The sequence below is a fragment of the Balaenoptera physalus genome (genome assembly GCF_965194825.1).
Source record: "Balaenoptera physalus genome assembly, chromosome: 6".
Classification (NCBI taxonomy): Eukaryota; Metazoa; Chordata; class Mammalia; order Artiodactyla; family Balaenopteridae; genus Balaenoptera; species Balaenoptera physalus.
The window spans coordinates 78,931,519-79,059,668 of record NC_138885.1 but is presented as its reverse complement, the minus strand read 5'-3'; the positions used below and the strand labels follow the sequence as shown (position 1 = coordinate 79,059,668).

At 37.0% G+C, this 128,150-nt stretch overlaps 1 protein-coding gene, 1 long non-coding RNA gene and 1 pseudogene across 4 annotated transcripts; 1 reads left to right on the top strand and 2 right to left on the bottom strand.

Annotated features, from left to right (window-relative positions):
- Window positions 1-8,809: 8,809 nt before the first annotated feature.
- On the bottom strand, window positions 8,810-98,208 carry ITGAV (integrin subunit alpha V). Of its 2 annotated transcripts, none has more exons than XM_082466676.1 (30): window positions 97,783-98,208; window positions 87,500-87,630; window positions 63,980-64,071; window positions 61,397-61,511; window positions 56,147-56,208; window positions 54,106-54,151; window positions 51,431-51,556; window positions 50,516-50,560; window positions 49,708-49,751; window positions 49,564-49,620; window positions 46,933-46,985; window positions 46,327-46,529; window positions 41,567-41,758; window positions 39,110-39,155; window positions 37,636-37,743; window positions 35,113-35,171; window positions 33,414-33,568; window positions 30,367-30,504; window positions 25,955-26,022; window positions 25,197-25,344; window positions 24,577-24,669; window positions 22,346-22,425; window positions 21,888-21,968; window positions 21,274-21,379; window positions 20,487-20,645; window positions 19,096-19,209; window positions 13,853-13,966; window positions 13,644-13,751; window positions 12,897-13,019; window positions 8,810-12,641 (listed from the first exon to the last, which is right to left on the bottom strand). In XM_082466676.1, exons 1-30 carry the CDS (start codon window positions 97,965-97,967, stop codon window positions 12,546-12,548), a joined length of 3,147 nt encoding a protein of 1,048 aa, XP_082322802.1. In that variant the 5' UTR covers window positions 97,968-98,208; the 3' UTR covers window positions 8,810-12,545. The 2 variants fall into 2 exon arrangements, with proteins under 2 accessions (XP_082322802.1, XP_082322803.1); XM_082466677.1 differs by having other exon boundaries at window positions 87,500-87,627.
- Window positions 98,209-112,097: 13,889 nt separating this feature from the next.
- Window positions 112,098-114,453, bottom strand: LOC309663231. The gene is made up of 3 exons (XR_014265161.1): window positions 114,388-114,453; window positions 114,243-114,276; window positions 112,098-113,223 (listed from the first exon to the last, which is right to left on the bottom strand). It is a non-coding gene; the product is annotated as an uncharacterized lncRNA (long non-coding RNA).
- A 9,370-nt stretch (window positions 114,454-123,823) lies between these two features.
- Window positions 123,824-124,189, top strand: LOC309662236 (large ribosomal subunit protein eL31 pseudogene; annotated as a pseudogene). The gene has a single exon. The product of its transcript is annotated as a large ribosomal subunit protein eL31 pseudogene (transcript).
- Window positions 124,190-128,150: the final 3,961 nt, after the last annotated feature.

The following is a 128,150-nucleotide window of genomic DNA, read 5'->3' as shown; positions in this document are numbered from 1 at the left end:
CAACAAAGACCCAACGCAGCCAAAAATAAATAAAATTTAAAAAAAAAAAATAACGGCAAACACTTCTATAGTACTTACTGTGTCCAGGCACTGTTCAAGCACTTTATATACATTAACTCCTGTAATAACCTTGGATGCTATATAAGGAAACTGAAATTTACATTGCAAGTGATTATGAAATAGTGAAAGAAATTAATCAGGGAAGGGACTTGCTACCAGTCTGCGTTTTCAAAGGATCACTTTGCTATCAGTATGGAAGAGGAAGAGGGATAGATTGGCGGAGAGGAGGCCAGTTTAGTGGTGTTTGCAAAAGCCAGTGAGGAGATACCAAAGGCTTGTGAGACCAGAAAGGAGAAGAAAGGAGTGGGAGATTCAGTAGGTAGGGCTAGAATCAGCAAAACTGGTTGATTGTTTGGGTGAGGAAGAGAGAAGGAGAAAGATGGGTATGTCTAGTATGACACTCAAATTGCCAGATTGAGATCTTGGGTGGCTGCTTATGACATTGTCAAGATTAGCTGGTACTACTGACTACAGAATAGGTGATAAGCCATGGCTTGTTCAGTTGTAGTCTCTTTGTATTTGGAATGTCTGTGGGACATCTCATAATATAATGTAAATGTGATCCGTGACGTCACATCCTTTACCATCATAGTTGATTCAGATGATTTGGCTGATTGGACAGTCCCTTTCCACAATCACCACTCTTTTGTGTGTTCGTCCCAATGTTTCCAACATGCTGGAAAAGAACAAATTTCTCACTAGTGGAAAGTTATTCTTTGGTCAAGGATATGAAACTAGTGCCTATATAACCATAACTAATAATAATAATAGGCATTTTACATACATTATCTCGTATCCTCAAAGCAGTCCTACAAATTAGCTCTCATTATTCTGTTTAGCAAATGGAAACACTGAAGATCAGAGAGGCAACTGTCTTGCCCAAGGCTACACTAATAAGAAGTGACTTTACCTTTCAGCGCTGTTTGAAACTTTCGCCATGAGCTTGCGTTGTTTTTTAGTGATTTTTAGATGGAAATAAACTACATAATGTGGGCTACATAATTTTTTGAAGAGAGATGCCAAAGTGAGGTCCCTCACACTAAACACCACTATTCCATCATGGCTTTGCCTCGCCTGTGTGAGCAGGAATTATTGGGGGGAGGCTGAATGCAGAGAGTCTTCATTAGTTTCATCAAGCTGTTTTTGTTGCATTTTCCTCCAATTTACCTCTGCTCCTGGAGAGAAGAAAGGAGAAAATGGAAATGGTTCCAGAATCCTGACTGGCAGATCAGAAGGAAAGGAATGCTGCCAGGATTTCTGTCATCCTGCCTTACGGTGGCCAAGTCACCTTTAATATATTAGAAGCTGACCTTCCAGAGGCAAAGTTGCTGATTTCACAGCCCTCAGTGGAGGGTAGACGTGAAATCCTTCAATACTACAGACTGTTTAAAGAAATAAGCTTTGCTAATCAAGATGGGTTTTAGATCGTTTTTAAATGCTCCGTTACTTGTATAGTTTACGCTTAATTTCTGTGCAATATACAAAAGCCATATTATTGGATGCAATCAGGGCTAATAGTTGGTGAATCAAAAAAGTAGGTCGAGACAAAAAAAAATCAATATATTTAAAATATATTTTAGGCTGCTTATTTTATCTTAAAATAGGCAAATATATATTCATTTACCAATCTTTTGACGTAGGGCCAATAATTTTTTTTAAATCTAACCACATCCTAGGGTTTGAAGTAGTAAACCACAATTACAATGCATCCCTATTATTTGCAGTTTTCGGTTAAGTGGAAGGAGTGCTTAAAAACTCTTGACAAACAATTCGAATGCCAAATCCTTCTATTTTCAATTTTTCCCCAGTTTTACCATTTTCTCACCCACTTAGTATTAAACTTAGTTTTCATAGAAAAATATACTTCATTTAAATTTATATTTCATCCATACCTTATAACACATAGAACTGCCAAAAACAACTGTGTAAACAAACATAACTTACTTTCTGCACAGACACAGACCAACTGGTGGGGGCAAAACCAAGCAGATGTTCAGGAAAGGGTATTCTGCCAATTTCATGTACTTAACATGTCAGCCAGTGTGTTTTACAAAGGAATGGAAGATGCCGGTTGATCTAGGAAGTTATTTTCAGGTTCCTAATCCGTGATACTGTTCATGCTTAATACAATGTAATCATTAATGTTAGAATGTCTTCGCTTTTATAAATATACTGCAAGAGCCATCGGAAAGCAGATTGTAATACCATACATATATAATAATTCTTCCTTGCTTAAGATCTACTGGTACCTCCTCATTGCTCTTAGCATAACGTCCAAAATCCCCAACAGATTTACAAAGCCCTTCACAATATATCCTCTGACTATGCAGGCTCATCTTTTAATATTTCCTACATAAACACAGAGATGGGGGTTGGTGGGGGGAGGGAAGGGAAGGGAAAGGAAGGATTTCTTTTACTCCCTTGAACTAGACTTATTTAGGTTGCACATACTGATTTCCTCGTCTGGAACTCTACTCCCTCATCCCTAACTGACAGGCTCCCACAGAGCCTCAAGGTTAGCTTAGGTATTACTTCCTCTAGGGTACTTTCCCTGACACCCTTGGCTTTGATTAGGAGCCCTTGCTATGAACTTTCATGACCCTCGTATTTCCCCTTAGGACTCTGTTACTTAAAATGGATATTTTCTTGCCTGTATCCTCACCAGTGTAGGCTCCACAAGGGTCAGGGCCATCACATTCACAGCTGTATCTCCAGCTCCTGCCACAACGCCCAACAGTGGTTGTTTGATTACTTGGTTGATTAAATCAACAAATCGATTTTAAGAGGCAGAACTGTTAGTTAATGGAGAATGGCCCAGAGTCAGACGGCTCTGGTATCCACCCCTCACAGCTATGTGATTTACAGAAGATTCTCGGCCTCAGTTTTCTCAACTGTATAGTGGGAGAAATAACAGAGCCTAAAGGAGATAACAAAATAAGATAACATATAAATACTTAGAGCTTCTTGCTATAGGAACTGTTCAGTAAATGTCAGCCATTACTTCTTTTGTTAATGTTATGTAGTATTGTTCTGTTTCATTTGTATATTTTTATAATGTATATAAAATTTTATTTTATATGTAATCAATTCTTATTTTTCTTGTTATATTTTATATAGTCACTGCAAACACTCAATTAGCAAATACTGAACCATTGTTCCTAGAGGAACAGAGTTAGTTAGATTTAATAACATTAAATATATTAGATATATATTTACGTGAGGGGTAAGAACGTTTACCTTTTTGGAAATATGATTTGCAAGTTTTAGTAATTGACTGTTTCCTTAAATTATGACTCTTCCTCCAACACTGCTGCCTTCGTTTGATAGTGAGCCATTTAATTTGAGTTTGAAAACCAAAGGACTAACTGTTAAAGAGGGTTGAACAAAGTTCAAATTTGTATTTCTTTGACTAAGAATCATTTATCCAGGTAGGGTTATCCATACAGATAGGGACAGTTTGGGATTATTAACCAAAGTGGGTCATATGGTTCAAATAGTCACTAAACTCTGGGTTTAGAGGTCCTTCTCAGGTACAGGCATGTAAATCATTAAGATTCTCTGGGGTCAGCATGCATGGATTACCTGCTGTGCAATTTTTCTCCATGGCATTTCAGGTACTTTCCACCCTCACCCCCAACAAGTTTGCTCCAAATATGGTGGCTCGGTAGAAAAGAGTTCATTAGGCACTCGAGCTAGGATGGCCCAATGTGTAGTGGGACGTGATGGAGCCAGCTCAACCTAGATTAAAAGGCTCAAGCCAGAGTTTACTCCAAGACCAGATCTAGATCTTCAAAAGCTTGGATTGTTTTAGGGACAAGACTGTTGAGGGCCTGTCTATGTGCCAAGCCCTCTGACCCCACTCTTGTGTGTCTTGACCTTAACTATCTAAATTCATGAAATAGATATGAATCTTCAAAAAATAGAACCCAGGAAGCCAGGACTTTATGATTTGGGAAATTTTCAACATATCCAGGTTGCAGAAGATGCTAAAATTAAGAGATTTAGAGATTTACTTTAAAGAGAGTTTGCTCTAGAAAGAACACAGAGACTGTACAAACATTTGCTAATATCTCAGAAATTTTTTTTTGAAGAGATTAAGTGTGTGACTCATAGATTCTCCTCACACAACCCAACAGAAGCCAAAAATAGAGATGAGAGTATTTAGGAAAGCTCTGTGGAGTAGCCTCTAGTCTAATGGAGTGAAATATCCTTGACATACACAGGCGATCCGTAAGGTTCCTGTGAATTTTATATCAGCAGAAACACTGCCAGCTTGGTCTAAAGGGATAGTGTACAAAATGAAAAAGCATACTGAACCCACACAGTCTTATCAGTAGGAAGAAGATGATAACAATACTCAGCTGTAAACATTTGCTACATTTCATGGGGGAAAAACGATGACTCAGAAGGTGAAGCCATGAGCCACAGAGTTTGAGAACCACATAGTTTGAAACCACAGAAATTCATAGACTTTGAAACCAAATGTAGATTGCTCAGCTGGATTTTGGAATTGCTTGGGACCAGTGACTTCTTTTATTTTCCTTCTATTTCTTCCCTTTTTTTAACCAGAATGTCTATAATTGTTATCATATGCTTGTCTTACTGTGATATGTTGGGAGCAGAAAACTTGTTTCTTTAGTTTCACGTGTTCACATATAGAGACAAATTGTACCCCTGGATGGATCATAGCCAAGCCTTGCCCATAATTTAGATGATGAGATTTGGGACATTCGAGCTGCTGAGATTAAGAAGTCATTTTGGACTTTGAGTTGATGTTGCAGTGGTTTGACTTTGGGGGACTTTAGGAATGGGTTGAATGTATTTTGCGTGTGAGACTGATGTGAATCTTTGAGGGCCAGACCATGGACTGTGGTAGACATAATAATGCCCTCCAAAAGATGTCCATGATCTAATGCCGGATTCTGTGAATATGTTACCTATCACGGCAAAAAGACTGCAATAACTTAAAACTAATTCACTATCCAAGGCATGAGGTCACTAGCCTCACACAATGACCAAGCCTGTGTGGATCTAGGAAAGGATATGGAGTAGATAATGTTAAGAACTGGATTTGGAGAATTAGAGGTGAAAAGAGGGGACTATTTCTGTACAGTGTGTAAACCAGATTCTCAGCTCTGTCATTAAATCACTCCTATACTGCTGCTGTTTTAGGGTTCCCTTGAGAGGCTAGGGCTGTTCAGTGGGAATATGGTAAAATTAGTTTCTGTTCCGTCATCTCTAACTATTACTTGGTAATCACTGAATACCTGTGGAGTGATTGAGAAAAGAACCTTCAGGTTCAATTTTTGCTAGTAATTTAGTACCACATGATAGTGAAGTGCTTCGCTCTGGTTTAGTAGTAAAGGTTCAAGTCAGAAAGTCAAAACTAGTATTACTAAGAAGTAGGAAATTTGCTTATTCTTTAATAAACTCTTCCCTTTCATTTCTTCACTAAGGTGTACTGAAAAATTCAAAATCATTCACTTGTCTGTCAATCAGGTGGTGATATTTCTGAATTTTAAAGGGGTTTATGTCACTTATAATCCCAAAAAAGAACTTTAACTGCACTGTTGAAAGATGAGAAAATTTGTAAGTCACCAGAACTTTCTTGCTTTCTATGGTAAACTTACCATGACCCTATCCAAAATCAAGAATCACTTCTATTACTCAAGTGGAGAGCGTAATTCTCCAAATTAAATACTGCTACATTTGTACATTACTTAGTGCTTTTTCGTGAATAACTTTGTAACGAGTAATTAATATTCTGACTACAAGATTGACTAAAAAGTAATCCCTAAAGATTCCATTTCAACACTCTAATATCTGAGAAATGATGTAGAAGAACTTTGAGAATTACTTTGAAAAAAATTAGGTTTACAACATGAAGGTAAGTTACTGTGTGAAGTTCAAAATCTAAGTCCTCCTTCTATTAAAACAACACCAATTTATGTATTTGCTATGCTTCAGGAAGTGAAGCTGACAAGGAAAGTGAACCTGAATGTAAAAGGGAATCTAACTATATAATTCTCTAGGCAATTCAAGACAGTTTAGAAAATGAGTAAAAATATTCCGGTTGACACTTGAACACAGGGGTTAGGGGCTACGACCCTCTGCGAAAATCAAGTATAGTTTATAGTCAGTGCTCTGTATCTGTGGTTCCTCCATATCCAAAGTTCCACATTTGGGGATTCAACCAACCAAGGATCAGGCAGTACAACAGTATTCACTACTTTTTGTTTAATTAATTAATTAATTTATTTATTTATTTATTTTTGGCTGTGTTGGGTCTTCGTTTCTGTGAGGGCTTTCTCTAGTTGCGGCAAGCGGGGGCCACTCTTCATCGCGTTGCGCGGGCCTCTCACTATCGTGGCCTGTCTTGTTGCGGAGCACAGGCTCCAGACGCACAGGCTCAGTAGTTGTGGCTCACGGGCCTAGTTGCTCCGCGGCATGTGGGATCTTCCCAGACCAGGGTTCGAACCCGTGTCTCCTGCATTAGCAGGCAGATTCTCAACCACTGCGCCACCAGGGAAGCCCAACAGTATTTACTATTGAAACAATCCACGTATAGGTGGAACCAATGCAGTTCAAATCCTGTTGCTCGAGAGCCAACTGTAATTGGAAAAGCATTGGTGGTACATCAATTGATATTCAGACATCCCAACCTATCCCCTAGATAATAACAAATCTATTTTATAAACTGTGACTAGTAGTTCAGGCAGTGTTGCACAGCAGAATGCATAACGTACTAGGTGTTTGAATATGCAAGCTTTAGTCCCAATCCTGCCGGTAACTACTTTAGACAAGTAATGAACCCTCTGGGCATGGTTAACAATACGAAGGGAGTGAGGTAAACTCCTTCCAACGTGTGCTTTTTAGCAGTTTGACCATGACCTGCATAGATGGTGTTATCTGCAATTGTCCTGTTTAGGGTTTGTTGAACTTCCAGAATTGCAGGTTGCTCTTTTTGATGAAATTTGGAAACTTTTTGGCTTCGAATATTTTGTCTGTCCCATTTTTCTCTCTCCTAAGACTCCTTTTGCACCTAGATTTGTCCCACAGATCGAGGCTGTTTTTTTGTTTTTTGGGTTTTTTTTTGCCATCTGTGCTTCAGTTTGGATAAGTCCTATTGATCTATCTCTAAGTTCATTGATCCTTTCTTCTGTCCTACCCAATCTATTTGTAATCCCCCTCCAATGAATTTCTGACTTCAGATATATTTTTTCAGTCTAAAGATTTCCACTTGAGTCTCTTTTGTTACTTTCCAAACCTCTCTTGAAATGCCTGTCTTTTCATCCATAATTTTCATGTGTCCCTATAGACTCTTTAACATATTTATCATAGTTATTTAAAGTCATACCTGTTAAATTGTTTGTGGGTCTGTTTCTATTGACTATTTCTTCTCAAAGCCAAGCATCACATTTTCCTTTCTTCCCATTTACACACACACGACCTTATGAATGATACACTGGAGTCTTTTGGTTGTGTTATCTTCCTCTGAAAGTAACTGCCTTTATGAGCAGACAATTAAATTTCAGGTGGATCACCTTAAACTTGTGGAAGCTTGGTTTCATGCTTTGTTAGGGTGGGACACTGGCTTTACCCTTCATCCTAGGGTGAATCAATCAATCTTGGGATGTACTATTTATTCCCAAGGAATAGATCCTCTGGGGTTTCAATGGAAAGACTGGGGTGTTTCCAAGGCCCTGTCACTGGGTAAGACTTGAACTACAGTCTCTTGTTTCTCCTGCATTGGACAGTAGCTGGAATAACTGCTCAGTTCTTTCAAACTTCCATCTGCTGTTTTCCTTTTGGGCCCTCACTAGAGCAGAGTCAGGGTCAGCCAAGACTTTGAGGGAAAAATATTCCCCTTTCCCACAATGTGGCTTCTCCCTTCCCCCATCCCTCAATTTCTAGCCATGATGGCAGTCCCATCATTCTAGGAAATGAGGGGGCACTTTTCTGCTTGCATTCCATCCACACAACAGAGAGTAAACTCAGGGAAAAGTGTGGTTCCCTTCCTTGAGACTAATTCCCTCCAGTTTCTGCTGCTTTTAGTATCTGCAGTGTCTTTAAAAGTTTCTTTTTTTGCTTCCTATTCCTCATTTCATTCATTGTTATCTGATACAAGCTACTTTGCCATTATTGAAATTGGAAGTCCCTTCAAAATTTTAAATGTCTATGATTCTATGATTTGTAATTGGTGTATTTTAACATTAGTTTCCTTTTGCTCTGTTTGTGACACCTTTTTTCAAATAACTAACACTCTTAAGAATGTGGTTTTTTTAAAAAATTCATATGTTTTTTTTTTAAGCAGATATTCATTTTAAATTATTTATTTATTTATTTATTCATTTTTGGCTGTGTTGGGTCTTCGTTTCTGTGCGAGGGCTTTCTCCAGTTGCGGCAAGTGGGGCCCACTCTTCATCGCGGTGCGCGGGCCTCTCACTATCGTGGCCTGTCTTGTTGCGGAGCACAGGCTCCAGATGCGCAGGCTCAGCAGTTGTGGCTCACAGGCCCAGCTGCTCCACGGCATGTGGGATCCTCCCAGACCAGGGCTTGAACCCGCGTCCCCCGCATTGGCAGGCGGACCCCCAACCACTGTGCCACCAGGGAAGCCCCAAGAATGTGGGCTTTTAAAGAGGTGTGTCACCTCTTTGAGGTCATCCTTTTAGTGCACTACTGCTAGCTCATGTGATTAAAAAACAAAACAAAACAACATAATAGAAGGAAAATATAAAGTCCTTGCACATAAGTGGCACCATATGCTCAAGTTTATTGAACAGACACAAGTTACACACTGGAGACTAATAAGCAGAACACTGTACCAGTTTTCACTAACTCAAATCAAGTTAGTAAATGACAAATTTTAGAAGACACTCATTTTATGTCTCACCCAATGTGGGTGATCACAAGAGAGCTAAATAAAGAAAATTATTTTCTATGTTACTTAGGTAGGAAATTAATTGATATACACAGCTTCCAAGTTACTTTAAGATATTGCAAAGTGTTTCAAAACTAGCAGGGAATAGTTCATGTCCAGCCTGAAATAAAGTGTAAAATGGACCTTTTAGGGGTAAATAACTTCATTCGTATATCCATCTCAAAATCATTCCTTCCTGCTAACAAAAAATACTAATAAATCTCCATTTAGATTAGGTTTACTAAATTAATAATGACTTTGAAATATCTAGGTTTGGTTACATTGTTATATTGCACTTGAGAAGAATGACAAGAAAAATCAAAGATTCAGTACCTCTCCCAAGAAATTCATTATATATCAGAAATTACAATGAAATACAAGCATATATGCATTCTACATGTCCATAGGTTCATCGTTCAAACTAGCCTACCAACAGGTTAAAAGAAATACTCTCCAAAACACTTGAGTATTCAGTCATTTCATTCACCATTTTGGATCCTATATTCGATTTTCAAATTTTATATTTTTTTCTTATTAATCAAACTATCACATATACAAGCTATCCAAGAGCACTAACACAGTGACACTGAGATAAGCAACAGTCAAACACAAGGATTCCACGAATGACTTATTCTTTGCCAAGCTCAACACTACATTCTCTAACACAGGAACATCAATCAACTTACAATTGTTTGCCTTATAAAAAACCAGCAGATCTATTTATTATATACTATACTTTTGCCACATACATCTCTCTTAGGGTCATGATTCACTATGAAAAATCTTTCACATCCTCTTAAGGAAGCCAGTATCGTCTCTAATACTTGAATTTTCTCTTTATATAAAGTATCAGTGAGAATTGACTATGACTAAGTAGTTTCATAACAGGTAGAATTGTGGCACTAATATTTTGATTAATTGTTTTACAATTCAGTATTAAGAACTTAATCAGAATTACAATAACCACCAATTATAAGAAAAAGGTAAAGGGAAGAAAAGGAAAGCGCCTCCCTCACACAAATGGTTCTCAAAATATCAAGTCTGAAATAAATGCCTATTTAAGAAATCAACAACAGCATTAATATTTCTTACCAATATCAAATGTTTTAAATATTCTCAACCCCAACCATGTGTGTTTTCTTAAACTGAATCAGATTATAAGAATTTTACACTCAAAATGGCTTTCAATTCTCAATAAATCACAAACACAGCAGTGATTATTTTTTGACATTTTAACCAAAACATTCACATGCTACTTTAGGGTAAAAAGAAACTCACCATTTCCCAAATATTTTCCTCAAAGACTAGGTTTTTAAATTATACTCCTACCATATTTTTGTACAGATATAAATCTTCATTTTTCTTAAAGAAAATACTATTGCTTTAAACTACATTCCATAAGAGCAATTTAAAGCATCATGTTAATTTCCATGACAACACCCTTCAATCTCCTCCAGTCTAATGCTCTCCCAACTGAGCTATTTTGGCTCCTCCTTCAATCTCCGGTAAAAGATTATACCTTGAGATAAGAGGCCATAAAAGGAACAGATTGTGCAAAAGCAAATAGCAACATTTTTTTAAAAGAGTGACTTTCTATCCAACAGATATTTTCAGGAATGACTGCTATTAGGTGGGAAAACAGGTAAGGTGAACATTGTTCTAGACCAACTCAGTGACTGTCTGGTGGCAGGCCCTAGGATAAAAATATTTTTTTCTTAAAAAACTTTAAATTTATTGGTAATAAAAATACTTACTGCATATGACTAAGATCTTTTGAGCTACTAATAAAATCTATATTACAACACCTATTAATTTTGAAAATCACTAAAGCTAAATATAGGGTCTTGTCAATGTTCTAACTTGTATAACTCACCTACATATGCCTCTATTTTATGAATATATTCTAGCTTAGGCACTTGTTAGGGAGTTATAACACAAGACATGGCAAGATAAATTTCAATTATTTTTAAAACATAGAAAAATATTCAGTTATTTAAGGGACATATTTATCATTGCCTAATGAAGACAGTAGTTAAAAAGCTATCAAACTCTCAATTTCTAATGCACAACATGATGTAATTGCACAAAAATAGGTATAATTAATAGTTATCCCCAGGCCTGGAGGAACTGTGAATAATTCACATATTCCTCTAGAAGGTTCATCACCCTACGGACTTATAAAACTACAACTTGCCACCTGTGCAGCTTTTAATTAAAAATCCTAGAAAAGTAATTTATATTAATAAACCTAAGAAAGTTTAAAAAGGTTTCCAATAACTCAAATTGCTTATAAAATAACCTCTAAGAAGTCATTTTGATAGCTGGTTTCACATGTTAGACTGGTTTATAGACTGGTTTTACATGTTACACCTGGCTTCAACTGAGGTAATATCCATCTGAGCAGCACCACACTATTGCTAGAAGTAAACCAGTGAGCTACTTTAAGAATTTCAATTCCAAGCATTTCTTGCAGGGTTGGGAGGTTGAGTGCAGGTTCCTCTAAGTTATAAAGATTCCTCATTGATCTTGACACATTCTCAGTAACAGTTTTGGAAACGTAAGGAAAAATACATATATAGGAGGAAAATAAATTAATCCCAACTGAAAACTCTTGCTTTAATCTAAGAACAAACTATTAATAAGCAACTCTGTCAAAGAACTACAAACATAGTCTTTTAATTTAAATGCTTCTTTTTTTTTTTTTTTGGATTGTATTGTGTATAGCCAGACTAATGCAATGGAATAAATGTACTTTGGAAATGATTTCCAACTCCATATGGCTTCAAGCATCATGATGTTTAGCAGAAATTAAATGACTACACAAAAGAGGCATTTTTGATTATAAAACTAATTTTTAGTATAAATTGACTTAAAGGATTTGAAATAGAACTTAAACTTATACAAAATAAAATGTAATCAAATGGACTGTGGATAAAAATATAAATAAAAATTTAATAGCATGTACTCAATTTTCAGATTAAAACAAAAAACTGTACCTTTGCTATTACAGGAAAGAGTTTTGATGGGATCACGCTTTCTTCTTTTTTTAAAGTTCTACCACATAGGTAATATTAAAATCCAAGTTTATGCAGTTATAAAGTTAGCTTGAAAACTCAACTGTAGTGTAATGTGTATTAACAGTAAGTATCTCTACAAAAGATGTGGATCCTAAGGCCCAAATGTGGATTGCTTTAAAACAACAAAAACAACAACAAACAAAATCCAACATACAAAATCAGAAACAATAATTGTAGGAGGTACTATTTTAGATAAAGTGGTAACTCAGGCACTACCTGTCTTACGTACATTGAAGAAGATCTATCACTTGAAATGTTATTATTTAAATACCTAAAAATACAAGTCAGTGGATGTGTATTAAATGTATGTCTGAACTTAATTATAATGAAAAGGTTGACAAATATTGCTCTCACTTTGTGCTTAATACCAATGGGTACCATCAGCAGTACAGTCTTGGAACTTTATTCCTCATGAAGGAAATTTTAAAATCTATAATGAAGTTGGTACTTCTAATGGGACAGGATGTAGCACAACTTAAAAATCACAGTTAAGTTTCTGAGTTTCCTTCACCATTTTCATGAGGTTGAAGCTGTTCCCTTTCTTGTTCTTCTTGAGGTGGCCGGACACGTTTAAAGAAGCCCATCTGCCAGGTGAAAAAAAAAACTCACATTACTGCCACATCAATGAAGAATACTGAAAGTATTCTGAGTGACCATATTATGACCAAGAGAATTTAAATGGCACTTAGTTGAATTTTTCTTCCTTCAAATGATAAGGAGTGCTCATCATGCATCATCATTAAAGGTCCCTTTCTTCTTTCCCTCCCTTCTTTTGCTCCCTCCCTTCTCCTTTTCTTCTGCTTCCCCTCCCTCCCTCTCTTCCTAAGTCCATCACTTACCCTGTACATTACAAATACCAAAACAGCCAGTAACAACAATCCTGCGAGAACTGCTAAAATGATCACCCACACAGGTACAGGCATGGGTGCTGGCTGAATGCCCCAGGTGACATTAGTGGTAACCTGTTGGGGGAAAAAGTACTTGAGTTTTAAAAATAGTTCACTGAATCATTCAACAAATATCTGAATGTCTACTATATTTTATGTCAATGTTACATTATTTTCTTTTCTAGTACATGATAATTTATGATTACACATTTGGTATCAATAGCATACACACACACACACACACACACACACACACACACACATGAAACTCTCAACAGGTTAACCTCTGACTGACTCTGAAATGATTTTTAAATAATCCAACCCAGTTTATGATGTGTTGGTCCCATTTTAATCCTCAAATTAAAGATTTATAAAATGCCCTCACTTACTGCAGTTAATTTCCAACTTTCTAACTCTGTGGGGAGAAATTCCCCAAATTTTCCCTCATGAAATTTAGTGATGCTAAGTATCTTACAAAGGACAAGATGCTAAAGTAAAAGGTCTACCTTTAACAATTCTGGGATGGGGGGAGGAAAATAGTAATATTAAACTAGTTTATACTAGGTTATAATCCATTCAAATAACTCAAGTTACTTTAAATTATCAAAATAATTAACTGTCATTATTTAAAATAAAATTAAAATATCTATGGTATTGAACTGAGTGCATTTATTCCATTTCCCCAAATCAATGACTTACCAATGTGGAGTTGAAGATGTCCTCAATTGGAAGGTTCTTATAAGGAAACTCTATGACGTTAAATGAAGCAGACGACTTCAGAGAATATGAATGATTCTGGTTTTCCTTCTATATTGGAATAACAATAAAATGATTTTCTATATGTCAGGCCTTTTTTATTTCTTCAAAAAAATGGATAAGTTTGCTGAATGCTGCATCTGCCCACTTACATTCATAAAGGTCTCAGTCCACAGTAGAGACTTTACATACAGGATTGCACTCTTTCCTCTGTCTAGTCGCCCCACCTGGCAGACAATCTTCAAGCATTCAGCAATTCCACAACCCTGCCAAAAAACTACTTACTTAAAAGAAAAGATCATTCTATCATCTCTTCAATATATGAAAAGTAGACAATGGACTTGTTTTATGTGAAGGCTAAAGAGATGATCTAGATTCTTTTGCCTTAACAGCAGTTAACGTTTAAAATGAGTAGGCTAATAGTTGAATCTATGAATGCTTCTTGTTATGAAGGGGTTGGTTTTAATGTGATTTGTTATGGAAGGATAAGTGCTATAATATTAAAATATTTATTGTTATATCTAGAACTCAACATTCTTTAGGCAAACCCAGAGCATGGTGATTTTATTTAGTAAGACATGAAAATCAGATCACAATATGCCTGTGGAAAAGAAAAAGAAACAGAGTGAATCTTTAATAGCTATTCTACGTCAGACCTGTAGAAATCAAGTGCCATAAGTGTTTTTATCAGTAACTTGAAGGCAGACAGTCAAAAGTAATAAATATTCACCACCTTCTATGTGCTGGTCAAACTGCATTAGACATGTCATATGCATATACCTCACAACAGTGTTATCCAGTAAGTGACACCTCCAGTTGATGAATAGGAATAGAAGCAAACTCCCTTGACCTGATAAAGGGCACCTATGAAAAGCCCACAGCTAACATCATACTTACTGGTGAAAGAATGGATGCTTTTCCCCTAAGATCAAGAACTGGACAACAGTGCCCACTCATGACACTTCTATTCTACATTGTTCAGAAGGTTCTAGCCAGTGCAATTAAGCAAGAAAAAAATTAAATAAATGGTATCCAGATTGGAAAGAAAGAAGTAAAGCTATCTCTATTCAAAGATGATAGAATCTTACTTACAGAAAACTTTAAAGAATCCACAATAAAACTATTAAAGCTAATAAACAAGTACAGAAAAGGTATAGAATACAAGATCAGTATACTAATATGAATTGTTTTTCTATACACTAGCAATGAAAAATATGAAAATGAAATTTTAAAAAACAATTCTATTTTAAATAGCATTTAACAAGAATAAAATACGTAACTAAGGAAGTGCATGACTTGTCACAGAAAACTACAAAATATTTTTGAAAGAAATTAAAGAAGACCTAAATAAACAGAAGACAGCTCATGTTCAAGGACTGAAAGACTTAATATTAAGATGGCAATATTACCAAAGTGATAGACAGATCCAATAAAATTGCTATCAAAATTCCACAAAAAAAAAAATTCCAACTACCATTTTTGTAGAAATGGACAAGCTATCCTAAAATTCATATGGAATTGCCAGGAACCCCAACTAGTCAAAACAATCTTGAAAAAGATGAAAACACTGCAGGGCTCACACTCCCCAATTTCAAAATTTACTGCAGAAGGACAATGATCAAAAAAATTAGGATGCATGTATAGATCAATGGAATAGAATTGAGAGTCCAGAAATAAACCCATACATTCACAGTCAATTCATTTTCAACAAGGGAGCCAAGACCATTTAAAGGGAAGAGACAGGTCTTTCCAATAAATGATGCAGGGAGAGCTAGAAAACCACATGCAAAAGAATGAATCTGGGCCTCTACTTCACACCATATACAAAAATTAACTCTATATGGATCAGAGATATAAAAGTAAGAGCTAAAAGTATAAAACTTAGAAAACCAGGGACTTCCCTGGTGGTCCAGTAGTTAAGACTCTGTGCTCCCAACGCAGGGGGCCTGGGGTTTGATCTCTGGTCAGGGAACTAGAGCCCGCATGCCACAACTAAAGATCCTGCATGCCACAACTAAAGATCCCACATGGCACAACTAAAAGATCCTGCATGCAGCAATGAAGATCCCGCACGTGGCACACAAAGATCCCACGTGCACAACTAAGACCCGGCCTAGCCAAATAAATGAATAAATATTTAAAAAAGTAAAAATATTTTGAAAAGTAAAAAGTAAAAAAATATTTTAAAAAGTAAAAATATTTTAAAAAGTAAAAAGTAAATAAATAAATATTTTAAAAAGTAAAAATAAATATTTTAAAAAGTAAAAAAAGTAAAAAATTGTTAAAAAGTAAAAATCTCCAGGACTTTGGGTTAGGCAATGGTTTTTAAAATGACAGTAAAAATCTAAGCAACACAAGAAGAGATAGACTTGAGAAAAGAAATTTGGACTTCTTTAAATTTAAAACCTTTTTTCCATCAACAAATACTATCAAGAAAGTAAAAAAGACAACTTACAGAATGAGAGAAAATATGTGCAGTAACAGCTCTGATAAGGGTAGTATCCAGAATATATAAAGAACTCCTCATGACTCAACAACAAAAGGCAAACGACCCAATTTAAATATGGGCAAAAGGTTTGAACAGAGATTTTTCGAAAGAAGATATACAAATGAAAAGATGCTCAGCATCATTAGTCATTAGGGAAATCCAAATAAAACTACAATGAGATGCTACTTCACTCCAATGAGGATGACTACAAAAAAAAATTTTTTTTTAAAGGCAACAGCCTTTAAAAAAAAGGCTTGTGACCTGTTGGGCTTGAAGGCTTTGCAGGCTCTGGTTTTCTCTCTGAGTTAGATAGGAAGACACTGGAGTGACACGACCTGACCTACTTTTTTTTTTTTTTTTTTTTTTTTTTTTTTTTTTTTTTAACATCTTTATTGAAGTATAATTGCCTTACAATGGTGTGTTAGCTTCTGCTTTATAACAAAGTGAATCAGTTATACATATACAATATGTTCCCATTTCTCTTCCCTCTTGCATCTCCCTCCCTCCCACCCTCCCCATCCCATCCCTCTAGATGGTCACAAAGCACCGAGCTGATCTCCCTGTGCTATGCGGCTGCTTCCCACTAGTTATCTATTTTACATTTGGTAGTGTATATATGTCCATGACACTCTCTTACCCTGTCACATCTCACCCCACCCCCTCCCCATATCCTCAAGTCCATTCTCTAGTAGGTCTGTGTCTTTATTCCCGTCTTGCCACTAGGTTCTTCATGGCCTTTTTTTTTTTTTTTTCTTTTTTTTTTTTTCCCCTTAGATTCCGTATATATGTGTTAGCATACTGTATTTGTTTTTCTCTTTCTGACTTACTTCACTCTGTATGACAGACTCTAACTCCATCCACCTCATTACAAATACCTCCATTTCATTTCTTTTTATGGCTGAGTAATATTCCATTGTATATATGTGCCACATCTTCTTTATCCATTCATCTGTCGATGGACATTTAGATTGCTTCCATGTCCTGGCTATTGTAAATAGAGCTGCAATGAACATTTTGGTACATGACTCTTTTTGACCTATGGTTTTCTCAGGGTATATGCCCAGTAGTGGGATTGCTGGGTCGTATGGTAGTTCTATTTGTAGTTTTTTAAAGAACCTCCATACTGTTCTCCATAGTGGCTGTATCAATTTACATTCCCACCAACAGTGCAAGAGTGTTCCCTTTCCTCCACACCCTCTCCAGCATTTATTGTTTCTAGATTTTTTGATGATGGCCATTCTGACCGGTGTGAGATGATATCTCATTGTAGTTTTGATTTGCATTTCTCTAATGATTAATGATGTTGAGCATTCTTTCATGTGTCTGTAGGCCATCTGTATATCTTCTTTGGAGAAATGTCTATTTAGATCTTCGGCCCATTTTTGGATTGGGTTGTTCGTTTTTTTGTTATTGAGCTGCATGAGCTGCTTGTAAATCTTGGAGATTAATCCTTTGTCAGTTGCTTCATTTGCAAATATTTTCTCTGACCTACTTTTAAAAGGATCGTTATGGCTTCTATGTGGCAAATAGACTGTCGTGGTGACAGGGGCAGAAATATGGAGTCCAACTGGAGGTTTGGCAATAGTTCAAGTGAGAGAGGAAGGTGGTCTAGGTTAGGTCGTGGCAGTGGTAGAGACGGCAAGAAGGGGCCACATTCTGGCTATTTTGAAAGTAGATAATGACAGAATTTGCTGATATGTAGGATTATGAAGTTTGAGAGAAAGAGGAGAGCCAAGCACCATGCCCAAATTTGGGACAGAGAACAGAGTTGATATTTACTAAAATGTGGACCACCACAGAAAGATCAGAGTTGAGAAAACTCAAGGATATGTTCTTAGAATTAAGTTTAAGATTCCTATTAAATATTTAAGAGGAGTTCCAGTAGGTTGTTGGATAATGGAGTCTGGAGTTCAATGCAGAGGATCGGGTCGGAAATATTAATCAAAGTCATCTACATAGAAATGGTACTTACCAGCCATATGAATGATTAAGATCGTTTCATATGGCACTGTCAGATAGAACCTTCTACAATGACAGAAATCATCAATGTGGAGATACCTGCGCTTCCCGAAGTGGTAGCCACTAGCCACATGTGGCTACTGAACACTTGAAATGTGGCTGGTGTCTACAACACTGGACTGCACAGATCTAACGAATGACCATAGGCGGAGCAGACAAGAACTCTGAGATCTGAGCCCTGGAATACTCTCTAGAGCTTAAAGGTCCGGAAATGGAGATTAAGACAAAGTAGCCAGTTGTGGTAGGTGGACAACCAAGAGAGTAGTGCCCGAGAAGTGAGAGAGGAGTGTTTCACAGAGGAGGAAGTGATTAATTGTGCCAAAAAGTCACTGTGCAGTTGAACTGAATGAAAACTAAGAACCATGGAATCTGGAGATGTGAAAGTAACTGGTGATCACTAATGAACATAAACACTATACCAGGTTCTCTGTTAGTTGATGGTTTGCAGATCTGTTAAATTTTAAAAACTTAAGTGACAAACCTCTTTATAACATTATAGTCATTAGACAGGCTGACTCAATAAAAGTTGATCAGAATGCTAATTATTCTTATATTTCTGTTGAGCCCTTCTGTTTTTTTCTGCAATATTGAACATAAGCTTCAAAGATTAGGGTGAGACCGAGAAAGAGGTCAGTTAAAGGAGTGCAGTCAGAGACGTAAGTTAGAACATAAAATAGTTTTATTAGTAAGCTACAAAGACAGATCATTTGAAGAAAATGTGGCATTAATTCAATTAGGAACAAGGAAAGTAAGAGGAGTGAATGGTATAAAAATATACGGAGTTCTTTCCAGCACAGCTATTGTTCCTTTTGAAATGTTCTTTGGCATCAGTTCTATAATCACATATTTTAAAATATTTAAGGTGCTTGTTGTTGAAATGCCACTTACCAAAGTGTGCACATCTCCTTCACTGAGGGTGAGATCCCGCTTAGTGATGAGATGGTTCCGGTCACCTTGCCCACCAATTGTGTCATTCTTTTCAGTTGTTTGCGAATTTGAGATCTAGGATTACATAAATAAACTGGTGGTAAATAACAATGGAAAATATTTTGCATTGACATTTTGGCATAAACTGTTATACGTGATTGAAATATAGTGACTAAAAATTTGGTATGACAGAAAATTTACCACTTAATATATGGCTAAAACTAAGCAAAGGAAATAAAGATTAGAGTCCTTAATACGCGGGAAAAAAATTACCTCTACCTAGCCATCATTTTCTCCCCTTGCATAGCTAGAGAGGAAACTGATAAAATACTTAGAAAAAGCTTGAAATTTCACAGTGTACATCTGTGATGTATGTCTATCATGAGTATACATTTTTTGCTTTGTTTTCTTAACTTTCCTTACTCCAAACTGTGATAGCTTTTTTTTTTAATAGTTTAAAATTTATTTATTTATTTAGTTAGTTTTGGCTGTGTTGGGTCTTCATTTCTGTGCAAGGGCTTTCTCTAGTTTCGGCAAGCAGGGGCCACTCTTTATCGCGGTGCGCGGGCCTCTCACTATCGCGGCCTCTCTTGTTGCGGAGCACAGGCTCGACGCGCAGGCTCAGTAGTTGTGGCTCACGGGCCTAGTTGCCCCGCGGCATGTGGGATCTTCCCAGACCAGGGCTCGAACCCGCGTCCCCTGCATTGGCAGGCAGATTCTCAACCACTGCGCCACCAGGGAAGCCCCTGTGATAGCTTCTTATCCAAACATATGTGCTAGGATGGAGAAGACTATATCCAAATAGAATTCCATAAAATGACATTTTTCTAGGTCAAGTCAAAAGAGCCAAGAGTAAAATGTTATATCTTATCCCAAAGACAAAAATTTCAACATCCAAACACCCTTGACACATATTACATGTGGATAAACCACTCTGCGATAAAACCAAAGTCAAATTGGGTCACTTAAGAATATCTCCGGATGGGAACTCCCTGGCTGTCCAGTGGTTAGGACTCCGTGCTTTCACTGTCAAGAGCGTGGGTTCAATCCCTGGTCAGGGAACTAAGAACCCGCAAGCTGCGAGACACGGCCAAAAAAAACACAAAGAGTATCTCCGGAGGCTCACTAAACACTACATAAATAAATGGTTTACTAGGACTTCACAGAATTCATCCTTACTCATTACACAAATAAACAACTTAATTCATAGTGTACTGGTTATGAACTAAAATATTTTCGCAGGATAGATTTATTATTAAAACAATTGTTTATTTCATGCATTTCTTTTATAGATTTAGAAAGAAAAGCAATAAAATATCATCATAATAAACAGTTGCTATTAAGCACATTACCTTAATTCTCAAAGGGTTGATCTCCATATCTGAAGTGCAGTTCATTGGCCCATCAATATCATATTGAAGGATGTACAACAAAGTGTTATTGTTATATTTGTAAGGCCACTGAAGATTTAGCATTGCCTTGCTGAATGAACTCGGACCGTTATTTCTCAGCTAATGAGGAGAAGGACATGTAAATACTTTGGGCAAAAATCTATTCTATAATCCTTCCCCTACAGCAACTTTAGGAATCATTAAGCAACAGGATTTGAATAACAGCAGTGTTTCCATAGTTACTCTAATATTACAACATGATCATTATTATGCAAAAGAATCAAATTCAACATCTGCCTCTGCGTAGGGCAGTATAAGTCAGGATGAATACATAAACAAGAGGAAAACGTGAAAAAGTTACTGATAAGTGGCATAGAAAATTTTCTTCCTACAGAACCAAAATTTTATTCAGTGACGTATTCCTTTTATTCAAGTAGAACTAACTGGTTTGATTTTATTATTAAAATAATAATAAAATGTTATTTTTAAGTTAATTTTATTATTATTTTTTACTAATTGGTTTTAAACAACAATTTGTATAAACAGCTTTCTTTTACTACTGGAAGCTACCTGTCTAATAAAAATGAACTTAAGAATAGGGAAAAAATTCAAATAAATCTCTGGTACATACTTAAACTATGCAGAGTTTACATAAAAGTTAAATAGACTTGTTTTTTAAAAAGAGCCTATCTATTCCTCTCTTTGTTGGCTCTCTACCAGGTATCAGTTAAATCCAACAGCTGCAAACCTCGTAGATGTGCTGAACAACTGGCCCAACGTCTTCTTCAGTCTCAGGGTTCTCCTTGTGCTCCCAATTTGGAATCGGAAGAAAGATATGATCAGGACTTGAGACTCTAAACAATGACCAAAGAAAACCTATCATGAATATCAAAATGATATGGTCAGTTCATTTTCAAAAGTACCTAGTGTCCAAATGAATAAAATCAGAATTAAAAAAAAAAAACACCATACATTTAACAGACAAAACAAAAACAAAAACTATACTTGTATGTGTACATGCACAGATGGACATACAAACTACTCTTTATTGAATCTAATGTAACAGGTGAATTGATAACAGGTGAACTTTTACATAAAAGTTCAATAAATTTATTTTGTGCCACTTTTGCCATGTCTGGTTTATTTCCAAAGGGTTATCAAATAAATATTCGGGGCTTTGGAATACACCCAGGACCTTCTTCTTTCTACAGAAGCTACAGCTCTAGTAAAACGACACCGAAACATGGAGTGTCTACTATCCAAAAGAAGCTAGGGGCCCTAAGACTTACTTTTAAGAAGTAACTACTTTTAAAGTAGTTTAAATCATGAGAATGAGATACTCAACTGGGTAATCATACTGACCCTCTTATCTCAACAGCAGCTAAAACAGCAAGGTCAACTTTGTAAGATACAACCGGGCTTACTTTGTCAAAAAGATTGGAGCTGAAAAAGAAAAAAATATATGTAGGACTGACTTGAGCATAATCGTCATCAATAGCATACAGAGGCAAATGCAGTGAAACTAAAAGTAAACAAATTAAAAGCGGTAAAGAAATGACAAACTGCACAAATCAAAATAATTATTTTCATTAGCATTTAATTCCAAGATGATTTTTATTTAACTTTTAGTTTTGTTTTACAAACTCAAAAGCAACATAAATTATTCTTATGATGTAAATATTGATTTTAAAATGCTATAATTAAGTATTAAAATTTTAGTCTATCCTTTTCCAGAATATTTAAGTATATTGCATAACATATTTATAACAAATAATATTTCCTCCATAGGTATTATAAATGGAAAAAAGTTGTTTTCCTACCTTTGGATTTGTAAGTCAAATTTCACGGAAGTATCCATCTCTGATTGCTGGTGCACACTGAAACGAAGACCAGCTAGGAGCTGAAGGAGGAGGGAAAGATGGCAATGTTAGTTAGAACAGCGTCAAATTAGTGAAATTTCAAATCCAGCGTCCAAAGAAAAAAGAATAGGGTTTTTCTGAACTTACAATAAAACTGAAAGTACTCTAGCAAAGATAGTTAAGTCTGATCTTCTATCAAATCTCTATTATTTCAGATACTTGGGCCAATCCATAATGGAGCCTGTTTAACAATGATTAACCATAATTATATCTCCTTATAATATTAACTAATTATCTCCTTATTATATTAACTAATATTAACTTTCTGAAAAATGCAAGAGGAATTGCTTGTTGACCCAATGACGGTATAGTAGTTATGCACAATAATTTGGTGACAGGAAGCTAACACATGAACTTGTGTTAATGGAGCAGGAAGGAAGAAACAGATGGCTTACAAGAGTGAGAGAACTTGGCTAAAAAGGACAGATGTAGGGCCAGAAGCAGAATTTCTCCACGTCACCCACAACTCCATCAATAACAAACATCTTAACTTCTGCAGGAGGTAAATTGTTATTTTAAAGAAAAAACTGAGCTACAAGGTAAGGGAAAGCAGCCTTCTTGGGGGGTCACATAAATGACCTCTAAAAATGGCCCTTCTAAGGGACCTCGTCAAACTGCCTCCCACTTTACAAAGCTTGGAGCCGGCCACAAGAATCAACCTGGAATTATCTATACTGAGTGAGCAGTGAGTGAGAAAGCTAGAGAGAACGAGAATATAAGAAAATAAAAAGCATGCTCCTGCTTCCCACTAGCTATCTATTTTACATTTGGTAGTGTATATATGTCCATGACACTCTCTCAAAGCAGCCGCATAGCACAGGGAGATCAGCTCAGTGCTTTGTGACCGCCTGGGGGGGTGGGATGGGGAGGGTGGGAGGGAGGGAGATGCAGGAGGGAGGAGATATGGGAACGTGTGTATATGTGTAGCTGATTCACTTTGCTATAAAGCAGAAACTAACACACCATTGTGAAGCAATTATACTTCAATAAAGATGTTTAAAAAAAAAAAAAGCATGCTCATTTGTTAATGAAACATTGTAGTTAAAAACTGTGTTAAATACATGTGAAAAAATGCAACTCTGGGTACTTTGTTCAAGCCCTTTTCCCTAAGAGACCTTATATCTAGAAATAATAATGACTTTAATGGAAAATATATTTAAAGAAATATGAAATATTTATTTTTATTGAAATATATTTGACATATAACACTGTAAATTTAAGGTTGATTTGATACATTTATACACTGTTATATGATTGCCACTGTGGCAATAATTGCACCTCCGTCACATAACATAATTATCATTTCTTTTTTCTGGTTGGAATTATTAAGACCTAGTCTCTTGCAAGTTTGATGATTATAATACGTTACTGTTGTCTATAATCACTATGCTGCACATTAGAGCTCTAGACTTACTTGCAAGTCTGTACCCTTAAACATCTAATGGGAGAGATGTTGTTTATATGGGTAGATACGTAATATTCAGCCCCATATTATCATAGATCTTCAAATTACCAATATCTATGTGCTTATTAAATTAAATTCTATCGAAAAGGTAACATGAAATATACTGTTGATTTTTTTTTTTTTCCTTGATAATAGGAATTCTACAAGGTATATTTTTGTTTCCTTTTTAGAGGATTTGGGAAGCAACCCACTGAGCGCTTCTTCTCAAGCTCCTGGGCTCCCTTCTACACCCCCTGAAGGGGAGCCTGATCTAATCACTGTGCTCTTTGATCCTATTGGGATGACCATATAGGTTTCAAGTTAATGAGATCATTCTAACTCACTTAAGAATGACAGTCTTGGTATTTGTCAGAGTAGCTTTGAGGATGCATTAAAGTGTTAGTTTAAAATATCAAAGTTACAATCTCAGTCCTTAGTTTCAAGCATGTTCTCATCCATTTACCCAATTGAAGGTGAAGAGCAGCTTACTGAATACAGGTAATAACACAACCCATTACTTTAGTATCTTAATCAAAACTAAACTCTGATGATCACTACATTCTAAATCAAAGCCAGTTTAGATATTATTTTGAAGTGCTTATAAAAAAATGACTATGGACAAACCCACAGAAAAATATGCTATTCTCTATAAAAGAAAAATAAAATCCATTGAATTAAAATGTCTTACTTGAGTTCCAGCCTTCATTGGGTTTCCAAGGTCACATACCACCTGGCGGGTTTGGTTTTCTGTCTTAAAGGCACAGGAAAGTCTTGCTAAAGCCTTTGATAGACAAAGAAAAAGGATTGAAAGGAAAATAAATTAATGACCAAAAAAATGCAGAAGCCACAGTAAGACTTTAAAGTTCCTAGACAATATCATGCAGTTGGATGTTTAGGTTTCTTGCTTTACAAAGCAAATGCATCTATTTGAGCAATGAGGGGTACGGGGGAAACCAGAATTGTGTACAACTGCCACATATAGAGTCAAAGTGTTTCTGAATGATCCCTAGAGGACATAGATACATAACCATATTACCTCTGAAAAATTATTTGATGGCCAGGCTTAGATACTTTATCCATCTGACCCTGCTTCAGGCACTTAGCTAGCAGTTTTTTAAATGTCCTATCAATGCATTATGTAAAGTTATTAGGCTTGAAAGGAATTATGTAAGATAGGCACTCCATTGTCTAGCAATTTAGCCTTAGGTAGACTGGGTAAGCTTGTACTACACTAAATAGGGGAGCAGCTCATTAACGTTAATGAGAACTATGAGTGCATTTCGATTTTTAAAGAGGCAGCTTGCTTACTTCACTGTTGCGGACCACCCCGATGAAATCGGCCTGCGGTGGGATGGAAACGATGAGCTCAGCTTCATAGGCACCTTCCCCCTGATTCTGAGCCTTAACAATCAAGGTCAGAGGGTTGTCGTCCCCAATATAGATCTTCTTTTGATCACTACGAGTTAACACAAATCTAGACAATGAAAAAAGACTGCACGGCGAGAGCATGACTATTCAAAGCACTGACATGTTCAACAGTGTCTCGAGATTTTTTAAGACTACTCTACAGCTCAACAGAAAACTGGAAATAGCACACTGGGTGCAAATCCAATGCTTCTCCCAGTAAAAGAAAACACTGATGCCTTTAGCATATCACTATCACTCATATGTATTATGGAAGTAATTTTATATCCCTTTGTACTTATTGATCCCCTGATTTTTTTTCTAAAGGCTGAATTAATCATTTGTCATGATACTCACAATATTCGCTATAATTTATACATCGTATAAAATGGTAGTAAGTCCTTTAGTTAAGAGTATCTTTAAGAGGATATAATGTTACTTTGTGACACTACTCAATGCTGAATAGGAAGAGATCTGTTAACCTAGGTAGCTAGTGAAAACATAGCACCTATTTTTTTTAAAGCTCAATATTTATAGCTTTACTGAAAACCATGCGTTATCCTCCAACGTAACTAATTCTCATTACTATTACTTTAATAGAAAAATGTGTTCTTTCATTTAAATTTCTTATTATACAGTCTATTATTTGGAGCAAAACTTACCTATCTACAGAAACTTCCAGTTTGGGTTTACAGACATTGTCTTCACCACAGTCAAGCAGAATATGAGCCTAGAAAAAAATTTTATTTTTCTCTACATGAATAAATACCAGTACAGGTCACATATGCAGTGTATATCAATATATATGTGGATGTATATGAATATACATTTATGCACACATGTATATATTTATATATACTCTACTTGTATATATACCTGAATTCAAAAGGGATCATGGCTGCCTATTTTTAAATAGGTCAGTCTTAGCTAGTAAGAATGAAAAGGAAGAAAAAGATTCATAGGGTATAATACAATTAGTTGGAACCTTTAGTTGGAACCTTTTACAATTAGTTGGAACAATTAGATAGAACCTAGTTCTATCTCAAATTAAGCTGTTATGATTTTGGAATGAAGTACAGAAGAGAAGGTAATATTCAAGAAATGAAGGTTCTACTTTACTCAGCTGCTGCTAGCTAAGTTGTGTGATCTTGTGCAAAATAAACTCCTTTCTAGAATTTCACATTACAGACTATGCCTCTGCAGAGCATAAAAGAATAAGGAGTTGTGGGTATACAGCAGCAATTCAGACAGACAGACCAAAGGGAACAGAAACTGGACAAAAGGAGCCCAGCATTGGCATGGTCATTTGGAAGGAGATAAAGAAAAAGGAACCAAAAGTATTAGAATTAGCAGATCCAAGATAGGTACAATAAGCAAAGACCTGCACTTTCTCCCTCTAGATATGACCATAAGATGTGCCAGCTGGAACATTATAGAAAACCCAATAGCAATAGTGGGAGGAACCTGAAGAAGTTAGGCAGGATGTGAAAGAAGAAATTGATAAAAGGAAATAAAAAAAAGATGAAGCCATTCTTGGTTTGTCTATTGTTAACATCCAAAGGGCTTCAGGCCCAAAGGCAGACAAAAAGGAGAGAAAAAGATTTAAAGGGAAAAAACAGTGACAGGCTTTCTTAAAAAACAAAACAAAACAAAACAAAAACTGTATGTTTCCAAGTCACAAGGGAGGCACAGCTCCCCAGAATAGAATTGTATGGTAGAGATCTTAACTGTCAGTTTAATTGGGATGAAACCCAACAGTACCTGTGAACTAATTCAATGACCTAGATGTAAACAGTTGCTATGCACTTCAAGAAGATGGGGGGAAAAGGCCAGGACCAGTAGAAGAAATCTGAGGTGACTCCATAAGTGATACCAAATACAATCACTGCTAATTTAGTTCATGAACAAAGAACGGATATAATGATATGTGATATGGTGTGTATTAAAAGTCCCAGTTAGAATGATGAGTATCTGAAGTTTGGAATGAAAAGTATTATGAAATATTTTTTTTCAACATCTTTATTGGAGTATAATTGCTTTACAATGGTGTGTTAGTTTCTGCTGTATAACAAAGTGAATCAGCTATACATAAACATATATCCCCATATCTCCTCCCTCTGTGTCTCCCTCCCGCCCTCCCTATCCCACCCCTCTAGATGAACACAAAGCACCGAGCTTTTGTGTATATATGTCAATACAACTCTCTCACTTCCTCCCAGCTTACCCTTTATTATGAAATATTAATAAACTATGGTAAAGGGATATTTGACTAACTACCACTCTACATTGAAGAGAGAGGATTAAACTGGCATTGGTGCAGCTATAGCCTTAAAATATGCTATCAGAAAAGATAGTTTCAGAGATGGAAAAGACAAAGCAATGTCTTCCGTTCACAGAGAACTAAATCTCTACAGTTACATACTTAATATCTTGTACAGAGTAAGAACTTAATACATATTTGAATGAATAAATGGAGGGTGGGAAAAAAAAAACCCTCTTTCTGCAGGAAGCATGAAATCTCTAACTCCAAAGGATTAGGGTACAGAAAGGGAAACTCAAGAGCTGCCCTGTATGATACAGTAGCCACTAGTGAGCCACATGTGGCTTTTGAGCACTTGAAATGTATCTAACGTGACTGGGGAATTGAGTTTTATATTTCATTTAATATTAATTAATTTAAATTTAAAAACTGATACTTGATTCTGCTACTGAAAAACTTTTAGTATGTTTAGAACAACTTGGCTATGTGAATCTACTTTTTCAATTATAAATTATATGAGTTCTAAATACAGAAAAAATATTTCTGATGAAGCTTTAGCATCTGAATTGAGATGTGCTGTAAGTATATAATACACTCTGGATTTTGAAGACCATAAAAAACAGAACTTAAAAAATTTCACAGAAAATATGACTATTTGGAAATATGGTCTTAAAGAAGTAATTAAGTTAAAATGACATCATTAGGGCGGGCCCTAATCCAATATGACTGGCGCTTTATAAGGAGATCAGGACATAGACACAGAGGGGAAACATGTGAAGACACAGGGAGAAGATGACCACCTACAGGCCAATGGGAGAGGCCTCAGAGGAAACCAACCCTGCAGACACCTTCATCTCAGACTTGGAGCCTCCAGAATTGTTAGAAAATAAATTTCTATTATTTAAGCCACCCATTCTGTAGTATTTTGTTATGGCAGTCCTAGCAAACTAATACAGATATATTATTAAAATTAATGTCACCAGTTTTCTATGTTTTTTTTTAATGTTACTGACCAGTATATTTAAAATTACAAATGTGGCTAACATTATATTTCTAACAGACAGCAGTACTTCGTAGAGAGAGTACAGTAAAAAAGTTTGTAATATGACCAGTGAAATAAAGGGCCATTTTAGAGAGAAGTAAATAAGAATGATGGGATAGGTAATTAACATTGAAATGAGAGTACATAATAAAGCTAAGAATACAGAAAAAAAGATGCCTAAGAGTAGGTAATGTCGTTGCTGGAACAAATGTAGAACACAAAGGAAACAAAGATTCAAATAATGAAGAAAGTGGGGTGGGGACAGGGAAGAAAACCAAATATTACTGAAGTTATTATTCCCTCAAAGTGTTTTCAAAAGTTAACCAATTTGGGGCTTCCCCAGTGGCACAGTGGTTGAGAGTCTGCCTGCCAGTGCAGGGGACACGGGTTCGAGCCCTGGTCTGGGAAGATCCCACATGCCGCGGAGCAAATGGGCCTGTGAGCCACAATTACTGAGCCTGCGCGTCTGGAGCCTGTGCTCCGCAACAGGAGAGGCCACGATAGTGAGAGGCCCGCGCACCGCGATGAAGGGTGGCCCCCGCTTGCCACAACTAGAGAAAGCCCTCGCACAGAAACGAAGATCCAACACAGCCATAAATAAATAAATAAATAAATAAAATTAAAAAAAACAATAAAATAAAATGCGCTTTATTTAAAAAAAAAAAAAAAAAGTTAACCAATTTGATTAGCTGGCTTTAAACTGTATTGGTATTAAAGAGATTGGTGATCTCAGTAAACTAAACAAAAGTAATGTTAACACTAATAAATAGTTTCCAAAAAATTCTAAAATTATAAAGAGAAAATCACCATAACTCCTATAACAAAACACATAATGTAAAAGGACAAGTAACAATTAACTTTTCTAAAAAATGTAAAATTGAATGACAGACTCTAAGAGGCTCAGCTGTTCCTTATTAAATTATTAATCAACATAATATTGTATATCCCCTAAAAATAAAAATGGTAAAAAATATGAACACAGAACTATGTTTACAAGTTCTATATTAATGGGTAGTAGAAAGCAGCACGTATACTATTCACGTGCAAAATGAAATATAAAATAAATTGTTAAAATATAAAAATTACAAAAGACTTTAAAAAATTTTAATTTGCCTTATGCTGCTGTCATGTATAGTCTTCTCAAATTATGAAAATAAAATAGTTTATGAGATCTTAGCAAGTTAGACAAAAAAGTAACAACCTAAATTTAGGGTAAAGCATTCTATGAGAGCAGAAATATTAATCTAAAAATATGAACATGTAATAAAAGAGGAAAAAATAGGAAATACAATAACATTTGAATGTATGGGTTTTACACAGGATTTTCTAAAAATATTTTAATATAGTCTTTATAAAATTTTATGTTGCTATATTTGGTTTTATGAAAAGAATGATTTATGTACTATATATGCATATATGTGTGTACATACACTATTTTTTACAATTAAAATATAAATCAAAGGTAATATAAATAAACTTGTTTAGCAAAATATAAAATACTATGTAAGTAAATTGGCATTTTGTTGTTTTCCTTGAATTATTTTACTGTTTTATGTGTATGAAATGCGACCCTGTCTTCCTCTGCATATCTCTAAGTTCTGAGCGGCTTTAAATGTCTTTGACGTGAAAATCCAGATTCCTTCCCCTCTGACTTCTCTGACTAAAACCCAACATTATAAAAGCAATCTCTTATGCTATTTAACAATATGAACTGTAAGACTTTAAAAAAGATAAAAGTATAAAATTAATGATAAATTAATAAAGTACAGTACCTGTCGACTAATATTGGCAGGAGTGAATTGGTTAAGAATAGGCTGCAAGCCTGTCGCATCAGCAGCTGTTCTATAATCCAACCGATACTCCATAAAAATAGTAATCGGAGTGAGTTTGTCTCTAAATTCAGATTCATCCTAAAAATGGAAAAGCTTTGAATTAATGATGACATCAACCTATGACATCAAGCTATCTGGAGAAATCCATAAGTGCACAATACAAAGCCAGCTGTATTCACCCCTTGATCAAATTCTACAAAAACTCTTTGAAAAACTACACTTATATAAGAATAGAATATCCAAAAAGAAGATTATAATTATCCAGTGAGAACCCTTAATCAACTTTGTTTTATAATGTAATATTTGATTCACACAAAAATATATGAGGCATGTTAATAAAATGAGCACTCAAACACACAGCCAATGTAAGTAATAACTAGGACATAACCTATATTGCTTAAGCTACCCACATGCTCTTTTCTCTTTTCATCCCTTTGTCTTCCTTCCAGAGGTAACCATTCCCTTGCTTGCTTTCAGCAGTTTTACTCTAGTGTGTGTGTCCCTAAACAATATGTTCTTCAGATTGCTTTTCCTGTTTATTTTTAAATGAGACCATACGTATTCTTCTGTCATTTGCTCTCTGTTCAACACTTTTAAAGATTCATTCATGCTGTTGCATGTAGCGAGGTTAATTTTTACTGTTGAGTAATATTTATCATATAATAATTTATTTACAATTTATTTATCAATTCTTCTGTCAAAGGTTATTTGGACTGCTTTGGGTCTTTGGTTTGTTTTTGCTATTACCAAAAAAAAATGTTGTAATGTTGTAATGTATTGCTCTACATAGTGGCAAGGAGATTTGTCAGCTCTGTAAGATACAATATTATTTTCCAAATTCTTCATATTGGCAATTTACACTGCCACGAGCAATGTGTAAGAACTCTGATTAACTCACATCTTGACCAAGCAATAGGTACTGGCAGACTTTGAGTGTAAAATGGTATTTCTTCATAATTGTAACTTGAGGTATTTGTCTTGTTTGCTCACATCATGAATAGTTATTTAATTTAATCAAAAACCTTTCCCTACACTTAAGTAAGATGGCCATGGTTTCAGTCTATTCATGTGTAAAGTTACACTTCTATACTTTCAATGTTAACCCACCCTAGGATACATCCAAGTTGGTCTGTTTTTTAATCTTTTTTATAAACTGCTAGGATTTACTTTGTTTATATTTGGTTAGTAATTTTACATCTATGTCTTTGTATAAAACTGTCATGAATTCTCCTTGCTTATACTAGCCTCGGTCAGCCTGGGTATCAGTTACACTACCTTCACAGAATAAGCTGGAAATATATTTTATTTTTCTATTCTAAGAGTTTAACATTGGAATGTCTCATTCTTGACAGTTTGGTAGATATTGCCTATAAAATCATCTAGGTCTTGTGATTCCTTTGTGTAAAGATTATTAACTGCCAGTTCAATTTTTTTTAATGGTTTATATGGTTAAATGAATTGTTCGGGTTCTTCAAATGACAGCTGTGTTGTGTTTTTCTAAGAATGTCTTTGCTTTCTCTCAGTTTTTCTATGTCTTAGCACAAGGTTATTCATAATATTTTATTATTTTAATTCCTCCATTATCTATAGGTACATCCTTTTTCAATTCCTATTTTTGTGGAGGTTTTGGGGGGTTTGTTTTTCCTTCATTTTTTTCTCAATCTTTCATTTAAATTAAATAGCATTTAAGGCTATACATTTACCTTTACATTCTGCTTCTGGGATACCCTACACATTTTGATATGTAGTATTTTCATTATAATTCACTTCTAAGTAAATTTCTAATATGATCTCTTTTTTGATCCATAAGTTACTTAAAATCACAATTCCTAATTCCCAATTTATCTTTGTTATTGATTTCTAAAAATTGCACTGTAATCAAATAGCATATTTTCTATGATTCCAATTGTTTCAGATTTGTTCAGACTTCCTTTATATGTATATATGGGGAACTTTTATATTCTCTAATTGTTGGATGTCAAGATCTATATAGGTATATAGGTATACTAAATCGAGCTTGTTAATTATGTTGAGTCTTCTAAATCTTTACTGATGTTTTTGTCTTTTTTTTTTTTTTTTTGGCCATACCATGGGGCATGCAGGATCTTAGTTCCCCGACCAGGGATCGAACCTGCACCCCCTGCAGTGGAAGCATGAAGTGTTAGCCACTGGACCACCGGAGAAGTCCTGATGTTTTTGTCTTTTAAAAAAAATTTCATCCTTTATTTCATTAAATATTTTATACACACTTATATTTTGTAACTGATCATTCTAACATCTCAAGCTTTTGCAGGACTAAGATTTATTTGCTGTGTCTTCTAATGGCCTATTTCCTGGTGTGTTTAGTACTTTTTTTAGAAATGAATTCCTATTTGATTGAACTTAACCTATGGGACCCATACTAGATTGTTCCAGTGAGATCTTGTATTTACTCTTGCAGGAGTCAGGGCGCATCTTTGTTTTGGGAACACTTTAGCCTTGTGGAAGACTCTGCACCTAATGCAGGAGGCTCAGGTCAGACCCCTGGTTTCAGGCGAGCCTGAACCCCTGTGCTGGTGTCTGCAAATACAGCTCACCCTCCGCCCAGTCTCCATCCCTCCCTCCCTAGTCATCCTGGCTCACACACTTGCTTACAACTCACAAGTCAGGTTTAGACAATGGAGTTTTTTCATTGATTGCTTATGGCGGGGGGCAGGGGGGTGGGGTGGATTTCTTTTACTGTCTTGAGAGTCCAGCAATATTTAAGAAATATGTTTGTCATAATTTATTCAGTAGCATTGTTGTGGAAAGGCCACGTGCAATATCCAGTCTGACAAGCGTAGAAGTCCATTACTCAAGTTTGACTCTTTAAAAAGCCCAATTTCCTCAAATGCATTTTTCTGTCTTCTTTTTGATTTACTACCAAAAAAATTTACAGAAAGTGAAAATCATTTAGGTGAAAAGAAAAAATAATAAGTAGAAAGAAGAGATAATGGATAATCTCTTACCCGCAGATATGCTATTAGTTCTTCACATTGCATCTGTCCCCCCCTTGAGATGGTCATGTTCTTGGAGTGACCCGGGGACCTGTTATGGAGAAACAGTGCTCGTCGAATTGCTCCTTTTTGCTTGAGTTTATCCAAAAGAAGCTCCACCTGGAAGTCTATACAAACCAAAGGATTTATAACCAACATAATCTTTATGGACACCTATCTGTCCTAAATATCTCGAGTTTTCATTTAAACAGAGATACATATTTATCCCTTAAGAAGTAATCTGCTTCTGATTCATTAAAAATGTCTATACATTGTAGTGAGATGACAACAGATTAATTCTGAATAAATATTTAATAATTAAATAACTGATCCAACTATCCCCAAATTAATGTCATCTATTAAATGGAGACAATAGATAATGATGGTAATAAAACAACTATCAGATAGAGGGGAAATTTTTTCTTTTAATTTAAGCTGAGAGGAGGAAGTTCAGTAATAAAATATATGAATTAAGACTTTTATCACTAATGCAGGTAGCAGGACTCTTGCTGACTGTGATTAAGAAATGTTTACTAATATGCACCCACACCCCATACCATTACATTCACCATCATGACGAATGAGCAGTTTGCATCACTTGCAACTCCTACTTCTAATGAAGCTACTGTATCAAACTATCAGGTAAATATGTCCCTCAAGAAGCAAATGACCAAATATAGCTGACTGGGTCAAGAATCATCTTAAAATGAATGTGCAGCCAGTGAACAGTCTGAAGCACAGTTGCTAGATTACTGCCTTCTAACATCAGTTCTTCTTTAAATAGTTTCTTCAAAGGAGTTAAGAGTGCAGATCTTTAAAACCACAAATCTCTTCCTAAGTTTCTCTAAATGTTGAACTTCATGTCAAATTTGAGTGAAAAGCCAGGGTCATTTTGCTTCTCGTTCTGTTCCACCCACCCTTTGAGAAATAGCAAGCTCCTGCTTCTGGCCTCTTGAAATTGTCATTTCCCCTGTGCAAAATACTCCTCCAGACATCCCTTAGCTCCTTCATTTCCTTCAGGTCTTTACTGAAAAGTTACCTTCCAGAGAGACCCTTTCTTGCTACTCTATGTGAACTTTCACGCACAAACACACCCCACAACAGACTCAGTCCTCTATCCGGAGTCTTACTGTTATTCCTTAGCACATATACCGACAAATCTCCACAACAGTTACTTAACTCTCCTACCTTGCTCTCATAATCACATAAACCATTTTTTGGAATGGAAGAGTCAAGTTAGAATTTGCTGTGTGGGCTAAATTTAGTGGTCTAACTTTTTTTCCTTCTCTCTATTTCTAAACCACCTCTACTCTGGAGATTACTGCGGCTTCTCTAAGACATAAAGTATAAACTTTTCAGTAGGTCATTGACTTATAAACAATGATACTTATTTCTCCTAGAGTTCATTTGTCTCACAATGATAACTGTTTAACTTTCTAAAGGCCATATTTACCACTAATTGTTCACAATGTCAATAAATGTATTATTTCTGAATTGGCTTAAGAGTTGTCAAACAAAATTATGTTGCAATATTAGATGTCTTTAAGCATAAACATTCAAATAAAAAGCAATAACAACTACTTGAATAACTATTCAAATGTCCTAAAACATTTTTTAAGTGCTGTGTATGCAGCATCATTAAAATAATATAATTTTTCCACAGAACACTTACTAAGTTTCGTGGGAAGTGCTCCTTTGCCATCTGCCTTTAAGCAGAACCTGACATTAAAACTGTAGAAAAATAAAAAATACATACAAATCCCATAATCCAGGTTAGACATTTTTCCCATTTATATAGCATTATTTATTTATTTGTTTGTTTGTTTATTTATTTATCTTGGAATTGGAATTACAATTCGAACTTTAAAATACCATAAAGTCTTATCACAATGCCTACAATTAATTTTTTTTAAAAGACAGTAAAAGAGATTATCTATGCCTCTCTTATTCTCTTATTTATTATTTGAAAAATTCACTATAGGTGACATAATCTGATATTACCATGTAACAGTTTCCCCCTTTCCCCCCAAAATACACAAAATAGATGAAATTATAGTATATTGCTTAAAAAATTAAATATTTACCCTATGCCAGTTTAGGATACCTTATACACTCTCATTCTTCATAATAACCTATTAGATAAGCTATCATCCCTATATTACGGATTGAAAACTGAGGCTTGGATGGTATTAATTTTCCCATTTTCATGGAACACATATTGAACAGAATTTGAATACAAACTCTGGTCTGTACGATTCTAAAACTTTTGTTGTTGTTACACTTTTGTTACACTGATAATATTTATTTAGCTAGACATTTTTGTATTATCACCCAAATCTCACATTTCTTTTTCTTTTAAATCTCATATTTCTAATACTTAGTTCACATTGTGAAGCCTTATATCTTTCTTTATGTCTTAACATTATTTTTAAAACATGAAGCTATACAGAATAATCTAACTCATCCTTCAGTAATTTAGGCATGTTTCCTTTCATGGAAAGGAATGAGACCAAAAAAAGAGAAAAAGAAAAGAAAAGAATTTCCTAACCTCCTCTCAAGCTTATAGAATCTGTTGATAAATTTAAATGGGGGAAATGACAGTCCAGATTTAAAATAAATGTCTCACTTATGAAAAAGCCCCATAAAGCTCCCTTTAATTAGCAAGCTCCTCTAGAACAGTATTTTCACAATTTATTACTAGGTTATGACCTCAGTTTAATGGGTGTGTCCAGCATCTTAAAAAAATGAATATGTAAAATTGACTTAAGTATCAAGGGTAAGATTTCATGAAACTTTTGTTTTAATTACATGCATGTGTTTACTGGATTATGATGTAAAATGTATTTCATCCTACACGCCATATTCGAAAACATATTGAAAGCTACTGCTCTAGTTAGTGTATTCAAAGCCTTCACCTTTTTGCCATAATCATAAGCACATCATCAGCAATGTGCAGCAATTTCACCAGGACACAAAGGGTGAGTGAAGGGATGAAAGTCAGTAAAACTTACAAAATCTTGAAAACAACTTCACTGCCAGTCAATGAAAATGAAGACCAAATATTACTGAATTTTTAATGCAATCCAATGAAAGAAATAAAATTTTTTATTATATGCATGTTTAATATATTTTATTATAAACAAAATTTTGAAAAATGATTTTAATAACAATAATAAATAATTCAAAAACAAAATCAGAAAAAATATCTTTTCATTAGCTCTTCTGAAGGAAAATTTTCCCAGCTTCCAATCATTTTACGCTTCTTATGTAAGTTCTCTCTGATTTTTCTATGTGAGCAAGGAACATGAAGTGAACAGTGTTTCCCAAAGTGTAGTACTCATGGTGAGGTTTTGTTTTTTTTTTCCTTTGGCCATGCCATGCGGCTTTCGGGATCTTAGTTCCCCAAGCAGGGATTGAACCAGGGCCCGTGGCAGTGAAAGCACAGAGTCCTAATCACTGGACCACCAGGGAATTCCCCATGGTGAGTTTATATATAGGTCAAGACTTTTCATTATTAATTTTATGTTTATTTTGACATGTATGAGAAAGACACTGGTTTCTCTATTTTATTTTAATATGTTTTAAAGTAAATCATGAGTCAGTTTAAAGAAAAAAGCCTTAAGAAAATTATAAATACAGGTAGAATGAAAACATAGCAAAAAATCATACAACATAGAGAAAAGTAACATACAAATAATGGAAACTTAAGAAATACTGGACTAGAGAAGAATTCAGACATGAAGCTTACAAAAAATATATTTTTCTTTAGAAACTAGTTAAAGAACAAGTAGAAGACCAATACGTTAAAGCAAACTATTTTTTTCGTACAGCTAGTCACAGATATTAAATCTGAAAAAGATCATTAGTTTTTAAAAATTAAAATCAAAATGTTCACAGGCTTGTTTAGCATTAAATATGAGTTCTGAAATCTTATTGACTTTATCTTTGAATATATTCACTGAGCATGCATAATTTTTAAAAATTACTTTTTTACTAGTTTATAGCATATTTCTAGAGCCTTCTACATATCTTCTTTGGAACAATATTTCTATAATTCAATCTATGACAAGAAAATAGAGTGTACCCACAGAAACTGCTTTAGCAATATTTCAGCCTCCCCCTCCATTTTCAATTGTTTTTATAATGACTGAACCAATAATCACAATAATAACTATTACTAAACAAACAGCCTTACCAGGAAACTTTGAGATCTGTCCCAGGCAGTGGGCAGGTTTTATTGTCTTGATTTAAAATGCTAGGATACACTTCAAGGCCAGCGTTTACAGTGATAACTGGTCTGGCCCTGGTTTTAAAAAAAAGATAAGAAAAAAAAAAGTTATTTAAAATGTTAGATTGATCTAAGCATTTCAGGTTCACATTCACTGCGTATACAGTGTGATGTTCACTAAAGCAGTGTTTATAATAGCAAAAGGAATAGAAACAACCTAAACTTAGCATGACCAAATATTCCAGCTTGCCCAGGACTGTCTTGACTTTATCAGTGAAAGTCCCATGACCTGGTAAATCCCCCTCAGTTCCAGGCAAAGCAGGACCACTGGTCACAACCTATCTGAACGCAGCCCGTTAAAGCAAGATGGTTAAACAAGTTGTGGGATATCTACCTAATGCAGTACAATACAGTGGGGGAAATGAGTGCTGTAAAGCCATCTGTGCTAATATGGGATGATATTAGCCAAGACATAATGAGAGGAAAAAAACATCATGTACAAAGGACGCATACACACACACACATAATTTTTAATGCACAGAATATTTCTGATAGGATATACTAATAAACTAGTAACTGGTGTGAGAGGAAGTATATTTCTTTAATTGTATGCCCTTTTTACATTGCTTGAATTTTTACCACATGTATGTATTACTTTGTTAATAGCAATTTTAAAAACTGAAACAATAAATTAAAATACAGTTTCCAAAGTTCAGATGCACAGGTTTACACTCTGTACAAAAACACAGCAGCCTCAGGGCAGTGTATCTGTCTCAATCATGATAAATCCTGGAATCTGTACGGACACAAGCTGCCCCGAGAAGCACAATCAAGTTGACCCATCACAACCTCCACTACACAGTACCAGTGTTCGTTTTCCTGCCATGTATAAGCACAGTCCATAGAGGTGTAAACATCTTAATCTACTTGGGATGCTAGTTGATATTGTAAGGCACGAGGAATTGAAGAAATTCAGAGAAATACTGGGAATATGTATGAAGCTGGGAAATGGAGATATGTGGATTTATACATATTGCTCTAATAAAAATATTCATTTGGGGAATCATTACATACTGCCCTTGTGGTCACAGAATGCTGTGGCACAAACACCAAGTTAAGTTCTTGTCTCTTAGAGGAAAATGTAAACTCCTATAATTTTAAACTCATGTAATCTAAAACACAGGAGAACATCTGTGAACATAATTTAAAGAACAAAAAGGGAAAATTCTGAATGCTTTCCTAAATAAAAAAATCTATAGCTTTCTCTACTTTGGGATCTCCTTGTATCATTACTACTTGCCTGAAGCAAATCTTGAATAGAAAGAACAAATTTTATCATTACTTCAAGAAAATTAAACTGAAATTCAAACACTGGTACTTAACTATAAAACTTTCATATAATTCATAATATTCCTATATTACCAGATATGGAAATGCTTACCTGTATAATACAGCTCTATCTACACCAAAAGCTCCTACAATTAAGTCTTAAAAGAGAGCAGAAAAATATGTTAATAATAATTTTTTTTTAACTCACATACCTTTCCATAAAGCTCTCAATGCATATAATAAAGATACAGACATAGTCTCAAAACTATTCTTCATTAAGTGGTTGTAAGACAACATCTAAAAGGCTAAAATGTATATGAAAACTTTAAATATGCTATCATCAATGGCAAACACTCATCATAAAACTAATTTTTTCATCCATCCAGGTAGACAAGAATCTTTTTAATGGATACATAGTAAAAATCAGCAACAATAAGGAAGTGTATACCACACAAACACACACATACCCAAAGGAAAAAGCTTTATAGATGCCTGTGGATTTTACAAATTTCTCTCTTTTTTTTTGTTTACTTATTTTGTTTCGAAAACAAAACAAAACCAAAACAGCACAATACATACACAGTTGATCCTTGAACAACATAGGTCTGAACTGCGCGGGTCTAGAACTGCGCAGGTCTACTTATACATGGACTTTTTTCCCACTGAATACATACTATAGCACTACACAACCTGAGGTTGGCTGAATCCGCAGAGGTGGAACTGTGGATACAGAGGGCCGAGTGTACAGTTAGTTATATGTAGATTTTTGACTGTGCAGAAGGTTGGCACCCCTAACCCTCACGTTGTTCAAGGGTCAACTGTACTTAGAATGCTTAGAATGACAGCAGATAGCATCCAAATCAACAAGAATACAACACATTAGTTTTTATACATAGCTGGTACCACTGGTTCACAATTAGGAAAAAATGAAATCAGAACTCTCTCTCTTATACCCAAGCTAAATTTGACGAAGCCCTTTCTAAGCAGAAAGTACATGAGAAACCATAAAGACAGGTACAATGGATTACATAAAAATTAAGAATTTCTTTATGCCCCAAAAGAAAACATGACAAAACTGAGAAATATATATAAGAGTTAAGGAGTTAAAACCCTCAATATTTAAGGAACTGCCACAAGTTTAAAAAAAATGAATGAAAGAAAAGAAAAACAACATTCCAACAGAAATGGAGGAAAAAAAGATGTAGAAAGGAAATTCACAAAAGTAAATACATATATGCAAGTAAACAAAAATGCTTATTTCCCTCACTAATAATCCAAAACTGTAGATTAAAACAAAATAACATTTTCCACCTATCATATAAAGTTATTTTAAAAAGAAATAAAAGATGACAACCAGTGTGGGCACAAATGTGGGAAAATAACTCGCTACCTGCTGGTGAGTGCTTAAAAAAGTTGCAAAACTTTCTTTAGAGGGATTAGGATTGTAATTTGACAAGGTGTAACAACAGCCTTAAAAAAAAAAGTGCCTAATCTTTGACATAGCAATTCTAGAATTTTGTCCTAAGGAAATAATCAGAGGAATGCACCGGAATTATATATAAGGATACAAATGCCCCAAAATAAAGTTAAATAAGATATGATACAAACATTTGATAGAATGGAAAACATAAATTCATGCTTCAGAAGAATAATAACATGGGGAAATATCTAATACTTTAAGTGAATAAAATATGCTAATAACAGTGCATAATTCTATTTTGTTAAAAAAATTGTGTGAATGCACTGGAAAAAAGAAAGCATATTGTAAGATATGCTTTGCTATATTTTCTAAAAGTTCTATAATAAATATATTACATTTATAACAAAGAATTCTTGAAATAACACTAACATAGATAAGAATCTACTTCATGTCCTATTTCTAAAAGCATTTCAACATATTATATATTGAGCTCATTGACTGTTTCAACAGCTAAGTAATTAAATTTTCTGCATTATATTTCATTTAAAGAATATATCCATTATGATCCTAGATCCATTAAAATATTCCAAAGTATATTAAGAGCCAGAAAAAGGCCTCACTTCCTGTACCGGCACAAACCAGTGGGCAACCTTGGGCAAATTACCTTTCTCAGTCTTTTTTCTCATCCAGAAAATGACGTAATAATGAGCTGAGCTAGCTCATATTCCTCACCAGCCTTACTGGGAGAATTTACTGAGATAATATATTTCGTAAAAATCACGATGATTAGTCAAGTCCATAAAACTGCTAGACCATTAAAAGCAAAAAGAGATGGCTGACATTTGAAAACTTAGACTGAGCTATTGTTTATAGCTTCCACATTCTGACATTTCATTATAGACTTGAAGACAATGAAAGAAGAACTAAGAGTACATGCTTTACATTGGAAGCTCCCAGGAAACAGAGCTGTCTGTGCTTTGTATCCCCTCAGTGACGAGAACAGTGCCTTGAACAACGGCAGGGCCTTGAACAGTAGTTGAAATACTGAATTTAGATGATTTATAACAGAAATCAAGAGAGCAGTAACTAATACTACTTGCTATTAGGACCAAAAAATCTAAGACGCTCTTTGTATTTCTAGGAAAGCACCTGGATATCCATTCTTGTCTATATCCGTGGCTCCTTTCATTGAATAGCCAAAGCTTGGTGGCATGCTCCGAGCAGCCCACTTCCCTTCAAGGATCTGAGATGGTACCGCATTCAAGCCTGTGGGTCTTCCATTGAAAATATAAACAATTCCTTTTTTATCTTCACCCCCATATGGAGCAGCAATTGCAATATCTGAGAGGGAAAAGGAAGAGGGGAAGAGGGAGGAGAGGGAAAAGAGGGACGGGAGAAGGTGAGGAAGAAAGGAGGAAAGGAGAGTGGGAGGGAGGAGGGCAAGGATGGAAAGAAGGAAGTCTTAGTACTCATCATTATTTCCGTGGAAAAGATCTTAATATCTTTAGAACCCATGTATCATGTTTATTGACGTTCAGTAGGGTACTCTTTTTTTTTTTTTTAACCAATGCCATAAAACCTTTATTTCCACTGGGATTGCATGTGCAATTCTCTTCTCTTTCTGGGAAAGAACTTTTCCCATTCCCCACTCCAGGACACATCCTGGCCATTCTCTCCTCTCCCTTTGGCTGGGCTACCCCATGGGACCTAGGAGACTTCCTGTGGCGGGGAGTTGCGCAGGAAGCAGAGGCAGCTGTGGTCCCACGGCACCCTCATGTGGTGATGTCCAAGATGACAGCCTGCTACTCAGAGTAGGAAGCCCTCCAAGAAGGAATGAGTCCTCTGGGCAGCCAGTCTCTCTACTTCAGGCAAAGCAGCCATGCGTGGTGGCAGTAGGGTACTCTTAATTCAAAAGCAACAACCAAATTCAAGGAGATTCAAGCAGAACTGTATGGAAATGATATTAATTTGGAGTCAGATATTCCGGGTCTGACCTTGGACAAATCACTTAACCTTTCTGGACCTCAAATGCCTCATCCTTAAAATAGAGGGGAAGGGACATGTAAAAAGATTCATCTAAGGTTCATTCTAGCTCTTAAAATTCTAGTTAATTTAGTTGGGCATGGTTTTCAGGTTTTTCTGAGAAGTCAACCTGACTCAGAAAGTTGAAAGTTATGATTTCATCTCTATCTTGCTCAACTTATACTGAAATGAAATAAACAAATAAAAAGTTTGAAATGCTTTAAAAACAAAACAAAACAGTACACCAAACAGTCACTATGACCTTTCCTAACTCTAGAATATATTACAAATAATTATGTCCACTTCCCTCTATCTTTGCTGGTCCCACCCTGGACAAGCCATTCTCATTCTTTGCCTGGACCCCTAAAGCAGCCTAAGTGGCCTCCCACTTCTACTCTTGCCCCTATAATCCATTCTCTTCAAAACTGCCAAATGTTAATATCATGTTATCTTCCTTCTTAAAATCCTTATTTCCCAAAGCATTTACGTGTTACCTGGTTTGTCCATTCACTACCCCACTCCCAACCCCAATTCTACCCTCACTCACTCTTCCTAACAATCCTGGCCCTTTTCTCTGTTTCTTAAACTCAGCAAGCTAGTCCCCAGCTCTGGATTTATACTTGCTGTTCCTTCTGTCTCAACAGTTCTTGCTCCAGAGCTTTTCAAGCTTTGCTCCTTCTGTTTGTCCAAATCACAGTTCAAATGTCATCTTGTCAGAGAGGTCTTCCCTGGCCATCCCATGGAGCAATGCACTCTCCCCTCTCCATCTAGGTACTCTCTATCACGTTACCTTGCCTTTTTCTGTTTAAATCCACAGCCTTTATCACTATCTGAATTTCCCCTTTATGTGTTTACTCTGTGGCTCCTCCACAAAACATAATTTCATGACAGCAAGGATGTGTCCATCTTGCCTATGACAGCCCCTATGTACCAGCCATTCCAAACTGACTCAATTTACTTAATATACCCGAAATGTTTTCAGCCCCCTCAATGCTGCAACCCCTGAGACATCAAGGACACCTTGGTCACTCATCTTTTCTTTAAGACCATTATGCCCAAGAATATCTCAAACACTGTGACGACTACATTCTAGTGTTTACTTGTTCACATTAAACTTGCTCCTACTGATGCTAAATTCCTTAAGGTCATGGATGGGCTCTAATTTATCCTCTCATTTTTAGCACTTAAAACAGTGCTTGGCCTGCAGTAAGCGCCAACTAAGAATTTGTTATCCTTAAATAAAAAGTAGTATTTAAATTATGTAAGAGTCCTTCTTTATCTTTTTTTAAGTTTCAAAAGATAAATATAACTTCTAAATTGACATGTGCATTAAGAAAGTTTTTATTAAAATACAATTTTCCAACAGAATATGGCTCTACTCTTGAGAGATGGTTTTAAAATATTCTCCTTACCTTTTCTAAACCTTTCATTATTTTGTACATTCTAATCATCTTTTCTCTTGGCTGGCATCTGTCTAGTCTGGAGAGCCCTACTTTTTCATGTCATCAGTCTCTTCCTTTGATCATTTTAGTTTCTCTTTTCTGTGTTTTTTCCCTCTGCCTTTCTGGAGAAGTATTGACAAAAACTCCACATAATTGTGGAACATAATTTTATTGTTTTGTTTTCGGCAACCCTCTTGATGATACCTACGGTTTTTCCAGTGGGTATAAGTGGAAAGGGAGGAAAACAGCAGCAAAGACATAACAAAGAGTCAATGTCATCAGGTCTGAACAAGGAAAAGATCCAGGTTACAACTAATACTTCATTATATGTATATATAAACTATATATACATATAAACTACAAATACATATATACACATATAAACTATATAAATATAGTTACATAAATAACAGCTCAGATCATTTTCTCCTGAAGACACTGTCATTCACAATCTACTCTTTGGGACAATAAGACCCCAGGAGACACTTGGGGAGAATAAAATCATCCTCTATGGTATCTATCTCTAAACGTAAAATCTCTTTGTAAAATCGTTGTAAAACTTCGATATTTTTTAGCTGTCATTGCTTATAATTTTTGTGTTCACAGATAATACATTTTAATAGAAATAGGGAAAACAGGATGAGATGTTGTCTGGATCATGATATTAAAGAAATATTCTTTAAAGTGTGTGGAATATCCTCAAGACAAGGTGACAGCAAACACGTCCAGGCTCTACCAAAGCACCTGGAGACAGGCCCAGCTATAGCAAAGAACTCAAATGTGTTCAAGGTAGAACCTCGAATCTGGCCCTGTGTTTTCTAGGTAGTCTTTGTTATCAATAAGTAATGATTTGGTCTGTTGTATAGTATTCTTTTACAGTTCTATGTTGAACTTTATACCAGAATTCCAATTGATTCATGTTAAGTTCTCTTGGTGGTAAAAAATCTTTAAGACTATTTTACGAAGCAAAATGTCCCCTTGAGTAGTTTTTCACTAACAATGAAAACTTCTAGGGTGAGAGATGACACTTCTAGTGTGACATAAAACTACCCACAAGGGGTTGAGAATCTGCCTGCCAATGCAGGGGACACGGGTTCGAGCCCTGGTCTGGGAAGATCCCACATGCCGCGGAGCAACTAGGCCCGTGAGCCACAACTACTGAGCCTGCGCGTCTGGAGCCTGTGCTCTGCAACAAGAGAGGCCGCGATAGTGAGAGGCCCGCACACCGCGATGAAGAGTGGCCCCCGCTTGCTGCAACTAGAGAAAGCCCTCGCACAGAAACGAAGACCCAACACAGCCAAAACTAAAATAAAATAAATAAATTTATTAAAAAAAAAAAAAAAAACTACCCACAAGGCAGGAGTGGGGTCTTGAGGCCAAACAAATATTTCCCTTTTCTACTACTAATTGGGAGATTTGAGAGTCATCTGCATTTTTGAAGCTTTCATCTTAATTTATAACTTTCTTTACATTTTCAGGGGCATATCCCTATATGTTGTTGATTATACAAACAAACCAACAGTTCAATTCTTCATCTTGTGACCTCTAGAAAGGTTTTTAGCAGTATTCTTTTTTAAAAAAAAACTTGGTAATTTGTAATCTATATTTCACTCTATAGTAGAAGCCAACTTTGATTTTTAAAGATACCTACAGCTATTAATTAAATTTTTAAATGGGACTATTATAAAACACTGAGCTTATACCTTTTTAGTTGTCCCCATGAAGGGAGATATAACCTCCCTCAGAATATTCTGGACAGCCACAACAATAAAATATTAGTGGCAAATAATACCTTTGAGGGATGCATTAGGTCAGCATTGCCTTGACAATATGGCTGGGGGCATTTTTTACACTTGTATCCAAATGGACAGCAGAGGGCACTGCCGCGAAGCAGGACAGAGACACAGAAAATCACCAGCTCACACTGGGCTCCCTGGGAATGCAAGCTCCTTTCTAAAATGAACCACTTTGATAAACTGGTAGATTGGGATTGACATATACACACTACTATATATATATATAACAGATAACTAATAAGGACCTACTATATAGCACAGGGAACTCTACTCAATACTCTGTAATGACCTATATGGGAAAAGAATCTAAAAAAGAGTGCATATATGTATATGTATTCACTTTGCTGTACAGCAGAAATTAACACAACACTGTAAATCAACTATACTCCAATAAAAGTTTTTTAAAAAATTAACCACTCTGACGCTCTAATTTGAGGCTGCATGAATAATAACTCATGAGAATCAATTTTTGAAAATTTTGCTCTGATTTTTAAGGAAAACGAGCAACTTGTCATTGAACCTGGTGTGTCACTCAAATCCTTCTTTCCAGGAAGGTTTGCTCATGTGAACTTCTATGGGTGGGGTACAGGACTTTTCCAGGTGGACACAGAAAATCAGGACACACAGCTGTTATAAACTTTGACCTTACCATTGAAGCCGTCCTGGTCCAGATCTCCCAAAGGGGCTATGGCACTGCCGAACCTTGCAAAGACCTCAAACCCATTCAGTTTGGTTGTCTGGAAGTCTCCCGAAGCTCTTTGCAGAGACACTGAGACCTGCCCCACCTCCTGGAGTTTGCCATCAGAACCACGATCCATGAAGAGAGGCGCTCCAATAAATACGTCTGCGTAACTAAAAAACAAAATCTTTTTCACCAAAAGCAAGATCAAATTCCATGTGACTACTAATAATCATTTCCTTTCTTATTAAAACTCAAGTTTTCCTCTTTCTACAGCTCGTATAGCCACATTTGAAATGATCATTTCTAATTCAAACCTTCCTTCAGCTCTTTTAAGAAACTATGAGTAATTCATAAAGTTACTTTATTCCTTCATATTATAAAAGCTATTGAAAGAAATTATTAACAACATAAAGGTTTTCTAGTATTCGTGATTAAGGTTGCTTCAAATTGGTTCCTTAAATAGAAAGATTAGCAGGAAGGGGACAGAGAAACAGAAGAAAAAATGTTTAGTTTTAGTAAAGCGTTCATAAACACAGAGGAAAACTGTTTCTGGAAACATTTTTTTAAACTTACTCATCCCCATTAATGTCAGTGGCAGCGACAGAAAATCCAAAATATGCAGCCATCTGGATAATAAGATGAAAATGAAATGTTTACATTTCATCCAACTAGTTTAGACAATTAATATTTGTTGTATATTTATCAAATAGAAAGGGTTATTTTTTTCTCTGCATATAGTGCTTCAATCTAAATTTCTTCTTTTGTTTATCCTACCAAAACAATGACAATCAGTTAATGAGGCTTGTATACTTTCCTAGATTTACTGGCAAGACATAGCCCATGTATATCATTTCGGTGTCTTCAGCACATGCCATTTAAGTCCAAGTACAATCAAGCCTCCTTCCAAGGCCCCACCTACTGTCTCCCTTCCTCTCCACTTACCCAAAGCACACCAGACAAACACACTACCAGAAAGAGAGACAGTCACAAACAGACGTTTCAATTGAACCCAAGAAGTTATAAATGATGCCTATGCAGTAAAAATAATAATAATTATTAATAGGTCATAAATGGTTCTTCCTATGTGAAACCACTACAACTCTAAAGAAATTACTGTTCGGAAAGATAGTGACTGGAGGGCTTCCCTGGTGGCGCAGTGGTTGAGAATCTGCCTGCCAATGCAGGGGACACGGGTTCGAGCCCTGGTCTGGGAAGATCCCACGTGCCACAGAGCAACTGGGCCCGTGAGCCACAATAACTGAGCCTGTGCGTCTGGAGCCTGTGCTCCGCAACAAGAGAGGCCGCGAGAGTGAGAGGCCCGCACACCGCGATGAAGAGTGGCCCCCGCTTGCCACAACTAGGGAAAGCCCTCGCACAGAAACGAAGACCCAACACAGCTAAAAATAAAATAAATAAATTTATAAAAAAAAGATAGAGACTGGAATTCATTTTTGTTTCACATCTCAATCAACTATGTGCCAGTGGTTTTGCTTTTGAATTACACCCAGTACAAATGTACTTGGTTTTATCATGGGCTTGTTTTGCGGAGGGAGAAAGAATGTCCTCTCCCCACCACAGGAGACTGCTGGCCATCACAGACAGAGCAGCCTGGCTGGAAATACATGTGAAAAAGGAAAGTTCGAAAGAGACTCCGACATACAAAACAAAACTAGGACAGGTGACAGATTAAAGATGAACTAAAATGAAGGATGAGTCAACAAACCAAAAAAAGTAAAGTTAGCAAAGCTTCCAAAATTTGATTAGCTGAGCTATCAGGAGGGAATGATATGGGAGATTAATACGTTAATCTATTTTGAATTTATACAGTGTAATTGAGAAAATGAAAAGTGCAATCTGTGTTCAATCACAAGGTAATAAAGTGCATTGTATTTGGGGTACCACGATGAAGTGCTGACTGGAATTTAACAGAATACTATTCTTGGGCCTTGGTCTTTCAGGGCATCAGACCTGAAACTGTAAAGAAAGGATGGCATTTACTGAGACAAGTCTTGGCCTGGGTATTATCACTAAAATATTTTCCTTTGATTCTCACCACTACCCCATGAGCAGGTTACCAGTATCCCTATTTTTATACATGAGCCACCAGATTTACAGTGGAAAACACCTTGCCCAATGTAGTAGTGAGTAGTGAGAGCCCAGGTCTGTCCTAATGCAAAGCCCATGCTTCCCCCCACAAAAGAGCTAAGGAAGAACAGAGAAAGCATCAAGGATCAAGTACAACAAGATCCAGAGACACACGTGGGCATCTGACAGGAGAAGCTGCTTAAGGTGAAGAAGTCACAACAGCACAAAGTGACAGCCACCCCTGCCACAAGCCTAATGGCTGTCAACTGCAGGTGTCAGCCCTGACCACCACACAAACGGGAAGAGGTTACTGGGGACCTCGAGTCTAGTTTCCCATCCTATCAATCCTCTCACAAAGCCCAACAGAGTCAACTGAACAAGAAGTGGGCTTAAATCCCAGATCTGCAAACTAGGAGACGTTTTTTCTCTACCTATTGATTAATTTTTCCTTTATCATTACAGGCGTACTCAGAGATATTGCGGGTTCAGTTCCAGACCACCACAACAAATCAAATAGCCTAATAAAGTGAGTCACACAAATTTTTTGGTTTCCGATACATATAAAATTTACATTTACACTATACTATAGTCTATTAAGTGCGCAATAGCATGATACAGAATACAGTACAGGATATTACTGTAGAGAATGTCTAGTACTAATTTTTAACTGAAGAATGTTTTATTTCTTGTAGCACAAATGAAGTTTACTTGTAATATCTATAGTAAACACATCTGGGCCATGCTTTGTTTCACATCTAATAAAATTAAAAAGCATAGATCATTCTTTAAAAGAGAATTTAATGTCATCAGCAAGGAAAAAGGAATTTTTTGGTTTTGTATGTGTGCAATTTGATTCCGCATTTCCTTTAAAAAAATAAAGCAGCTATTAGGGCAATCACAAAAGTCTTTACTTAAACAAATCACTTTGGTTAAAACAAAGGAGAAATATTTAAAGCTTATTTACATCTATAATATCAAATATTAAACAGTTACTATATATTGAACATTAAACCATCAGAATATTACCAAGAAAAGTTGTAAAGACATTAGGAAGTGCTGGTGTTAAAATGTTAAGGGAGAAAAAAGAACAAAACAAAACACAACACTTTAAAAGCATACCTGTTCACCAGTAAAATTGTGTAAGGAGGACATATTTTTCCCATCATAAATATAAACCTGTGCAGGAAAAACAAAAGCATATGAAATAGAGTAAAATATAAAACAACCCAGATATTTTTAGAAAACACCTTTTAACTTTCCTACCATTCCCAAAGTCCTCGCTGCTCTTGGAACTCCTGAAACAAAGTCTGAAAAGAAAAAACTTAATTACTCATTTTTAAGGCCAGTATTGGCAACTGCAGGAATAAGTGGTTATATCAGAAAGCTTTAAGTGTTATTTCAGTAGACAATGAGTAAGAGATTTTAAAAACTTGGTACTCCATAATAAATGACCCCAGAATTTTTTAACCACAAAATCAAATCTTTATGAAACATGGAAAGATTCTTGAGAGCCTCAAATAAATACATGTGTGCCCTCGAGGTATTCACAGTCTTGTGAAAGAGAAGAGACAAGAGAAAAGGGCTTAAGAATGAAGAAAAGCTAAACATACAGTAATGAAAGATAATTCAGAGCCAAGTGAAACAGGGTAGAGGTGGCAGTGGCACAGAAATGTGACCAAAATCAGGTAGGAGTCTAGGATCCCCAGATTGAGCTCTGAAGATAACAGACAGAGAGAGGATGGGGTAATAGCCTTACTGACAGAGCTCAGAAGGTTACAAATTACGGGCCTGAAGAAAGAAGAAACTATTAAACTATGCCTCTCCAAGAGAACTGAATCTGCTGAAATCAAGAAGGAAGGAGCTGAAGAAATAACCGAAGTGCTGGGGGCTGGAAAGGAGCAGACAAGAGGTCACTGAGGCCCTCAGCCCCCTTGGCTGCTAGAGAAAGTTTACCAGAGACCAAGCTCAATTTCAAAACTCTTTAATTGCCGAAATGTTTCTATGCCACTTGTTTCAAATGCTTAGTCTAATTTTTTTAAAGAGGATTAAATATAGTTCAAGTGCGTCATACCATCTATGCCATCACCGTTGAAATCTCCGACGGCCACTGAGTAACCTAAAGGGGAACCAAAGGTAAGACACCATCAGGGCAGAACTGGTTATCTTCAGCGTACTTGCTGACTAAGCTTTCCTGGAAAATATCTTCAAGTAATTTCCTTTAATTATGTAATATTTTGTCCTCTAGGAGTAATAGATTCATATGTGTGTGATAAATGTATCTCAAAGAAAATAATGGAGTTAAATACTTAAATAGTATATCTCTGTTAGAAATATAAACCTGTTTTATCAACTTTGCAAAGGAGTCAGTTAAAAACAGGGTAAATTTGCATTCATCATAAAGAACCAACAAATAACAGGTTTTCTCAACCAGCAAAATATTAGTTCTGTCATGTATATTTGGTTTAATGAATATGAGAAAGTTAAAGAGAGAGAACAAAAGTTAATAAATCCTAAACCAAAACTGTAGTTTAACATAGTGAATAAAAGTTCAGGAGTCAGACTGCCTGGGCTGGAATCTCAGAAAAAGCAAGTTACAAGTGAGGGGCTTTAGGCAAATTATTTTGCCTCTCTGTGCCTGTTTCTTTATCTATAAAATGGGAGTAAAACAGTAGTACACTTTCATAGACCTGTTGTGAGGATTAAATGAGTTAATATAAGTAAGCACTTAGAACAATGCCCAGAATGGACCAAGCATATCTTAAAGGTTATCTATTATTATTATCATTGTGTTAATAACCATGCTCTTAAATTTCAGTTGCTGACATACAATATAACCTAAGTACTCATAACAAATACGTTCCTTATATTTTAAGAAAATCTTCATCTATTTCACATAAAAGATTTTCCTACTGAAAGCAGCATATGTAAATACAGGACAAATCCACCACAACACCAGAAAATGAATCCATATTTTGATTTTACCTACCCAAATAACTGTCATCAAAAATAGCTTGTGCGGTCCGAGTTGCTAACTGGTTATTATACTGGATGCTATAAACTTTGGGGTCATATTTAGATACAATTTCTGCTACTTGATCTGAAATGAGCTGACCTGAAATAAATATATAAAATAAATTATAATTTGAAATGTGTGGACCTGAAAAAAATATATAAAATAAATGACAAGTTTCTAATGGGAACATTATGACGCAGATGGATAGCACCTGCATGACAGAAAATAGATTAGATACGTCTTTCTAATTATTAGCCTTAATTAACTCTTCTTCATAATACTAAATCTGAAATTTATTTTTTAAGTCACAATTATTTCTATTCAAGCTAGTACTTAAAATTAGTCTCTGCTAAAAAACAAAAATTTAAAAATGCAGAATTTGTTTTAATTCACTAAAAAAAAAACAATGTTAAATAAATGGAATCATAAAATCAAGGATTGTTTCCAAACCAAATTTCAAATTAGAACTTGAAAAATCTACTGAAATAATTACTTTTACCTTCATAATAATTTGTTAAACTGATTTTTTTAACAAGTTATTTGGACACTTTTATGAAAGCAGCCTGAATGAGTGAGTTCACTTTTCTTCCCAACCTTAAGTTATTAAGTACACAAGAAATCCAGACAACTACATAAAAATCGACTGCCTCCCTGCCCCAAGAAAGGTTGTTTGATTTATCAAATGCCACCTCCATAACATATGAAAAATAATCTCATTTCTGCTATTTCAGAAAGAAAATCATAATAGCTAAAGATATTAATCTTGTTCCAATTTTTCCAGTCACATAAGCTGAGTTTGTAGGGCAGAAACACTTTCTGTCTGGGTCACTACTTTACCCTCTGTGCCTAAACAGTACCTAACACATAGGAGGGATTCATTAAATATTTCTTGAATCAAAGAACACAGGAAAATTTACCATGTCTTTGGAATAAAACACCATTATCATTTTCCCTATTCTTACAGAGACAATTCTGAGATCCATGGAAAAATTCATCCTAATATCTTACCTATTCACAGTGAAACGTGCTGATTTTAATCTTATTAAAACAAAATATTCTCCGCCCAGTCACTGAGTTTTCAGTTACATATTATATACCATTTACAATAAATCTCTAGTGAACATAATATTAATAGTATCTGTCCTAATTTATAATAAACAGGAATGCATACATTGTGCATACTCAAGGTATTAAAAGAACAAGTCATTTAAACATGTTCACAGCTGTGTCTCTTAAAAAGGCAGAGTTAACAAGGAGTCCTGACTGAGAATCACAAAATCTATCTTTGGTTCCCTCACATGCTCGTCAGATACTTCCCTCCCTTCCACTGAATGACATACCTAGCAGTAAAGAAGAAAAATAAATCCATGTTTTATAGCTAACTAGAAAGCATTAATATCTATTTTCTTACACAGAATCAGAACTGCTATTTTAATTTTTACCGTAAAACTGTAAAACTCAAGTATAATTTCCCTAAATCATTTCATTTTCCAATAGAGGTACAATTCATAGAAATTCAAATTTTTCAGTTTTAGTATGTTTCTCATACTGATCCTCTTTGCCTGATTTTTCTTTTTCTCCTTTGCCATCCCTTCCAATTTTTCACTTATTCCCATTTCTCATTCCTTCTTATTTTCCTTCCATCCTGTTTTCCTTCAGCAAATCTCTTTCTTTAGTTTCCCTTTCTATAAAGCAAAAGCACGGGTTTTCCTACAAGGAAGCAAGTAAAGAAAGCAGAGTGCAGAATACAGAAGTAAAATTCAGAATCAGAAAGTACTTGCAAATCAATATAGTCATAGATTTTCCAGTTCTTCCAAATATTGACAATGCTTGAATAACAGAATCTGGTAAATGGCACTTTTTAGCAGAAAATAAACATGTGACTATATTGACTAAATAAATGTGTCTCTAATGATAAATGAATCATAAACTAAGAAAATAAGCAGATATAGTTACCTATTTTCAAACTGTCAGCAAATAATGATCTGTTATACATTTGTTCAAATGGTAATTTTATTAGTCCTCCGAAAATGACTAAAGAATGTAGTGTTTTATCTTTACATCAATCGTCAATGCCAGTTTAATATATTCTTTTGAAACTTAGTAAGATCCTTTATTTTAAAAACTCCCCAAACACAAAGAAATCATTCTTGATGTCAGTGATTAATGAGAAAATAACCATTTAAATATTTTAATGTACAAATTCAAATTAAGTTTAAAACCATGAGCTTTTGGAAGGCCACAATTTACCTATTACAAATCAGTTCCACACACTTCCTAACGTTTAATTACATCATTTCCTCTAAAGTACAGAGATGAAAAAGTACATATCATAAACAATAAAAATAAATTATTTTAAATTATTTTATAAATTTACTTTATAATTTACTTTTAAAATATTCAGTTTATTTTCTACTGGGAATATATATATAATATATATTATGTTATATATTTATATATTTTACATACACCTTATATGATGTTATAGTCCTTTTTAAAAAAATTGTATACAGATAGTGATTATACATTTAAATTTTATTTTTCCATTTCTTTGTTTAAAACAATTTGAAAAGTCTCATAGGCACATGATAAGCCAGATGAGTCTGAAACACAGTCATTATTGGGTAATTTTTAAAAGATTAACCTACCTTGCCAATAAAAGCTACCAGGACCACCAAGAAGTACTCTGTCAGCCTAGATTAAATCAAACAAAAAGATACATATTTTAAAACAGGTAGCTTTAAAGATGGAGAGCAATGTAATAAACATAAAAGCTACATATACAAGTATATATGTATATATGACATATATATGCAAATATATGCATATATTAAACATGTATATATTAAAGCAAACAAAATCATAAGTTCTAAACTCATCTAATTCAGTAATTTTCACTATACCTTTTCTAAAACACAATACAATAAATATCAAAAAGGAAACTTATAATATATTCCCTTAATATGTGAAAATATACAAACATATATATACATATAGATTCGTAGATCTTGGCTGCTTCACACATTTGGTATGAAGTGCCATCAGCAAAGTATTATTGGTTACAGTAAGAAAAAAAGTCACTCCTTAATTCTGTATATTACATTTGTGACTACATAGGCAAATTTCCTTTCTAATAATCATTAAAAATTTTTCAGCTAAAGGAAAAATTCTAGTGTCTTGCATATCTAAACAAGAGTGAGGTTAGAGGGTAAATTTTTCAGGGTATATTATATATACAAATTATACTTGACTAGCATTTCTTACATCTGTAACAAATTATAAGTATCTAATTCAAGGTAGTTAGTGTTTGAACATAATATTTTTAAAATTTCCTCTTGCTGGAGGTAAGAGAAAATTTTTCTCTCTCTAAATGGACATAGAGCCTTTCAAGCTTTCAACAATCTCTGGCCATGGCTATGTAAAAGATATTTCTAAGTTGTCTGCTTTAAAATGACACCATTTTTCAGAAATGAGCTGAAGAAAGCAAACAGTTAATATAGCAATGACTGTTCATAGTATGGGAATATTTCTGGGGTTATAGTTGTACTGGCATAAGTACAGAAAATAAGGACACTTTTTGCTTTAATACAACACCTATTTGAGAACACATCATATGAGCTGAAACCTAATATGCATTAATATACTTTACCTCTCTTTGTTTTGCTTCCTTAAATTTTAAATTATAAGTAATTATGAATAAGTTTTGAATTATGAATTTCAAATTGAGTGAATTAAAATCAATTACTTAATAAGGAGAGTCAACTATAATTATCAGTACCTAATCTAGAAAAAAAATTTTAATAGAGATAAAATACAAATTTAAAAAAATAAGAAAATGCTTTATTAGTTTTTCTGAATCATGATTATAGTTTCTGTTGTTTTAATAAATTTAAGGCACTTCTGCTTTCATTTTCTAAGAAAGCCATATTAAGCTTTCTAAGGAAGCCCTACTTTTAACCAAGCAATGTATTTTTGAGACTTCTCTAGGAGTAATTAATAGTCTCAGTTTGATATTCAAAATGTTCATATATCCCACAAAAAAAAAACCACACACACACAAAAGAAAATTACATAAAGAAAAGTACTTAAGAAAAATTTCCTTTGAAAATAGAAATGGAATTCTTATTTTTAAAAAATAGATTAAAAACTATCAATTTTAGAGAGCATATCAGCTTAGTTAAAAATACATAGAGCCCTGTATATGAGATTTCTTACAATAATTAAATTGCTTCAACTTTACTTGTTGCCTGTAGGCACATAATAGATGGCAAATAAGCATGTTTTTCAACTTTTATGTAACTAAACTCTGATTTTGTAAGAAAGCTCCCATTGCTAGCTTTTACAAAAACTCAATTTCAGTCAAAACCAGAAAGGTTTAATAGTCCATAAATTTATCCAACTGGAAATTCTAATATTAATATTAAGTCATAACAGCTATCTATCTTCTACTCAGGAGATTTTCTACTGTCTTCCATTCCATTTTGATGTCTATTTCAAATAAGCAATGTCTCCTAGGGAGAGAATAATATAAAGCAACGGATATCAAAATGCATGGGTCATTTTAATTAGTTGTTTTCATAAAACAGGTAACAGTTATAGAGAATCTGAAGTATTAACCAGTTAATTTTTAACCATGGCTTACATAATAAGGTAGATCTGAATCTCATTCAGTCTTAAATGAGAACTTACTTTAGTAAAATCAATGCTGAATCCTCCTTGACAAAATCCCTGTCCATCAGCATCAATATTTTCTAAAATAAAAAGATTGGAAATATACACAAACCCCAAAACAAACAACACAAAACATGAGAAAAATCTGATATCACTGTAACGGTAAGATAATGTACTAGTCTCTGAGAGTGTTCATTCACTCAGGCACTTAATGAGTTATTAACACATTCTAAAAAAGTTAGTATGCATGTTTATCAGCACCCATTAATCAGAAACGGCAACAGAGAGAGATGAAAGTACCTGGACCAGTCAGCAGGGGACAGAAAGATAACCTAAGATGGTGGATTTCAAACTTTTTATTTTTAACCACAACCCACAACAAGATTATAGTTTATATCATAGCCCACACAACCCAACATACACACATTATATTTCATTCCATTTTTTAATAATTACTGGTTATGACTCATACTTGGATTTCATAAAACAAAGATGAGTTGTAATCTATGAGTTAAAAACTCCAATCTGAAATTTCTATTTCTTCCTATTATTCTCCTACAGTTGCTAGGTCTTCACTAAGTTATTATGAATACTTATAAGGAGGTACCTACATTCCTGATACATACATTTCCTATACATACATTTACATCCAACAACAACAACAAACCTGAAAAAAAGTAGTTCAGAATTTTGGGAGATGGCCAGACCCTAATTTAATATTCTGCAACGAGCAAAATATGAAAACTACTCTCACAACACATTTAGAAAGTCAACTTTTTAAAACATGACACTTTTAAGTATTCTCCAAATGATAATAGACTCAATTGTTTTACTCCTTTATACTCAATTATTAAGTTGGCCAATAATAACTTACTCAATTATTAAAGTGGCCAATAATAATTAACTCTAATCATGAGTAATACTGTACCTAGAAGGAACAGTGAGCCTGAAGACTCTTCCTTGTTTTATTTTGAGGATAATAAGTAACAATGAAAAACAGCCGCTCTTCAGTCATCAAGGAATTCTTGTAGTCAATGTCACAATATCTAAAGAATTTTGCTATAGTACTCCTGTATTTGCCACCCAAATACAGGAACCAAAAATATCTACTTTCAGTCATGAGGACAACTTGCAAGAATTTTTGTCAAATACTACCATCTAAAATTTTGAACCCATTTTAAAACCTGGGAACTGCCCCAAGATTACACACTTAATATCTAAATTTAGAATTTTTTTTAGAAAATAGCCTCAAGAGTATAATGCTACCCCAATGTAAATTTTTCTAACCAAGAGGCAATGGGAAAATGCAGGGCTGGGGCTTCCAGTGTCTAGTGAATCATACTAAGGAATTCTGCTCTGACCTCAAGTCAGCCGTTTATTTCCTTTATTCGAGTTGCATCTGGGGAACTATTTCAAGCTATTTATAAAGACATCCTTTTTGGATTATCATACTGTACAATTATCTACTTTATTTGGTTTCCCAGAACATCCAGCTAGAAACATGACCGTCCTTTAAAATTTTAACAGGTACCTATTAAACAGTGCGAATGTAAAGAATTTTATGTTGACTATAATCTATTTCAGTGAAGGCTTTTGTTTTTATTTCTATGGACAATTAATACTTCTGCTATTTGTTAAGTCTGACAATATTATAAATAATGTTATTGGTTATGATAGTAAGAGCAGCTAATGTTTATTAAAAGCCCTTACTGTGAGCCCAGTACCATACTAAAGCATTTAAAATCTTTTAAAATCTATACAGCAATTCTATGAGAGATACTATTATTAGTCACAATTTACATATAAGGAAACTGAGGCTCACAGAAATTAAGGAACTTGACTATGGTAAACCACCTAGTAAATAAAAGAGCATGGATCTGAGGTGAGGAGTGTCTACACCACTAGGCACTATCTCAAGCCAGCAGTGCATTTATAATTCCCTAAACAACCATCAAGGGGAAGAAAAAACAAACTAGAAATCACAACTGAGAAAAATCTATGTGCAAATAACATTATCATCAGAAAGTAGACAGAAAGAACAAAGACTCAGTCTGAGCATGGAGATGAAAGAGTATTTAAATCATATGATTTGTGGTTCAGGCACTTTTAGAACAGAAAGACATTTAGCCTATTGTATAATGCCAAGAATGGTCATAGATACAGTAATGAGAAGCCAAAAGCAAACATAATCAGTAATAAGGTAAGTTTTTATAGAGCGTGACGTTCCATAAAAACAAAAGCATGAGGTGAATGGACCTAGAGTCTGTCATACAGAGTGAAGTAAGTCAGAAAGAGAAAAACAAATACCGTATGCTAACACATATATATGGAATCTAAAAAAAAAAAAAATTGGTTATGAAGAACCTAGGGGCAGGACAGGAATTAAGACACAGATGTAGAGAATGGACTTGAGGACACGGGGAGGGTTAAGGGTAAGCTGAGACGAAGTGAGAAAGTGACATGGACTTATATATACTACCAAATGTAAAATAGATAGCTAGTGGGAAGCAGCTGCATAGCATAGGGAGATCATCTCAGTGCTTTGTGACCACCTAGAGGGATAGGGAGGGTGGGAGGGAGACGCAAGAGGGAGGAGATATGGGGATATATGTATATGTATAGCTGATTCACTTTGTTATAAAGCAGAAACTAATACACCATTGTAAAGCAATTATACTCCAATAAAGGTGTTAAAAAAAAAAGCAAACAACAAACAAATGAACAACAAAACCCACAAACTACCACCACCAAAACAAGCAGTTATCAAGAAGTTGGCAATGTAGTCCTACAAAACTGGCAGCCTCGTGTAAAATCAGCCATTGGGTTACACAATTTATTGAAGTATGAAGAAGACATAAAATACTAAAATTGCATCTCTGAAGTCTTTTGCCTAAATCAGCATTTTACCAGTGATGAATCACCCATGACTATAGATATACAGGTTGCTGGCAGAGTGCAAGAATATAACCCAAGTTCTGAGATTCCCACTCTTGAGTGTTCTTCTCTGGGCAGGTTGCCCCTTGTACTTTGGGCCTGCAGGTAGCTTAATACATCAAAGGTTGAGCCCTGAAGTACATACAATGATCAAGAGATATCGAAAGCCAGCTTATTAGGAAGAAAGGCATTCACTTTGATTTTTTTAAGATTGTTCTCTCTGCTTTTTCTAATATTTGAGGTATTACTATTGAGATCAGGGATCAGCAAACATCTTCTGTAAAGGGCCAGGTAATAAATGTTTTAGGCTTAGGGGCTATACAGTCTCTGTGGCAAGGACTCAACTCTCCCTTTATAGATAACATGTAAACAAATGGGTGTGGCTATGTCCCAATAAAACTTTATTTACAAAAACAGACTCACAAGCCATAGTTTGCTGATCTGACTGGGATGTTAAATACTTCAGAAAATAAGGTTTAAATGTCTGTGCTTAAACCAAATAAGTGAAAGCATTATGAGCAGCTACATCACGCAGTCTTAATCCTTTAAATACATGTTAAGAAGAGAACTGGTCATTACTGAAGAGGCAAAATGATGAAAAATATTAGCTGAACATGGCAGTGTATCCTCAAGGGATCATCATTAGAATGCTTGTTTTCAGAAGGGTTCTTGTCCTCTTACATCAGGAATTATCCAAACCTGCACTTGTGAAAGCAGTATTCTCTGTAGAAAAGTTGTGCTTAATACAGAGGAAATAGAAATGGAAAACATTTTCTATTGTTAGTAATACAGGGAAAAGATTCCTTTGGAATAAGACAGACCTGGGTTAAAATCCTCACTAGATCACTCACTACCATAAGATGTAGGAAAAAAATGACTTCAATTGTCTGGATCTCAGTTCCCTCATGTATCAGAAGAGAATAAAGGTGATTTTACAGGTGTGTCTATCACATAAACAATAGGTTACAAGCCTGGCACACAAGGGTTTGCTCATCCTTCAGAGCTACGAAATTATCTTCTCACCATAGGAACATTTTTGCAATACAGAAATTAAAAACACAAATTTAGTCCTCACATTTTCCACATGCCACCAAAGACAACAGTACTATGACCAAAACACCAACAGAATGTGGTGTAGTCAGACACTAAGGATAAAGCTGCCCACCTCCTCCGTTCTCGCAGGGTGTGCTTTCTGACCTACTCTAATAAAGTGGTTATGGGTACGTATCATTCTTTTCATGTTTACCTCCCACTTACAACAAGTAGGGCCAAGGCAGTGGGCTAAGAAATAAGTGTTTAATGAAACCATTTGCAATTTCTCAGAGGTTCAACTGCTTAGAATTTTGAAGACTAAATAGATCCTTTGGTGTCACAAGTTGCCTAATATGGAAAAAAAGTCTAGCAATAAGAGTCTTACATGTTGTACTTTTGTTATTAATTCTCTCTACTACACTACCTGGTGACCAGTGGAACAGAAAAAGTAATGGCCTAAAAAGTGCTCCAGGTATAAACACCACACTGCATTTCAAGAAGCTATTTTTATGTTTCTGATATAAAGAGGATCTGGAGTGGTGGCCAATTCAACAATAGTGGAGAAGCAAAAGGACTGCAATCTCCAAGAAGGAAAAAGTATACAGAGTTTGGAAAAGCATAATCAGAATTACAAGTACTCAAAATCATCTTTAGTCACAATATAAATTTCATTGGAAATTTCAAATAATATTAGAGAACAGGGTGAGATCTTTTAGATCAAGAGGAGTGAGCTTAGTCAACAGACTGACAAAGAGACTGATTAAAAGCAAGGAAATTCAGACTCCGACTCCTGAGCCCAAGGTTTCACCTTCCTATAAAAACTCTAGCTCCTTATGACAATTTTTTTTTTTACTTTTAACATCATTACTAATATAGAGCTGCAGTTCTCAAATTTTGGTATCCATCAGAATTACCTTGTACAGTCTGTTAAAAATGAAGGTAGCTAGGCCTGACCCAGACCTGCTGAATCAGGATCGTTAGCTGTGGGGTCTGTATCTCTGTTAGAGAAGCTCAAGGGAGCACCTTTTGACTAATAGTGACTAAAAATGCAGATTTCCAAAATCAAACATTAATTATTACTGACCAAGGAAGATGAAAACTAGTTCTTAGGGAGAAAGATAAGCCTGTTGACTGCATATTCGAAATTTCTTTACATTAATAAAATTGCCTTCATTTTGCTGTCATCAAACAGCACCGTATGTCTACAAATTTTAACACACATACACACACACCCACACACTTTTTTAACAGCCTAGGCTCCCCAACCCTCTTTGTAAAAGCTGGTCAACTTCCTACACATACTTGATCTGCATGGAGCGTACTCAACAGTCTTTGTACCATCCTGAAGAAAGCACGTTCCAACAGGCTCTCTCTCCTGTTTCATTTCAGTCCTCCAGTGGTACAGTGGGGCACAGGCCTGAAATCAAAGGGGGTAGTCCATGCATAAAAATTCTCCGAAAAAAATTAGTGTTTCGTATAATCTATACTACCTCAGATTACAATATCCCTTTATAAGCATTTCTAAAAATTAATCAAACTTATCCTTTACCTTAAATTCCTTATCACAGTAGTGGATAAAGATTTTTAAAGTACTCTTCTTATATGCTTCTAATGGCCATATTTGTAGTCTAGGTATTTTTTTTTTCAAAATAGCAAAATCATTATTTTGAGTAGCACCTTTCTTGATGACGTTAGGTGCTAAACTGAAGGGCACAGACCAAATCAATATTTTAACTAAACAACACTCTCATGTGCGTAGAATATATCCCTAAGTTATAAAGCAAATAATTTATCAAGTAAGAAGAGAGTAAAAGAATTTGCAGTGCTTATTTTATTGACTTTCCAAATAAACTATGACCTTTTTGCTTTCAGAGTTATAGACTTCAACACCATGTAAAAGTGGTAGAATGCATGTTTTTTAACAGCATAGTAATCTACCAAAGTATAACAATTTAATTTTCTGGAAAAAATTCAATGACTTTTCTATAATATCCTTTGAAGCAAAACATTTTAATACAAACACTGCAGACAACACTGGGCTATTTTATATTTACCCTAAAAACTGAAAGTAAGAAATCACTGCCACTTCTCTACATGTACCTGATGTTCCAGAGTGGAGTATTTGCCACTTCTGCATATTTTTGCTTCTTTGTACCTCCTTCTGCCTAGAATGCCACCATTCTCAACCTCTCCCTTCGCCTCCAATTGCTAAAATTTGACACATCCTTTAAAGCTCTGCCGAAATTTCACTTCCTAAACAAATCCTTCCCTGATGCCCCACAATCCGATGGAAAAAAGAAGAAAATAATAAATACTATGCAAGTAGTTAAAATAGGGAGGGGCTCTCTGAGGAAATGAGAGTAGAGCTGAAATCAGAATGACAAGGAGCCAGCCCAAGTGAAAAGCAGTAAGATGAGCATGAGACAGGCAGAGGGACAAACACTAAGGAACTAACTGAAGTGACTTGGTATGGAAGGAATAAAAAGACTAGTTTAGCTACACACGTGAGGTGGAGTGAGATGATGCTAAAGAGACAGTCCAGCTCTGGTGACTGGATTATGCAGATGCTTATAAAAACCAGGATGAGCATGAGATTTTTACCCTGAGAGTGATGAAAAGCTGCTTGACTGTCTGAATCAGGCAGGTGAAATGCTCTGCTTCACTCTGGTCCTTCTATAAAGAATGGGTTGTAGCTGGGGCAAGAGAGGAAGCAGAGAGATGAGAACAGCCCCTGCACTGACCCAGGTGATGAACGATGGTGGTTCGGTACAGGGCAGAAATAGCGGAGATGATGATTCATTGAGGGCCGTGGGATATATTCCAGAAGCTGGAGACAGAACTGACAGGGCTTGCTGGTGGATGGGGTAGAGAGTCGCGCCTCTAAGATGGGGAAGTTTATATGGAAATACTTATTTTTGTGGTTTTTCCTTTATGATGGAGGGTAACAGTTCCATTTTGGTCCACATTCATTTTGAATAATATATGAGACATCCAAATGGAAATGTCAAATTGGTAGTTTGCAAATACAACTTTAAAGATCCAAGGAGAATTAATAGCTAGAGCTATAGATTTGGGGATTATGATATATAGATTGTATTCAGAGCCACAGGATAGGATAGGAGCAGCTAGGTAAAAGGTGTAGTTGAAGAAGACAAGGGCCCAGAACAAAGCTCAGAGACACCTCAACATTTAGAAGCTGAGCAGAGTAGAGCTATTAAAGGAGATGGAAAAAGAGCAACCAGCAGTAAAGGGGAAAACCAGAAAAGTACAGAGTCCCAGGAGCCAAGGAAAGAAAAGTATTTCAAAAAGTATGGGTCAAATGACCTTGTTGAATGGTTTTGAGGGGGCAAGAAAAGTATTCTTGACCTGCAAGTCAAGGATGACCTTGCCCATGCCTACCTGAGCCTGACAGGAGGGGTTGGGAAGAGGATGGGAAGTGAGGAAGTGGAGACGGTTACTATAGAAACCACTTTCAACAAGTCTTTGAAAAGGGGAGCAAAGGAAGGGGACTGCAGCAGAGGGGATGATGAGACAAAGGCAGGGGTGTTTTATTCGTAAGGAGAGGAGGTACTAGGGCATTTGCTTAATCAAAGGCACACTATTCCTAAACCTGGCTGGATAGAAACAAACTGATGTGAACCATCGAGTAGGGCAAAAAAAACGGACAATGTAGGAATGAAGGTGAAAGTAGCAAAAGCCAAGTCTGTGAAGGGTGAGAGAGAGGGTATCCTTAGAAGGGGTGGCCTTTGATCAGAGCTAAGTTATCTGATTAAACGCTCTGCCCTTTAGCACACTGAATTTTACTATCAGCTTTCAAGCAAAAAACTTCCTGTGTTCCCACATAAATTGACTAAAGTTAACTTATTAAATATCTAAAACACTTACCAAAATTTTATCCTGTTTTGACCTCACAGATGCTCCAAACCACTGATGGGACTTAAACTCCAACGGATCGTCCTTGGCATAATCTCTATTGCCTAAAATGAAATTAAATTAAGTTAAAAAATAATTTAAAAAAAAATTGTGAGGGGTGAGAAACAAAATATTCTTACTTAGTATAACATAGTTTCTTTCAATCCAACCGGGTTTATGACTAGTGTGCCTTTGATTAATCAAATAGTACACTGGCTATTTATCTCATATACTTTACACACACTGGGGATTTTCAGCTAATCAGAAAAATAAAATACAGGATGACTTAGAAGTGTCTCAGATTTGTTATTAATCCTACCAATTATCATAATGCAGATGTGAAAAAGTAACAGGAAGTGAAATTTTCCAGTTGCTAAATTGTAAGAAAATTAACTATTAAACAAACACTTATGATTACTTTCTGTACTCCCAAAAGTTCTTTCTGTGGCATGAAGATATTTACAAAAATAGAAGGCTATGAAACACCTTTATAGAACACTAGCAGTAAAGACTAAGATCTTACCAATGACATTATAACGTGAGTCAGAATCCAGAAGACATGATTTGGCTGGTTGGAAAAAGAATTCGATTTGGCACAGTACATGCAAACATTTATTTTTCAGCCTACATTATTGAGGAAATTATTCCTGATATACCAGGCACTCATGTAAAGCACTGTAGATTTAAAAAGAAAAAGATAAAAATCTTTTCCATGAGAAAGCTCTTGATCTGGTCGATGAAAAAATTACAGAAATATATGCATAAAGTATTTGGGGAAGGAGAGACTATTTTTAAAGTCCAGTCTGTTCCTCTTAAAATCTGTTTATAATAATCATTCCTTATAAACATATATTTCAATAACTGTATTGGACAAATACATCAGACAAGTGTCAATTTTAAGAATGCCAGACAACATGTTAATATCATCAAAAGGTTTGGTTAAATCTACTCCCTAAACCCCACCCATCTAAGGTAGTGCTTATCGTTATTCAATTCCATTCTGAGGACTTACGACCAATTGAAGAGTTACACATAATTAATGATCATTTCAATAATGCCAGACGTCATCTAGGCAAGATGCAAGGTTAACAGTTAACATATTAGTTGTACAATTCTTTGAACATTTTCATTGTTTTGCAAAAAAATTTTTAATGTGTCAATTTCCAAAGTCCTCTATCTGTAGTCTAAACACCACTCTGTTTTTTGTCAGTGGTCACAAAGGCACCATTTACTAGTAAAGGGAGGGAGGAAGGAGGAACAAACTAGCTAGTACATGGCCTTTTACCATGTGAATCAAGGTGTCCCAACAGTAGCTGGCTTGCCTTTGAAGCCTATGTTCACATGCCGACCTCACACATCAGTGACCTATAGATCACCTAACAGTTCACTTGCTCCCTTACATTTCCCATCCTCCCATAGTTAGATTAAAGCCACATAACTCATTTTTATCAATAAGCTAAGAGCAGAAGTGGCATGTGTCCCTTCCAATTCAAGTCAGTTAAGAGTGGATATGAGTTCAGTAGTCATCAAGGAAATGCAAATCAAAACCACAATAAGATATCATCTCATATCAATTAAGAAGGCTATTATCAAAAGATGTGGAGAAAAGGGAACCCTGATACACTGTTGGCTGGCAATGTAAATTGGTGCAGCCATTATGGAAAACAGTAGGGAGGCTACTCAAGAAATTAAAGACAGAACTATTGTATGATCCAGGAATCCCACTCCAGGTATATATCTGAAGGAAATGATACCACTACCTTGAAGAGATCTCTGTACTCCCATGTTCACTGCAGCATTATTCACAATAGTCAAGGTGTGAAGCAACCTAAATGTCTATGGCCAAGTGAATGAAAAAAAGAAAATGTGGTATATAATTAAAATGGAACATTATTCAACCTGAAGAAAAGAAATCCTACCATGTGCACCAACATGGATGGACCTAGAAGACATTATGCTAAGTGAAATAAGCCAGACACAGAAAGACAAACACTTCATTATATCACTTACATGTGAAATCTCAAATTGTCATTTCATTTTAAAAAACAAAATAAAATAAAAACAGTGGATATGTATTCTCCATGTTTTCTTTCTCCCAGCCTTGAGGTTGAAAGAATAGATGGTGTGGAATCCCTTAATGGAAGCAGCCTCAGTCCAAGTTTCTAAACCACCAAGAATAGCCAAATGACCCACACAAGATGATGATATGAGCAAGAAATTATCCTTTCTTAAGTGATTGATATCTGGGTATTTGTTTGTATATTAAAAAAAAAAAAAAAAACCATGTTGCTACTGCAGTATAGCCTAGCACAGTTTGAGTAATATATGTTCTAAAAACAAAATGCTATATCCAAAATGGACTAACCTACAACTACAAAGAAGCTCAGCCCTTGGAAGAATTGGATTCAATCAATAGTTTTTTCAAGGATTTTAGCCATAAAAAATATGCTTACAAGTTATTTAATAGGATTTTTTAAAAATTCCACTGCAAGCTAACTGTGTTCTCTCACTGTGTTACTGGCTTTCTATTCTATTCTTTTCTACAAAGGAAATAAAGGCATTTTCCCCCCTTACATTAATGAAGCAGGAGAAATACAGTATGACAGTGAAACAGTCGGTGCTTGGAGGGATTCACTTCTATTCATTGTCCCTTGACATGATAAGCATCATGATAAACTCAGGTAAGCTTAGCCTGAGGGAACTGACTTTATGATCTAATGTATCTGAACAAAAAGTACAGCATTATCACAACTGCTACCTCCTGCTTCTGCTTTCATTTAAAACAGCCTTTTCAGCAAGACCCTAAAGATGTCAAAGCAGAAGCAAAACTCTTCTATATTAGAGGAAATCTTCCATGAACGAAAGTACCATATTAGAGAGGTGGTACTCAAATTAATTTAAGACTCCATGTATTTCCTCATACTCTAAAACTTCGATTCAGAAAAAAAAGAGAGATGTAGGGACTTCCCTGGTGGCACAGTGGTTAAGAATCCACCTGCCATGCAGGGGACACGGGTTCGATCCCTGGTCCGGGAAGATGCCACACGCCGTGGAGCAACTAAGCCCATGCGCCACAACTACTGAGCCTGCGCTCTAGAGCCCACGTGCCGCAACTACTGAGCCTGCATGCTGCAACTACTGAAGCCCGCGCACCTGGAGCCCGTGCTCCGCAACAAGAGAAGCCACCGCAATGAGAAGCCCATGCACCGCAACGAAGAGTAGCCCCCGCTTGCCGCAACTAGAGAAAGCCCATGCACAGCAACGAAGACCCAACGCAGCCAAAAATAAATAAATAAATAAATAAATTTATTTGTTTAAAAAAAAAAAAAAAAGACATGCAGACCCAACATCACTATATTCTTGCCAATACAATATTCCTGCCCACAAGACACCTGGTATAGTTTCCTCAAAAATGTCAATGTCATGAAAGACAAAAAAAGTAAGATCCACGATTAAAAGAGAACAATCTATGGCAACCCAATGCAAGATGTGATACTTGATTGAATCTTGTGTCTGAAGAAATTTTTCAGGTTACAACGGACTTTATTAGATAACAGTATTGTAATAATGACATGTTTCTAGTATGCGATGATGATAGTACTGTGGTTATATAAGGGGAGGTCGCAGTTATGAGGAACCTCCTGCTGAAGTGTTTTGAGGTAAAGTTTCACAATGTCTGCAAGAATACTTGAATCTAGGTGAAGGGTATATTGTTCATTGTATTACAGTTTCAAATTTTCTGTAAGTTTAAAATTTTTCAAAATAAAAGTACAGCAGTTAGTAAGTACAGATATTATGTACTATAAGGCCAACAACAGAATATCTTCTGTTTCTCTTTATTTGCACTCTTTATTATATTTACTCTAATAATAATCATTAAAAATATTTCAAAACAAATGAAAACATAAAACACAAAATAAAGCCATATGTAAAGATGAATCTAAATACCACCATCCCACCATAAAGAAATATCCTCTGCTCACATTTTGGTGTCTATTCCTAAACACTTGTTTTAGGAATACATGCATATCCTTTTATGCAAAGTAGATATTTTAAGCCAATATTAAAAAAAATTCAAGCTATTACTATATATATAAATGTATATACTTTTTTCCCTGTAACAACATGTCAATAAAAGTAGACCTACAGTACCGTTTTCATTGTTGTTGAGTACAACATTATACAGCTGTACAGCAGTTTATTTAATCAACCCCCTGTATCTCCTTCAGTTTCAAGTTTAGGAATATTTCTATTTTGATTTAAGAGACTTACATATTCCCTCAAAGTCACATCTACTTCCTCTTCCAATATACACGGAAGTTCATCATAAGCTATCTGAGCATGAGCTCTTTGCTAAATGAAGATGATAAACCTTCTGGAAAATGGTATGTAATATAGAATATTATTCTAATGGCTACATTTTAATCAAGATTCCAAGATAAACTTATTTCTATATGTAAGAGTTCCCTTACCCTGAGTCCCCAGTCCCTTATACAAGCCCTGCTCATTCCCACCTGTAGGCCTCTGTACCCAAGGGCCTCTGACCTAGAAAACCTTATTGCTTCCATGTTTGATCCAAACCCTAACTGAAAAGTCAGGTGTAGCTGTCCATGACCCCAACGCATGATGAAATGGTAGTCTGCCCCTGAAGGAAATATCTGATACAAGGGACAGTCATGGGAACAAGTAATTACAGTGGAGCGATGGTAGAGGGCTGTGTAAAGAGTACTGGGAAAAGGGTGGCAGAGTACAAGTGAGGGAATGCTTTCTGGGCCAAGAGAAGATCCTGTGCAAAGAAACTAAGGAGTGGATATTCTTGGATTTTTTAGAGACTTGTGAGTTGTTCACTGTGACTAGAGAAAAGGGTCTAGAGGGGAACAGTGGTCAAGAGCTTTCATGCAACACTAAGAGTGGACTTATGGCATTTTTGAATTGCCCTCTATGCTAAGCAATTTTTCTTCAATTATATTTCTGAAAGGAGGAAGAGAAGTTTCCTCTGTAAAATGTTATCTCATTCTCTTCCTACTACTTTGAAAAACTGTTGCCATAGATTTTTTTTTTCCTAAACAAATGGACTTTTCTCTAAATTTGTAAGTGGTGGCAAAGGACGCTGCTATGCACGGTCAAGTAGTATGTGCTTCTCATTGCTACCATGTTCTATGTCCTGTTTTTTAAAAAAAAGCATCAAAAACATCCCTTACCCTTATGATTATGGTTACCTGCCTTTGTGGACATCAGGTTTAGCTTAAGCTAAAAAAATGTCCTGGAAAATAAATAGAAATTTTACATATATTTTGGTTTTATTTTTATCATCAAGTATTATGGAGCACAAAAATCCATAGTTCTTACCAATATGGCAAGCAATTTACCCACAGCATTTAAGAAAAATGAAGCAGCACCAGTCAAAGGTGAAAAAACATCAGGCAATATGGCTCTTTTTGATTAAAAAGTACATTTGAAAAACCAAGACAACAGCCATATCTTATAGCATCAAGTGATTAAAGGTGTTTTCAATTACATTAACAAACACAAGAAGTCAAATGTATTTGGCTATAACGCACTGGCATATATTGGTATCCAAAACTTAGTCAACAGTTTTCCAGAAAATATGTTATCACCCATTGCTTTGAACGCCTTCAGCTTCAACAGGGTCACAACCTCAAATTACCATCTTTTTAAGAAGTTTGCTCAATGGGAAGTTCTTCTTTACCAATCAGAACTTTTTTCCCAGAGACCAAGTCTTAAAATACCCAATTCAACCTCAGGCAGAAGTTTCACTCAGAGGAAGTGTGAATAGAGGTGGGTGGGGAGAAAGAAAAGGAAAGCCTGTTCTCCAAACACACTGACAAGAAGTTCATTCATGACCTGGCTGAAATTGGCAGCTAATCCAGGGCGCATGACGGAAGTAAATATTTTGAGTCACAGCCCTGAGTCACCATTTCGAGTGATGCCGGAACTCCCCAGGCTGCTTGGACCATGCCACCAACCTTGAAAGTGATATAGAATACAGACAACAGCAGAAATTCCAGTGCTGAAGGAAATGCTTCCTCAGGGAACAGTCAAGAAAGAACAACGATTTCTGTCCATAATTCTGTAAAACACCTTGGAATATTAGCTCTGATCTCCCAAGTAAATTAAAAGGAAAAAGAGTGTCTCACACAATGGTAAAAATGAGAAGAAATTGCCCCGTATTACGTAAATTAACATAAGACTCCATACTATCACTTTCGGAAATTCATAGAAGAAAATGCTGCTAGAGAACCTTAAAGTTAATTAGCAAGTACATCACCAGAGACTTGAAAATTTAACATCTATTTTGGTCGGCTTTTAAACTTGCCAGTTGCACTTTATCAGACTCCCATGATGGAAGACTTCAGGACAGAAGCATATTGGGTAACGCCAACTGTCATAGCTTTAGACTCTGCCCGCTGATTAGTAACCAACTCCTCTCATTTTTTTCTCATTTCCTCCAAGTGTTTGAAAAGACACTGTCGAACATTCAATTTGCTGGAGAATTTCAGGAGATGCTTATTTTTAAGACAAAGTTACCTTATCACCCTAAAGGTACATTTTTTTGTTTCTTCTTTTCATGCCTAAAGAATATACTTGGGAACAACAAGACTACGTCACCTTTTTTGAAAAGACCAAAGGCCAGAAGAATGCCAAAACATTAGAAAAGCAAAACAGTAAACTTTTATTTGGAAGTGACCTGTATTTAGTCATTCAGCTCCCATTTGTTACTTTACAAATAATGATGTAGGTCCTCAGAGAGTTTATATTTTGCCCCAAAAAAGTGGCTATTAAAACAATGTAATGTACAGCATGGTGACTATAGTTAATAATACTGTACTGCATATTTGAAAGTGGCTAAGAGAGCAGATCTCAAAAGTTCTCACCACAAGAAAAAAATATTTTGTAACTATGTACAAAGATGGATGTTAATTGACTTATTGTGGTCATCATATTGCAATATATATAAATATCAAATCATGATGTTGTATACCTGAAACTAGTACGTCAATTATACCTCAATTTAAAAAAAATGCCATCCCATATTCACCCTTTAATAAAATAGACAATTTGCAGGCTTCCTTAAGCAGCTTTTTCTCAAACATCACTTTTGCTCAGTCACACTTCCTATAACAAATTTGCCTGAAAGAAAAATCTCCCAATATGGTTTACTTATTTATGTGAAAATTAACAGGACAGAGAAAGAAATCTCTTTGATCCTTCATTTAAATAAATAAACCATGGGTAACTCCTATGTCTAAATGCATGGAATATAGCAGTTAAATGAGACAGATAAGGTCCCTACTTTCAAGGGAGAGAAATAATAAACAAGTACATAAGATATTTTCAGAGAGTTACAAATACTATAAAAGAAATATGAGAGAAAATGAAAAAGTAGTCAGACAGCTGCTAGTATCATGTATTTGTAACATAATGCTATTGTGAAATAATGTATTTCATTGACTCAGAGCTGCAAATATTCAGATATCAACATCTTTGAAATATGAATGTGTATTACAGTCAATGGTGACATAACTGTAACTAGCAGCATTTTTCAGTAGTACCTAAATAGCACATTTTAACATCAGTGGGGGTGTAATTGGGCAGTGGCTGGCAATGAACATGAGGTTTCTTTTTAGAGAGTGACAGAAATGCTCTGGAATTAGATTACAGTAATATCTGCAAAACTCTTAAAATGTACCCTTAAAACAGGTGACTATTATGATAAATTATATCTCAATAAAAATGTTTTTAAAAAATGACAAACTTGTCAGGTAGAAAAGTAGCTGCCACATAACAGAAGTGCGTGTATATAATAAAGGCTTTTTCAAAATTAACAAAAAAAATAGATGCATCAGAAGGGAAATAGACCAAGAATATAAATAGACAATACAAAACAGAAACACAGAAAGAGCTAATAAACATATGAGAAAAGACTTAACCTCATTAGAAATCAGAAATGCAAGTTAAGGGCTTCCCTGGTGGCGCAGTGGTTGAGAATCTGCCTGCCAATGCAGGGGACACGGGTTCGAGCCCTGGTCTGGGAGGATCCCACATGCCGCGGAGCAACTGGGCCCGTGAGCCACAGCTACTGAGCCTGCGCGTCTGGAGCCTGTGCTCCGCAACAAGAGAGGCCACGATAGTGAGAGGCCCGCGCACCGCGATGAAGAGTGGCCCCCACTTGCCGCAACTAGAGAAAGCCCTCGCACAGAAACGAAGACCCAACACACCCAAAAATAAAATAAATAAATAAATAAAAATTAAAAATAAAAAAAAAAAAACCTATTAAAAAAAAAAAAAAAGAAATTCAAGTTAAAACAAGATAAATGTTTCACCCACCAAACTAAGAAAGATTATATCAAGTTTGGTTCAGAGATAGGTTGTATCGATGTTTTCCTACTTTGCAAATATCTATCAAATGTACGTTAAAAAACACATATCACTTTGACTTCCAAATTTCATTTTTAGAAATTAATCCTAATAATTTAAAATATGAACAAACAATAAACATGTTCAAAGCACTGTTATAATAGATTTTAAAAACAGCAAAAAGAATCTATCTCCAACACAATAGGACATAAATTGAGTAAATTATAATTTTACATATTTATACACACAGACGCACACACACACACAAACAGTATATACAAAGGCCACAAGGTACGTGCACAAACACGTTATACACACCCATCCAAATATATCTTATGGCCATTGGTTTCCTGGGTGGTGGGATTTGGGAGATTTTTATTTTCTTTTTGCCCCTCAAAGTTATCTCATTTTTTCAATCAATGAATATGTATTATTTGCATGTTTTAAAAGGTAAAAAAAAAAAGTAGTGTGGAAACGTATCCAATAATCTTCACATACAAAAGCTTAGTTACAGCTTCCACATCCCCTCTTAATTAACTTTATTTACATTTTCATCTCCCACACATAAAAGAGTTTTAGTTCATGAAATTCAAGAACATTTAAATTGAGCAAGCTCTTCCTAGCAATTTTTATAAGCATATTCTTCCTATATTCAATAACCATTATACTTCCTAGTACTCAAACTACTAGAGTAGAATACTGTGAAAAATAATTCATTAAAAAAATCAAAATTCCAGATATTACTGAAGATCAAAATGGAGGTTAATAACTTCTTTGACTTAGTAAGAAAATACAGTTTCTTAATTTAAGAAACTCTGAAAGACAATATGCGGTGGTTAGGTATCAGTATTAATGCAAGGATGATTTGCTGTATAACTTTAAAGTGTCTTTAAATGTCTCTAGAAGCATAATTGCATTGACTTAAAATAATAAGAGATAAAGGTCTCTAAATCCAGTGTTTGGGTCCACAGACTACTGAAAAACTAATCACTTGTGAATCTAAAAATAAGTTCTGAAATCACAGTCTATGAACATGAGAAAGTGATACTAATTTACTTAGAGCTATCCAAAAACATCTTTTATATAAAATTAGATATAACTGTTTTCTAAAAGCAAACAAGAAGAGTCAGAAAAGTAGAGCCAGAGAAAATATGATGAAGCTCATTTCACTGGGGACTGGTATTTATTTATTTATTGAATTATTACCACCACAGGGAACAGAGAATCAAAATCTCCCTCTCCTTCCTTCCGTGAGCAATTCTGATGCTTCTCATGGAGCCAGCACAAAGAATACAGGCCCTTTGAAAACACCCACTGCTCCATCAATGCTGGTTTGTTTCCTCCTAGTGATGAGAAGGAAATGATCCTGAAAGCATCTAACATTTTAAAACAAAAACTCTTTACTAAAGTTAAAAAAAAAAAACAAAAAACCCCAAGTCCATGTTAAGTCTTAAAATAATGGGTGTGAGTCAGGTCAAAACGGGCCAGGAAGAGGATGAGTTTAAAGGAACATATGAACTCAGTTTTGGTAAAACATTTAAAATGTTAAAATACCAACTAACTGCATGAGTTAAAATAACAACTAACTAGTAATAAAGGAATTGGATTAATTGATTTCTAGGTTGCCTGCCAGTTCTCCAATTGTATAATTCTCTACTGGAGAACAACAGATTATATCAGGAGAAACAGTTTCATTAAAAAACACACATATATATAATTCTTTAGTATAAATTTATTTTGTATTAACAAAGAGAAGGGAGACTATTTTTCTCTGTGTTCTTTAACTTTCTAATTTGCAGGACTGTTGCAACTGGACAGATATCTAGACACCACTCTGAAAGACAGAAAATTCACCTAGAGGACAAAAGCAAACTTAGGAGGCTGTTTTTCAGATGGCCTGATTGTTTTAATTGCAATGAGCTGGCAACTGTATGGCAGAGAGGCCAGAGAGCAGCTAAGTTTTCTATTTTCTATTAAATACAAAGCGCAGTAATATCCAGAAAATACTCCACAGCATTTTTCTTGACTGGAAAATTGGCACGGCCAGGGTTTGCCCAGCCTACGGCCAAGCCCTTATGGGAACAGGTTATAAGTGTTCCAGCAAGCCATTTCGGTGGCAGGGCAGTGATGTGACTTCTGACCTTCTCTAGAACAGATATTGTTGGTGAGAGGTGACATCCATTCACTGAATTTGGAACATAAACATAGGCGCTTCTCCTTTTATTAAGGGACGTATTTAACAATCATGCAGGCAAGCTCGTCTTTCTACACAAAGAGACTTTGACCGTGCCAGGTGCTACATGTTCTCCTCTGTCAGTGCACATCATCAGTCTATCTTTTGAGAAAAGACTTACTATTAAGAAAACTGGGCAAGGGTCAGTCTGTTAGTAACATCTGCTTCCTAAAAAAGGAAAGCATGCTGCAAGGAGATTTTCCCAAATGCCACCATAACAGAGGTTACGACACAAACCAAGATATAATCCATTTAAGAATATCCACAATTATCTTTAGTTTTTCTCCTTTTCCATAATCATTCACTTCCCCACAACTGTAGTATGGGCATGATGTAAACTATCCTTTCTTCATTTGTACACTGCTTCATCGCTTATAAAGTACCTTCATAGACATTATCTCCTTAAATCCACATGACAAACTTGAAGGGTAGGTATTATGCTTATTTGATAGATGGGAAAAACTGAGCCTGGCAAACTTAAATCACTTGCCCAAGGTCACATCTAGTGCGTGTCAGAGGTTGAATCTGAGCCATCACCTTCTAGTTTGCATTCCCCATAACCACAGAGCCAAAGCAAAAACAACAAGAGAGGGAACAAGGCCGACTTATATAAGCATGGTTGTGCCTAAAGTAGCTTATAGTATAACCAATATCAAACAAAATATTTAAAAGGGCACTGTGGTAACAGAATAATCCCCCCCACCCCGCCACCCAAAGATGTCCAAGTCCTAACCCCTGGAAACTTACGTTTGAATATGTGACCTTACATGGCAAGAGGGACCTTGCAGGTGTGATTAAATTAAGGGGCTTGAAATGGAAGGTTACTCCAGATTTTCTCGGGAGGTCTGATATAGTCACAATGGGGAGGCAGAAGAGTCAGTGTCAGAGTGGTGTAGCCTGAGAAAGATTCAACCAGCCACTGCTGGCTTTAACAACGGAGGAAGGGGCTACAAGCCAAGGAAGGTGGGTGGCCTCTAGAAGTTAGAAAAGGCGTGAAAACAGATTCTTCCCTAGAGCCCCCAAGAGGAATGCAGCACTGCAGACATCTTGATTTTGGCCCAGTGAGACAGCTGACCTTCAGAACTGAAGACAATAAATTTGTGTTGTTTTTAAGCCTCCAAGTTTATAGTAACTTGTTATGACAGCAATATGAAACTAACTGAGGCATGAAGACAAAATTGAGATAACAGACTACCCCTAGCCTGCTCCATAAATATTCTTGATATTGTTTTGCATACCAACAAATCTGTACCAACGAACTGTATTTTGCATAATACAGTTTTAGAATATTTTTACTTCCTAAAATACATAGATCATTAATCCTTAAACTAAAGCAGGTTTGCGTAAGTTCTACTTTCCCACATCGACATTCAGATAAATTGTGTTTTCTACATGACAATCATCTTTTTTTTTAGGAGTAGGGGAATAAGATACAAACTACTATGTATAAAATAAATAAGCTAGGGCTTCCCTGGTGGTACAGTGGTTGACAATCTGCCTGCTAATGCAGGGGACACGGGTTCAAGCCCTGGTCTGGGAAGATCCCACATGCCACGGAGCAACTGGGCCCGTGAGCCACAACTACTGAGCCTGCGCATCTGGAGCCTGTGCTCCGCAACAAGAGAGGCCACGATAGTGAGAGGCCCGCGCACCACGATGAAGAGTGGCCCCTGCTTGCCACAACTAGAGAAAGCCCTCGCACAGAAATGAAGACCCAACACAGCCAAAAATAAATAAATAAATTAAAAAAAAAAAACTCCATCCCACACCACAGTCTTTAAAATATAAATAAATAAATAAATAAATAAATAAGCTATAAGGATATACTGTACAGCACGGTGAATATTGCCAATATTTTATAGTAACTATAAATGGAGTATGATCTTTAAAAATTGTGAATCACTATGTTATACACCCGAAACGTATATAATATTGTAAATCAACTATACCTTAATTTTTTTAAAAAAATCATCTTAGTACAAAACAAACAAATCATACTCCAAAATGACCTTTTAATTTTCACTAATTCAACAATGTTTCAAAGTCCAGATTATTCTGTCAGTTTAGGGAAAAATCAGTTTTCAGCCATTATGCAAACCTTGGTTAAAACCTACAAATTTTGTGGAGTCACTAGATGAAGGGGTTTAAAAATCCAAGTGGGCAACTAGTATTTTGAAGCAAGATATAATATTTCAATCACTATACAGGCATGTAAAATAAGACACTAGGTTTTCCTTTTTACTTCCTAGTTGTGGTTTTCTTTACATATTACATCAAGAAAATCAGCAGGAAAAAGAAAAAGAAGACAAATCATACAAAAGGACACAACTAGAAATGTAATAAAGTTTATGTTTAGAAGTTAACAAAACAAAACAAAGAAGACAAGCAAAAGTAAAAAGCTTGAAAGAAAATTAACAGAGAGCATGTTTGGGCACTAAGTTTCACAAATCCATGAAATAAGAAATTTTAGACTGAGGTTTCCTTTTGTTCCTTCAGACTCAGTAATGCACAAATACCATTCAAAAATCAAAGCACTAAGTAAGCTTACCATCTTGGATTGAATTTTCTGCTAAATTAAACTGTTCATCACAGAACCCTACATTATCCCTTAATTGTTTAAAAGGCATGTCTACAATATTTTGGAGATATCCAGATGATAATATTCATTATTTCATGTAACTTGCATAATTCTACCAAAAATAATGATTAAGAAAATTAATAGAATGGGTACTGAAAGTGTTACTTTCTCTGTAATGTTCATATCAAATCTACTTAGCATGGCAAGGAACCAAGATCTACCCACTGAGCTCTAGATCCTTTTATTTTTAATACAATGCTCTTATGTGTGTTAGGCTTGATGGTGAATTTATTTCATTGGACTGCTGGTTTAGAATATCTTTTTAAAGTTCATTTAGATCCTCCCTCAGTTTACTTCCAGCTTCATTTCTCAACATGCTCTCAACTCCCTCACATTACACATATACATCTTATAGATAGATGCATATATGCAGGTCACATGGAATTATTGATTTTCCTTCATAAACATCTTTTACTAATCTATGCATATATTGTTTCCTCTGCCTGGAACCCTCTTCCACATCTGGTGAATTCTACCTCATCTTTTATTAGCTACCTAAAATATCACCAACCGATCTGGGAAGCTTTCCTCAAAGGCCCCAAGCAGAGTTAGATACTTTCCAGGTATGCCTCATTTATTTTGGTATAAATCTATTTGTGTCTACTGCTCAGAGTTAAAGTGAAGTAAATTTAGATTGGTCTTCCAAACATATTTTTGAACTCTTCCTTCCTCTCCCTCTACCCAAAATCATGCCCTGCAGTAAGAAGAAAAGCACACTGAAAGTATTCATCTTTCCTCCTTAAGAGCTAAGAAACTGTTACACTATCCTAATACCAAAATCCAGACTTTCTTCCTTAGATACTACTACATGTCTTAATGCATGTGACGAGCCACAGTAAAATGGCCTAATAAATTATACACCATCTAATATCTAGGTATATCTGTGGTAAACAGAACATAAAATTGGTCCAAGAATTATTGAACAGTAACAGATACACACTGGATTTGTAAAGGATGTTTTCTGACTATTATCTTTTTTTCCAACCCAAAAGAGAAAAAGGTACTCTCTTACTACTATTCTTTTTCTTCTTTTGAAGGACCCTAAGTTTTAGTTCTCTAAACAAGCTCTAATCTATCATTTCTTAGCTGTGCCAGATAAGATAGACTTTCTCTGACTTTCATAGGCATATTGCTTAGACTCAGTCAGATACTACCATAAAAACTTTGAATCTCTAGCAAGTGATGCAGAGAGCCAGGGATGGGTAAGAAATTATTCCCATGGTGTTGCCCCATAGTCAGTAAGAGCAATTCCAATAGCAATAAAACCCTACACTACTGGTTCCTCTGTTAGCTTCTCTTGCCCATTTTTCAGAAAACTATCAAGTTACCAATATCCTGCCAATAAATTCCTATTCAGCAAAATTTAGCCAAAGTGAATTTTTATTGCTTTGCACGAAGAACCCAACACCTGCATGCAATAAACACACATATACAACCTACCATATGCCAGGCACTTCTCCATACACTAGCACACAATGGTGGGCAGAAACACATCTGTTCCCTCTCTGGAGAGTTTACAGTCTAATCAGGAAAACAAACACATCATAAGATAACCAGAAAAAAAAAAGAAAAGAAAAGAAAAGAAAACAAGTATAAATTTCAGCTAAATGAAGAAAAAGAGCTGTACTTAGTGCACTGACAGCCTGTATAGCAGAACCTGATCTAAAAGGAAGAAGGAAATGGGAAAGGACATTGATAATATACTATTTAACACCAAGCATTTATAGTATCTCCAAAAAGTACCTTACTGTAAAAAATTTTATTGTGATCCTGGAGCTAGCTGAAGTTTGTTCTTTTCACAGGAAGGGATAAAGTCATTATTCTGTTTTTTCTAAAGAGAAATAGCCCAAGAAACAAATGAGCCTAGAGCAGTACTTCGAACAGTTACAAACTTCAAATGATGCAACAACTATCAGGAGGGCTTCTCGGGGCTCAACTAAACTTTCAGACTCACAAAACTACCAAAGGCTACACACAGCACCCGTCTATTTAGAGGCTATAGGACAGAACCAGGCATAACCTCCCTGATGAGAGTCCTTACAGGAACCTCCCTGTGCAGCAGTACACACAGCTGTCCAGAGCTCTTCTCTTTGCCTCATCAGGAGACAGCTCAGATGTGAAGAAACAAGATCTGGTGGGTACAGCAGCTACCCATGCTTCAACGCCTCCTGCCCCATAGGAATGGTATCTCTTGTAATGACCCCACAGCCAGAGCTCTCAGAGTTCCCGCAAAGGACATGCCAGTTGTAAGAGTCACTGCACTCAGGGAACTCCAAAGCTATGGCTTCCCCATCAGGTATTTATAGTCTATTTACAGTTTCTCCCAGTCTAAATGCGATATACCAACCAGGGGCTTATTCTTAGCATAAGCAATGATACCTAGTCACTTAGCCACTCAGGACCCGGTAAAACAGAACAAGAAACTTAACAGAAGATCGAGTTGGCATACAGAATAGGAAAGGGTTTTAATAGCCCTTTTCCAAAAGCTGACTACTGATAATTTTACTCAACTTTAATATCCCTACGTGTATTATTCAGTTAGGCTACATTACACTATAGTAACAAGCATCCCCAATATATATTAGTCAAAAATAACAAAGGATTATTTAATACACATACATTGTGGGTCAGTAAGAGTCTAACTTTCATGTCTTCCTCACTCAGGGACCCAGGCTGAGGGAGGTTCTATTATTTACACTATCACTACTCACTATGGCATCTGGTAAGAGAAGAAGCAGAACAATGCCCCAACTCCTAAACACCTCCACCCATAAATGACACATTTCTGCTCATGTTTCATTGGCTAGCAAAAGTCACGGGGGCTTACCTAAATTCGAGGTTATTCCCAGAAATATGATACTAATGAATAGTTGCAATATCTACCATATCATGTAAGAGCTAATTTAAATAAAATAATTTTATAAATTTTACTTCCCAAATATTAAAAACATGAGGATGGAGCCCTTTTAAGCACTAAAGTCTCTTCTGGACTCAGAAACACAATAAAGTAGAGAAAATAAACTAACTAGTTGAAACTTTTCATGATCACCCTGGGAATGTAGTACAGCTGTGGAAAGGTAGGTAATTTTCCCAAGGTAACACTGGAAGAATGGCAGAGGCTGGATTTGAACCCAGGCCTGTGTGACTCCATGGCTTATTTCCTTTTCATGACACAACAATGTATAGCAAATATGGATGGAGTGAATGAAGAAAGAAGAGTTAAAGGGTAAACTCCACAAGAGTATCAAGAAGGTTAGGAGGCAGGGAACTCTATTCAATATCCTGTGACAAACCATAATGGAAAAGAATATGAAAAAGAATACATACATAGGTATAACTGGGTCACTTTGCTGAACAGAAGAAATTAACACAATATTGTAAATCAACTATACTTCAATAAAATTTTTTTTAAAAGGTTAGGAGGAATAAGGGGACAAGATATCAATAGTTTCAGACAGGCAAAGAGTGGAGACATTAAATAAGGAAGGAATGGAGAGTGAGGTGAATTATAAGAGAGAGGTTCAATAAGATGAGGGATCAAGTGTCCACTGAAGTAGGCTGCCACCAGCGATTTCAGTTCGGGCCACTGCTGGGCTGGGCTTAGGGAGCTGCCAGACTGAAATGGCTGAGCATGGGAGGTGATGAAGAGAGGCACCGTGTTCAATACCCTGCTTGTGAAGAAAAGGAGAAAGGAAAATGGCTAAAAGAAGACACATGCTCAAGGGAAAGCTGTTTTGGTTAGTTTTTCAGGTAGGAAAAATTTAACCATGTTTGAAAGTTCAAAAAAAAAAAAAGAAAGAAGGGAGCAGGGGAAAAGCAGGAACATAGAGTTAAATGAGAAGGTTCCTGAGAAGGGAGAAGTAATAAAAATATAAAACAGCTTATAATAAGTGAGCCATGATAGTGTGCCAGTCCCTACACTAAGCACTTTACATGTCTTAACACATGTAAATCACCTCATTCCATTTAACGCATTCCTATGGAGCAGGGTTGATGAGGACACCATGTCAGTCAGGGAGAGGGTAGTAACCTGTTAGTAACTTGTGCAAGTTAAACAGCTGTAAACGACAGAGCTGGGGCTTGAGTCCCAGGCAGTTTGCCTTCAGAAACCACATTTATCCACTCAGCTACTGTCTCCCAACACAAGACAGGGGTGAGGGAGAGAAAGAGGGAAAAGCCACTATCTCCCTCGAGATAACGGAGAAGATAAAAGGCATCAGTGGGGCAGAGATGTTTATGTGTTTGGGTTCAGATGGGACAGAGGTGTAAGAAAAGTTCAGGTGGATTCTGTAAGTTGTAAGCATTTCTTCCACAGTCAAGACACAGTCTAATGGTGTTGTGTCCAGATATATGTACATGTTCATGACTAGATTATTGAAAACTATATTCTCCTCTTTTAAATTCAAACACTATTTGGATAAAAATTCCAATGTAAAAACTGCAGTCAATTTGTATATTCTTTTCATAAGAGGAGTCTCAGAGGTTATACAAAATGATTAGAGAAATATCATAAGCAAGGACAAAAAGAGAATAGAACAAAAAACCCATATTTGTAAACATATAACGAAAGGACTTTCGTTATTCCCACACTATAGAAAAAGCTCTTATGATTCATTCATCCATCTATTCAATTTATTGGGTACCACTTGTGCCAGGCACCGGGCATTGTTCTAGGCCCTGGGATTTCAGCAGTGAACAAAACAGATAAAAACTATCCCGGTGGAATACATATCCTAATTGAAAGAAAGAGGCATTAACTAAAAATAAATAACTTCTATAGCAATGTGAGTACTAAGGAAAAAATAAAGCTGAGAAGTGGATGGAAGCACAAAGTGGGAAAGGGGGAACTGGAATTTTAAATAAGCTGGTCAGAGCATTACTAAGAAGATGGCATTTGAGCAATTCCCACAGGGGGTGGTGGAGGAGAACCCGTTGTACACTGGGGGAATCAATGCTCCAGGCAATGGAAACAGTCCAGGGGAAGGCGAGGTGGGAACGTGCCCACTGTTCACAAGCCACGGCAAAGAGGTCCAGTGAGGCTGGAAGAGCACGAAGGAGGGGAGAACACTAGAAGATGAAGGTAAAGACAGAAATGGTGGGCTGGAATACTCAGTCCTCTCGGCTACTGCGGGACAGATGGGGAGATATTAGTGGAATCTGAACGGAAGTGTCATAATCTGAATATTTTAAAAGAATCACTCTGGCTTCTCTAGAGAACAAACAGCAGGGGCTACCCAGGGCAGAATCGGGGAGAACTGCGAGGGAGGTGCCGGCTCTCTTCCCTCTGCCCCTCCAGGTCTCCTCTCCACCGTCCCCCACCCTGCTCTTTGCCCAGGACGCTGACCAGTGTGAACTCACGGGCAGCCGGGCCCGCTGGCTCCCACTTGGATTCAGCCAGTGGGGAGCACGCACAGAGGTGAAAGGCAGGAAGGTGAGTGAGGCCAGGGTTTTATTCCCGTGTTCCTTCCAGTCACCTTGGGCTGGCTACTGTCCTCTGACAAAAGCCACAGTTCCCTCACGTGGCTCTCCCCACTGCCTGGATTCTGGTAACTGCTCCCTTCCCTTTCTCCCTTCAGGCTTAGAGGCCAAATTTTAACTAGTGCCCACTTACTTTGTGAATAGTCCCCTTACTAAAAGCTCCTCAAACTATCCCAATTTAAGTGTGCCATCTCTTTCCTTTACTAATTCAGGAGCCCAGGGCAACAGTCCAGGTGAAAGACAGTGGTGGCTTGAACTAGGATGTTAGCAGCAGAAGGACAAAGAAGCAGTTAGACTTTGACTTGCTGAGATTTTAGGTCAAGCATGACTCCAAATTTTGGCCTAAGTAACCAAAAGGATGGAGTGCCATCAACTGAGATTCATTTTTTTTAATCCACTAATCAACAGAAAATGTGTGCAAATATATTAAAAGTGGCTCAGAGGAAAAGGAATACTATGGCTTACAAACAAATGCAAAGATGATTAGTCTTACTGTTAATTAAAGGAATACAAATTAATATAATATAATATAATAATACAACATTACATATATAAATTATACATATATAATACATAGAATAATGATATGATATACAATATAAAATTGACAAAGATAAAAAATATGGTGATAAATGGTATTGGCATGGATGTCAGAAAACACCGGAGGGGTGTAAACTTCTGTGAAAAATAATTCGCAATTTCTATCAAAACAGTACATATACTTTTTTTTTCATTGAAGTATAGCTGGTTTACAATGTTGTGCCAATCTCTACTATACAGCAAAGTGACTCAGTTCTACACATGTAGACATTCCTTTTCTTATATTCTTTCCCATTATGGTTTATCACAGGATAACAAATACAGTTCCCTGTGTTATACAGTAGGACCTTGTTGTTTATCCAGCCTATATATAACAGTTTACATCTGCTAATCCCAGACTCCCAGTCCTTCCCTCTCCCAGCCCCCTCCCCCTTGGCAACCACAAGTCTGTTCTCTATGTCTATGAGTCTGTTTCTGTTTTGTAGATAGGTTCATTTGTGCCATATTTTAAATCCCACATAAAAGTGATATCATATAGTATTGGTCTTTCTCTTTCTGACTTACTTCACTTAGTATCATAATCTCTAGTTGCATCCATGTTGCTGCAAATGTTATTACTTCATTCTTTTTCATGGCTGAGTAGTATTCCATTGTATATATGTACCACATCTTCTTTATCCATTCATCTGTTGATGGACATTTAGGTTGTTTCCATGTTTTGCCTATTGAGAATAGTACTCTGCTATGAACAGAGGGGTGTGTGTATCTTTTTGAATTAAAGTTTTGTCCAGGTATATGCCCAGGAATGGGATTGCTGGATCATATGGTAATTCTATTTTTAGTTTTCTGAGGAACCTCCACACTGCTTTCCATAGTGGCTGCACCAACTTACATTCCCACCAACAGTGTAGGAGGGTTCCCTTTTCTCCACACCCTCTCCAGCATTTGTTATTTGTAGACTTTTTAATGATGGCCAATCTGACCAGTGTGAGGTGGTACCTCATTGTAGTTTTGATTTGCATTTCTCTAATAATTAGTAATGTTGAGCATCTTTTCATGTGCCTACTGGCTATCTGTATATCTTCTCTGGAGAAATGTCTATTAAGTTCTTCTGTCCATTTTTCAACTGGGTTGTTTGTTTTTTTGTTGTTGAGTTGAATGAGCTGTTTGTATATTTTGGAGATTAGGCCCTTGTCATCACATCATTTGCAAATATTTTCTCCCATTCCGTAGGTTGTCTTTTTGGGTTTTTTTATGGTTTCCTTTGCTATGCAAAAGCTTGTAAGTTTGATTAGGTCCCATTTGTTTATTTTTGTTTTTATTTATATTGCCTTGGGAAACTGACCTAAGAAAACACTGGTACGATTTATGTCAGAGAATGTTTTGCCTATGCTCTCTTCTAGGGGTTTTATGGTGTCATGTCTTATGTTTAAGTCTTTAAGCCATTTTGAGTTTATTTTTGTGCATGGTTTGAGGGTGTGTTTTAACTTCATTGATTTACATGCAGCTGTCCAACTTTCCCAGCACCACTTGCTGAAGAGACTGTCTTTTTCCCATTTTATATTCTTACCGCCTTTGTCGAAGATTAATTGACCGTAGGTGTGTGGGTTTATTTCTGGGCTCTCTATTCTGTTCCATTGATCCATATGTCTGTTTTTGTACCAATACCACATTGTTTTGATTACTGTAGCTTTGTAGTATTAAAACAATACATATACTTTGATCTAAAAATCCTGCTAGGACTTTATCATACAGACATACTCACACACTTGCACAAATACCTGTGTATAAGATTTTCACTATAGCAGTGTTTAAAATTACAAAAAACCAGAAACAATCTAAATGTCTATCAACAGGAAATATGAGTTAAATAATTTAGGCTATATATACTATAAAACAGAATACTATCAGTGGTTTGCAAAGAATGAGTTAAATCTATATATGTCTACGAGAGATTATATTGGGCAGGGAGGGGTGGGGGTTGAGTCAGGTACCTAATAGTAATATTTAGTATATTCCTATTTGCGAGTTTTTTTTTTTAAGGATGTACAGATATATAGGAATAAGAAAATTCTAGGAAGATCAAAGAAACTATTTAAAGTGATTGCCTCTAAGCAGGCTAATGGGAACAAGTCCTATTTTTTCATTGTCTACCCTCTTGGACTGTCTGAAATTTTTTCAATAAAAATAATACTAGGGCTTCCCTGGTGGCGCAGTGGTTGAGAATCTGCCTGCCAATGCAGGGGACACGGGTTCGAGCCCTGGTCTGGGAAGATCCCACATGCCACGGAGCAACTGGGCCCGTGAGCCACAACTACTGAGCCTGCGCATCTGGAGCCTGTGCTCCGCAACAAGAGAGGCCGCGACAGTGAGAGGCCCGCGCACCGCGATGAAGAGTGGCCCCTGCTCTCCGCAACTAGAGAAAGCCCTTGCACAGAAACGAAGACCCAACACAGCCAAAAATAAATAATAAATAAATAATAAAAATTTAAAAAAAAAAAAATAATAATAATAATACTAAAGCCAAATTTCAAAAAAGACCAGTAATAAATTATCTGGCACTGCACAAAACCTGTGGTGTTGAATACAGAAATATATCTGAACAGTTCAACATTTTTTTTTATTAGTGTTCACATGTTGGTAGAAGATATAAATGCCCTGACCCATAATATCCTGAATCACAGGTATATTTCTCTATTTGTGGTAAAATTGAGCCTATTTACATACTCCTGGGGTTTTCCAAATGCCAGCCATATATGCAAAAAACAACAAAGTTTAATGTAGATAGTTTCAAATGGAAAAAAGCAAACATGTGACCCAATCTCTATGAAGAACTGGCTTAACGACACTCATTTTGGTACTGGTCATGATATCAAATGTAACAGTCCACATCATGATTTCTGTTTCACTGGTATTGTAATTCCCAGAACGAATATATTTTAGAACTAGCAGGAAATAACAATATGGAAAAAAATATTAATTTTCTTCAGGCTTATCTTAAAATATTCTGTCAAAGCCAGCAAATCAAAACTGGTAAAAAATTTTGCAGAACTACTGTACCAGAAGAATGTCACACTATTTCTTTGAGGAGTCTAAACTTTCACAAATGTAGATAAATATATCAATACAAATGTGTACAGGATTATGTATATTTTATTTTACTGATGTAAATGTAAAACTTATTTCTTATTTCTCATCTTCCTTATGCTATTTTCCTCCTTACCACCACAATCTGACACTGGAATTTGTCCCTGTTAGATAAAACTTTAATGTTATCAGAACCATAACATATTATTTTCCCAATAAATTTTGGATAAGAATTTTTTTTTAAGTCAACCAAATCCACTTGAATACAAAATATTCCTCAACTGGTTTTGAAAGCACAACCCAAGACTCTAGATTATTTCACGATTAAGGAGTCAGTGAGTCAATTTTGCTGACAAGAGAAAGGACAAAAGCCTTTCTCAGAAGAGGTGCAAAAACATTTTAACAGATTTTCCCCAGGCTTCTGCAGATTGACATTATCAGGGAAGTTGAAGACATCCAAAGCAGTGTGGAAACACAATATATTTTTAAGGCTTTTATATGCCACGAAATTGTACAAAAAATCATATAATAAGTCATTTGTCTTTATATAACTTTCCCTGGGGATCTGAAGTGCTTATACATATTATTTCACTAAATTGTTACATTTAAGCTAAAGCAAGTACTTTCAAAAATTAAATCATATTTTGAAACATATCAAATGGGGAGGGACTTCCCTGGTGGCGCAGTGGTTAAGAATCTGCCTGCCATTGCAGGGGACACGGGTTCGAGCCCTGGTCTGGGAAGATCCCACATGCTGCGGAGCCACTAAGCCCGTGCACCACAACTACTGAGCCTGTGCTCTAGAGCCCGTGAGCCACAACTACTGAGCCTGTGCTCTAGAGCCCGTGAGCCACAACTACTGAGCCTGTGCTTTAGAGCCCGTGAGCACAACTACTGAGCCCGCGTGCCACAACTACTGAAGCCCACAAGCCTAGAGCCTGTGCTCCACAACAAGAGAAGCCACTGCAATGAGAAGCCCGCGCACCACACCACAACAAAGACCCAACACAGCCAAAAATAAATAAATAAATAAATGTATTAAAAAAATAAAATTCTATTCAAACAGGGAGAGGCAAAGGTAGGGGGAAAATATCAAATAACAGAAATTAAGAAAAGGGACCACTGCATCAACATTTACCTGTTGCATCAAATTCAATTGGCTGGCACCCACGGTGAGAAGACCAGTCACACTTGAGGACTTGCCCTCCTTCCACGATCCCAGGCTGGGTAGTGTTTGCTTTGGGAGCTCCCACCAGAAGAAACATCCTGCTAAAATACAAAAGGCAAGACAAGACTTTAAGTGGCACAAAGCATAAACAATATCTTATGATTTAGGAAGAGCAATCATTCTCTTGATTTTATCCACAAATATTCTTTAAAAACCACCCACTGAGAGCATAATCCACCTTCATTATTCATCTGGTGCTCTTTTACATACATACATTATTCAATATAGTTTACTCATCCTAGTAACACATTATAAGGCAACTTCAGGGTTACATGTCATTTAAAAATTTATGCTGGCCAAACTGTACACTTTGAATAGGTACAGTTTATTATATGTCAATTATAGCTCAATTAATTTGTTAAAAATGTATGCTGGCTAGAGACAGGGACATTTGTCTTGATTTTTGTTTTTTTGTGTGTGATTTACTGTACACTTTCTATATCCTGAATATTGAACAAAGAAATAAATGATTCTAAAGTATGGTAACTTTAAATATTATCATTTTTCCATTGGGAAAACTTACCTTGTTTTAAAACTACATACTTCAATTTTTTTTTTAATAGTGACTAACGAAATGTCTTTTTTCACTGGATAAATCTAATCAATTCCTGGTCAAAGAATAGAAGCACTATTCAATTTCTTAACAGGATAAAATTAGCAAAAGACAAAATAATCAGGAGTCAAATTTTTAAGTAAAAGAGATCTTTTCTTTAGTTGTTTCTATTCATTCAGAAAAAAAATATGGATTGAGTGTCTCCTCTACTAAGGCACAGATCTGGGCACTAGAGAAACGAGGATGAATAAGACAACCTTGGTTCCTGCTCTCAGTGGAGCTTACATTCCCTTTGGGAAGAAATCGAGAAACTTGCCAAGAAAATTGGTCACTGTTACAAGTGCTACGAAAGAACCAACAATTGGCTGAGAGGTATTATTTGGGAACAAGGAGAGGAGACCTTCTTTAGATTAAGGGAAGTTACCTCTAAGGAATGGAGCGGAGACACTTCCTTTGGATAAAGGGATGTCTAAGGAAGTTATCTTTAAAGAACAGGGAGAAGAGACCTCTTTCAGATAAAGCAGCAAAGGGATTTACCTCTAAGTAAATTGAGATGTACAGGATTAGAAGAAGGTCGCCAAGGAGTGTCTGTGTGTTGGGAGTGAGGGGCTAAGTGAGTGGGATGGAGAGGTGGATGGGAGGGCCCCAGGCAGAGGTACAAAGACTCAAGGCAGGAAAGGGCTTAGGCTCCAAGAGTTACAAGGAAAGAGGTGTGGCTAAAGGAGAGCAAGCTGGGAATGGCACAAGATAAAACTGCGGAGCTTGGCAAGAGCTAAATCACACAAGGTCCTTTAGCCAGGTAAAACTTTTGGATTTTATCATAAGGTCCATGTGAAGCTTCTGAATGTTTTTTAAAGCAAGAGAATGACATAATCTAATAAAGAAGATGAAATGTGGTGCCTTATGGGGAAAGTATTAAGGGGGAGGGGGGCAAAAATGGAACAAGAAAAGCGAGAGACTTTCAGCTCCTGAGGAAGGAGGTGATGGTAAACTAGGTTGGCAGGACAGATGCAGAAAGAGATGGATGGGCAGATTTGGGAAATATCTGGAGTAGAATGAACAGGAACAGCTGGAGGCTTGAATGTGGTAGAAAGGGAAGATTAGATTAAAGCACGTCACCTAGGTTTCTTTCTGGAGTGCAGGGATGGGAGAACCACTTACTGTGCTAGAAAAGCCCAGAGAGTAGGGAAGCAGAAGGCAGACTAAGTATTTACAGGAAAACCAAGAGTTCGGTTCCCAACATGTTAGCTTGAAATACCTGTGAGACACCTAATTGGTGGTCTGTTGCTCTGAGGAGAGTTTTGCCCTTAGAGATAACGTGTTGAGAATGTCAACTTGGAACGGATGGGTTCACACAGGGAGAGGCTTCAGAGAGAAGAGGAGGAAAGAGAGGAAGCAACATTTAAGAGTCAGAGAAAGAGGACAGAGTAAAAGAGGCTGAGAAGAAGCTAACTGAAATACAGGAGAAGAAAACAGGATACAGATAGACACAGAAGGCCCTCCATAAATGCTATCACCATTATCATTTCATTTCCTTGTTAAACACTAAGCCACTTACATTCTTCTAGCAAAGAAAATACTCATAATTGCTTTTCACTTTTTTGTGAAGTTATGAACAAACCTACATCTTAAATATGGAATGCTTTCGTTTTAACTTTTATTTATCAATTTCATTTCTTCTGGATGTATCTGCTAAATCATATTTAGACCAGTCGAAAGATGGCTGCATGAAATGCTGGAACCCTGTTTTCGTACACTTATCTTAAAACTCCATACTCAAAATAAAGACAAAACTCCCAACCAAACCACACCCTGTTTAAGAAAGCTTTATGCAGTCATAGTTGGCATCAGTAAAACACCAATGCTGGCCTTTCTCCTCATAGCCAACTTAGTTTTCATTCAGCAAGAAAAAAAATAAAGCTGAGTAAGATAGCCCTCAGCCCCCATGAATAAGAGAGCAGCTAAGTATCACTATGCCCTCCTTTTCTACAGCAGAGCTGGTTAACAGCTAAATTATACACACACACACACACACACACACACACACACACACATATATGAAATTTACCTTTTTCAACAGGCCAAAAATTTGGCCACAAAATCACAAAACTGCCCCTCCTCATCTGAATTAAATGATTTTTTAGTACATGATAGGCAAAAAAAAATATTTCAGATAAGTATACTTTTCAGGTCTACACCTGAAGAGGCATAGGCTCATTCCTGCAATAGCCCTAATAAGGGTAATACGAGCACAGGTATGTGTATGATTTTCATATTGTGGATAATGGCCAGTTCCAGGAGATCAGGACAGAGGAGCTGATTCTCAGAATTTGCCTAGAAACCTACAAGCAAACTCATTTCTGGACTGTCCTCACATAGCACGCTACAGAATCTTTAATAATTTTTTGTCAAAGCACTTCTTCCTACCTTATGATAAACTGCTTCCTTGAATGGAGGGGCCCCTCAGTCATCTTTGTGCTGCCACATAACAAGCACTCAAGAAAAGCTTTTTAAATTGACAATTGAGTAGCAAGTAAATTTGATAGTTATAAGTCTCAATCAAAACAGCCATACATAAAAAGCCATCTCCACTAACACCAACCCCTGTAGAATGCAGAAATCATCCTCTAATAAACATCCGATTATTTAAATTATCCTTAAAATAATTTCTTTCTGTAACGTTTCTCTTCTTAATCTTGGGTTTCAGATACTTTCTTTACTTGGCACTAAAGACAGAGAGGGCTGGAAAGTTATTAGGGGACACGGACTTCAGCAAAGACAGAAAAAAGGGCATCGTAGGAGAGTTCTGAATGGAAACTGCACTCATTATTGGCAGCACAGAGCTCGAGTTCCTTGGACAGGATCAGGAACAAGGCTGCTGCTTTGCATCAGACCATTTGCACGTTATAGGCATGAAATGATGGTAATTAGATGTACTAATATGGGTGTTCATCAAGTTTTCCTAAGCATACCTTCATGTGCAGTCTTGCACATTGGTGAAATGCCACAGAAATGGTAGAATAATATAAAAGGAATGTGTGAGCATTCTCAGTTTCTAAGTGCTAGGTTAATGAGGGGAAAAAGCTGAGAAATAAAGTTCTTTGTGCAAAGTGTCAACATGATATTTAAGTTCCTTTTAAGAGTGTTATAGAAAGCTTTAAAAGAGAAAAATGGAGAGATAAAGACAGTAAGACTGACTTAGACAAATGCTAAGTCCTAAGAGGGAGGTGTGGAGAGAAAAATTAAGTATTTGTAGAGATTAAAGAGTACAGAATGGTAAAAGATGCTATATGAGAAAATTAAGGACTATAAAAGCAACACATGTTGCCTGTTAACGTGTTGGGAGGGTGAATTTTATGTCGTGTGTCTTTCTGCCACAATAACAAAACAACAGCCTGTTAATGAAACGCCTTACAAAAATATTAAATCATTACGACTTGAAGTTCATCTAGGAATGTCTAATGAATGTCTACAACAGCTTAATTAAAGTAAAAGAAGTGACAGACCAGAAAAAATTTCGCAATATAAGCAGCATTGTCTAATGGGCAGTTTGGGACTAAAGGCTCCAGTCACCATATAAATCAATTGAGAAAGTCACTTTAAATCTCTGAGCCTCAGTTTCCTGTTCTATTGAATGGAAATAACAATGCCCACTATAATTACTTTAAAAAGAAAATTTCTGAATGTGGATAGTATAGATAAAAGTAAACTTAGAAAATGTGAACGCATCATAAAAATAAAAGATGACAGCAGAACTAAAAACAACAATAAAATACTCCCTAATAAAGTAGGAATAAAAGTTAATATCTGTTTTCAAGGGCCATTAATTAACCCAAATGCAAGCTCTCAAGAGAAAAAAAAAAAAAAAAGGATAGGTAATAGTTGGCTTGCAACATTTCCTGACAATGGTGGAGAGCTGGGGAAGATACACAGAGTTAGCTGAGGCTGACAGAGATTTCTCTGGTAAGCAGCAAAAATCTGAAGCTGAGCAACTTAGTTTCATAAGCTTGCAACTTCCTCCTGACAGAATCCATCTCCCTTCCAAAAAGTTTACCCAAGAATATCAGGATGCCCATCCTCACCATTCTTTTTAAATGACTTGAATCAGTTTCATTAAATGACTTTAAAATTAAGGTTTACATATATATGAGCAGGCCATTAATATCATGCCAAGAAATTCTGAAAGATAAAGAGTAGAAATGTGTGTTTGGGGGAAGGGGGGTAAGAGAAGAAGAAAGAGGGAGGGAGGGAAAGTGGGGGAGAAGGGAGAGAGGGAGGGACAGAATGACGGCAGAAGGAGAGGCAGAAGGGCAAGGGAGGGGGAAGGAGAGAAGAAAGGGGAGGTAGTAAGGGAGAGGGGGAGGAAGGGGAAGAGGATGGGAGAGACAAGAGGATTCGAGAAGCCAACCAGGAGGATGCCCTTCGGACGCACTTTCAATCCAAGGTGTACTTTAAGGGCAGCTGCTTCAGGGAACATGACCTTGACTACCAAGGAGAGACAACCAGCCAAACAATGACAAGTACATTTTTTAAACTCTCCAAATGAACTAAGTTATTTGGCTGCTTTCAGCACTGACTTTTCCAAGATAAAGCATGGTTAATATATTTTGGCTGACTCTGGCTGACCAGTGAGGCTTCACCAAAAGGAACTTCTGAAAAATTATCATATACGTATATAGAAAGAAACGTGTTACTGAATGTTACTTAAGAGCTATAATTCCAGTCTCATTTACTTTTCACTAAAAAAAAAAGCTACAGTCAACATTTATGTGATGTAAAACAGATGCATTAACCATAAATCCTATACATTTTCCCTTCTCTTCTATAATATCCTATAAACCTTGGGCCTTAATCAGGAGAAATCAACATAGGATTTGCTTTCTAAATATATAATGATGATAGAATCTATGCATATATATTATTTATGATAAGAAAAAAGAACCAGGGGCTTCCCTGGTGGTGCAGTGGTTAAGAATCCGCCTGCCAATGCAGGGGACATGGGTTCGAGCCCTGGTCACTGGTCCGGGAAGAACCCACATGCCACGGAGCAACTAAGCCTGTGCGCCGCAACTACTGAGCCCACGTGCCACAACTACTGAAGCCCATGTGCCTAGAGCCCGTGCTCCACAACGAGAAGCCACCGCAATGAGAAGCCCATGCACCACACCGAAGAGAAGCCCCGGCTCTCCACAACTTGAGAAAGCTCGCGTGTAGCAATGAAGACCCAACGCAGGCAAAAATAAATAAATAAATTTTTTAAAAAAAGAAAGAAAGAAAAAAGAACCAATATAGCCAGAGCCACACTAAAATAAGCTGGTGCCATTTTGTAAAGGGTTGTGAAGATGGTTACAAAGGTGAAGAGAGAAACGGGACATAAGCTTTTAAAAGTAGATGCAGACTGGGACAGACTGAAAGGGGTCTTCATCCAGTTTAAGCAGTTTGGACTTTATCTCTGGACATGAGAACATTTTCGAGGAAATTTTAGCAGCAGAATACCAGAATCAAAAGATGCTTCAGAAAGGTAAAACTATTAGAAACATGTAAGATGTTTTGCAGGTCTGAGAGCTAAACGATGGGCAGAGGGGTGATGACCTGAATGCCACAGACCACGCTTGTAACGACTGGTCAAACTGCAAGTGGAAAGCAGAGATGGATGCAAGAAACATTAACAAGGGCTTCCCTGGTGGCACAGTGGTTAAGAATCCACCTGCCAATGCAGGGGACACGGGTTCGAGCCCTGGTCGGGGAAGATCCCACATGCCGCGGAGCAACTAAGCCCGTGCGCCACAACTCCTGAGCCTGCACTCTAGAGCCCGCGAGCCACAACTACTGAGCCCACGTGCCACGACTATTGAAGCCCGCGTGCCTAGAGCCCGTGCTCCACAACAAGAGAAGCCACCACAATGAGAAGTCCGCGTGCCGCAACGAAGAGTAGCCCCCACTCGCTGCAACTAGAGAAAGCCACACCCAGCACAAAGCCCCAATGCAGCCAAAAATAAATAATAAATTAATTAATTAAAAAAAAAATTAACAAGGAAGAATTTTGAGGACCTTCTGCCTGGTGACTAATCACTGACTAATATTAGGGGTGTCCAGTAGGAGAGACAAAGAAAAATAGAAAATGAGAGGGAGGAATATGAAATTATTTGCAGGGCGACAGAGAAAATGATGGTACCATTAATAGAAACAGAGGTACAACTGATATCACTTGGTGAAAAACAGTTCATTTTTTGTCAAATTGAGGTAAGACAGGCTAGTCAAGAAGAAATGATCCACAGGCTGTTGAATATAAAGTTAGAGCTCTACTTTTAGATCGAAGATGAAGCCAGGGCAGCAATATGGTTTTAAAAGCTCTCCAAGTGTTGCAAATAGGAAGTTGGGATTGAGAACCATTGTATGGTCTGTGGGACCTTCTGCGACCAGGGCACACTCACCCACACCTTGTCTTTGGGGTCATAGGACATGAAGTAACTGTAAATAAGGCTCCAATAGTGTTTAACAGGGGAAAAAGCAAGCCTTGTAATCCAGTGTTGCTCACTATAGCATTATTTTAAAATAAATATATACGTAAAATGAGAACTGTATAACATATCTTAAGAGTAAGAAAATTATTCATTTTCTTCTTAAAATTTTAAAATTTGAATACAAAAATTAAATGGAATTTGAATTTCATTTCCTCTGCATTTTGTTCCCATCCTTTCCCTTACCCCACACCATCCCACTCAAACAACTAAAGGCTGCAAACTCTTCTGGCCTCAGTTTCCTGTTCTGTAAGAGTGAATTTATCTGCTTCCCTATTTCCCCTGGTGGTCTGTGGTGTAGAGTAAAATGAGATATCACAAGTAAAAGTGCTTTGTAAATTATAAAACAGGTCAAGCAATGTAAGATATCATTATTATAACTAAGCCTAGGGTGTAATTTTTAATTTCTCCAATTATTCTCCACAAGAAAAACATGCCTTTACTTCTTGGCCTGTATACAGTATTTAAATTTTACGTAAGTTTGGCAATATAGTCACCATAAATTAATTCATACAGGAAAAATAACAGGGAGTGCTAATGTTTTATTTTTCACAATTTTTTTCCCTTTTTAAGTATAGCTAATTTACAATGTTGTGTTAGTTTCTGGTGTACAGCAAAGTGATTCAGTTATACATACATATGCATATACATATATATGTTCTTTTTCATATTCTTTTCCATTATAGTTTATTACAGGATATTGAATACAGTTTCCTGTGCTATATAGTAAATCCTTGTTGTTTATTTATTTTATATATAGTAGTTTGTATCTGCTAATCTCCAAATCCTAATTTATCGCCCCCCCCCACCTTTCCTCTTTGGTAACCATAAGTTTGTTTTCTATATTTTTCAAATCATAACTTTTGTGACCTTTCACTTCAAACCTAAGGCTCATTTCTGGAGGAATTTCATTGTGGAGTCACCTTAATATTTTTGCTTAGTACTTCCTTTTTCCTTCTTTTTAATTAACATCGATTCATTAGTTTTCACAACAATATGGAGATAATTCAATAACAATTTTCTGTAACAAGAAAAATGAGACAGAAAACAGTTCTATAGCTTGCCAGAGGTATTTAGACACCTATAGAAACCGGAAGCAGCAGGAGACCTCATTACCCTTGCATCCTCATTAATACAGGCACTCTTCCTTCAGAAGAAAGGAAACTTTAATTAGCACTTTTCTATTATGTGAATTTTTTTTCCCTTTAGAAGTTTATTATCACACCAAATAACAACAATAAATGCAGCTGGTAATATTGTAAATGGCATCCACATGCACCCTGGATTCCAATGCTTGTTAACTTTAAAAGTACCTTTTTACAAAATTAAGCATAAATTTGCATTAATCTTTGTTAAATCTGAAAAGCTCAGAAGTAGAAACCTTTGTTTACATATATTTTGGTTTTTTTAATCTCCAAGTTGATTTATATTTTTTATCTTAGGCTATACCTAGACCTCACTAGTCTATCAGTACAAAGTCACTGAAGAAAGTTTCAAAATGTTGTATGAAACCAAACCAAGTTCAATTTTACCTTACCATTAAAGGCCCACGTGGGAGGTCATGTAAACAAACCTGTGAGGTCATAGTATATTCAACAACTATAATGACTAATCACAAACTAGCCATCCAGCCTCGCAGCCAAAAATAGGAACTATCTCATGCTAACAGTTCAGTATTACTGCATTTTCCATAGTAAAAACACTTAAAGTTTATCATTTTGTCATGTATCTTTACACTACAGAACTCAGAGGGTTGCCACCGAATTAAGAGCCACATTTGCAAACCACTCCATCCACTTGGAAGTATTTAAGTGCTAACTCTGGCTACTCTAAGTACCAACTCTTGACAAAAGACAATATATATTTTCAAAATTATTAGAATTTCTGTAGAAATTAAATCCAAAAGAGCACCCTTGGAAGCAACTAAAATCCTCTGCACTATAAAGGCATACATCCTGCCGAATGTTGTAACAGTCATGGAAAAATATTTAGATCATCCTCAAATTAGGCATGTATGAAGAGGAAAAATAGTACTAAAAAGTACTGACCGTTAAAATTATCCTCCCTCTCCCCACAAAAAAAAAAAAAAATACTGTAAAGTATAGAAAAAAATTAAAAACAAAAATACGTTGTTACAATTTCTACGAGCTTAGAAAGAACTCTAAGAACAGTTCTCCCTCTTGGAAACAAGAGTTAAACATCAGAAGACATCCAGGGAACACATTAAATCAGTATTTCTAACGCTAAAAAAGGGGGTGGGGTGGTGAGAATGACGTCAGCGTTCCGTAAGGTCAGAGACAACTTTTAATCCAATAATGACAATAACTCTGTTCCAAATCCTGTGCAACGCGAAACGCTGCCAATTTGAAACATAACTGAATTCTTAAATACTACAGTATTCAAATGACCTTTAGTGAGTGAAAACTCAGCAAACATGCTTGTTCTTTCTGAACAATGACCTAAATAATGAATCACTATAAAAAGAACAGATGACACATCCAATTCATCTGTTCACCCTCAAATGTGCAAAGGTTTGACAGTCTCAGAGATAAGACACTGATAATGAAGTTACTAAACAGAATGGTCATTTTAGTCATCAGAATGTCTGGAAAAGGAGATGAGGAGAAACAGAATCAGACTGAGAGGCGTAAAGAATGGGGGAGGGCTTGTTTAGGGAGAGCGAAAAACACGGGTGTTTAAGTCTGTGAAGCCAAAAAACAAAAAGACTACAGGGAAGGCTAACTGGTACGGGAGAAAAAGAAGTTCGGAAATGAAATTGACCAAATCCCGGACACCAGCAGAGGCGGCGCGGTGTCCAGCCAGACCAGCCTTTGTTGATTTCCTACTTTCCCCTAATTTCAATCACAGGTCTGCTTCAAAGCGCTCCCTCTGAGGAGAGGAGAAGGGGGAACTGGGTGGTGGGAGGTGCACGGGTTCACCTACCCCAAGTATTTCATCCACCCAGAACCTAAATCGCCCAGTGGGGGTAGGGAGGGTTAGAGGGAATGGATAGAAAGGCGCCGGAATCTCTTGCAGAGATCTCTCCCTGTGGGAAATCGCAGGGTGGGTGCGCGCGATGGGGGAGGGGGCCGACTCCCCTTCCAAGTGCGGCCACTTACGAAGACGCGCTGGGCACGAAGAAATCAACCGCGAAGCCGAAGTAACTTCCCTCGGGGCCAGAGTACTCCGCAGGACTGTCCACATCTAGATTGAAGGCGCCGCAAAGAGGCAGCAGGAATCCGGGGAGAAGGAGCAGGAGGCGGCGGGGGCGAAGGCGCAGCCGCCGCCGCGGCAGGGAAGCCATCGCCGAAGTGCGCGCGGGGCGCCGAGCCCGGAGACGCGGCCACCCCGCCCGGAGCGCACGGTGCCCGCGGCCCGCCGCCTGCGCGCGCCGAAACTTGCCAGCTGCTCGCTTCCCGGCGAGTCCCGGACAGCGCCGGGGGAGGCAGGAGGGCTGAGCTTTCGAGCGGCCGCCCGGGAAGTGGGGCGCAGGGCGCGCGGGGCGGGGACAGCAGCGCGGGCGGCCCCTCGCCTCCCTCTCGCTCGGCTGCTCAGCGCCGCGCCTCGGGCTCGGGACTGCAGGGCTGGGCGCCGCACCCCCAACCGGAGTGCTGCCGCGGCCAGTGGGAGGAGGCAGAGCAGGAGGAGGAGCCGCCCCGGAGGCTGAGCCAACGCGCAGGAGGAAGTGGGGGAGGAGAGTCGGCCTCGGCCTGGGGCAAGTCGAGCGCACTTCCGTGCGCACTCTCGCCTGCTGTCCCAAGAACAGTGCTCCTGTACCGAGGCCCCAGACCCTCAGAGCCCTCTGGGAGCACTCCTGGACTAGGGCCTCAGACCCAGGACCGGGAGGAGGGAGGTGGCGGGGTGGGGGAGATGCTCAAGCGTCCCAACCCGCCCGCGTCCAGCAGCGCGCCAAGGGCACCCGAATGCCGCCGGCAAATGCTGTGCGACTTTTATTTAAAAGTGAGGAAAGCTTTATCCGTTTCTCGTGTTTCTGCTACTTAAAAGCCTGGCAGGCGCTCACAACCGAAACTCTATAATTAATGGTCGTTTTCCTCCCCACTCTAGCCCACACGCAAACACTGAACTTAATTATAAACTTTCAGAATGCTAGCACAGCCTCTTCCAGGCAAGTTGTATTAAAGCTGAACTTCAGCCGTCCACGAAAGGATGGGCAAGGCAAAGAATCAGCAGAAATCGTTTTAAATCACATCAGATTAGTCAAAACCTTATTCCTAGTTTATTAGGGGAAGTCGCATGATTCGGATAAGTAACTGGTTGATTTAGGACATTTGGGTAGAAATATGATTTTAGAGTTGGAAGAAGGAATATGCACCTTGGGGTCCCTTGGGGCTTGCTTGCTGCTGGTGTTTTCCACGCCGCCCAGGCTCCCGCCAGCGTGAGGAAGGAACCTTGACCTTTTCCTTTATATTAACAAGTCCTAGCACCTTGCCAGGCAGATAGTAAGCAATCATTAAAATGTTGAATGAATGAATGAATGAATGAATGAATGGAGATGAAATGATGAGTAAACTTTGCCCAGAGAAATGACTTCCCCATATTGTGTCTCACGTGCTAAAGAATTTGGTGAACAAAACAGAGTATAAATGGCACTGTTTGGATCTTAAAAACTTACAAGTATTAGAACAGTAATTTCGAATGTAACTATTAACACTCAATTACAATGCACATTGAGTTTAATCCTGTGAAGGTACATGTATGTAAACTGAAGTCTCTAATTTGAATATATAGTACTTAATTGCATCATATATTTTGATTTTTAAATGTGACTAAAGATATGCAGCAAAACCTCAGGCATGTTTTACAAGATACGGTCCAGCACTTGCCTAAAGGAAATTACCACGTGAGACAGGCAATCCTACACAAATACTTACGCATAAATACAAATGTACCTTTCTCCTCACCATGTTCTGTGGTACACGGAGAGGCCACGGGTATGTACACACAAACCCAAAGGGTCATTTATGCCTTAAAAGCCTGAGAACCAATCCCCTTGGAAATCCACCCAGATAGGGAGGGCAGAAGAGTGTTTAAACTCTGGCTGGACCCAGTAAGCCCTCTCACTCCTCAACATCTGATCCAGGACAGAGGTCTAACAGACAAGAGGAGTGGAGGGAAGAAATGAGAAAACCAGGAAAAGGAAAAAGCCAAAGCCATGGCAACATGCATGTGCCCCCTGAAACTTGAATGAATGAGGACCACATTTCTATGAGGAGACTGTGAACCAGGATAAGCCAGTATCTTAAGGCACCCAGGGTTGTAAATGCAGGCATTTTTGTAACAGAGAAGTCAGGCTTGAGCAGTCATCTATCCAGCACCTTGCAAACTGAGGAAGTTTATTACAGTACATATCAATTCAGCCAGTGCTTATTCAGAATCCACAATGTGCTGGGTACTGTATGCATAGGAGAGGGAAAGAGTGTATTTTATGCTACAGATGAAAACCTATGCCCCTCCCCCATTCCCATGGCACTCTTTAAACTAAATACATAAACAATTTTCCAATTTAAGACAACTATATAATATATTGACATTAAGTATGATCACTTTTTTACAGAGAAAATAAAATAGTAAAAGAATTTTGACTTTGAATTTTACCCCCTACTGCTTTATCCTATGATTAAAATCTTGATTCTACTGACTTCTATAAATTCAAATGCCTGAGTTCAATTCGTTGTGTGACCCTAGGCAAATGACTCCAATCATTATGTGCCTCAGTTTTCTTATCAAAGGAGCTCAGTCCAGTTACCATAAAATAATTTAAGAGGAATTTCAAATTTTTATTTTTCAGCTAACATCAAGGAGGATTCAGTTCATAATCCACAGAAACCCTTCTGAAATCCCCTTTTTCCACTCTCCATTTCTCTAGAGCCCTTAATCCACTAAACCCAACAGACCCTACAGTGTTTGTTGCATTGCTTTTTTGTCCAACTCTCGCTTGCCTCTCCTCTCCCAGCTATTTATTAGGGAGATTTACTTGGCCACATCACCCCCAGTACTGCCTTTCTTTTTTGTATTTATTTTTATTGAGATAACATTGGTTTATTACATTATATAAGTTTCATGGGTACAACATTATATTTCTACTTCTATGTACCCTACAGAGAGCTGCCTTTTCCTCTCTGTATCACAAAAGATCCCCAGCCAGCCCTTAGGTGTGTGGAAGAGAAGAGAAGGAAGGCAGAAAACTTGTCTCCTTTCTGGGCTTTGTTTCCTAATCTGCTCCGTCAATGTTAGCGTTGTCCTGGTGTCTGTCTTTGATTCACTGCATTTCTCATTCGACACATCCCCAGCATGATCTTACTCACTGTCATGCCCTTACCACTCCCCACCTCACAAAGTACTTTTAGCCATATTAAATCAATTACATATTAAATTAATTATTTACAGTGTCCCCAGAATGCCATCTTTGTTCACAGGTCTCTATCTTCCTAGAAAACATTAGCCCTCCTCCTCAATCAGCCTTCATCCTTCTGCCACATACAAACCTACACAATGCCCTCTACCTGGCTATTTCTTACTCCTCTTTCAAGATGTGTATCAGGCATCATCATGTCCTCTAGGAAGCCTTCTACCGGGAACCATGCCTTTCGCTTTTGTATCCTCTGAGCTCAACACTGAGCACAGCAATGGAATTAATTCCATTGTTCAGAGACAATAATAACTAACATTTTTATTAAGTATATTCATTATGTACTGGGAACTGTGCTAAGTATTTTGTGTATACATAAAGTCATTTGTTAGGTAGTTTCTATTAATATGCCCAATTTAAAGATGAAGAAACTGATTCTCTACTAGATTGAATAATTTTTCCAAGGTCACAAAGGTAGTGTGGCAGCGGCAGATTTTGAATGCATGATGGTCTGACTCCAAGCTCACACCCATTAGCACTAAGTTGCCTCTTATGGTATAAAGATACATAATATAACATTACAAGAATAACAAGGATAAAAGAGTAATATATTCAAAGTGATCTGAAAGTTTACTTAAATTATCTTTACCCTTAATCCATGCTGTAGCATGTTTACCAATAAAATATTTTAATCAAACTTTATTATTGGTTGTATTCGTCACTAACTTGACAAGGTTTGTCTAAGAAGAAATTATAAAAGAGTAACTGAACAATTGTAGTAAAGACTAGAAATCGTCTTAATCTACTAAAGTTTTATTATGAAGAAAATAGTTGTAAGTGAATTTTTTGTGATGTTAATATGAAAGAGAAGAGACAATTTTGTATGTATATTCCATCTTCTAATCTCTTCACATCTTCTGACCTCCATATCCTTGTGGTCAAGGAAGGGCCCTGGTGATGATCTCCAAGGTCCTCCCCACCCCTGAGAACCTGGGGCCTCAGTGACCTCCCCAGAGTAACTAGGGTGGTTGTTGAGAGCCCCCATGGAACAAAGTCATCTGGTCTCATTCAAATCTCCTTCCCCCACACTAGGCAGAATAATGATGTCCACTAAGGAGAAACTGGCTCACATCCATGAATATCAAGGAGGAGAATTGTTTCTCATCCTCATCTGTAAGTAACATATTTATATTTTCGTAACAGTAGGAAATCAATTATTTGTGGCATTTAGAACACTTTTTCCATGTACTAAGAAAAGTTAGTTACAAACTTGAGAAGTTTGAGATAAATGCTGGGAAAAATGTGGAGATATCTTCATTCCCTTGTTTAAAGAACAAGACATGGATAACTAATCTTTCGAAGTTTCAAAAACAAAAATGCAGCTCTTCTCTAAACTCTTTTTTTTTTTTAATGGATTTAACTTAAATGGACTATTGCTTAATAGAAATATTTACTATCCAGGAAACCTCTTTGGATTTTTTCCACTCAGGACTGAGTATGTTGGTAAGCCAAAGAAAATATGTATTGTCAAAAGATTAAGATCTGGCCTGATTAATACATTAAAACATTTCACCATCTGTATATTTCTTTTCTCTCCAACATGCATTTAGTTTATTCATCTCACTTATACAATCTGGTTTTTAAATTTTCATCTTTTCTCTTTAATATCATGGGACTTAAAGGTCAAACTGAAAAGACCATATTGATTACTTTTGTATAAAAATCCTAAGAATGTACATGTATGAATGCCAAAATTGAAAATAATGACCTTACTACATAACCTCAAGTGTGAAGAGAAAGTTAGTGAATGGATTAAGAAACTATACATAAAACATATTGTTTCTATTAGATTCAAACTTAGATTTAAAATATCCAGCCATATTTCCTCCTGAAAATGCATATTTATTGAGCATCTTTTTTCTGGTTCTCTTGCCTTAAGAGTCCTTTCTCGAACAACTTTCAGGGTTTGTATAACCTATGATAGAAGATATCCTAGAAAACTGAGATTCAAAGCACCAAAATCGAAATCACAAAACAGGTAACTTTCATGCCTGTGAACAGAACAAGCTCTTGTTCTGTGCATGAAGGGAGCAGAGCACTTTGGGCAGGAACCTTTGGTACCAGTACGGTCGGTAAGCACCTGTGCAGATCTCCTCCAGTCTTATAAATATGCCGCACTCACCCCTTCCTCTGTGCCTCTGTTCCTGAGGTTCTTTTTTCCTCACCCTGGAATATCATTCTTTCACCTGCTCTCCTATCGCAATTCCACCCAAACTTCAGCATTCAGCGCAAGACTTCTCCAGGGAGCTTTACATGGCTTCATTGTCTCCCTTTTCTTTAAAATGGCTTGTATTTCCAAGTCTAACCCACTCACAACTTAGCATTTAATTATTCCTGTGTTAATTTCCTGGTGTTTTTGACAGTATTTGAATATAATTCTATTTAATATTAATTCTTGATATATTCAGGCATCTTAGATTTTTCCTAGTGAAATTATCAGTTCCTTAAAAATAGCTATGTTTTCATAATTTATATATTCTTCCATAACATTGAATACAGTGCTGAATTTATATTTCAAAAAATCACAAAGAACCTGTTGATGAATTTTGTCCGTAAATTCCATGGGAGAAGCGGACATGTTGATCTTTTTCCCCCCAGCTTTATTGAGGTATACTTGACAAATAAAATTGCAATGACTGTGTTGATCTTACCCATCATTAAATGCCCAGTGCCCAGCACAGTTCTTATTGAATAGCAAGAAACCAAGAAGTATTTGTTGAAGGATAAATGAATGAAAGTGTGAATAAAAAAGGAATTGTGACCTTAAATTGAACACACGAAGGTAATAAGTCAATAAATAGTCTTGCATAAATGAATGAATGATGTACTTTTCAAGAAGTAGGAAAGTCTGGGCTTCCCTGGTGGCACAGTGGTTGAGAGTCTGCCTGCCAATGCAGGGGACACGGGTTCGAGCCCTGGTCTGGGAAGATCCCACATGCCGCGGGGTAACTGGGCCTGTGAGCCACAACTGCTGAGCCTGCACGTCTGGGGCCTGTGCTCCGCAACAAGAGAGGCCGGGACAGTGAGAGGCCCGCGCACCGCGATGAAGAGTGGCCCCCGATCGCCGCAACTAGAGAAAGCCCTCGCACAGAAACGAAGACCCAACACAGCCAAAAATAAATAAATTATAAATAAATAAATTTATTTAAAAAAAAGAAGTAGGAAAGTCCAAGGATATCTAATAGATTCATTTTATAAGTAGCAAGGAAATGGGATTAAGCTACTAACTTCATCTAGAAGAGTAGCTGTTTTTCATTCCTTGTTGCAATTTGGGATTAGGATATGGAGTTTATGAAGGAGATAAAAATTAATCATCAATATCAAGAAACGTCCTGTGCACTCTTGGAGTTCTCTGCATCTCTTTATGAAAAACCACTTTACTTTCATGATAGGCATTCTTTACTCCAAGGACACGCCTGATGGTTTTCAGAATTTCCCTTCAAATGATCAACATGTAAAAATGTAAAAGGAAGATCATGCATATTATTCCATTTAAACTAATTAAATATTACAGACTCCTCTTACATTATAACTACTTAAGGGGATTTAATTTTTTTTTTAAGGCTTAAAGTGTTGATGTGTACTCTGATGTGTGCTAAGAAATAGATCACACTTCTCAGTATAGCACATATAATACAAGAAAAAAAATCCATGTGTGGAAGAGGGTAATGCTGTCTGCTACTCTTCAATCATTGGAAAGTCAAATTAGAGGCTTAGATACAGAGAGGAAAGTGTTTGTAGTATATTCAGAATTAGCAAACATATTTTTAAAAAATAATACATAAAAACCATAGAATTTTTTATAAATCACTGTTTTTTTTAATGTCACGAGTCATAGAAGGAATCGTGGTATAAGTTTAAATGTTTTTGGCCCTTGATAGATGATTGCTAATGCTTTCCTCCTACTAATCATTTAGTATAAATGTAGCCTTACTTTTACTGGAGATTATAAACCAAAACCTCTAATACTTTTTTTTTTTCTTTTGGGCTGTGCCATGCAGCTTGTGGGATCTTGGTTCCCCAACCAGGGATTGAACCAGGGCCCGCCAGGGAATTCCCAAAACCTCTAATTCATTTTTCCGTCAGATTTATGATAAATTTAAACACTCATAATCAGAAGATCTTTAAAAAAGTCTACAAAGTCCCACATACGTTTATTTCTTGGAAAAAATGGCAAGAAGATGTGTCATTAATGACAAAACACAGTATTTGTATAATACATATGTATGTATAGGTCCTGAAATTCTTTTCCTTAGATACATGATTTAATCCTACTATTGTTTAGTAATGTCATCTAAATGATTGTTATTTTCTTATTAAAAATTATCTCCAAAAAAACGAAAAAAAAATCATCTCCATGTCGCTAAAAGACATAGCTAGATATATGTCTACAAAACACAATTTTGCAGAAGAAACTTTAATATCAAAAACATAAGAAGGTAATCCTACAATAGCATTTTTTGTTTTTAATTTTTTAATGTTTTTTTTTGGCAGCACCACACAGCTTGTGGGATCTTAGTTCCCCAACCAGGGATCGAACCCAGGCCCACGGCAATGAAAGCACCAAGTCTTAACCACTGGACTGCCAGGGAACTCCCGCTACAACAGCATTTTATATTAGTGAATAATATTAAAATTATATAACAGTACACACTACACTAGTATGCACTTTTTCACGTTCTATTATATAAACAGCTGTGAAAATCTGATTTTTAACACAAATAAAACATAAATTCATTCACATGACTATTGCATTTTCTTTCCACTTTCAGAAACATTCCACTTAACTAGTCTTATTAAAGACTAGTTAATCATTCATTTATTCATCAAATATTTATTATTAAGTGCCCTCTATATGCCCAACACTGCAATTGGAGCTTGAATTACCAAAACAAAACAGACATGAACCCCCCTGCCAGGAACCTACAGTTTAATTAGGCAAATACTCAAGTAAATAAAATTAGCTAATAATTAAGGGACATATTTCACTACTTGCCAAGTGCTGTATTAAAATGTTTTATATGGATTACACCTCTTCATAACAATACGATTACTGCATGTGGGTAATTTTACCCCATTTTACAGAGGAAAACAAGGGTGGCGATGTTAAAGTATGTTCCCTTCAGGAGGTGGAGCCTAATACCCCATCCCTTGAGTGTGGTCTGAATCTTGTGAATTGTTTGCAATGAATAGGATAAAAAAAAAAAGTGACCGTGCAACTTTGTTGACTAGGTCATAAAAGGTGTCTTTTTGCTCTTCCAGATGGGAAGCCAGATGCCTTGTGGTGGGAATTTACAAGGTGCCCTATGGAGAAGACCACATGGTGAGAACCTGAGGCCTCTTCCCAATAGCCATGTGAGTGAGTCACCTTCAAAGTGGCTCCTTCTTCCCAGTCAAGTCCTTCAGATGCTAGCAGCCCCTGCCAACATCTAACCTGAAGAGGGACACCCCGCCCTGAGCCAGAAACTATCCATCTAAGCTGTGGTATAATTACTAACCCACAGAAACTGTGAGATAATAAATATTTGCTGCTTTGAGCCAATACATTTGTTACTCAGCAATAGATAACTAAGACACAGAGTTTAGAGAAGTTATGTAATGTGCTAAGGTCACAGAGCTAGGAAGTGTTAGAGGTGTTTCAGCCAGTCAGTTATAGCTAAAGTAATCATATAATTTATTGTCCAACGGGGACACTTTTTAGAGAGTAATGGGGATAGTGATATAATTATACTGGTTCAACAGCTATGCACCAGAACTATCTAGGGCAAACTGGGACACAGGATCGGTCTAGTTACAGTCTATGCTCTTTACTGCAACACAACTCTGTCTCCTATATAAATAACTGGATAAAGTGTGACCTATCCAACAATGGAAGTATAACACAGGGATGGGATAAACCACCTGCTCCAGCAGAGACCACTATCTACCAACCAAATATTCATTGTCCCCTTTGGTAATACTCCTATATTGTGTAATGGCAATAATGTGTCTAACGGGGAAAAACAAAGACAAAAAACCCTGCATTTCCCAGCTCCCTTATAGATGACCAGAAGATGTCAGTAGAAGTTGTCAATGTGGAGCTACTAGGAAACCTCTTAGAAGAGGGCTAGCTTAACTATCAGGAGCCCTTTTTCCTCTACAGTTTCTTTACAGCTGATGCCTGGGACATGGGTGTGCTGGTTGGAGCTGCAGCAGCCTCACTGCAAATAAGAGGAGGTATATTTGGTAATGAAGGTCATGATTTAAGAATTACAGAGCAGAAAGTCTGGGTTTCTGATAACCACGGACGCATCATTTCTGTCTTAGAGAGTAAACCTCTCTATTATGTAAGAGAAAAAATATGCCTCTATCTTTGTTTAAATAGATACTACAAGGGTTTTCAGTTATACCGTGATTAACCTAATCCTAACTGATATACCCACCTTAATTCCTCAAACAACAGATTTAAATTTTGAGTACCAAACATTTGGATTCTTACCCTATTTTGACAGAAATTGTTCTAGATATATTGACCACTCTTCCTACTTTTTAAAGTAACTAAAACAAAAGCATTGACAGCTTTCTTGATGATACAAGGTTATTATTATTTACAGAAAGCAGGGTTGGTTCACTTTTTTAGTGCCTAATAGAGTTTTGTATGCCCTGTGGAAGCTCGTTCAACTGTTGGTATTAATAAAACAAGTATGAATTAAGTTCTTGTGAGCAATACTCTTTTAGATGGGTTGGTGTCCTCACCTATTTTGTTCCTTTTAAATGAGTCATTTGAGGGTTTTTCTAAACTCTCCACTCATACTTCCTCTAAAAACTTGAAGACTAATTAAAGATTTCCACCTTTCAGTCATTATGGAAATGTGCCAGGGGATTTTCATGAAATGCTAAATATCTGGATTTAATAGGAAATGATTGCATTCAGAAAGGAGTTAGATACAGAGCTCTTAATCACATAATTGTATTAGGTTTAGCTCATAGAAACACAAAAGAATTAAATAAAAGTTTTGGTACATGTTCAGCATTTTTGTGAAGCATAAAGGCATTTCCACAGTTAGTTTTTCTTTTGAGTTTTGAAAAAATAAACTACTATTATGGAGATAGTTACAATAATACTACTCTTTAAGCAGAAATGAGATTCTTTAAGAAACTGAGTTAACTTTTTTATTCTAAATATTTCAGGTTAGTTATTCTATTTCAGTTCAGAATATCCTTATCATTAACAAAAATTTTGAACAGTTATTGTAATAAAATGCTTCCTATAGAGAATAAATATTTTCATACGTGTAAAATATCTAGGATAAATATATGGAAGAAAACTTCAAGGACAACCTAACAATTATGTCTGACCCAAAATGCAATAGTGAATGACATTCGTAAAAAGAATTTAAGCTAAGGCTGGATGACCATTTGATAGGGATATAATAGACCTTTCTGCAATTATGGAAATATTCGACCTTTCTGCAATTATGGAAATATTCTGTATCTCTACTGTCTCAAACACTTACATTAGCCATATGTGACTACTGAACGCTTGAAATGTGGCTAGTATGACTGAGAAGTTAAATTTCAAATTTTATTTAATTTTAATAGCCACATGTGGCTAATGGGTCCCGAACTGGAGAGTATAGTTATAGATGGTATTCAAGGAGGTGAAAGAATTGAATTTGATGGATTCTAAACTCCCTTCCAACTTTATATCACCATAGCTGCAAAAATGAGCAGCTAAACTTTATTTCTTCTCAGTTTTCTTCTCCATTCTGCACCAAAATTTCCCTGTTTCTAATATCTGCAATTAACCAAGGCATTAATTTAGTCATTGCAGAACTACAATGTGCCAAATGCAGTGAAAAAAAAAAAAAACCTGAATCTGCTCTGGCATTAATATTTCCAACCTTCTTGATTTTCCTCTTACTACCTTCAATAACCCTTCCCTTCTGGGACACCTCTCTCATCTTCAAATATGATGTCTAGGTAGCAGGCTGTGGAGACCGTACCTAAATGCTGGAAATTCCAGATTCACCAGAGATCTCTCTGCTTGGATGGAGCAAAGCCAGAGGAATTGATGGTGTCATGCAGGAGCAATAAGGGTTCTGAATCAGATTCAAGTCGATTTTAAAGTAAAGTGATATTACTTGCACATGTGAGATGTGCATCTGGTGAGCTATAAGTAATTCCTACTATTGCCAGCCTCTTTCCCAATGTTTCCCAGGATTCTCAAAGGAGCTTCAGCCTATATGGAGTTCTCAGTCTCACTTGTACCTCAGTCCTGCATCTGGTCTGTTCATTCAACCCTGCATATACACGCAAACATGGAACACAGTCCCTTTTACATTGATTTCACAAAGCAACCTAAATGCAAGGTAGTTACATGTAGCAGAATTCTGTAGAAAGTTGTAGGGTAATAGTGGAAGGGGCTGTGTTACAGGTGAACATTAAATAACCCTGTTCTTTAAAGCCCTCAGCATTCCTACTGTGGCTTCTTCCTACCTGTGTCCCCTTCTCAGATTCCCAACCTCCCATCATGTTCGCACCCACCTCCACCAGGCCCTCTTCTTTCTCTTCGCCTCATTCCCAAACCCCCATTTCTTCATTCTGTGCCAAGGCCATGTCTAAATCTCCCTCATTTTTTCATTCTGAGCAGTTCAGTCTTCTCTGTTTTGCCCTAGCTTTTCAGATGTTTGGACTTATATTGCCAGACTCAAAATTTCAAATAAAAAAGTAAGTATAAGGGCTTCCCTGGTGGCGCAGTGGTTGAGAATCTGCCTGCTAATGCAGGGCACACGGGTTCGAGCCCTGGTCTGGGAAGATCCCGCAAGCCGCGGAGCAGCTGGGCCCGTGAGCCACAACTACTGAGCCTGCGCGTCTGGAGCCTGTGCTCCGCAACAAGAGAGGCCGCGACAGCGAGAGGCCCGCGCACCGCGATGAAGAGTGGCCCCCGCTTGCCACAACTGGAGAAAGCCCTCGCACAGAAACGAAGACCCAACACAGCCAAAAATAAACAAATAAATTAATTAAAAAAAAAAAAAAGTAAGTATAAAAAACTTCTTACCCTAAAAAAGGATTCTACTTCCACATTTTGAAGTAAAATTTTCTCTTTTTCATATAACAACATATGCTATATAACTGTATATTACTATAAAGTAGTTTCAGAGAAGACTTGGCCATGGTCATAAAATTAATAAAAGGTGTTAACGGCAACTAGAAGGCAAAACTCTTGAAGAGAATTTATCCTTCCATTAAATTATAGCCATAAACAATATGGGTTAAATAAGATTTTATAAACATGTATGAGAATCTCACAACCACTTACAATGTGGTCTCCAATCGGAAAAGTTCATGAGCACTAGAAAATGGCATGACAGACACAGACATTTGGGGGGAAAAATCATATAAAAATGAAAACTACAGATTTTAAAAGTGATTGAAAATAGCTTGATATATATATATATACATATATATATATATATATATATATATATATAGAGAGAGAGAGAGAGAGAGAGAGAGACCGACCACATTTATGCTATTTCCCATGGGTACATTAATTAAGAATTCAAGATATATGTATATGTATAACTGATGCACTTTGCTGTACGCCTGAAACTAACACAACATTGTAAATCAACTATACTCCAATAAAAATTTTTTTTAAAAAAAGAATTCAGTTATACTGTAAGGATCCAATGTTACACCAAGGAAATGGAACTTTAAAGAAGATAATTTTTTTTCTTGAAGTTGAGTTAAAGAAGCAAGTAGACAGTATGGAAACACAAAAGACCCCGAATAGCCAAAGCAATCTTGAGAACGAAAAATGGAGCTGGAGGAATCAGGCTCCCTGACTTCAGACTATACTACAAAGCTACAGTAATCAAGACAGTATGCTACTGGCACAAAAACAGAAATATAGATCAATGGAACAGGATAGAAAGCCCAGAGATAAACCCACGCAAATATGGTCACCTTATCTTTGATAAAGGAGGCAAGCATATACAGTGGAGAAAAGACAGCCTCTTCAATAAGTGGTGCTGGGAAAACTGGACAGGTACATGTAAAAGTATGAAATTAGAACACTCCTTAACACCATACACAAAAATAAACTCAAAATGGATTAAAGACCTAAATGTAAGTCCAGACACTATCAAACTCTTAGAGGAAAACATAGGAAGAACACTCTATGACGTAAATCACAGCAAGATCCTTTTTGACCCACCTTCTACAGAAATGGAAATAAAAACAAAAATAAACAAATGGGACCTAATGAAACTTAAAAGCTTTTGCACAGCAAAGGAAACCATAAACAAGATGAAAAGACAACCCTCAGAATGGGAGAAAATATTTGCAAATGAAGCAACTGACAAAGGATTAATCTCTAAAATTTACAAGCAGCTCATGCAGCTCAATATCCAAAAAACAAACCAGCCAATCCAAAAATGGGCAGAAGACCTAAATAGACATTTCTCCAAAGAAGATATAGAGATTGCCAACAAACACATGAAAGAATGCTCAACATCATTAATCATTAGAGAAATGCAAATCAAAACTACAATGAGATATCATCTCACACCGGTCAGAATGGCCATCATCAAAAAATCTAGAAGCAATAAATGCTGGAGAGGGTGTGGAGAAAAGGGAACACTCTTGCACTGTTGGTGGGAATGTAAACTGATACAGCCACTATGGAGAACAGTATGGAGGTTCCTTAAAAAACTAAAAATATAACTACCATACGACCCAGAAATCCCACTACTGGGCATATACCCTGAGAAAACCATAATTCAAAAAGAGTCATATACCAAAATGTTCATTGCAGCTCTATTTACAATAGCCAGGACATGGAAGCAACCTAAGTGTCCATCATCGGATGAATGGATAAAGAAGATGTGGCACATATATACAATGGAATATTACTCAGCCATAAAAAGAAACGAAATTGAGTTATTTGTAGTGAGGTGGATGGAGTTAGAGTCTGTCATACAGACTGAAGTAAGTCAGAAGAGAAAGACAAATACAGTATGCTAACACATATATATGGAATCTAAGGAAAAAAAAAAAAAGGTCAGGAAGAACCTAGTGGCAAGACAGGAATAAAGACACAGACCTACTAGAGAATGGACTTGAGGATATGGGGAGGGGGAAGGGTAAGCTGTGACAAAGTGAGAGAGTGGCATGGACATATATACACTACCAAACGTAAAATAGATAGTGGGAAGCAACCGCATAGCACAGGGAGATCAGCTCTGTGCTTTGTGACCACCTAGAGGGGTGGGATAGGGAGGGTGCGAGGGAGGGAGATGCAAGAGGGAAGAGATATGGGAACATATGTATATGTATAACTGATTCACTTTGTTAAAGAGCAGAAACTACCACACCATTGTAAAGCAATTATACTCCAATAAAGATGTTAAAAAAAAAAAAAGCAAGTAGACAACAATAATTATTTTCACAAAATTATGTGATGGCACCTACAACACCTTTCAATGATGCCGGAAGATAGATTCATCTATGCTTTCATTGAGTATAAACCTTTACTGACTCAGTATTATATGTAAGATACCATGGCCACATGGCAGATCCTACAGGGCTTCTAAAAATGAAGTGTTTGTCAGGACCATTTCAATTGCAAGTGACAATAACCCAGCTCACATGAGCCAAAGCAGAAAGAAAATGGATTGGTTCACATAACAGGAAGCTCAGGGTCGGTTCTGGCTTCAAACACAACAAAATTCCCAGGGAATGTGGTGTTTTCCCCGCACCACACCCTCCCTTTTTTCTGCCTCTTCCTTTTCCAGCTCTACTTCCTTCTTTGTTTTAGTCTTCTCCTCTCCTACTGCTTCAGGCTCCCCAGTTGATGAGGGAAGATAGTTATCCATGATCTCAGACTATGTGTCATAGTTTAGCAATCCCATCCTAGCTAAAAAAACTGCCTACTTCTCAAACCAGTATATCAGCTCCAGGCAATGATTCTTATTGGCTCTGTTTATAATAATTACTTACCCCTGAACCAATCACTGTGTTCAGAGGAGTGAGATATTAGGATCGGCCCTGCCTGGGTCACGTAATCACTCCTGTAGCAAGGGTGTGGCACAGCACTGTAGTAGATAGGATGTTCTTAATGATTCGGGATGGAGGAAGGGTAGTTCTGCAAAGAAAGGGATACAATCAAGCATATAAATACATCTGCCCACTGTGGAGTGATAAGTAACAAGTCCTGTCCTCAAGGAGTTTGTCCCATATAAATCTTAGTATTTATATACAGGAAAATATCCCCACATGTGCCCCCAAGTTTTAATTCCAATATTAGTCCGTTATCTCAATTATAAAATTTAAATATTCCCCCAGTCCTTATTGTTATATAAATCTGGTTTTGTTAGTTTTAAACTGCATGTGAAAATTACTTGATCATTGGCATAATATTTTTGTGGTGGTCAAAGGCAATGTTGGTTTAAAACTTTTTCTTTATATGATAAATGACAAATTTGTCTTTAGACACTGTGAAAACTATGTCAGTCTAACAAGTCATTTCCTCAGTTAATCTTAGTTTTGTGGCTATGATGGCTTGAAAATTGTTTGTTGTCCTCACCACACATTGGTTGCTACTATATTTAGAGACAATTTGTTTTAGCCTTGACAGAAAAACTTATCATTATTTTCATAGGCATTTTATTGGCCAGAAAGCATAATTTGTATTATTTTCTACTCATGCTATCTTGGTATATAGAAAGAAATAAAAAACCTGATGTTTGTATCACATATTTTTACTAAATGTGTCTCATGCAATAGAGTGAAATACAAGCTTTTGCTGGGTTAAGTCACTGAGATTTGTGAGTTAATTTGATACTGAAATATATCCTAGCCAATACTGATAAATACAGATGTGTTAAGTTGCAAGTTATCATAATTTATAAACAAAAAGATTCTCACTGTAATTACACAAATACTATATATTTTCCCTTATTACAATATGTATAATTTATGTTCTAGGCAAACGCACACGTATGTTTATGTGATTTCCTAAGAGTGACAGTTAATTCTACTTTTTTCCCAAGAGAAAGGGGGATTTCATAATTTGGTGAGTGTCAGAGAGCCTTCAAGCCCATAAAAAGCCAGGAAGGATCTTCAATGACAACTTTCTGTACGTATCTATGATTTTTTTCTTACTCTATTTCAGCAACTTAAGTTTCACAAACAGCTCCTAAAAAGGGAGACTTCTGAGGAGAAGTTATGTTACTACACAAGAAATTGGGGTTTTCACCGCAAGTTATTTCACTTTCACTGTGGCAAAGAAAATGCAGGTTGAACTCACCACAGGACCCGGGGAGATGGCAGTTGTTGAAGGTTTTATGGGTTCCCGTCACCTCCTGAGAACAAAAGAGAACCATACGAAGACTGAATTTGACTATATCTGCCACTGAGAAGCAGCAATGTCAGAAACTAAAATATCACTGGTCTGAGAATCTTTCTCTTCAATTAAATAACATTGCCTTCATGCTTTAACTCCTTGGTTTTCAAATGTTTCCTGGCAGTGGAACCCTTTCTTCCAATGGCACGTTAGCAGAAATCACATATATGAGACGGATAAAAGCAAGACCCAGTCGCTCCGAGGATCACCATCATCCAGGACAACCGAATAAAGCTAAGGCTTTAAAGACTCACACCTGCTAGGGTTCATGACGCACCCACCGCGGGACGTACACATAAGTAAAAGACTCAGCTGTTTCTAGGTAGCAGATTCGCCTTTGTCTTTCTAGAGCAGCTTCAGAATATTCACCTGCAGTTGGTCTTGCTCCTCAGATAAACCTCCCTGAGCATCCGTCTTTCCTATTCTCCTGCCTCCTCCTTTCACGACGCTCTAAGAAACCTGCACACTTTTTCTCTTTCTGCCTCAATTTTGCTGCTTTTTAAAAAATACCCAACCTCTTACTTCAAGACTTTAGCCCAGGGGCTTCCCTGGTGGCGCAGTGGTTGAGAATCTGCCTGCCAATGCAGAGAACACGGGTTCGAGCCCTGGTCTGGGAAGATCCCACATGCCGCGGAGCAGCTGGGCCCGTGAGCCACAATTACTGAGCCTGCGCGTCTGTGAGAGAGGCCGCGACAGTGAGAGGCCCGCGCACCGCGATGAAGAGTGGCCCCCGCTTGCCTCAACTAGAGGAAGCCCTCGCACAGAAACGAAGACCCAACACAGCCAAAAAATAAATAAATAAATAAATAATAATTTTAAAAAAAAAGACTTTAGCCCGTCTCAATTTCATTCAAAAATCTCCCACTAAATTTTTGTTCCCCCAGGAGGTCTGTGCTATTACTGCTTCCCTATTCAACCCCCTCCTCAATCAATCCATATTAGGCAAATGCGGAAGCATAAAAATAACATTTTTGATTTCTATTTTATGTTATATATATAACAAATATATGTATCTATAGCCATATATATATATAGTCTATCTTTTTATGCAAACATTAAAAAAAAGTTTCTATCTGTACCTGGCCATTGCATATGTTGATGTAAATGTGCACTGCACAAATGCAGGAGCACCATTTGCAGGGCTGATGCACAATTATGTGGCCGCCTGCCTCAGGCTGAAGGAAATCTCACTAGGACATTCTCTCAAAGGCTGGTCTGAGGATCACCTCCATCTGGGGTCCTCGTGTAAAAAGTGTGATCAGAATCCCAAGCCAGGCCTACTAAATCAGAATTTCTGGCGAGGAGACCTGGGACGTGCCTTTTTTAACAATTTCCTTTGGGAGTTTTAGTTACTTATTGTTAAGTAGCAATCCTCCCCCTACCCCCAAACATAGTGGATTAAAGCAATGATTTATTACTTCTCATGATTCTATGTGCGTTGACCAGCAGTTTCTCCTGGGCTCACTCATGCAACATCACTCTAGCCTGGAAGGTCCAAAATGGCCTCACTCACATATTTGTCAGTTGGTGCTGGCTGGCAGTGGGGTGCCTCAGTTCTCTTTTCTTGTGGCTTTTCATCCTCCACTTGGCTCCTCAAACTAGGGGTGGCTTCTTTACATGGCATTCTCAAGGCAGTGTTCCAAGAGGGCAAAAGTGGAAGCTGCAAGCTCTCCTGAGGCCTAGGCTTTACTGGCACATCATTTCTGCCACTTCTATTAGTCAAAGCAAGTTACAAGGCCAGACCAGGTTCAAAGTATGGGAAATTGATTTCATTTTTTGATAGAAGAGTTGCAAAGCATTTATAGCTATATTCCCCCAACACACCATAGTGTATTGCTAAGTATATATGAGGTAATTAACACTTTCAGCCTTCATCATCATGTCTGCAGAGATTGAAACTTCTGGAATATATTATTCGTGGGCTTTGCTTTTAAATGGAAGTTTCTGCCTGCATTTGCTAGAAAAAAGTTGATTTGCTTTCAGGTCCTGAAACTAGGATTGTCAAAAAAAAGTGTTGGTGTCTACACTCACGTTTTCAACCTACTCAAAATCAACTATGGAATTATTTTTTAAAAATCATTAATATTGCATATTTTTCACAGCTATTTTATTCAGACTTTTCTGATCAAAAATTTTCCAAATTAAAAACCAAAAGGTCAGAATTGGCTAATGTAAATTTAGTTTCCTCTTCTACCAAAGCTAATCTTTCAGTGATTTTGATAACAAGTGGTCTTAATTTAAAATAGTAAAATTGTAGGACAGAATGGAGAAGGATTAAAGACAACCTGAGAAATTAGGTACAGAGTGTAAAACTAAATAATCATTCCAGGAGGAAGGACTGAGATATCAGCTTTGCCTATAGTTGCAAAGCCTGTTGTGAGTCAGCAACAAAGGGAGGGTAGCCATCAAATCCACACCCCCATCTCTGCTCAAAAATGTGCTACTTTATTTGCAAACTACATGCAGTATTGAGAAAACGGATCTAAAACGTATTCTTGGAGAGTGGCCTCTGAGGGGGCTTAAGTAGCAGTAATTCTTAAGAAAAATACCAACCTCTGAGTGCAATGGTGGAACAAACCACGAATATGTCTTTTAGTCAACTAATGGAAAACATGCTATTACAAGCCCTTGAATTTGCTGCTGCCTCAAGTTGAAGTGTTTTCATATATTGTACTGTATTTAACATTTGCTTTGGAAATTTTTTTCTTTTGGTTTAGGCTGAAGGAAAAGTTTGCCAAGTTTTATGTCTTCCTGAATCAGCAAGTAAATTTCCCATTACTCTCCCAGTTGGGTGAGTCATCAGTCCAGTTTAGGGAAGTCACAGCCCTGGCTGTCTGGGTGGGATGAGAAACAACATTACAGTCAATCAGTCTAGACAGCCACTTGGCCATTTATGGTATCATTTCCCCTTTATTCCTGAGAGCCTAGAGAGCAAAGAGACGCTCCTGGGAATATATGTAGGATTACCAGATTTAGCAAATAAAAATACAGGATGCCCGGTTAAATTTGGATTTCAGATAAACAATGAATACTTTTTTTAGTATATGTATATTCCATGCAATATTCGTAACCCACTTTCACTTGAAAAAAAAACATTGCTTATCTGAAATTCATGTTTAACCAGGCATCCCATATTTTATCTGGCAACCCTACAAACATGGATCTTACTTCATATCATCCACATTTTATTATCTGCAGAATGTCAGAGATATGAAAGTCTGTTTCCTGAGTTTTTGAGAAGAAAAGTTGAGCCATTTTTCTTTCATCTTTTATTAATCATGTAATTACTGTCTAACATTATAGAAAGAAAAAATTATCAAAGACGAGAATTCCTTCGAGCATTGATTCTCAGACTTTAATGTACATTTAGGCCATGTGGGGATCTTGGCAAAATTCAGATTCCAGTTCAGCAGCCTGAGGTGGGCCTGACATTCTGCATTTCTAACAAGCTCCCAGGTGATAGCAATGCTGCTGGTCCCTGGGCCCACAGTGGCAAAGTTTTCAGTGTTTCTCAAACTTTGCTGCACATTAGAATCAGCTGAGGAGATTTGAAAACTCTTGATGCCCAAACTGTATCCCATCCAAGTTAAATCCGAATTGTGGGGGGTGGGAGCCACGTGTCAGTACTTTTTTTTTTTAATTTTTATTTATTCATTTATTTATTTATTCATTCATTCATGGCTGCGTTGGGTCTTCGTTTCTGTGCGAGGGCTTTCTCTAGTTGCGGCAAGTGGGGGCCACTCTTCATTGCGGTGCGCGGGCCTCTCACTATCGCGGCCTCTCTTGTTGCGGAGCACAGGCTCCAGACGCGCAGGCTCAGCAATTGTGGCTCACGGGCCTAGTCGCTCCGCGGCATGTGGGATCCTCCCAGACCAGGGCTCGAACCCGTGTCCCCTGCATTGGCAGGCAGATTCTCAACCACTGCGCCACCAGGGAAGCCCGTGTCAGTACTTTTTAAAGCTCCTCAGTTGCTTCCAGTGTGCAGCCAGTGTTGAGAACCACCGTCTTTGATGCATCCACTTTGATGTTGGTTAATGTTTATTATCAACTACCTGGGAGGCAAAGCTTTTTTTTGTTTTAAATTGACATGCTGCTTTATTACACATTAACTGTAATCTTGAGAGACTGATGTGTGGAGGGATTGTCACCACAGTCTTTTCAATGTGTCCACTTTCAATTATGCTTTCTAAGCAACTGAGGAGAGCAATAGATTTTATTATTTTAACTATTAGATCACCAAATATTTTCCAAATTTGGAAATTTTATATCTGTAACACACATTTTCCCATGAGTCCAAAATAATTTATTTCTCTTAATGTTTCTAATGGAAACCAAACAGCCACCACCTCAGAGTCAGTCTGGCTTGGAAAAAACCGGAATTTACAGTCCATTACTCTTTGTGAGGCTTGGCTAGAGTCAGGAAATGTGACTTAGGGAAGAAAATCAAATCTTTAAGTTCTTGTTGTTTTTCACACAAAGGTGTCAACAAAAATAAAAGCATGCCTTCAAAGCTACTACTAAGAATATAGCATGGATATAACACATGTTTACACAAAACAGACAGGTGCTGACATAAAGTTAGCTGTGGGAAATGTCTATAAAAAGCCTTGCTTCTTAACCAAACACCTTCCTCTTTTTTCTTCTAATTATGTCATTTTAGTGTCATCCATTTTTATGCCATCTTCCTTAAATCACGATCTTTACTGCAGTACTGTTTAGCTCCAAGAATGCTTTTTGGGTTTCTTGTACCTTACACTGAATTTTTTACTGACAGATTTTTTTTTTCCTTTTAAAACTTTATCCTGGTGGGGTTTTTTTGTTTTTGTTTTTGTTTTTGCTTTTTGTTGCTGTTGTTGGGTTTGTTTGGTCCACTTGATTCATCATGCATTCTTTTCTCTTGTTCATGCCTAACTTACACCCTCCATCACTTCTCTGCTCCATTCCTTCCCTTGGGCCCAAACATTCTAGAATCTGTGACCAGACCTTTACTTGACCTGCATCCCTCACCAACTCCAGCAGTTATCACCATGCCCTGGGAAACAACCTTAAGAAGCCCACACATGCCCATGACCCTGGGTGGGCCCATCTGCCGAGATGAAAAGTTGGCTCAGAAGAGGTACAACAAGACAGTTAGGGGGTAGGTGGTAAGTTGCTGTGCAAACATTTAACTGTGGGTGCTTGGTGTGCCCTTTCAGAGAACTTTTGCCTAGGGAGGGAAAGGTGGAAAGTGGCTCTTAGGCAGCAGAAGTCTCCCATGAAGAGGAGGAAGTTAAACCTGATCTGTCCTGCATACAAAGTAGCTACCTAAAAATGTTTTTGTTCTAAATTATGGTAATTTACTCTTCCTGCCATGAAAGGCTTATATACATTTTCTAACGGAGCCCACAGTATAGCACTGCAGTGTACAATATAATAATAACTAAGCTAACATTTATTAAGCACTCACTGTGTTTTTATATGCATTAGACCTTTAAAGCTTTGTAACCACCCCAACAAATACTATCACTACTCCAATTTTAAAGATGAAGAAACTGAAGCTTAGAGAACAATGACTTGTCCATGGTCACACAGATAATTGGTAGTAAAGCCAGGATATGAAGTCAAACAAATCAAATTAGAGGTGAAACCCTGCATATACCTTAGCTACCATGTACTTAAATATATCCAGGGACTCCACTATGTGATACTGCCTCTTATAGTTCTTGCATGGAATAATAGAATCCCAAAGGACCTTAATTTTAAGTATTAATGGTAGTAAATGCATTCACTGTAGTAGTTTTCTCCAAACTAAACCAATGGTTAAAGAGGTTATTTGAAGTGTTATCTAAGTGAATCACAGTAAGAATTTTACTCCCTTTTCAATTTTCTTTCAGTCTTTCTGATTATAACAAAAGTTAAGTCTCAGACTGGAGCTAATTTGTATTAATCTTCCTTTTTTAACAAAGAAGGCAGGCCTTGGACTAGGAGAGACAACAGTATCTACTGAGAATTTAGTAACATTGCTTTGTATTCATTTCTAATGTTGCCTTCTACTTATGGCAAGTGATTCTGTTTTCTTTCCTTTTGTTTTCCATTTATGGTAGGGATATATATCCTCTTAAAATAAAATTTAAATACTTTTTTTAAAAAGTACGTAGTAGAGTTGATATGCAGATATGTCAAAAATCATGTCATTAGTACTGTGATGGCTAAAGTCTAGAATACTTTAAACAAAACAACAAGAAAAAAACCAAAAAGACTCTGCAGTCTTATTTCCATTAGCTGCATGAAAATGTCTGAATTAAGGAGGAAATGAAAAGTCTAACCCTAAAGAAAACAGAATGTTAACTGCTTTTGAATTCCCCTAGGCTCTAGATTCTAGAGTTCTAGACTACGGAAAAATTAATTATTCCTCATTCTGTGCTATGAGGGTGTATTATATTGTAGAAAGAGCTCTTGATTCACTTTCAGAGGCTCCCGGTTGGATCCAAGCTCTGCCACTAACCTTATGCAGGTCCTAATACCTTCCTTGAATTCAGTTTCTCCATCAAGAAATAAAAGATCAAATTAAGTTGTTTCTTCTAGCTCTTTTATTCTAGCTTTCTTCAATATATCTGAAATGGCCTGCACATTTATTTGCCTTTCTTCCAAAGTGCTTATCTAGGCGAAGCTTTGCGTAGCCTGTACAACTCACATGTTTTTCTGAGAGAATATAAGCCATGTTAATGCTTTATTTTGTAAAGCTTCTGTTTTTGTTATGAAAGGTTACCTAACTTAAAGGCTCATTTGGGGGTGGGGGGGAGGGCACTATTACAGGTCAGCTGCCTGTTACAACTTGATATCATTCTGGAAGAAAGCGAGGCTTCCACTTCCTTTGCACCATTTAAAGAAACTATTCTGAATTCCAAGAATGCCCGTGGCATTTACCAGACACTGCGCTTTCTCCTGTATGTGTCTATTTTTACACGGGGCACAAAGTACAATTAATTACCACTGGTCACTGGAATAGAATGTAATTATGGCCTGAAAGGGTGACCAAACTGCCTTCCCTACTGGATGACTAACTTCAGACATTCTTCCAGAGCTGCTTATCTGTGTGATCAGCTTCACGCTGACGGCCCAGCTTAAGCTAGTGCCCTTAACTCTCCCAGGTTCTGGTTGCCTGACAAAAAGTAAAATCAAATCACACACTCAAAACACAAAAAGCAGAAAACGCAAGGCCAGTCCTTGTTAGCTGTGTAAGATCACTTAAACCCCTAGTTGCATAATTCAGATTTTAATAAGCACCTTTTCAGAGATTCTAGCATATTTGGAAGAGAGGAGACACAACTTGCCCTGTAATCAGGATTAGTTAGAAAGATATAGCACGTTCATTTCACTACAGTTTACCATATGGCATCAACCACATAACTCTCACATTCTATTCTTCTTTGTGTTTGCTGACATTTTAAGCACTTTGTGCATGAGATGGCTTTCATGAGACGTAACAAAAAGTGGGGAAGGAACAACATGAGTATAGCTGCATTGAGATCCTGGGAATGCAGAGATAAACACCTGCAAAATAATGCTAATGTACAAGAAGGGCAAAATGATAAGTTTTTATTAACAATAACCTTTATAGGTCCTTACACTGGAGACTGTATTACCGTAAAACAATGAAGTATTTGTTAAATGTCCAATACAACAAACCTCATAAGAAAAGTTTGATATGAAAAGATCTAGCTCCATGACCTGGATATGGCACAGAGTAACAGTGTTTCCGTAATCTGGTTACGGACAGTCCTCTAGAGCAATAAACCTGAGCAAACTCTCAGTTGTCATTGTTGTTCAGTTTGGGGTAATCATCTATAAAGTGCCTGCTTGTCAGGATTGGTGGAATAGTTAGGGAGGAGAAGAAGAGAGCTGACTGTAGCAGAATCTGAATAACGTAAACCTTTACTGGCTGAATGCTATCACTGGTATTGTCAGGATTCACCTGGGACTGATCTCTGACATGACTGTTGACACTTCATGAGAGCAACAATTTGACAGGGCTACTGCAAATCACCACATTACCTTGGTGATTCTCTCCCTGCTAGATGCAATAGTAGCTTTGGTTGTCATGGTTGGCTCCTAGCAAACTAGAGAGACCCAGGGGTTGGGATCTACCAATATACCTCTCCCCTGTAAAGGTGACAAATTGAGAGCAAGGACGTTAATCCTAAGGGAAGGAAGGGAATTAGTAAAAAGCTAGCAAGATTGGTGGTAAACTAGGACAGGTTTTCAGTTTCCAGGATAAAGGGTCAAATATCATAGGCTAAATTTGGATATTGCAAATTCAGTCTCATGAAGGCCGGTTATGCAAAGTCCAGATCAAAGTCATAGTTTAGGGGAATGGAAAGAAGCTTTCAAAGTACAGAGCATAAACGATGGTCAAATAGTACACAGAGTCAAAATATTCTAGAAATGTCATCTGGAAACAAGGCAAAACAGAGTGTGAAAAGAGGCCAGCCCCTGGAAAGTAGTTTTGAGCAACCAGAACAAGTAGAATATGGCTCTCCAGCCAATAGGAAAACAGTGAAATTATCAAAATATCATGCTTGGTGTTAAAGGCCTGAGAGTCTGGGAGACACTTGACCAAAATTCATCCAAGTACGTAAAACATACTACAGGAGTTCTCAGGGAGATTACCTGATGTTATACCTGGAATGGCCCATGTTGGACACAGGAGTGGGCTGAGACTGGCACCCAGGCTGCAGGAAATGCAGCAGACAGAGATACAGCATCTAAAGGAAAATGAAAATCCAGGCAGATAGTGCAACTGAGGTGTCATCAGAAGAAATCTGGCAAATAGACAAAATCTAATCATCAAGCAAAAGTCTGGAATCAGGAATACTAGAGCAGAAGGTTTGAAATAGCACACGGATAGTAGATCACAGAGAGATGCAGTGAGTGGCTGTTGGAGTAGAATGGAGTTGCTTTTAATAGGGTACCCAAGTTCTCACCCCTTAGCAGGTGGAGAGGGCACCTCTCAGGGCCCTACATTTATTGAGACCCAAGTTAACTTTCTTCATGAAATAGCTTGGTATGACAAAACTGAAAACACGAAAACTGTGAGTATTGGTAGGATATGACATGTATAATAATCATACTTGAATGTAGGATACTTTTCTAAGTATGGATTAGAATGGCAAGTAAATGAAAGAAAGAGTTGTGAACATCTGAAAATGGGGCCCTGTATATTTAAATCATGCTGCACCTATGCAATGAACTATGATGCTGGCATTAAAAACAATAATCACAAAGAGTTTTCAATAACTTAAAAATGCTTTCCCTCTCCCACAATACCTCACTCTCTTCCTTTCCAACCTGGGCCCGGGGAATGGCTCAGGCAAAGAAGGGTGGTTCTGCCATCAAGGAGGTAGAGACCAGAGGATACACCCTTGACATTCACCAGCTCATCCACGAAGTGGGTTTAAAGAAGTGGGGCCCTCAGGCACTCAGAGAGATCTGGAAATTTGCCATGAAGGAGATGGGAACTCCAGATGTGCACTTTCACGCCAGGCTCAACAAAGCTGTCTGGGCCAAAGGAATAGGAATGTCCCATACCGTTTCCATGTGTGGTTGTCCAGAAAGCATAACAAGGATGAAGAGTCACCAAACAAGCAAGCTCTATACGTTGGTTATCTACGTACCTATCACTGCTGTCAAAGATCTACAGCCAATGTGGATGAGGACTAACAGCTGATTATAAAATAAAGTTGTAAAATCACAAAAAAGAAAGCTTTTAACCATAATTCAAAAAGACACGTGCACCCCAATGTTCATTGCAGCACTATTTACAATAGACAGGACCTGGAAACAATCTAAATGGCCATCAACAGATGAATGGATAAAGAAGAAGTGGTACATATATACAATGGAATATTACTCAGCCATAAAAAGGAACGAAACTGGGTCAGTTGTGGAGATGTGGATGGACCTAGAGACTGCCATACAGAGTGAAGTAAGTCAGAAAGAGAAAAACAAATATCGTATATTAACGCATACATGCGGAATCTAGAAAAATGGTACAGATGAACCGGTTTGCAAGGCAGAAATAGACACACAGACATAGGGAACAAACAAATGGACACCAAGGGGGTAAAAGGGGGAGGAATGAATTGGGAGATTGGGATTGACATATATACACTAATATGTATAAAATAGATAACTGATGAGAACTTGCTGTATAGCACAGGGAATTCTACTTAATGCTCTGTGGTGACCTAAATGGGAAGGAAATTCAAAAAAGAGGGGATATATGTATACATATAGCTGATTCACTTCGCTGTACAGCAGAAACTAACACAACATAAGCAACTATACCCCAGTTAAAAAAAGTAGACATTAAAAAAAAAAGGAAATGAAAGCTTTTGCTGTGTTAGGTGGATACAGGAGATTCTTTACAGAATTGCAGATTTTATGTTATAAATTGTATTCAGCTGCTAGAGTACTAAAGAACTGAAATACTAGTGCTCAAGCAAGAGAGAATTTTGTATTTCTCTCACAGAAAATAAGTCCAGAGCTGGCAAGGCAGTTCCAGTCATCAGGCACCCTGTCTCTTTCTATTTATCATCTTCAGAGTTGGCTAAAATAGTTGCCAATGCTTTGGGGCTCTGGTGTCCACGTGCCAGGCAAGAAGTAGAAGTAAAGAAGAGCAAAAAAGCTGCATGCTAATGATGTGTCCTCTTTTGAAGGGGTATTCCTAGAAGTGTAACAGATGTGCATAACAACAGTGGCTTAAACATGATCAGAGTTTTTTTCCTTAGGGAGCTACACAGCCTAAGGTCATTATGGCAACTCTGCTCCAAAACACCCTCAAAAATTCAGTCTCCTTTTTTTCTTGTTGGATATCTCCTAGCGACTTCCATTCCAAGATCACCTCAAGGATCAAAATAGCTGCTCAAGCTCCAGCCACCATGTGATATTGTGATTCATAATAAGAAATATCTGTATTTGGTCTTCTTCCTGGTTTCTGACACAGAGCTCCTAAACCTTTGGAATTTCCTAAGTGATCAGAGAGATAAAGGTATCTTTTGTTATTCATAACAAGCACCTTTCAACTACATCAGGGTTTATATTAACGAGGTGACTTTGGAAAACCCATAATGATGGAAGCTGGTTGCCAGGGTAACCAACCCTGACTAGGTACTGGGAGAGTGGCCTTTCCAGAGAAGGCATGGATGGAAGCTCTTCGCCCCTTCCCACATACCTGCCCTGTGCATCTCTTCCATCTGGCTGTTCCTGCAGTGTTTCCTTTTATAATAAACTGGTAATTTAGTAGTACACTGTTTGTCTGAGTTCTGTGAGTCACTCTAGCAAATTAATTGAACGCATAGAGGGGGTTGTGGGAAGCTCTGATTTATAGCTGTCTGTCAGAAGCACAGATGACAACCTGGGCTTGCAACTGGCATCAGCGGGGGTGTGGGAGTGGCAGTCTTGTGGGACTGAACCCTTAACCTGTGGGATGTGACGCTATCTCCAGGTAGTGTCAGAATTGAGTTATATTTTAGAACACACAGCTGGTGTCACAGAACTGCTCGGCATGTGGAAAACCCACACATCTGGTGTTAAAAGTGTTAAGTGTTCCTAAGTAGAGCATTGAGAGTTGAGAGACACAGAAAGAGTAATAGGAGTGTGTTTTTTCAAAAACTTTACTTACTGTATCAATAATCTAGCCAGCTAAAAAAGAGAAAGAGATAGGAAAGAAGGAGAGGCAAAACAGCCCACACTTGCTGCCTTTTCAGGAAGTCTTCTGGAAGCTTTCATGGAACCTTTCTGCTTATATCTCCTTTGCTAGAACTTAGTCATATGACCACACCTAGCTTCAAGGGAGGTTGAGAAATACCATATTTTCAGATAGGCACATTAATAAATCAAATAAAGTAAAAATTCTAATACTAAAGAAGAAGGGACCAGCAAACATTGGCCAGGTAGTTGGCAGCCTTTGCCACATCTGTACAGTGATTTTAAAACATAACCACACGATTTTAAAACAGGAAAAGCCTTGGGGAATGGGACAAAGACATAAAGACATACATTTTGATTGGGACCAAGGTTGGAGACTTGGAGCTTGAGAAAGAGTATGGAAAGGCAGGCACTGTGTGTGTGGGGTTGTGGGAAAGTGCGGACATACGGTGCAGAGGATGTAAAAGTGTTAAGAAGTTAAGGATAGGAAAGAAAATAATGAAGGGGAGTGTCTCAACTGAAACCAACGTGAGGACTAAGAGCCTGAACAAATGTCCTCCAAATATATATCTTTTATTTTTTTCTTTCTCTTTTGCTTGGCCTCCTTCACTGGGCACGTCTCCTATCCTAGGCTCTCATAGATGTGACCATCTGTCTCTCTTTCGTAAGCTTACACCTATTTGTATAATATATAGACTGACAGTGTAGCTCCATTAACGCAGGCACACTAACCCTTTTTGGCCAGAGATTGTATCCCCATGCCTGGCGTGGTGCCTGGTACATAATAAACAAGCAACAAACATTTGCTGAGTTGGAATAAATATGTAAGGACGCAGTGATAGGAAAAGAATGTTGATAGAGCACATAACAAGATGAGGTTTCCAGAAAGGTGCCTTTCAAAGATAAAAGATACATGAATTTGTGAGGCATCACATCTTTCCAGAATAGTCTTTGCTATGAACAATTACAAATTGGAAGTTATTCCATTATTATTGAAATGTTATTTCCATTATTATTCTGTTCTTTTCCACCCCAGATAGATCTTACATATATTCTTTTACTTTATCTCTGCTTAATTGAATCATCTTGTCTCTGCCTGACCCTGGGCTCCTTCTCCCACATCCCCTTCCAGTCCTGTGACGTACATGAATTATCAGTATCTGGGTGGAGTCCAGAAAAGCACACCAAGATTCACAGGAGGATGTGATATTCCTTCCCATTTTATGCTTACTGGTTGTGTGACCTTGCAAAATTTATTTAACTGATCTATGACTCCACTTCCCGACCTGTAAAGTGGGAATAATAAACTGACGGGTCAGGGTTGTTGAAAGGATTATGAGATAATCTATGTAAGACTTTTAGCAGTCATGGTCTCCTAATGTGCATTCAACATATGTTAACAATGACTACTTGCCCACAGAACAGAATGTTAGGAGATGATGCTCACATTTTCCAAGGGCAGGCAAGACACTTCCTCAACAATCAGCGCACTAGAGAATTGCTGAGAGGAAGGACTCCAGCAGGGGTGGCAGTGAGAGAGGAGAAAGGGGAGGCAAGGAGAGGGTTTTCCAAGGTCTCACAACAAGTAAGGGGCAGTACCATGAGGTGGGAAGGTGGGAGAGGGTGATAGAATCCCACCTATACTGGCTCTTGGGGAACTTCCAAGGTCAAGTAGGTGGTAAAGAAAATCTGACTTGAAATTTCCTCTCAGGGGGAGCAACAACCTTGGCTGCAGCCATGTGAGTCACGGGTTCTGGAGAAGAAACGGCACTGACTCAGTGGATTTGAGACAAAGGGAGATTCCTTAAGGACTAGCTCCTGAATCAGCCACTGTTTGCCTAAGAGAAAATAAACCACACTTGCCAGTTGCATTAGGTAAAACCAAAACACACAAAATTGTCAAACACAAACTAACTAAGAAAGGAATTTACTGGCTTGCATAACTGAAAAACCCAGGAGTAGGAAGCTCTTGGCTTCTG

Excerpts from the sequence above, each read along its gene's own strand:
- ITGAV (XM_082466676.1), bottom strand. The coding sequence starts at position 97,967 with ATGGCTTCCCTGCCGCGGCGGCGGCTGCGCCTTCGCCCCCGCCGCCTC. Across the intron at positions 87,631-97,782 it reads TTCGTGCCCAGCGCGTCTTC|CAGGATGTTTCTTCTGGTGG; the intron begins GTAAGTGGCCGC and ends TTTGTATTTTAG. Across the intron at positions 64,072-87,499 it reads AATTGAATTTGATGCAACAG|GCAATAGAGATTATGCCAAG; the intron begins GTAAATGTTGAT and ends ATTTCATTTTAG.